The following is a 110792-nucleotide window of genomic DNA, read 5'->3' as shown; positions in this document are numbered from 1 at the left end:
CAATTACGTCAACAATGACGACTGAATACGCCAACAAATACTGTCAGTAATAAATCACCAGTGGTGTCTGCATGTCAACAATGATGTAAGGTGAAATCATTATTACACGAGTGACTCACAAGAATATTTTAGTAATCCGCTTGTCCTGAACCATATGGACAGGGGGAACCATGTATTCTGTAATCGCGAATTATTATGAGCTCTTTTTGGAATTGTTATTGCGTCATTAACAAAAAAAATATAACCAGTGAAGAAAAATGCACGTTTTTGAGCTAAAACTCAGGGCAAAGAAAGATTTGACCAAGACATTTCAAATGTTATCAAAACGTCATTAGGCCAAAATCAGTCGCCGAGACACTGCAAACTTGAGGTCCAACACACAACAATATGATACCCATATCAAATATCTCTCCATCGAATAAAAAAATCTTGTTTGTTTCATTTTAGCCACCACGAAACATGGGTGTATAGTTTCTTTTGTCCACCGGTATATTTGATATTGTCACTCATTCTCAGGGAACTGACATATTATGTGTTTGTGAAGTCATCCTATATTATATGACGCTGCTATTTGTAATTCAGTGACCCCTGTGGATGTATACTTTCTGTTTCCCGGCAGTATAATTACATAGTCATTTTCCAGCATCATCAACATGTATAATTTCACCTGATAAAAAGATACAACATGCAAGCACGCAAGCGTTTATTTGTGCTCGAAGGGTCCCTTTAACACCCCCATACATCACGAAATCGCCAATATCGAGTCCTCCCATAAGGTTCCAAAAACTGAGCATCAATTACAATATACATCGCTACGCACATGGCTCGTTGCGTCATCGGCGATCACCAATCTGTTATATTCTCCAGCACATGTTTATTGCCAGTGACAATTTCCGTCGGCACAAATTCTTAATATTCAAGCAATGAACATGGAAATATCGTATTACTAATTTACAAGATACGAAACACAGGGGAGATGCTCGAGCCTTATTACCTGGAAATACTGTACCTAGCAGCGTTAGAGCTATTAATGTCATCACATACTCTCTACTCGATTGCTGCTTAATCAAATTTCCCTGGCTATATTGATTGCGCCGACAATAGCTACCGCATTAACATGATCGTTTTAGTATCACAGGCATGGTAGGCCTCCTACATGTATGGGTATTTCTACGCATGATCATTCACAGGTTTTGTGTATGGATACCGTAAATTATAAGTATTCGTGTGACGTATAAATATGGAACACCAATATATCCTATCATATTTCCATAGTTGCACTGCATAATGAAAGTTTACTCTTAGTCGAGAAGACTTGATGCTCTATCAATATAAATCTCTTTAATGGCCGACGTAGCTGTAAAGTTGACGGTGTGACGTTAAATGTTGTTTAAATCACTCGTTCGTGGAAGAACTGTTGAGAATCAACGGTCTGTATATATACCGTTACATTTCTGGGATTTAATATTTTATATTCATAGAAAACTTAAGGTTCATTCGCAGATTACAAGGTTATCGATGAAGAAACGACTTTAAATCTAAAACTTGCCTTTGTTAGATTAATGTTGATAGTCTTTGCAGATACCTGCTTTTACTAAACATGCTGAGTTAATTATTTCAGATATCGGAATTTGTATTCATGTTGAAACGACGCATGCAGCTGGAATTGTATACGCTAATGTGTCTGCTATCTGTATATAACAGTGCATCATTTAAACCAATGATGATAGATGTTCAGTGAAAATGTTATTACGGTCTTGTGATCGACACATTATACATACATTGCATTAATCAGTTACTGGGACCCTTCAATACGTTGATATTGATCTTTGTCATGAGTAGTGTTTAGACATTTAAGGATTTCGATTTGGGCAGATATAAAATATTTCACATTTTGAAACGCAGCGTCCAATGGAACCTCCTAATGACGTCATAATCATTTCTAGTGCCAAAATCTGCATGTCTGTGTTTGTCAAGACTATACCCCAACTTCAAAATTGGTATCCATCAGTTAAGATAATACATGTATTAGTTACTAATGAAATGACACAATAGGACCGTTTACCAAAGCGATAGCTCAAAGGCCTTCGCAAGTCTATATATTTCAGGGAGACACTGACAACGTGGCACGATAACGAATTTGGCATTATATCAAGTGGAAAAGTAGTAAAGCATGGAATCTCCACTGGCTTAAATTCAAATTTGAAAAGATGATCGGTAATCCAATTGCAAAGAGTGATGCATGCGCTATGATGTTTGGTTGTAGTTTAACGCCGCACTCAGCAATATTCCAGCTATATGACGGCGGTCTGTAAATAATCGAGTCTGGACCAGACAATCAGTGATTGACATAATAGGCATCGATATATACATTTGGGATACGATGACATGCATCAACCAAGTCAGCGAGCCTGACCACCCGATCCCGTTAGTCGCCTCTTACGACAAGCATAGTCGCCTGCAGGCACTATGAACAATGTACACGCTCTCTCTCTCTCTCTCTCTCTCTCTCTCTCTCTCTCTCTCTCTCTCTCTCTATATATATATATATATATATATATATATATCTTTCTCTGTGTGTGTGTGTCTCTCTCTCTCCCTCCCCCTCTCTCTTCTCGCTCGCTCTCTCTCTCTCTCTCTCTCTCTCTCTCTCTCTCTCTCTCTCTCTCTCTCTCTGAATGGACAGCCATGATGTTAAGACAAATGCGCTACAACGTCGATTACAATGGCAGGAAGATGCGATAATAACCGGACAGTGATGAATAGGTGGGAGGTTCGACCCACTTAACACTGGGCCCTCACTTGGCGACACGCCAATCCAGGAGTCACGACTCGTATAAGCTCAAGAATGTAGACAATGTTTACACAGATAATATGTACATATTCAACGATATATTGTGTCCATATTCTGTCTCCACACACGGTTGCGTTTTGACGTCGTAATGATACTGTTCTGTAACGTTACCCGTTGTTAAGGTTGAATTTAATGCATGCGTGTGATTTTAAGAGTACATCTTTTATGCCGTTAAGGATTAGTTCTCAGCAAGTAGTGGGTTTAACCGTGCAATTTACATTGCAAAAACGTGACTAACATTCATGGGTATTAATACCTGAATCTAGAGTTACTTGAAATACCACATTACTATTGATAGAGAATAGATGAGGTGAGGTGACATTGGGTTAACGTCGCGTCCAAGATTATTGCACTTATATAGCGACGTGCATGCACGCGTGTGTGTGTGTGGCTGCTAGTACTAGTCCGGACTGATGCCGATTTATAGTGCTAGCCAAGTGAGATACAATGCCGCAGTTTAACATGAATACCCCACTCAGACACAGTATACTGACTCCGAGCCGACCAGTCCTTGTTTTAGCCCCTTAATGCCGAGCGCTAGACAGGGTAACAACAAGTGCCATCATTTAACGTCTTTTAATATGACGCGGCCGGGGATCGAACCCCGGACCTTCCGGGCGGACCCTCTACCACTAGACCACGGAGGCGTTCCGATAGAGAATTGTATACAGTACTGCTTATTTCAATGTCAAGTGTCGTGACGGCGTAGGTCGTTGCTGATGTTTTCGGTCACTGGATTGTCTGGTCCAAACACGGTTATTTAAATACCACAGTGATAAGCTTGGTGCGGCGTTAAACGACATTCACTGACGAATCGCAATAATTGTATCGCGGATATTTTGTTTCTTGTGTATATTTCGTTAATGTTGGCTTGATGAGGAGGGGTTGTTCTTGTTTCATTAGTGTTCATGGCTTCATGGATGAGTGAGTGAGTTTGGGTTTTACGCCACTTTTCAGCAATATTCCAGCAACATCACGACGGGGACGCCGGAAATTGGTTTCACATGTAGTACGCACGTTGAAAATCGAACCCGGGCCGTTGGCGTGACATGTGAACGCTTCAACCATTTGGCTATGGACGCCATTGACGTTAAGACAAGATTAGTGCTGTGTCATCCGATAGGCTGAAGAGAATACAGCCCATGACCTCTGATACAAGCCACCGAGTGTTAGTTTCCGGAAAATGGGGAAATACAAGAAAGCAACACACCCATACGGGAATGTTTTCTGAATCACGGAATACGAAATGTTTCGGATTGTTTATTTTCTCAATGGCTCACTCATGCTTAAATAAGTCAACAGTACCCCAAGCGTTAGCGGTATCTGCTTTTAGATTATGTAAATTGGACTAGAACATCGGCACTCACAAATTGTGTTAGTCTTTCATGCAGACCCTGAAACAAATATATCTAATACAACCCATGCACGTCTATAATATTTAGAAAGTCTAGATTACAGAAGCATCATTCTGAAAATGAAGAGTGTCTCGGGGCTCCTTTTTATTTTATTTTACAACTTTAATTTAACAAGTCTTTTTATCCGTAAAATATGTTCATTTCTGAGACTAGGTGTCAGTCTAAAATTGTGTTAGAAATAGTTAATAAATTCCTAAAGTGCCAGTATGGACTACTGGTTTCAGCAGACGATGCCATAGAGCCTTACGATCGCAGTTTCAGCGTTAACGTTGACACATCGAGTTAGTGAGTGAGTGAGTGAGTGAGTTGGGTTTAACGCCGCTTTTAACAGTATTCCAGTTATATCGCGGCGTGTCAGCTTATGTGGGAGGAAAGCCCGAAGTGATGCAGGTCTCAGACGTTTACCACTTCGGTGAAACCCACGAGCACGGGTATGGTGCTGACAAACCTAGAAACATAATCAGGGCGAACCGGGATTCGAACCCACAATCATAGGTTTCTGGCGTGCCTAAGGGACGCAACTCTGCACAGCGAATCGCGGCGCCTTAGACGACTGGGCCATCCGTGCCCCCACATCGAGTTAAGATGGAGCTAAGGTTGCTTTGTGAAACAGGTGTAACTTCAGACTATGGATAGCCTTAAGTTCAGGTTGTTTGGGAACCGGGGCCCAGACGATTACAATGGCTGAGGGGCGGTCGGGTAGCCTAGTGGATAAGCGTGCGCTCGTCGAAGACCCGGGTACGATTCCCGACAATGTGTGAAGCCCATTTCTGGTTTCCCCCGCCGTGATATTGCTGGAATATTTCTAAAAGCGGCATAAAACCATACTCACTCACTGTCCGCAGGATCGTAACACAAGCGGGAACTGTACATGCGAGTATATGACACAGCCAAGTCATTCTGACACTGTCAATCCCCATCAATGATGAAATGCCGAGCCATTAATTTCGATCATGCCACACAATATGTGGCCTACTGTTGATCATGTTGAGTTCCTCGTCTTTCTAATTCGTTTTCAAATTTCGATTGAAATCCTGCCAGAATGAGTTTATATGGTTCAGACCCCCCTGTAATGCCTCTAGTTGAAAGCGTGCGGGCATCACTTAATTCAATGATTATACACACGCGCACTTCGCCTGGTGCCGGATCAATATATCTTGTGCGTGTTGGTGGAAAAGACACGAGACTAGCAACAATTACTGTGATGAAGTCTTTCCAGATGTTTTGTAGACTTGCTGTAGCTGTCAAGTTTATTAAATATATCATTTGAAAAAAACAGAACAAACGTGACTGTAACACGACAAAAGCAAGAGTTAGCAATATCATGCAATACCAAGCAATGCAAACGAAACTTGACGGAAAACATCTAAAACATTGGGGGGAAATCTTTTGAAAATGTGATAAAAAATCTAATAAAACCACGCCTGTGAGTGAGTTGTATTTTATGCCGCTTTCAACAACATTTCAATTATATCCGGGCTTGTCAGCTTCGCGCGAGAGGGATGCCCAAATACACGCTGGTCGTGGATGTTGATGTTGATGTTGATGTTGATGAAACCCAGTATGAAAATGGTGCCAACGGTCAAATTGTCATCATCGGTGCTAATCTGGGATTCGAACCAGCGGAATCTGGCCTGCTTACTAGGAACCCAGCCGAAAACACAGCGTACTGCTGCGGTTTGGGCCATTGGGAGACCCGTGAAGATCCAGGGTAGAATACGTCTTCAGCAACCTATGCTTGCCATAAGAGGTGAATATATGCTTGTCGTAAGAGGCGACTAACGGGATTGGGTGGTCAGGCTCACTGATTTGGTTGATGCATATCATCGTATCCCAATAGCGTGGATCGGTGCTCATGATGTCAGTCACTGGATTGTCTGGTTCAGACACGATTTTTTACAGACCGCCGTCATATAGCTGGAATATTGCTGAGTGCGGCAATGAACAACAAACCGAGAGACCAATGGGCAAGCCGTGTCCTGAAAACCATGCTAAGGTATGCTTTCCCTGTGCAATTAATCAAACACTTAACTCTCTGAAAGCAGCATTTATCATTGTGATGTGTTCTAACTGTTCACAGTTTGAAGGCAGGAACGCTTATTTTTACTGCTTTAATACTGTCCTAGGTGTGCATTAAAGAGACATTGGCACATATTTTCTGACAAAAGCAAACGTTTTTGAAACCAATCTCATTGAAATCAGATCTCAGTTCTCGCTGCCGCTAAACAAAGATCTGAGGACGTCCCATAACGGGTCACATCAGACCGACTTTTCGCGAACTCTGACCGACCAATGGAATTACTGTCAAGAAGTCGACATTAGCCAATCAGAAGGCAGCTTTCTCGTGCTCTACGGCACTAATTGCAATTTGGCGACTACGCTTAGAAACATACTTTGACAAAGTCTCTCTTAAAAATTTGAAATCTGAACAAAAGAACATTCTCGAATGGCTAATATATGGTCCAGATTGTATAGCTTCAGTCTTTAAGCCCGCAAGTATCGTTCGGAATACCCCATTTTAAAGTTTTCGAGGCTGCGTGATTAGAAATCACATTCCGACTGTCATTTTCATTATCTGGTAAGCGACGCTCTGATCGGTCGGATGAAAGGTCGTTCTGACGCGACCCCTAATGGGATGTCCTCAGATCTTTGTTTAGCGGTAGCGAGAGCTAAGATCTGAATTTAATTAGATTGTTTTGAAACAGATGCAACGTTGACAAGCATATTATTTACTCTACCAACTCGACGTGTTGTACCCACTCCAGGATTCCTGGTGAGTATTGGTCCCCCTCAACGTGTGCTGCCCGTAAGAGGCGACCAAATGGATCGGATGGTCAAGCTCGGAGTGTTGGTTGATTGCATGTCATCGTACCCCGACGGCGTGGGTCGTTACTCACAATATCAATCCCTGGATTGTCTGATCCAGACTCAAATATTTACAGGCATCCGTCACATAGATGGAATATATGCTGAGTGTGGCGATAAACAAACAAACAAACAAACAAACAAACAAACAATAATGTCATGGAGTGATGGAATAAGTATCCATTTCATCCTTATATGCAAATTATCGACCGTAAAACACCACTCACTTCATTTTTTACGTGAAACATCATTCGCTTGCGGCGTAAAATATTCACTTATAAACTCTGCAGCGTAAAATATAATTAATATTCTAATCGAAAATGAACTTCGGTTATACATCACATGTTAGCTAACGTTGCGTGGATAGAGTCCAAAGTAATGCGGGCGGTGGGGTGGCCTAGTGGTCAAAGCGTTCGCTCGTTACGCCGAAGACCCGGGTTCGATTTCCCACATGGGTACAATGTGTGAAGTCCATTTCTGGTGTTTTCAGCCGTGATATTGCTGAAATATTGCTAAAAGCGGCGTAAAACCATACTCACTCACTCTTACAGTGATGTAGGTTGTATCCCTTTGGTGAACACTGAAATGTCACTGTCACTGGAATGATGACAGCCCAAATATCATATTTAGGGCGAATCTTAGAATAGAACCCGCGACCACGACTAAGGGGAAAATCTGCGACGCCTTACACTACTTGGCCACCCATACCCTCGACCAGGAAGCATGTCTGTTCTCATCAACATATATATTAAAACATCTCACAGTTTTGATGCAAAGAACGAATACAGACCTCTCTAAATGGAAGATAATTTATACGCCTAAATATGGTAGCATTTTGAATCTTTTACACGCTCACGTTATTTTAAGATAACAAAAAACAATCGTACCATATACAGGCCGGACCAGCAAGGTCCGGTTTTAATTCGAGAATTTACGGTCTTTATATAGCCATCTTTAATAGGATACGGTGAATGCGCCTCTACGCCATCGATTTCTCCTGTAGTTTTCACCTCTAACAACAAGGATACATTTTTTTAGCAGTTTCTTTTTTCAATAACGACCTCAGACAACGAATCGCTCATTACTCTATGCTAAGAAATTTTGATATACAAAATAAAAACAAGTTTCTTTTGTTTATTTATGCTTCGACCGTTGGGGATGGACGGGACATGTTTTGGAGGAAAAAAACCAATCCCAGAGTGGTCTGGCCTATATACGCGTACTTCAAGCCTATGGGAGACTCACAGTACAGCCTGGTTTCAGTATAAGCTACGATGCAAACCTATCCATCTGTTTGAGATGCATGCGTACATTCTATTCCAGCAGACTTTATCCTATGCCCTTTGTTTGTTTAGTCTGGTTGGAAGAATGGACCGGCTCTGCTGCTGTGGGGACCAGACCCGACCTATGGATTCAGCTCATCCTGCATACAGATCATTTTAGGAACTGTTTACCTAACGGATGCTGGGGCTAACGGTAATTGGGGCTTCCCCTGAAACGGCGTTAGCTGATGGGAAAGGGGGATATGGAATGAGTATCTTTAGGTTTGTGTCTTGAAAGTCTGTAATGGTTGGTGTATTGACAACCATCGAGATACAGATGTTGAAACTAGAAGGAATTTGTTGAAACTAGAACCGATTTCTTGACAAAATAAATAATCTTTTAACTAGAAATGATCTGTTGAAACTAGAAATGGTCTGTTGAAAGTAGGAAGGGTCTGTTGAAAGTAGGAAGGATATAATTTAATTGAAAAATCTGATATTTTGTCACGATAGAATCTTACAATTCAACATCCGTTACATGCTGATACGACCCGTGAAGATCCGGGGTAGAATAGGTCTTCAGCAACCCATGCTTGCCGTAATAGGCGACTATGTTTGTCGTTAGAGGCGACTAACGGGATCGGGTGGTCAGGCTCGCTGACTTGGTTGATGTGTGTCTCACATGTCATCGTATCCCAATTGCATATATCGATGCTCATGATATCAATCACTGGATTGTCTGGTCCAGACTCGATTATTTACCATTTACCGACTGCCGTCATATAGCTGGAGTATTGCTAAGTGCGGCGTTAAACAACAAACTAACAAACAAACAAACGATTCAGGCTCATGCAACATTCGTACAGAGATGAATCGGCAGGTAATATCTAAGAGTTAGGCCTAGTTGTACGAGAGTTCGCTCGTCAAGCTTATGATTTGGGTTTGATGCTAAACATGGAAACTGTTTGCAAAGAACAATTTTAGTGTGCTTCACCGTTTTGCCTCACTGCAACACTAAATTAAAGATAACCAACAGCTTTCTTTAATATTTGACGTATGACGTCTGTGAGTGGTCACGTTATGGTTATTATTTATAAATTGTACAAACGAGGATGTATTATGAATACTTAAAATGGCTGGAATTCCGTTAGTCTTCTTGAACTGGACCTGTAATTTGCCACTGATACAAGTCGTTAGTCTTCTTGCAATGGTCCTGTAATTTGTCACCAATACAAGCCGTTAGTCTTCTTGCAATGGTCCTGTAATTTGCCACTGATACAAGCCGTTAGTCTTCTTGCACCGATCCTGTAATTTGCCACTGATACAAGTCGTTAATCTTCTTGCAATGGTCCTGTAATTTGCCACCAATACAAGCCGTTAGTCTTCTTGCAATGGTCCTGTAATTTGCCACCAATACAAGCCGTTAGTCTTCTTGCACTGGTCCTGTAATTTGTCACCAATACAAGCCGTTAGTCTTCTTGCAATGGTCCTGTAATTTGTCACCAATACAAGCCGTTAGTCTTCTTGCAATGGTCCTGTAATTTGTCACCAATACAAGCCGTTACTCTTCTTGCAATGGTCCTGTAATTTGTCACCAATACAAGCCGTTAGTGTTCTTGCAATGGTCCTGTAATTTGCCACCAATACAAGCCGTTAGTCTTCTTGCAATGGTCCTGTAATTTGCCACTGATGCAAGTCGTTAGTCTTCTTGCACTGGTCCTGTAATTGCACCCGATACAAGTTGATAGTCTTGCGCTGACATTACACATGGCGGATCATCTTGGCAAAGCGTCCTTTATTGAAGTTTTGATCCACATCCTCAGACATTCGATCACCACAGCAACGGTTCCATTACGCCCACAAGAAGCTATTGATGTATGCGGTTTATATGCGATACCTTTATTTACGTAACTTTTACGTTTCAGGGTGCACAGATGTTAATAGGGCTCAACAGTGAAACACTCTTAATCGATTTGGTTCAGCTACATGTACTTCACATAGCCTTTAACAGGAGATAACAATACATGGTCGTGACAGATGTTTGCTGATGGTGAAATGTGTTTCAGATTGAACTCGCCAATAGGTCAATACTAGAGGGAGACAACTCCGATCATCTGTCGAACAAGAGCGATGGGGAACCCAAGTGGTTAAAGCGTTCGCTCGTAACCGGGTTCGACTCCCAACATGGGATCAATGTACGAATCCTATTTCTGAGGTCGCCCGCCGTGCTATTTCTGGAGTGGGTGAGGTGGGTTTTACGCCGTTTTTAGCAATAACACGGCAAGGGACACCATAAATAGGCTGCATACATTGTAGATATTACTGAAATATTACTAAAAGCGGCGTGAAACTATATTCACTCACGATCGAGCTATGGGCGAATGGGTACAATAGCTAGGAGCTTGTTTGCCAGGCTAATGTCTCTGGTCGCCAACGTGCGATGTTTGACACTTATTCCCGGTATTCGACAGGTCACAACAGAAAAATTGCTCAAAGCGGCGTTAAAGTCAGCAAGAGTTTTACAAGCGCATGCAAAGGATAGAATAAATGCCCACGAGATGTGTAATTTCTATTCTGATTTCAAATCAATCCATATTTATAGCTCTAGTTTAACCATGTCCTTAAAACGATGAGCAAAAGCAAGCATACGCCTAAGAACTGAACTTGACCTCAAAATTACTACCGTCATCAAAATTTCACTGAAAACAGTCGCCGAAAACACTGCAAAGTTCAGGTACAAAACACAACTATGATACCCGTATCAAAATACACCACCATCGAATAACCACTTCTTGTTTGTCTCTTTTTTAGATATCGTAAAACCAGGATGTATGCTTTCTTTTGCCCGGCAGTGTATTTCATGTACGCGTAACACAGTGAAGATCCGGGGTAGAATAGGTCTTCAGCAACTCATGCTTGCCGTAAGAGGCGATTATGCTTGTCGTAAGAGGCGTCTAACGGGACCGGGTGGTCAGGTTCGCTGACTTGGTTGATGCATGTCATCGTATCTCAATTGCGTAGCCATGATCGATGCTCTTGATATCAATCACTGGATTGTCTGGTACAGACCGTCGTCATTTAGCTGGAATATTGCCGAGTGCGGCGTTAAATAACGACCAAACAAACATAACATCATAATCGCCGTAAGCAAACCCGGGTATGCAGGCTGTGTTCATATGGGGTTTAATTACTTAGTGATTTGACGTAGATGGTCTTACGCGACATTATTATCTCAGCCGTGAGATTTACTCCATAATGCATACTGCTCGTGACTAGAATTTACCTGAAAACACAACAGTATTTTCGGTTTAGGTCGACGTTTCATTCGCCTGTTACGTCTGATTCGTACCATTCCGGGACAAACCTTTGATTACGGAAAGATGCGAATGGTAAGAATTAGGAGCTGATCGTGCTGATCCGTGAACACTCGGGTCATTCCGGGACAAAGCGATTTGCGACCCTCTCGTTGAAAAGGTTATAGACTGGGTTCCGTCTTAGAACAAGCCACAAAAGTGTCAATCAATTTAAATGTGTTCTTAATCGCATAGATGAAGCTTTTATTGGGGACTCTTTGTAATATTCAGAAACCAATGAATGACACTTGGGTATATGTTTAGCTGAATACTTTTTGCAACTTACCTGAATTACAATTGTCCACATCTGACCGCCGGTTAGGCAGTGTTTATGATAAAGTCCTGTTTGAATAATATATAAATAGCTTAATAATAGATTTAATGGAGTTGTATTGGTTCTTATCTAATATTCTATATATCATATATATGTCAGTGAGGTCTGGTATTTACTACCTGGTTATAATGTCACATTATCCGCTAGACAAAAGGTGGCATTTTAACTAGAGAGGACTGTATACCTCAAACAAATAGGTTATTTTGAATCATTGGAATCATACGCGTTTTCTGAATATAGCATTTGTCATTCGTACACAACATCGATCAAGCGGGGCAGAAGTCTTCTTGCAGTGTGACCGCCTCCGTGGTCTACGCGTTTTCTGAATATAGCATTTGTCATTCGTACACAACATCGATCTAGTGGGACAGAAGTCTTCTTGCAGTGTGACCGCCTCCGTGGTCTAGTGGTAGAGCGTCCGCCCGGAGAGCGATAGGTCCGGGGTTCGATCCCCGGCCGCGTCATATCAAAAGGCGTTACCATTTAGTACATGTACTTGTTTTTTCCCTGTCTGGCGCTCGGCATTAAGGGGCCTAAACAAGGACTGGTCGGCTCGGAGTCAGTATACTGTGTTTGAGTGGGGTATTCATGTTAAACTGCGGCATGGTATCTCAGTGAGCTAGCTCTATAAAACGGCATCTGTCGGGACTAGTACAAGCAGCCACACAAACACACACACGTACATGCACGTCGCTATATAAGTGCAATAATCTTGGACGCGACGTTAAACCCCATTCCACCTCACCTCACCTGACGGACGAACTCCTTACAGTTACATAGCTCACCTCGACTCGTGGTATACCACCTTCACTAATTGAGAACGAACCACAGGAATGCCAAGTTAAAACAAACGACGCCAGAGGATTTGCATGTCAAGCCCTTGTAAAATTTGGCTAACAAGCATTTCTGTACTGTCACCGCCGTGTCAAAACAAAACAAATTCCCCGGTACGCCAAAAAGGAACGTAGGCACGAAAAGTCAACACGTAATTTATCTCCGGGGAGAGCAAGGTGATAGTTGGCTCCGCTGGTTTCATTTTCCACTGCTTGATTGGTTTACGGGTAAGCCGAGGCGACTCCATTGGCCCGCAGTGGCGGACGAGGTAGTCGTGTACATGAGAAAAAAGAAATATACAGATTGAGGGATTACATTCTTTTTTGCTTATTTGATTAAAGCCGGTAACAGTTGTAAATGAATAATACTTCATTTGAATATGGACTTTGGGGAGTAGATGTATTTGATAGGGAATGAGTTACAGCTGCGTAATGGCTGTATTTGTTTACTAGCGAAATATACATACTGTACATCTGATTGAGTATTCAGGCTGCAGAAAACGTGGGCATCATAGATGAATATATTATACCTCAAAGTGAGATTGGCCAATCAGAGAGCAGAACTACTAACCCCATATACCGTCAGTAAAAATTAATGATGGTTTACTGACTTAAAATGAGATTGTATGTCGTCAGTAAAAGCCATCTTGGATTTCCCAACATCCACCTTACATGAAAATTCTGATACAGAAATTCCTTATTCGACACTATTTTGTGTTTTAATACCATTCATTGTGATGTGGAAATATATTATTTTTTAGAAACCACGCTCGTGACTTTATTTATAAAAACACTATTAAAAAAGGGCTCACAGCGGGGGTCGCTGAATTACAGATAGCAACGTCATAGAACATAATATAGGATGACTTCACAAATACATAAAATGTCACTTCCCTAAGAATGAGTGACAATATCAAATATACTGCTGGACAAAAGAAACTATGCACCCATGTTTCGTGGTAGCTGAAAATGAAACACGCAAGAAATGCACTTTCCTACCCAGAGTTCCACGCGACCAGCATATCACCTCTGCCACAGGCCAGCGCCATGTGACGATTTGTCACATCTTACACAGTCCATTCGTGATATTGCATAATTTTTATGTTTTTCATCTGTTTCAAGTCTTCACATCTAGATAAACATATGTTATTAATAGTTAACTTTCATTGAGAAAATATTCTAAATCATGAAAAACTATTTCAATTTGCGTAGTTATAATATGTTTATATTGGTTGTACGGCTCCATGTGCTGTCATCGAAGCCCTACGGGGAGCAAGCGATACGGTCACTTTGATGTGTAAATATGTATTGTCATGCAATTCACTGTCGCAGTTTTAGTAGCATTTTTATATAATTATGCAAAACAATATGTAAAGCGCCCCAAAATACTTGCATTGGTCCGTTCTGTTCTCATTTCTGAAAAAGCGCGTTTGTTTACAAACAAGAGAAAAGTCCGGTTACGTGATATGCAAATTAGCCTGTGGCAGTGGTTTTAAGCTAAGTCAACATTGCGCCGGTGTGTGCAAGAAATGGTTATTCGATGATGAGATGTTTGATACGGGTATCTTAATTGTGTTTTGCACTTAACATTTGCGGGGGCACGGGTGGCCCAGTCGTCTAAGGTGCCGCGATTCGCTGTGCAGAGTTGCGTCCCTTGGGCACGCCAGAAACCTATGATTGTGGGTTCGAATCCCGGTTCACCCTGATTATGTTTCTAGGTTTGTCAGCACCATACCCGTGCTCGTGGGTTTCACCGAAGTGGTAAACGTCTGAGACCTGCATCACGTTTGGCTTTCTCCCACATTAAGCTGACACGCCGTAATATAACTGGAACACTGTTAAAAGCGGCGTTAAACTCACTCACTCACTTAACATTTGCAGTGTTTCGGCGACTGTTTTCAGGCTTAAAACGTTTGTAATTTTTAGATCAAATCCAATTTGTGTATTCTTTTTTTTTGCACGGCAGTTATACATGACCTGTATCAATAACAACCAGATAACGAAACATTTTTGAAATAATCCGTGTAGAGCCTGTCGACTTTGATACATTTGAAACATACGGATTAATTGTTGACATAAATATTAGGCTGTGTGGTATTTATCACCAGGACCAAATGCCCACTTAACCTAGGGATATGTCCCCTGTTGCATGAAGCTTGATGCCAGCATGGCTTCTCAACCGACCTTTCACTGACGCAGTAATTACGACTAATTTATCTCATTACGAAAGCAATTATAGAATTTGTGTCAGTGTAAACACCGTCTTTCTATTTTCTTGGTTCGTTTATTCCCATCTGATACGAGTAGATATCCTTGTGTTCCCATCCATAGTTCACCGTGCAGAGTTGCGTCCCTTAGTTCTGACAGGAAACGCTCGATTCCCATATTTGCCCTGATTATATTCTTAGATTTGTTTTTCATCAAGATGTAAAGGTTTTCCTCCGTCTGGCTTTTCTCTCACGTTAAACTTTACAACTGCGTTAAACCAAACTCGCTCATTCCCTCACTCACTCAGCCTACTTTGGTAACTGTATAGTTCCAACGGGTCACGTTCTGTGGTTGTCTTTTGGAATCATGTTCCTGGAACTTGCTAAATCAAGGTCACCTTGGATTGCAATGGCGTGTTGGTGTACAATTTAGAACATCCGGTAGCGAATAGTATCATATACTTATGATGCTAACACATGGGTATGGTATACAGTTCACTGGGGATTACATATGACTGTGTACTGCAGGTGATTACATATGACTGTATACTGCAGGTGATTACATATGGCTGTGTACTGCAGTGATAAAATATGACTGTGTACTGCAGGTGATTACATATGACTGTATACTGCAGGTAACTGATTACATATGACTGTGTACTGCGATGATGACATATGACTGTGTACTGCAGGTGATTACATATGACTGTATACTGCAGGTGATTACATATGACTGTATACTGCAGGTGATTACATATGACTGTATACTGCAGGTGATTACATATGACTGTATACTGCAGGTCACTGATTACATATGACTGTGTACTGCAGGTGATTATATATGACTGTATACTGCAGGTGCTTACATATGACTGTGTACTGCAGGTGATTATATATGACTGTGTACTGCAGGTGATTACATATGACTGTATACTGCAGGTGATTACATATGACTGTATACTGCAGGTGATTATATATGACTGTATACTGCAGGTGATTACATATGACTGTATACTGCAGGTGATTATATATGACTGTATACTACAGGTGATTACATATGACTGTATACTGCAGGTCACTGATTATATATGACTGTGTACTGCAGGTGATTACATATGACTGTGTACTACAGGTGATTACATATGACTGTATACTGCAGGTCACTGATTATATATGACTGTATACTGCAGGTGATTACATATGACTGTATACTGCAGGTGATTATATATGACTGTATACTACAGGTAACTGATTATATATGACGGTGTACTGCAGGTCACTGATTACATATGACCGGGTACTGCAGGTGATTACATATGACTGTATACTGCAGGTGATTACATATGACTGTGTACTGCAGGTGATTACATATGACTGTGTACTGCAGGTGATTATATATGACTGTATACTGCAGGTCACTGATTACATATGACTGTGTACTACAGGTGATTATATATGACTGTGTACTGCAGGTTATTATATATGACTGTGTACTGCAGGTGATTATATATGACTGTATACTACAGGTAACTGATTACATGTGACTGTATACTGCAGGTCACTGATTATATATGACTGTGTACTGCAGGTGATTACATGCGACTGTATACTGCAGGTGATTACATATGACTGTATACTGCAGGTGATTACATATGACTGTATACTGCAGGTGATTATATATGACTGTATACTGCAGGTGATTATATATGACTGTATACTGCAGGTGATTACATATGACGGTATACTGCATGTAATTACATATGGCTGTGTGCTGCAGATGATTACATATGACTGTATACTGCAGGTGATTATATATGACTGTGTACTGCAGGTTATTATATATGACTGTATACTGCAGGTCACTGATTATATATGACTGTGTACTGCAGATGATTACATATGACTGTATTCTGCAGGTGATTATATATGACTGTATACTGCAGGTGATTATATATGACTGTATACTGCAGGTGATTACATATGACCGGGTACTGCAGGTGATTACATATGAATGTATACTGCAGGTCACTGATTATATATGACTGTGTACTGCAGATGATTACATATGACTGTGTACTACAGGTGATTATATATGACTGTGTACTGCAGGTGATTACATATGACTGTATACTGCAGGTGATTACATATGACTGTATACTGCAGGTGATTACATATGACTGTATACTGCAGGTCACTGATTATATATGACTGTGTACTGCAGATGATTATATATGACTGTATACTGCAGGTGATTACATATGACCGGGTACTGCAGGTGATTACATATGACTGTATACTGCAGGTCACTGATTATATATGACTGTGTACTGCAGGTGATTACATATGACTGTGTACTACAGGTGATTATATATGACTGTGTAATGCAGATGATTATATATGACTGTATACTGCAGGTCACTGATTATATATGACTGTGTACTGCAGATGATTACATATGACTGTGTACTACAGGTGATTATATATGACTGTGTACTGCAGGTGATTATATATGACTGTATACTACAGGTAACTGATTACATATGACTGTATACTGCAGGTCACTGATTATATATGACTGTGTACTGCAGGTGATTACATACGACTGTATACTGCAGGTGATTACATATGACTGTATACTGCAGGTGATTACATATGACTGTATACTGCAGGTGATTACATATGACTGTATACTGCAGGTGATTATATATGACTGTATACTGCAGGTGATTATATATGACTGTATACTGCAGGTGATTACATATGAACGGGTACTGCAGGTGATTACATATGACTGTATACTGCAGGTCACTGATTATATATGACGGTGTACTGCAGGTGATTACATATGACTGTGTACTACAGGTGATTATATATGACTGTATACTGCAGGTGATTACATATGACCGGGTACTGCAGGTGATTACATATGACTGTATACTGCAGGTCACTGATTATATATGACTGTGTACTGCAGATGATTACATATGACTGTGTACTACAGGTGATTATATATGACTGTGTACTGCAGATGATTACATATGACTGTGTACTACAGGTGATTATATATGACTGTGTACTGCAGGTGATTATATATGACTGTATACTACAGGTAACTGATTACATGTGACTGTATACTGCAGGTCACTGATTATATATGACTGTGTACTGCAGGTGATTACATGCGACTGTATACTGCAGGTGATTACATATGACTGTATACTGCAGGTGATTACATATGACTGTATACTGCAGGTGATTATATATGACTGTATACTGCAGGTGATTATATATGACTGTATACTGCAGGTGATTACATATGACGGTATACTGCATGTAAATACATATGGCTGTGTGCTGCAGATGATTACATATGACTGTATACTGCAGGTGATTATATATGACTGTATACTGCAGGTGATTATATATGACTGTATACTGCAGGTGATTACATATGACTGTGTACTGCAGGTGATTACATATGACGGTGTACTACATGTAATTACATATGGCTGTGTGCTGCAGATGATTACATATGACTGTATACTGCAGGTGATTACATATGACTGTATACTGCAGGTGATTACATATGACCGGGTACTGCAGGTGATTACATATGACTGTATACTGCAGGTCACTGATTATATATGACTGTGTACTGCAGGTGATTACATATGACTGTGTACTACAGGTGATTATATATGACTGTATACTGCAGGTCACTGATTATATATGACTGTGTACTGCAGATGATTACATATGACTGTGTACTACAGGTGATTATATATGACTGTGTACTGCAGGTGATTATATATGACTGTATACTGCAGGTCACTGATTATATATGACTGTGTACTGCAGATGATTACATATGACTGTGTACTACAGGTGATTATATATGACTGTGTACTGCAGGTGATTATATATGACTGTATACTACAGGTAACTGATTACATATGACTGTATACTGCAGGTCACTGATTATATATGACTGTGTACTGCAGGTGATTACATACGACTGTATACTGCAGGTGATTACATATGACTGTATACTGCAGGTGATTACATATGACTGTATACTGCAGGTGATTATATATGACTGTATACTGCAGGTGATTATATATGACTGTATACTGCAGGTGATTATATATGACGGTGTACTGCATGTAATTACATATGGCTGTGTGCTGCAGATGATTACATATGACTGTATACTGCAGGTGATTATATATGACTGTATACTGCAGGTGATTATATATGACTGTATACTGCAGGTGATTACATATGACCGGGTACTGCAGGTGATTACATATGACCGGGTGCTGCAGGTGATTACATATGACGGTGTGACTGCAGCTGATTACATGTAGCGGTGTACTGCAGGTGATTACATATGACCGGGTGCTGCAGGTGATTACATATGACGGTGTACTGCAGCTGATTACACGTAGCGGTGTGCTGCAGGTGATTACATATGACGGTGTACTGCAGGTGATTGCATGACTGTGTACTGCAATTGATTACATATTTGACAAACTAAGAAGCATAATCTGGGCCCCTTCCACACAGTACACCACTGTTAAAGTATTCGAGTTGCGATCGTCTTCGCGCTATTGTCGATTTGTGGAACGGGGGATTCATATTCACGATCATAGGATGCTGGCACACGTAAGGGACGTAACCCCGCACAGCAATGTGCGGCGCCTCAGGCGACTGAGCTATCCCTGACTCCATGGGCAAACAGGATAATCAGATAAGGTTAGGCTCAGTCGGTCAGGGAATGCGGCTTTCATAATGGAAATATGTCGGAAACTGAAAATGTTTCGTTGTTCTATACCGGGTGCCATGGCCTTGCAAGTCCACTGTAGGTTTCATGTTTGTGGGTATACTATTTTAGTTTCCGGGTACATAGTATGATGTTACTGTTTAATAAACGAAAGATTTTCGAGGGGGCGCACGATACAGTTGTTGACAAGCACAACGCTATCTTAGCACTGTCTTAAGTTTTAAAAAATGGGCAAAATATAAGCGCCCGTTACGCCGAAGACCCCGGGTCGATACCCAACATATTCGCCCGCCTATATGTTGCTGAAAGCGGCGTGAAAACACTTTCTCACTCACACACTCCTAATTTACATGGACGCGATAGTCCTCGCACTAAGATAACTTTGTGTTACGGTTTTGTGTGTGTGCGCGCGCGGTGTGTGTGTGCGGTATGTGTGTGTGTGCGTGCGCGGTGTGTGTGTGTGTGTGTGTATGTGCGCGCGGTGTGTGTGTGTGTGTGCGCGCGCGCGGCGCTAACTCACACTGCACCTAGACACAGTGTACCGTATCTGCATGAGCCGGCTTATCCCTGTTCTATCACCTTAATGACAAACGCCAGGCAGGGTAACAACAAGAACCCTCCTTTGGTATGATGCGCACAGTGATCTTACCATCGACCTTCCTCTACCCAATAGACCTTTGGTATGACGCGCCAGGGGATCGACCTTCCGCTTTACGGGCAGACGCTCTGTCCACTGTACCACGAAGGTGCATTGATAACCTTGTCACGTGACTGATAACAATCGTAGCGTCTGGATGGGTCGATGCTCATCCTGTCAACAACTGATATCCGGGATTCCAGATCCGAATACGTTGACAGTTTTGGTGTAACAACATAATGAATACGCTCTAATAATTGGCCTATCCATTCACTCGCAAAGCTAAGATACCCTACTGTTCAAGACCGCATCCGTGGTCTAGTGATAGAACGTCCGTCCGGAGAGTGGAAGGTCCGGGGTTCGATCCCCGGCCGCGTCATACCAAAAGACGTTCAAAGATGGTACACTTGTTACCCTGTCTGGCGCTCGGAATTAAGGGGCTAAACAAGGACGGGTCGTCTCGGAGTCAGTATACTGTGTCTGAGTGGGGTATTCATGTTAAAATGCGTATCTCAGTGAGCTAGCACTATAAATCGGCATCAGTACGGACTAGTACAATCAGCCACACACACACACACGTACATGCATGTCGCTATATAAGTGCAATAATCTTGGAAGCGATGTTAAACCCCATTTCACCCCACCTCACCCTACTGTTCAAACCAAACATCTCCTCAATCTAAGGGATCGCATCCATAGTGTTGGTCTGAGTGGGATATTCATCTTAAACTGCGTATTTCAGTGAGCTAGCACTATAAATCGGCATCAGTCCGGACTAGTACAAGCAGCCACACACACACACACACACACGTACATGCACGTCGCTATATAAGTGCAATAATCTTTGACGCGACGTTAAACCCCATTTCACCTCACCTCACCCTACTGTTTAAACCAAACATCTCCTCAATCCAAGGGATCGCATCCATAATGTTGGTATAGCTACGCGATTCAAAATGGCGCTGCAGGGTTCCCTCGACAGTTGAAGCGGGTACAATGTTGCTAAAAATGACCGTTATGGTCAACTCGACTTCCTGTGACGAGATCGGCAATAGCGTGCATAACCGCCACATGTCTGGATGGCCGCTTGAACCCTTCTCCTCCTGTTTCCAGGGAGACGCCTGATCCGTTCCTGTGGTAGGTTGTGCCATTCTTGGCTTACCCAACTTCCTCACTCACTTACCGAATAGTGGTATCGGAGCTGACAACAGCTTTGTAAGACGTTCCGGCATAAATCAGGCCTATTATATGCCACCTTTCACCGTAAGATTGTCCCTTACGAGTCATGTTAAAGAACATCTTCCCGAGGCAAGGGAGTTACCTGACTAAAAAAGTCCAGTTTTCAGATTTGTAAAATATCTGTTGGCGGTACACATGCTTTGTAAATCCTGTAATCGACCGAAATCTGCACGGCAGTTTACGAACCGGATGTCGATTTCGTTACGCAATTTTGATTGGGCTGCACAGACTCGTTATTCCTGTCAAAATATAACTCTATAAATCCAGCCTAATTTGGCAAGAGTGGAAACTGAACTTATATAGTCAATTAACTACCTTACCTCGGGAAGACGGGTGAACAGTTAAGATTACAGTTTAGTTTTATTTCAAATTGTGCCTGGATTTGGCGTTCAAAAAGTCGCGAGTGGGTTGTTGCAAGTATACTTTGCGCGTCAGAGATGTTGGCATACATTCATATCTTAGCTATGTGTAGCTGTTTGTCATAGCCAAAAAATGTTTTTACCAATTACAGTCGCGGTCGCGCGACAGTGAGTAACGTTTTCAAGTGTCGCTTAATTAATTCCCAGGTGTAAAGCCATCAGCTTTGAAAAGCCACGTTGAACAACCAAACTGTGCACGTTACTACAAACTACAAGAAAAAAACACCATATCGCATACGTGTTAAAAAGGGACTCTTGACCGGTCACGTGATTTACACCATACATACATTATTCAGCGACGTTTCTTGGGATTTGAAAACCATTCCCGACCCCCCGAGCTGTCAGTGTGAGGGGGACATTAACCTGTTTCAAGGAGGGGGAGGGGGATAATCGCACGTGTCCGAAGGCCGTCATAAGTCACGTAAAGCCAGGTTTGAGTGTAAAGTATGTGTAAGTCGGGTCTGAGCACTGATTGGAATGATGTATACCCACAGAAAACTCCACTATCAACCAAGCGTAAATGTACACCCAAAACAACTGACCGATATGTTTTGAATGACCATGTAAAAAACGGAATGCTTGGCTTTTGGCAGTGGAGAGACAACCCAATACCATGTGGCATGTGATGGTTCGTTGTCCATTTAGAGATTAAAGGATTTGGTGTCACTGAATTATTTATTACATGCCATATTGTCAACGAGTACACCGCGATTTGATTATGTTCGTACGTAGTATTCTGCATAATCTTAAAATGGTTCGACGAAGGATATATTTCAGGTAATAATAGGCTTTCAGAAACTCAATAATGATGTAAAGTAAAGTCCGTATGGTGGTGTGTTGTTTGTTTGTTGTTGTTTTTTGTTTTACGCCGTACTCAGCAATATGGGTTGCTGAAGACCCCGATCTTCACGGGTCCCGGATGATGGTGTTCCTACTTATTCGGATTAACGATTTCCATGTTACTCATAAAGCGTTTAGGGAATCGAACCCGGGCCTTAGGCGTGAAGAGCGAAAGCTTTAATAACTAATCCACTCTACCACCCTGGCTTTGCTGAATAATTTGGTTTTTAAGTTTGTTTACAGCAGAAGCACACCCGTAACATATTTGACTGGGTGCCTGTCTACCTCTACGAGTAGAATCCCTTTAGGTTTCTTGTGAACCAATAGTGAAACCCGTTTAGTATTATATCTAACCATGATATGTATAATGTAAAGCCAACTATAATCTGCATTCCCTCACTTTTGCGATGTGTGACTGGAGCCCGTCCTTGGTGTCCTTTTGTTGCAATATTGTTAAACACACAATAAATACAAAACGTCAACGCTAAAGAATAACCAGTCTCGATTATCTGCTGAAACTGATTCCATTAGTCGTAAATAGCAAAACAGTGACGAAAACCATATACCGTATTCGACGTAATAAGCACCCCCGGCGATATTTGCTAACATATTGGCAATTGAACAATCCCAGTTAGCACTCCTTCTGAATGATCAATGTACACAAGACTTATTTATTCGTGTATAATGCGCACTCGTGTGTTATATGCACCCTTAATTATGGGGCAACTAAATTCTGGAAAAATATATTTGTCGTTTATATTAACAGTTCAGGCCGTCAGCATAAACCACGAAATGTATCTTTCAACTCTGTTTTATTACACCAAAATAATATTCCATTAACAGTCCCCGTATTTCTAATTTTGAGAGCGCCCTAGGCGCGTATTACGTCGCATACGGTAAATGGATCATTCAGAATCCTTGATGACACCAGGTGTTCGCGAAAAGGGTAAGTATGACCCGCTCCACCGGAAGCCATGCATCTCGCACAATTTGCATAAAAAAAACACATTACAGCTTAGTTGTACGACCAAATTGGTAACATTACAAAAACACCCACTCTACATATCTACGAAAATTCGGCCGTGCCCCCAAACCTCACCCGTTGTCACGTAGGGTGGGTTAAACACAAACGCGAACTGACTGATTTCATGAATAGTGAGTGAGTGAGTTGGGTTTAACGCCGCTCCTAACAGTATTCCAGTTATATCGCGGCGTGTCAGCTTAATGTGGGAGGAAAGCCTGAAGTGATGCAGGTCTCAGACGTTTACCACTTCGGTGAAACCCACGAGCACGGGTATGGTGCTGACAAACCTAGAAACATAATCGGGGCGAACCGGGAATCGAACCCACAATCATAGCTTTCTGGCGTGCCCAAGGGACGCAACTCTGCATAGCGAATCGCGGCGCCTTAGACGACTGGGCCACCCGTGCCCCCGATTTCATGAATAGGACAGAGGCGATACATATTGCCCTACCCCATGGCGTTTTCCCACAGGTTTATGCCCACCACAAATCCCACGTCAGTCGGGGGAGCAAGTTCAGTGGTCGGTGACTTGGCCTTAGTGCTGTAGCACGGCAGTTGGAGGGCTCGCCGACCCGGGTATCAAGGACAACACAGTTTAATTGATTTTTCTTAACACAACACCACAAAAGAAATATGTTTTGCTATATATCATTTTTTGTCGTATCGTACATATATATTGCATTCCATTCCATTAAAGAACAGATGCAATGTAAAACACAACTACAATTTACGTTTACACAAACAGATGAATTATGAATGTATATATCTTTGCGAACAGTTTATACCGTATTCTTATTGTTGTTGTTTTTTGCGTCAAGAGCAAGTGCTACAAAACATTGCTAAACTTTCCATTTTTGTCTGACTGAAATTAGTACAGTAAAGTCATTTGAGATGAAACGATTCCGTACACATGTATAGTGTATAACATTTACATGAAATATGTCCCCATAGATGCTGCTACGAGTGAGTGAGTGAGTGTCATCGTCGCAGCCAGTAGTGAACAGGAACGACAGCGGAAGAGGGCGGTGCATTCCAGAACCTGGGCCATACAATAAACCTGCTTCCCATACACCCTGCCTTGTCTCAGAGTACCGTCTCGCGTAGGGTAACCATCTTCTGTGGTCTGTTAAACTTCTGCTGATTTTTATTTCTCCTGTCCCGCTTTCACTTTTCTTGGTGTACAGTATAATTCTTGTCTACATGCCACCTCTCTTGCCTTACATTAAACCTCTCTTGCCTTACATTAAACCTCTTTGGCCTTAGATTAAACCTCTCTTGGCTAACATTAAACCACTGATGCCTGACATTAAACCTCTCTTGGCTAACATTAAACCTTTCTTGCCTTAGATTAAACCTCTCTTTCCTTACATTAAACCTCTCTTGCCTTACATTAAACCTATCTTGCCTTACATTAAGCCACTCTTGGCTAACATTAAACCTATCTTGCCTTACATTAAACCTCTCTTGCCGTACATTAAACCTCTCTTGCCTTACATTAAACCTCTCTTACCGTACATTAACCTCTCTTGCCGTACATTAACCTCTCTTGCCCTACATTAACCTCCCTTGCCGTACATTAAACATTTCTTGCCTTATCATTAAGGTATCATCACTATGTGGTAAGATTCATAAACATATACTTAGGATAATGTCGGAATCGCACAATCGACTCTGCTTTATGCAGAGATTTCTATTGGACATGGAGAGGGTTTTGTCGCTTCATTTACATTAAATCTTTGTTGCCTTACATTAAACCCCTCTTGCCTTACATTAAACCGCTCTTGCCTTACATGAAACCGCTCTTACCCCTCTTGCCTTACATTAAACCGCTCTTGCCATACATGAAACCGCTCTTGCCTTATATGAAACCGCTCTTGCCATACATGAAACCGCTCTTGCCTTACATTAAACCCCTCTTGCCTTACATTAAACCGCTCTTGCCATACATGAAACCGCTCTTGCCTTACATGAAACCGCTCTTGCCTTACATGAAACCGCTCTTGCCTTACATGAAACCGCTCTTGCCTTACATTAAACCGCCCTTGCCTTACATTAAACCCCTCTTGCCTTACATTAAACCGCTCTTGCCTTACATGAAACCGCTCTTGCCTTACATTAAACCGCTCTTTCCTTACATTAAACCCCTCTTGCCTTACATTAAACCGCTCTTGATTACATTAAACTTTGCTTACCTTACATAAAAATCAGTGACACATGGAACTAAAATCCTTCACAGAAGAAGCATTTGCAAATTAACCAATTCCATCTATTTTGTATTTGTACTATTTGTATTTGCATTAAATGTTATTTCAACACCTTCTCAAGACAAAACGCTTATCATCGAAACATATTACAAACTAGTGTTAAACACATATAGTCGGTGTGGTCCCAATAACAGCACCAAGACTGTCATCCTTAAAGTTGCTGCAAGGAAATAGATTTGACGGCCTCTTTATTTGCACGTTTTCGGTGCAGAGTTCCCGATTGCTCGATCAATCTGTCGTTCTGTCGGCACTAAAACGCCAAACCCTCTTCTTTCCGGTTGTCAGTTACAGGAAACACAATCGCCAATAATAGGACCCTTTACACATACAAAAGGGGACCGCCTCCGTGGTCTAGTGGTAGAGCCTCCGCCCGGAGAGTGGAAGGTCCGGGGTTCGACGGGGTTCGATCCCCGACCGCGTCATACCAAAAGACGTTAAAAGATGGTATTTGTTGTTACCCTGTCTGGGGCTTGGCATTAAGGGGCTTAAACAAGGACGGGTCGGCTCGGAGTCAGTTTACTGTGTCTGAGTGGGGTATTCATGTTAAACTGCGGCATGGTATCTCAGTGAGCTAGCACTATAAATCGGCATCAGTCCGGACTAGTACAAGCAGCCACACAAACACACACACACACATGCACGTCGCTATATAAGTGCAATATTCTTGGACGCGACGTTAAACCCCATTTCACCTCACCTCACACACAGAAGAAGACTCGGCAAGTCTAGATTCATTTTGCTTGTTATCTGCTCCCTAATGACAATTCAGCACGAAAACGAAGCGCATCCGATTACAGCCCGTGAGATGGAATACATTACTGGCCGTGCGGGATGTACTGGAGGCAGTCAATGGGGCACACATACCGATCACACTCCACGGAACAGAGAACTCCTCATGTACGGACCGACTTTCTGTAGTTTAAAGCTGTGGGGTCCTTGTCTGTCCACGTCCGATACACCCTAACTCGACTGGGAGGAGTGGAGATATCTGATACTGAGGTCACTGCGTCTTGTTTGAGATGTCAATTGAGCTTCAGATCGGGTTTATTTGTTCCCAAGCCACATCCCCATAGACAAAATGTGATGAGTAGGGAAATAAAATGTTCTCTGCAGATAAACTGACATAAAGATAAACTCAGCTTCAACAAAATAGTCTTTGATGGGCATTTTGAAGCTGAAAAACATTAAGAGTGGAACGTTTATGGATAACTTCTCATTGTCTGTAACATTTCGAGGCTACTTCTTGCCCCTTCATCTTTTTAAGTTTCATCCCCTCATCTTCCACAAAATATACCATTCAAAAGAAGTTAAGGAACATCCGATCCGACATCTTTCATATTACAGAAGACTACGTTTATAACGAATACGCTTACATCGAACTGCGGATATGACGAACTGTTTTTTGGTTCCCGCCCATTTGCTGTTTATATGTTGTATATATGCATATAACGGACTACGGTTGTAACGAACTAGAATTAGTGGTTCCTTTGAACTCGTTATAACCCAAGTTTACTGTACTATTGTCAATCTGACTTAAGCAGATTTCAGTGTTTTATACCTCTGATATAATCGTCAATATTTGTCAAGGTGTCATTGTGTCAAACTGTTATTTTATTGTCTGGTGAATTGTCAAATTGAAGGTGAGGTGAAGTGAAATGGGATTAAGTCGCGCTCAAGATAAGCAACGTGTGTGTGTGTGTGTGTGTGTTAACATCCGGAATAATACTGCTTATTTAGTGCTAGCCAACTGAGATACCATGCCGCAGTTTAACATGATATATCCAACTCGGACACAGTTTTCGGACTCTGAGCCGACCAGTCCTTGTTTTATCCTCTTATGCCTAGCGCCGATCAGGGTAACAAGTACCATCCGTTACGTCTTTCGGTTTGTTTGTTGTGTAACGCCGCACTCAGCAATATTACAGCTATATGACAGCGGTCCTTTTGGTATGACGTGGCTGCGAATCGAACCGCCGACCTTCCGCTCCCAGGGCAGACGTTCTATCCACCAGACCACGAAACTGCGTTAAATTGAATATATGGTAAGTTTCTTCAAATAAAATATGTACTTCATCTAATGGTCTGGCAATGTTCCTAATTTCCTAAAAAGCCCACCATGTAAAAATACCTGCTTTGTCAGATAACTTGGGACGGATAATTGTGTCAAGATAAGTCAAATACCAACCATTTCCCTTTTCCACGTTCGGGTCGACATATTTCTGTAGGCCGGGACTCACAAGGCATTCAAGGAATGAGGCAAGGTAGGAGGCCGTATCGGCCTGAATAGGTCCTCCTCGCAATGTAGTGACAACACATAAATACTGACTTAATGGGTCTGGAACATTGACCTCAATGCATAACCATTTGTTAAGAGATTAGCATAGATGTTACAAGGCCGAATGCACCGTCATGAACTACAGCCATTACCTAATGGTCCACACAGTGAGCGTCATTATTGCTTGTGCTAATTGTAACATATATTTGCAATTCAATTCGCTGACTGAAGTCAATACCTTGGATTGCCTGAAATCTATGAGGGATCAAGTTAAATATTGACCAGACTTGGATCTCTATAATGACCATTTTTCAGACATGAGAAAACATATTTTAAACAGCATGACGACCAGTTGAAGCTGTTTCATTCGTTGTGTATTTGGTAAACATTTCAATGAAATAATGAACCTTTCTGAAATGAGATTGCATAAAAAAGGTTGTCCCGAAACTGTCTCCCTTCACAGCTTTTATGAGGACTTTTTGACAAAAAGCTTCTTCAATATCTTTTACATTTTCTATCACTTTATCCTATGCATCAACCAAGCCAGCGAGTCACCTGTAGTCTCCTCTTACAGGCATGGTTGTTGAAGACCATCTTCGAAAGCCAGGGGCCCAGTTTGAGTTACAACACAGAAACAGGGTGAGTGAGTGAGTGAGTCAATACTGCTTCACTTCAATTCTTAGAATTTGTATGCTGTATAACGCCAATCAGCAATATGATGGTGGTTTGTAACAAAGTGTCTGTACCAAGACAATCCTGTGATTGATATCGTGAGCAATGATCCACAACGTCAGGGTAGGATGACACACTATCAACCAAGTCACTTATCCCGATCACCTGATCCATTGCCTTCTATGACCAGTGTAGGTTGCTGGGGACCAATTCTAACCCAGAATCCCACTGGGGAGAAGACAGATTGTTGGTCAAAACAATTAGGCAAGCCTTCATAGACTGAAAGGCAATATCCCCCCATAGGAATAGGGTGAAGATAGTCCTCTGCAAACTATGCTTGTCATAAGATGCGACTTACCGGTAAAGAATCAGCTGGTCAGACTTGGAGACACCGTTCATTTTATGTACGGGTATTGATATCCATGATGGAGTGGGGTCTTGGTCAAATTATCAATCACTGGATTGTCTGGTCCAGATTTGATTATTTACAGGCCACTTCTGAAATATTGTTGAGTACTGCATTAAACAAACAAACTGTAAAATGCATCCATTTGGCTTCATGCTTGATTTGACAACTGTCATTTTGATTGATTATTAAGAAGTATTTGTAAAATTCAACCAAGTAACTTGCTACTTGGTCTCTAATGAGCACAAGTAATGACAAAACAAAACAAAAAACAAAAAACAAAACAATTCATCAATATTGTATTTTATTTTTTTTATAAGAAGACAGAATTCGAAATGTCCGCACAGAGCACCATACAAGCTACAATACATGGAGAAAGTGACATGATATTTACAATGAGACGACCACCATGCAATGATGGTCTTCAGTGATATTGACAACATTAATGTCCACTCAACAGAGTGGACTGAGTGGAACGTACCATATAGCAGTTAAGTGTCAATTTATGTATTTGTAGTGAGAATGGTATTTTACTTCCCGAAAAGTTATAATTATTCACAAAAACGGAGTTTTACTTTCTAGCTGAAACAAAACTGGGTTTATACCACACTGGAATACTGAAGTTGAATCTGGGAGTCATTGAGACAGAGATTCAAAGTATATCATACATAAATAACACAAATTCAAATTTCATCATTTTGAGGGTTCCAACCATAAGATAGTAAGTATTAAGATCTCAACAAATCTAATGGGCAAGAACATGACATTAAAACCCATTTAGTCAAAACATTCACGGCCATAATCACATACATCAAAATGATTCAATAACTTGTGTTACATATTGTCCGCACCATTGTTCATGAAGCACTTCAACTGATGTACTGTGCATTCGAAACAAACCACAATACACTAAGACAACAGTTTCGGCTGTGTGAAGGATTAAAAAACGGAAAACGAACATATAATTTTGGCAAAAATGTACTTTTTTAGATAAACCCATTTGTTTTACAGGACTTTAAAAAAAAAATATCCTCACCCTAAAGACAATATTTCTTAAAGGGGCACTATGCTTTGACAACGTTGCAAATTGCAGTTAGTACGAAACAGCAATTTTAAGTTTGCTAACCTTAAGTTTTATGATCAAGTTCAGCCTGTTGCGGGTTCTCTATTTAAATAATGCCCAATTTCATATAAGACATGTATAACAATTGATGGACCTTGACTTTAAGTAAGTCTTGTCCCTCTTAAAACCATACAACATTGTACATAAACTAATTCTCAGCATCACTGATGCAATAAATGTAGTAAGAGAAAGTGTGTATCTGAAATAGACCCATCCTCATGAATCTGGGGTATTGTATCTCCAAACCATTAAGATAAATACCCTGGACCATAGTTTCGCCTTGATCCCAATCTGACCAGCACAATGCTAAACCTTTCCGTCCTATCAACTCTCACGAGCATGAGTAATTTTGTCCTAAGTTAAGTGAGTTTGATTTTATGCTGCTTTTAGCAATATCACGGCTGGGACACCAGAAATGGCTATGGCAAGAGACAGAGGCGACTGAGGTGGTGATATCACTTAAGAAACCAAGCTATGGTGGCGAAAGGGTCCTGTATATTTATCACAATAGTATAGAAATAAAATACCTTGGATAAACTATGACTTTTACTCTATAAACATCAAAGGAAAGTTGACCAGAGACCACAATGGTTCCCACTTCTATTAAGCAACAACACAAATATATGAAAATAAGAAAATGACTATTTTACATAACAATGGTAAAGAATGTATATACATGTGACAGCAATGTTTTCAATGTTACTAGGGGCTTATTTACTTTCCTTTAGCTTACCCTTTGAAAATCCTCTCTTAAGGACAATACATAAATGCTATATTTTCAAAATATTTGCACTAAAAAGTTATCACCGATACATTGAAAGTGATGAATTAATGCAAATAGATAAAAAATGTAAATGATTAACTGGTATGTTTTATTATACAATGTTTGATTATCTTGAATAATTGCTAGTGTAAAATCAACATTTTGAGGAAATATTCCAATGAAACATAAATGTAAAGGAAGGATTATTTCCTTCATAAGTCATCATTATTTCATACATCAACTTAAATATGATGTAAGGCCACAATAGAAGGAGAATTAGTTCCTCGGAAACACGGCTTTCTTCCTTCCTAAAATATTGTTTGAATGTTTGGTAGGGATTAAATTTAAGCTAAATACCGAAAATTACCTTTGGCTTCTCACTCATTAGATTGCCTAGAAATGGCTTGTAAGTACTGTGTTGGGCATATCAGTGAGTGAGTGAGTATGGTTTTACTCCGCTTTTAGCAATACTCCAGCAAATCACAGCACGGGGACACCAGAAATGGGCTTAACACATTGTACCCATGTCGGGAATCGAAACTTGGTCTTCGGCATGACGAGCTAACGCTTTAACCACTAGGCTACCCGACCGCCCTGTTGGGCATATCAAACTGGAGGATTAGTAATATATGTATTCACTAATATTTGATTGGATGACAGGACATAATATTTCTCGGGTGAAAACAGCACTTCTTTATATGCTTAAAAACATCTTTTGGTTTTATTTATAAACTTGTGATGGAATTAAAACATTGTCCTCTGTATCTGTATTAGTGAATATATCCAGAGAATAAAACAAAACAATTAGGAGTGGCCTATCTATGACATGGGGCATGGAAATGTATTAAGTTTGATGTAGAAACATTGAAGTGTACACATTTAGATGAAAAGATTTGACGGATGTTGAGATTCATCATTTGGAGGGTGGCGGCACCTGAGGTTGTTGTTCCGACCCGCTTTCTGAAAAACAGAAGGAAAAAACAAAATTTACCATCAAAGTATGTTTGATTTCTGAAAAGAAAACCCATTACACAATCACCATGACAACTGTGACAGCAATACCAACATTTCATCCCAAAATGGAAAATGAGAAATGGAAAAGTGATTATGGTAAGGAAAAACAAAATAATAAAGTGCAAATATAGTTTTAAGCCAATTGATCACCAAGACAACAAAATAAAAAAAACCCTGCCAGTTGCAAACATGTGCTCAGGTATGTGTATAAGGTATAAAATCACATAAGGTGACATACAGTTGATCACTGAAACAATAATATCAAGTAAGTGCCAGTTGCAAACATGTGCTCAGGTATGTTTTTAAGGTATCAAATCAGATAAAGTAATATTTCACTGAGACAAAAAAAGAAAGAAAAAAAAAGCCAGTTGCAAACATATGCTATGGTATGTTCTGAAGGTATCAAATCTGACTAGGTGACATTTGAACCTGCTACAAATAATTTTAACCCTCCATACATGTGTATGTGATTATATGACTGTGCTTCATTAAATTACTTGTAATAAGCCCCGACCAAGAACAGATACACTGTGAAACCTTGCTAATCCAGAAACCCACCTTATGATGATTACTGCTCGGAACATGCACATATATACTACTCAAAAGAAGTTAAAGAACACCCCAATTGGAAGGCAGTGTGTTGCAATACGCACCATCCATGACAGATTAACTGTAGTCATGTGAACAAATTGGGTGTTCCTTAACTTCTTTTGAGTAGTATATATTTAGTTTACAACATAGCTATGATGTGCCAATTCAGAACTTGTTAATCTGAGCAATTTCTTGGAAAAGAACATCAAGATTTATGAGGTTTCGCTGTAGTTTTCAAACAGAACATCAGGATTTACAAGGTTTCACCGTAGTTTTCAAACAGAACATCAGGATTTACGAGGTTTCACAGAATTTTTCAAATAGAACATCGGGATTTACGAGGTTACGCCGAAGTTTTCAAACAGAACATAACGATTTACAAGGTTTCACAGTAGTTTTCAAACAGAACATCAGGATTTATGAGGTTTCACCGTAGTTTTCAAACAGAACATCAGGATTTACGACGTTTCACTGTTTTCAAACAGAACATCAGGATTTATGAGGTTTCACCGTAGTTTTCAAACAGAACATCAGGATTTACGAGGTTTCACCGCAGTTTTCTAACAAAACATCAGGATTTACAAGGTTTCACTGTTTTCAAACAGAACGTCAGCTTTCAAAGAAGCTGTTCAACAATAACACAATGGTGGCAAGGTCTTCAAAGATGTGATTACAATGTATCACTTCAACATTCTTCAAAGATGATGCTAATATCCTTACGAGTTTATCAGTATCAAGGAACGTGGATGAAACAGTTCCAGTGTTCAAGTGTTCTGACCTAAGCATTATCTGCTGTCCTCTGTAGTGTGATGCAAACACATGTACAATTTATTTGTTTCGAAAACATGAGTCCACTGTTATAATGCTAAACCCTGTTGGCCAGTGTTCGTGTCATTTCATTTGTACGGGGCGGTCGGGTAGCCTAGTGGTCAAAGCGTTCATGCCGAAGACCTGGGTTCGATTCCAGACATGGGTACAATGTGTGAAGCCCATTTCTGGTGTCCCCCGCCGTGATATTGCTGCAATATTGCTAAAAGCGGCGTAAAACCAAACTCAATCACTTGTACAGTTGTCTTGCAAATGTAAGTATGACAATAACTGTCGTTCTCCACTTTTGATAGAGTTAATCTTTCAGAGAAACCATCAGAAAAAAGGACTGACTGGGCCAAACAGAAATCGCCAACGTTTTGGTTCTCCAGAGAAAAAGACAGAAATACATCAGGAAAATAAGTTGTACATTGAAACTAGTGCAGGTGTGGATGTGGTTGTGGACATGACACTTGCAGAAACAGGATAACATGATAAATATTTTGTAAGCAAAAGAGCATGCAGCCCAAATAAGTTGCCACTGAATGTAAGAACCTATTCTAGTCTATGGTCAAAAGCTGAAGATATTTACAGCAATAGTCTGTGAGACCTAGCACTAGGAACAGATCAATCCAACACTAGTCATATGAAACTGTGCTACTGAGTGTTGCTGTGTGAAACTAAAAGCGACACTATGTCAATGATTATTCTACTTTCAATACTGAGAACAAGTTTATTAAGCTCATCCACAAACTTTAGTACCGATCACCAAACCTTAAGAACCAAATAGTTTCAAATTCACTAACTACATTTTCTATTAACTCGTATCAATGCCCAGTGCCATGCTTGTGAATGCATATTGTTTAATTCCCCACTGAGCACAGTAGAGCACACTAGACCAGTTGGGGGGCACGGGTGGCCCAGTTGTCTAAGGCGCCGCAATTCGCTGTGCAGAGTTGCGTCCCTTGGGCATGCCAGAAACCTATGATTGTGGGTTCAAATCCCGGTTCGCCCTGATTATGTTTCTAGGTTTGTCAGCACCATACCCGTGGTCGTTGGTTTCACCGAAGTGGCAAACGTCTTGAGACCTGCATAACTTCAGGCTTTCCTCCGACATTAAGCTGACACGCCGCGATATAACTGGAATACTGTTAAAAGCTCACTCACTCACTAGACCAGTGGTGTCAGGCACTTCAGTTTGCTATGATGGGTTGCATCCCCTCACTCAAATTCAGTTAGAATCCAAGATTTGACCAGCTCTGAAGAACCATATTTCTGTGTCACAAAAATGGTCAATGAGGAAGATAAGTGTTGACCTTGACCAGGTAAATTAGTGGTCAATGGTGAAATCAACAATATCAACAGGTACACTGATTCACGGACAACCCAATAACTTTCTCCGTAGTGTAGTTGAGAGAGTGTCTGCCTGGAGAGTAGAAAGTTGGTTGTGAAAGGATGGAACTTGTTATCCTGCCTGAAGGACTGGTTGGATTGGAGTCAGTATACTGTGGCTAGTCGGGTATCCATGTTAAACTGCAGGATGGTAACTGAGTGAGATAGCACTATAAACCTGGCATATAGCCAGACTGTTACCAGCATGCATGTGCGATACTCTTTAAGAGACATATTATTGAATGCAACATTAAACTACGCTGCACTCATCCACTGACAGCCAGACCAAGGCTGAGAGTTGGTCTGCTCATATGTTCAGCTGTCCAGCTGCCAGAGTACCAACATTCTTCAGCCACCAGGAGTCCAGTATGGTCACCTGACTCCTCAGAAGTGAGTGGTTCAGCTCGGTTTTCCCCATGCTTTTAGGATTATTCCAGAAGTGAGTGAGTGAGGTGTTACGCCGCTTCTAGAAAATTCCAGCACTATCACGGCAGGGGACACCAGAAATGGGCTTCACACATTATACCCATTGTAGGGAATCGAACCCAGGCCTTCGGCGTGACGAGCTAACGCTTTAACCAACAGGCTATCCCAATCAGAAAGTGACACTAAAGGTTGTCTTCACAGTCTTTGTGATGATCTAACACATAAACAACTAGGCCACCCAACCACCCCTCTTAAACTCAGCATGAAGAACTATTAAACTATTCTGCATGTTTGCAAAGAATACAGTTACACAAATTTCAACAATAAAAGCAATTAGATAAACAAAACTGCATCTGCAACAACAAACACTGCTGTCAACAAACACTGGCCACAAACCTTCGGACATTGCATTATGGCGTTTGTTCATATGATTGATAAATACACTGCATATTAAACAACAATGTGAAATCACATGTACCATTGTGTGTAGCGTGCAGTCCAACAGCGCTGATGGAAATGTTTGACCCGACTCACACAAAGATTGCTGATCCTGTACATTGCTCATACTCAGAATTGCGTTTAAACCTATCATAGATGTAGAATTAAGCCATATGCTATCTAAACAATTCAACAAAAATAAGCCACATTCTTCAACAATTCTTGAAATTTTAAGCCATAATCTATCATAAGACAATCAATGTAGAATTGAATTACATTTATAATAATTCATCGAGAATTTGCTATTTAGTTCATTTGTCATGAAAATATGACCTAAAGCATCAAAGTCAAATGCTTGACTATGCATGCTGTAATTACAGCATTAAGACTACTTTCAATAATATATTTCTAAATACCTTTTCAGACATTATTGTTTTTTGGAGCACAATGCTCCTGGCTTCACGTATGTTCCAGCTGATCATCACCAGTGGCCAGGATATAGTCCAGATGCTCTCGTTACAGAACACCACACAACACAGTAATATGTGCTTGAAGCCAAACTGTTTTGCATTATTCGGAAAGCATATAAAAATATCCCTGCTACTACTAAACAATATCTTCATCAAAATCAAAATTAAAATTTGGGATTTCTTGTTTTCCAAAATCCAGGGATATTTAAACTTTAAATCATTAAATTGCATTCCAGTCAATAATGTCAAACTAGGCATTAAATACTCTTCTCTATGTTGGTCCTGTTATCAGTAAAATACAAGTCACCTAACAAAGCCATAACATTAGTTATCACTAAAGTAGCATGATTTGGGAAATGTTTAATTCCAGTTCGGGATTTTATACTGACATTTGCTGCAGACTTGGTCTGAATATCGGCCTCTAAGCAGGTCTGGGTAGATCTCTGTATACATGTATAGAACAAGAAAGTAAATACGATGATTCTTTCTGAAAGATTCAGGGTCAAACTTTTCCAGCAGCATCCATCACCATCAACAAAAATGTAGCCAGGACTCGACTGACGGACAACATGGAAAAGTGCAAGGTTGATAACTCACCGCCATTTTAGAGACTTATGTCTCAATTGAGTTTGAACGATGTTAGTTCACCTAAAAAATAGATCACGTATTCAACTTGGACAGAATAGTTCCAGCGTTCATAGGATCATTTCACCATGAACTCTGCAGCTCAAGAGAGAAAATGAAAGCTGTTTCATGTAAGAGTGTCATGAGACATCGATGTACATGTTTTGCAATTGTTTACCTTATGACTGTACTATGTCAATAGGAATTTTTAAAAACCAATGGCATAGGGGGTACAATATTCGAGATCAGTAACTAATAAAACATAAAACTCAGTTTTTCCAGTCAAATATAAAACCTTATTATGACATCTTCAGCTTAGAGTTACTCCCCTTTGGTTTGAGTAGCGGCAAGGAGGAAAATGGTCAACTTTCACTTATCAGTAATACAGTCAAGTCCCGTTAATCCGACATCGATGGTTGCATATGATTATGTCGGATTAGCGAGTATATCGGATAAACAAAATTAAGTAGTATCAACGTTCGTGATCGAAAATCGGACAACTACAAGTTGATTATAAGGATTCAAACACGTAATAAAAAATATAAAATAAATATTGATAAATGGATTAATATAATTATTACGCCTTTAAGTTTGTTTAATACAACTGAAATAGATGACAACTATATCAATATCAAAGTGTGAGGTACAACTGCAACACTATCGCAGTAGTGAAAATAATCCCAACAGTCTCCCCAAGTTTCAAGCCTCAATCAGCAATTACTGTTACATAATGACAGCTGTAAAGTATTGGAGTATTGCCTTTAGGGTATGTTGACACAATACCCCACTCAGCCCTCGAAACTCTGCTAGCCCGCTACCCCGCTAGCCCGAGACTACTAAATTGTGCTGAGTATATATGCAATGACGGTAGTCCTCATTGATAAGCATCTTCCTGAGACAAGGGAGTTACCGTATTCGGTGTAATGAGCGCCCAGGGCGCTCTCAAAATTAGAAATAGGTGGCTCTTATATGGATATCATTTTGGTGAAAAAAAACAGAGTTGAAAGATAAATTTTGTGGTTTATGCTGACAGCCTGAAATGTTTATGTACGACAAATATATTTTTCCAGAATTTAATTGCCCATAATTAAGGGTGCATATAACACACAAGTGCATATTATACGTGAATAAATAAGTCTTGTGTACATTGATCAAACGGAAGGGGTGCTAATTGGGATTGTTCACTCGCCAATATAATAGCAAATATCACCATGGGTGCTTATAACGTCGAATATGGTAACTGTCTATAAAAGTCCTCCCTTGCCAAACTAGGCTGGAATTATGGAGTTATATTTTGGCTGGACTAACACATTTATGCATAGTCCAATCAAATTGCAAAACGAAATCAACATCCTGTTCATAAACTGCCATGCAGATTTTGGTCGACTGCAGGATTTGCACTGCACGTGTAATGTCTACTTAGCATCAACAGATATTTTCCAAATCTTGTCATGTCTTTAATGAAGGTGCTCACATGATTTGATGCACTATGCAAAATAAGACCTGTTTTATTACAATATAGATCTTGATTATCAATCAGATTGTCTTCACTGGGCCCGCCATTTTGTTTGAAGCAAATGTGATATCAGAGATGGCATCTGATTAGTCAATAGGAGGGACTCTTAATAGCCACTGGTGGCACTACAATCAAGCCCAGAAATTCCAGGCTAGTTCGGCAAGGGTGGAAACTGGACTTTACAGTCAGTTAACTCTCTTGCCTTGGGAAGAAGATTGACTAGAAGCATTTGTGAACTATAATTCGGAAGATGTTCTCAATTTACTACAAATTAGAACTCAGCAAAACTGACTGCAAAGGTAGACAGTAATCATTTTTATTGTTCAAGCAGTACTACCTACCAACTCTGAGGACTAAGGAAATAAGGTTACCACTAGACCTCTGGACTAGTCTTAAAAAAGACCAATTTCCAAGACTATCACTGATGCTCATTCAAGTTGCTTCTTAATGACCTAAAGCATGAAAATTCAAAAGCCTGGCTATCTAAAGTCTAATTACAGCATTAAGGCTACCTTAAAAACTAATCTCAGAAACGTTCAGACACTACAGGGTGTTACAAGATAATACAACTTTCTACTTTCGGAACTTATTTTAGTTCATTTTTGCCATACAGAAATCAGACAAGCTGATTTGAATGATTAACACACTCATACTGAGAACCTAGAAGCCTCAATGATATTCAGCAGTTAAGAAAGTTCTCCTGACATGAACTACTATGGAGTGAGTGAGTGAGTTTGGTTTAATGCTGCTTTTAACAGTATTCCAGTTATATCGCAGTGTGTCAGCTTAATGTGGGAGGAAAGCCTGAAATGATGCAGGTCTCAGACGTTTACCACTTCGGTGAAACCCACGAGCACGGGTATGGTGCTGACAAACCTAGAAACATGATCTGGGCGAACCAGGATTTGAACCCACAATCATAGATTTCTGGCATGCCAAAGGGACGCAACTCTGCACAGCGAATCCTGGCGCCTTAGACGATTGGGCCACCTGCGTCCCCTGAACTACTGTGGAGATGTCCTCAGATGTTAGAGATGTGTTTTGGTTTGGTTTGGTTTGGTTTGGTTTGGTTTGTATTATGCCGCACTAAGCAATATTCCAGCTATATGACGGCAGTCTGTAAATAATCGAGTCTGGCCCTGACAATCCAGTGATTGATATCATGAGCATCATCCACGCAATTGGGATCGATGACATGCATCAACCAAGTCAGCGAGTCTGACCACCCGATCCCGTTAGTCGTCTTTTACGACAAGCATAGTCGCCTTTTATGGCAAGCATGGGTTGCTGAAGACCTATTCTACCCTGGATCTTCACGGGTCTACTCCAAAGAAGTTATTCTTTCATATTACTATAGTTAATCTGTCATGTGAAATTAACTGTAGTAATATCAAACAAATCACAGGTTCCTTAACTTTGAGTAGCATGTGTTATGTGTATGTACATGTTTGCAATATAAATATTCATATCTGGACCAGACAAGTCTGTGATTGATATTGTAGGCAACGATCCATGCCATGTGGGTCGATGGCATGCATCCATCAAGTCATAAAAACCGACCACACCATTTAGTGACCGCTTGCGACCAGCATGGGTTGCTGGGGACCGTGGAATCCCACACGGGTGAAAAAAAATAAACACAAAAATTCTGAATCATGTCATATGTTCCTAACATCGCTTCCTGGTCAAATATGGAACAACCCCGAAAAAGTAGAAATTCAGAATTGTAACAAAGGCACTTCTAGTTTCATGACCATCCTGAAACAGAGACACTCATATCTCCATTCAGAAACCAAGCTTACTCACAGCCTTCAAAATTCACACTAGTCCGCTTGCCCAAGACTACAAAATTGTAAAGAGGACAAGTAAAAATCAAATGACGGTAGTCTTCATTCATTAGCTGCATTTGAGAGCCATAATTCTGAATCAGTTCTCAGTGCTTCAATTTCGCTACAAGTTAGAACTGAACAAAACTGACAGTTCAAGCAGGAACAGCTACAATCTCATGAATTTCTGAGGCTAAACTCACTCCTTAAAAGCATCTAACAGCACAAACAATCAGTTCTGACTCAAAAACAAGAGGTTGATATTCATTCACATCCATTAAATATCTAAACAAAGATTAGAATGGTAAATATGGATATGTATGATTAAATAATGCATTAATATTTTCCACAAGCAAGGTTTCCAAGACCCAGAGTTCTTCTGAAAACTACACTGGGTAAGAAAGTCTCAAGAACTCTAAGTGCTGTGTTAAATATTTCTAGTCTTGGGGCGGGAGGGACAGGACATAGGGTTGGGTCCGGGTTCAAGAGATGAAGAAGTGCTTTGTTGCTTGTGGAGCAGTACCAATCCCATGGAATTTCTAAATAATTAAGCAGAGACAAAGCCAGAAAGGCTTCAGCCAGCCAATGAGGAAAATGTTGGTGGGATGGTTCTACTTTTAGTTCAATTCAACACTTGACATTAATTGCAAGAAGTTTTAATTTAGCATTCTAATCTTCACATGGCATGGGCGAAATAATGACTTCATAGGTGTATTAAAAGCATACCATGCAGAGCAAGAATAATTCATTACTAAAGTCAATAAAGAAGAAATCAAGATTCTTAAAACAACTTGAAAAAGGCGAAGCAAAGAAGCAAAATGAATACATCTGGATTGTGTTGATGAATTTGAATAACAAATATTCATTTCCATGAAATTTTGTTTCTTAATATTCGATATCAAAGGATCAAAAGATGTTTTAAGATGCTACTTTAAAAGGAAGTTTCGTATTTAAAAAAAAATCTGTTTAAGGAATGAAATCATTGTTGCTGGCAATGTTTGATTGGCTGATCCAGATGTATTTTGAAACAAGACAACGGAAGATTGATAAGCTTCCTACTTACCAGGTGCGCTACCTGGCTGATTCATAGCTCGGCCGGAAGCGGGAAGCGGAGTGCTCTGGGGTGGCATGCCATGACCCGGGGTAGGGTACTGACTAGCTTGAGGTGGAGGGTAAGGCTGGCCGGCCTGAGGGGGGTAAGGCCCAGCTTGGTTGAAGTTCGGGTAGGGTCCCTGGGGGTGGGGTGGATACTGTTGCGACTGCTGTGGCTGCTGAGGGTAAGGTGCTTGGTTTTGTGAGTGAGGAGGCGGATATGATGGCTGACCTTGCGAGTGTGGCTGGAAGGACCCTGGTTGTTGCTGTTGCTGTTGTTGCGGTGGCTGTTGCTGTCCTTGGTGGTAAGGCGCCATCTGTCCGGGGTTGGGCTGCTGGTAGGGCTGAGGTGGCGGGCCCTGGTGGCCGGGCTGTGGGTAGTTCTGTTGGGGCTGTCCTTGGGGTCCTGGCGACTGGGTGGAGAACTGCTGTGGAGCGGGAGAAGGGGTGGAGTAGGGTTGCTGCTGAGCCGGCCCCGTCATCTGCTGGTAGGGGGACTGTCCAGGGGGCTGACTCGGGGGTTGATGCACTGGCGCTGCCGAAGCCTGAGGTCCCTGGGGGTGGGGTGATTGAGTCTGTGGCGGGGTGGGGGTTAACTGCTGAGGCGTAGCAGGCTGGGAGGAGGACTGGGGAGGAGCAGGCGAGCCCGAGGACACCTGATGAGCCTGTTGTACCTGTGGCCCCTGGGGAGGCATAGGTGACCCATGCATGGGGTAGTTACCCTGACCCACAGCAGCTGCAAGGGTGGGGTTCTGCACTGCGGCATTAGCTCCACTGGTGGAACCAGCACCTGCAAATGAGGACCCAATTTGTAAAGACATGGCATTACCATCTTTTTCAAATTATTGTTAGAATATATCAAGTATTTTTTCATCTAAAGCATTGCTATGTTATGTAAGAGATATTACACAGCAGAGAATAACAGTTGTGCCTCTGCAAGTCAGCTGTAATAAAGTACAAGAGATTCATCATCATTTTGAAAAGTATTTCATAACCTTTATATGTATTAAAGAGTGCTCTTGTTTGTTTGTTTGTTGTTTATTGCCGCACTTGGCAGTATTTCATATATATAACAGCTATAAATAATCAAGTCTGGACCAGACAATCCAGTTATTGATATCATCAGCATCCATCCACACAATTGGATACCATGACATGTATCAACCAAGTCAGCAAGCCTGACCACCTGATTCCGTTAGTTGCCTCTTACGACAAGCATGGGTTGCTGAAGACCTAATCTAACCCAGATCTTTATGGGTCTATTAAAGGAGTTGGTGAGAGAGGAAGTTTGGTTTAATCTGGCAGTATTCAGTATTTCAGTAATATTCTACTGAACAAAACAAGTTATGGATCCTGAATATTTTGGGGATATTTTTATGAAATTGTGTGCTCAGTCTTCACTACAAAAAATGATCCTGAAAATATTCATGATCCCTAAATTATTTTGTTCATTATAGTAACAAAGCAGGGTCTTGTTTGCAAATCAGTGGGTAAGAGCCTACCACCAGGTCTTCATTTTGTCGACTCTTACAACAAGCACGTGATGTACTGAGGATCCATTCTGACTGAAGGTGAGCTAAACAGAGTATATCCTCTGTGTCCCATGTTGTCAGCCCAACAAACAAGGAGTAAGCATGTGAATGTCCATGTATTTCACTGCAAACTGTTACTAATCAAATCAGGCAAGTCTGACTGAACGTATCATGAACTATCCACACAATTGGGTAAGATAAATCACATCACAAAGTCTGACCACCCAGTCCTAGCTCTCATAAGCATGATGTTCTTGGGGGATATTCTGAGCCAATAGGCAAATCAGTGACTGAAATCATCATCAACTATCTACATAATTGGGTAAGATAAGTCAAATCACAAAGTCTGATCACCCAATCCTAGCTCTCACAAGCATGATGTTCTTGGGGGATATTCTGAGCCAATAGGCAAATCAGTGACTGAAATCATCATCAACTATCTACATAATTGGGTAAGATAGGTCAAATCACTAAGTCTGACCACCCAAGTCAAGAGATAGTCAGCTCTCACAGGCATGAGGTTCTCGGGGCCTATTCTGACCCACCATCCCCACAGAAGATAACGCAGTCATGGGGAGTCCTGAGTGTACTAAGATGTCTGCCCTACCCGCATCCCCTCCCTGCTGCTGAGCCTGCTGCTGTCGCTGCTCGGAGGCCAGCTGCTGCATGGCGATCTGCCTGGCGCGGTACTCAGCTGCCCGGATCTGCTCCATGTGGAACTGCTGCCTCTCCTGCAGGAGCTGCTGTCTCTGGTACTCCAGCTGTGGACAGGCATGGTGTTACAGAGGTGAATGTTGGACAGGCATGGTGTTACAGAGGTGATTGTTGACAGGCATGGTGTCACAGAGGTGAATGTTGGACAGGCATGGTGTTACAGAGGTGAATGTTGGACAGGCATGGTGTTACAGAGGTGAATGTTGACAGGCATGGTGTTACAGAGGTGAATGTTGGACAGGCATGGTGTTACAGAGGTGAATGTTGGACAGGCATGGTGTTACAGAGGTGAATGTTGGACAGGCATGGTGTTACAGAGGTGAATGTTGGACAGGCATGGTGTTACAGAGGTGAATGTTGGACAGGCATGGTGTTACAGAGGTGAATGTTGGACAGGCATGGTGTTATAGAGGTGAATGCTGGTCAGTATGTCCTAATACTAGACAGAGTCGAATATTGCAACAGTTTTAGTCTTAAACACTATTAACATGACAGCAATATTACAGCCACACAAAGAACTGTACCAAAGATGGCCATTTTGGCAATCCTAATTTTGAAACTATGGAAATATGGCAGCTGGGGTGCTAAGGTCCCTTTAAGCCACACCTTGCTCCACCTACCGCTTCTCTCTCCCTGTCCATGATTGTCTCCAGCTCCTCAAAGTGTCTCAGTTTGATCTCCAGTTTCTTCATCTGTGTCTCAACCAGCAGCGCCACCAGACTCTTGATCTTCCTCTCCTCAACAGCAGCCAGGTGCTGAAGAAAGCAACACACAGAACAAGTCAATACCAACCACAACACACAAATCTGAGGCAACTGATAGACCAGGAGGCAAACAAGAACAATATACACCATACTGGGTTGTGTCCCATATCCCATCTCATTATTAGAGGTTTACAGTACCCTCATCAATATTCCAGCAATAGGACTGCAGTGTGTAAACATTAGAGTCTGGACAAAACAAACCAGTGATCGATGTTAGAAGCAAAATCCCAAGCCATCAGGCTCTTAAACATGAAACCAACAAGTCACCAAGCCAGGCAACCTGATCAGTTTAATCACCTTGTATCACAAACATAGGTTGCTAATGCCTTATGTTAACCCAGAACCTCCACAGGGAGTGTCCATCTCCGATTAAGGACTTGTTTGGCTGACTAGCTTACCTTGGCCTTGACAGCAGCTGCAGCAAGAGCAGAGGCGGCAGCTGTGGCGATGTTGCCGTCCTTGCCATCTTTGCCTTTCTCCACCTTCTCCAGTGCCTTCTCTTCTTCCTCCTTTTCTCCTTCCTTCTTATCTGTAGCTTCACTGTCTTCCGGCTTCTCACTGGCATCTTCTTGTTTCGACTGAACAGATCAAAATTTGTGTTAGAAATAGAAACGAGCCAAACTTTGCAAACGAAAAATCATCACAACCAACCCTCTGAAAAGTGTGTTGGTCTGTCTGCTGTTTTACGCCACACTCAGCATCATTCCAACCACAAGGGCAGTCTAAAAGAATCAAGTCTGGACCAGACAAAGCAGAGACTGACAAATGCAATGTCCCAAGCCTATCAGGTACAATGACACGTCACCAAGCATGACCACCTGATCCATTTGGAAGCCTAAGACACGCATTGATGCTCATGATGTCAATCACTGGATTGTCTGGTCCTAACTTGATTATTTAAATACATAGCTGGAATATTGATGAGTGTGGCATCAAACAAACAACCAATGAAATCAAGTGCTAGCAATATCACCTGCTATTTTACCCACCCGATCACCAGCTTCGTCTAATCTTAAAGGACAACGATTCGTCTCCAGAATGGCGTAACTACCTGAAATGATTTACTTCTAGTAATCATATTATAAGATGGTAAACTTAAAGCTACCAGGAGCTTGCATCTGAAACCATGGCTGTGATTTAAGGGGACCTATCACTGACATGAACCAAATGATAAACCCTTCTCCCGAGGTTCACCATTTCTCTACCTTGGCTACAGTAGCTTGGCCTCTCACCTTTTCTGTTTCTTCGCCTTCTTCCTTCTCAGCAGTTTCAGTTTTTTCTTCCGAATCTTTGGATTCCTTCTCAGGTTCTTTCTCTTTTTCCTTCTCCTCATCTTTTTCTTTCTCCTCTTTGTCTTTCTTTTCCCCGCCTTCTTCCTTATCCTCTTTCTCCTTCTTCGTCACCACATCAGTGCTGTCCGTCTCCATCGCCTCCTCACTCTGACAGACATACAACAACATTGTAACTAACAGATCACAAAGCTGACATCTATGACACAATTGTGAAGCGCAATGACCATACCCATTTTGTAACTAGTTTTGTATGTGGTGAGTAGTCATTGAAATATTTAACAACTGCCAAAGCAGGAAGTTTATTTAGCTTCTTTTATGTAACCCCTACCACAAACAACATGAAAGTGAAACCAAATGCCTTTATCGCACACAAAAAGAAGCATTATGCAGAATAAACCCTTATAAATATATTGTAAGGGATTTCATGATATTTGATTGGCTAACCATAAACTGGGAAAATAGAATACTTTTACCTGATTGGCTGAAAATAGAATGGGCAGAACTTGTTTCATTAATGCCCTGAATGATGTCACCGTTTTCGTATTGTAGTCTACAGTTTTATCTACAGTGTTCACTACTTAATAAGCAGTCTGTGAAGTTATTATTGTTGAAGTATTTTACTAATAAGAATTGACCAATATGTTTTTGCGTTTTGTGGAGTTATAAATGTAGAAACTTTTGAAGTCAGTTCTTATGGAGAGACAACCCAGTATCAATACACTACAACCTACAAGATCACATCGAATGGAACATTTCCTATGAGATAATGTCACAATTATCCCCTGACTAGCAAAAAAACCATTACAGGGAAATGGGGCTTAACATTGCATTCAAGATTACCGACTCCAAGCCAACCAGTACTTGCCCTAAATGAGAGGCAAGCAGGATAACAAGTACCATCTGTTAATGTCTTTGATATAAGACAGTCGGGGATCGAACCAAAGACCTTTCCCAGACACTCTATCCACTAGAAGATCAATCATACTAGAATGGATTTTCAACCTTTAAACTACTCCACTGGGAAGTGTTGCCCATGGATGTAAATTTAAGGTATTCCAAAGCCAAGAACAAGGATGAGTTTTGCAAAACAGGTTTAATATTAAAATATACATAATATTCCAACTTACTGGTTCATCTTTCTTTTCTTCCTTTATTTCCTTCTTCGTCTCGTCAGTCTCAGCAGCCTTGACTTCTTCCCCATTAGGTAGCGTCTCAGCAGGCTCTGAACACACAGGCAATAACATTAGTCCTCCTCATGTAAAAGAAACCATTGTGAATGACAGTCTGTGACTTTCCCCACAAGTGCAAATCCCTAACTAAAACTAAAATATAAAGAAAAGGATGTTAAGAGCCAAGTTCAGGCAGGTAGACCTAAACCTTATTGACACACATTGACATTGTACACTTATTCCCTCCTGTCCAGAAGCTTCAAGCCAGCCCTTGCCACTTATAACACAGCTACGATACATACACAGTGAAGAACAGGTGACTAGTCAAACTGAAGGGTGAGTGAGTTAGGCATATAGCTATGTAGTGGTATGTAGTTGGTTGGTTTGTTATTTTCAGCTATATTCCAGCTATATGATGGCGGTCTGTAAATAATCGAGTCTGGACCAGACAACCCAGTGATTAATATCATGAGCATCGATCCACGCAATTGGGATCAATGACATGCATCAACCAAGTCAGCGAGTCTGACCACCCGATCCTGTTAGTCGTCAAGCATAGTCGCCTTTTACGGCAAGCATGGGTTGCTGAAGACCTATTCTACCACGGAATCTTCACGGGTCTATGTAGAGTATTTCAGTTGTATCACAGTGTATCAGCTGAAGAGCAATTGATTTGTGAAACAGGGCTCAGGGGTGAATCTTGATGTTAATCTGGGATCCAAACCCGCAATCAGCAGGTTCTTCTGTTGCTTCTTTTAATGAGGTGAGGTGAGGCGAGTGGAGGTAAGGTGAGTGGAGGTGGTGAGGTGAGGTGAGGTGAAGTGAGGTGAGGTGAGGTGGGGTAAGGCGAGGCGAGGCGAGGTGAGTGATTATAGCTTAACACTGCATCAGCAATCTAGCAGCTATTCACTGCAGACCAACACAACTAATTTGAAGGGACTGAGTGATGAATTGAAATATTTCTCCTTAAGTAATATTCAGAGATCGATTATTACATGTAGTTAACTGCTTATATAAGACAGTAAAATTGACAAAACTAGTGACGATAGTAGACACTCCCAGTATCCAAAACAATAAAGAGTCATCACCAAAATCTGATCGGTGACAGATTTAGACTGTCAAAAAGGAAACTGATGCCCCGTGATTTGAAAAGAAAATGAAATGAATTATCACCCTTGATACCTTCTTCTTTCTCAGGGGCAGTTCCTGCAATTCCACTTTTCTCCAGACAGAAGGAGGCATCGACTGCCTTACCTTCCTTTGTTGCCTCCTCGATCATCTTAGACTGAGCATCAATCAGCGTTGGCGGAACCTCATCCTTCATTTTGGAGAACTCCTCTGCAACACAAGAAATAGCATTAATATTTCAAAATATTTTCCATGTGTTCAAATTAGAAGCTTAATATATGTTTTCATACAGTGTTTGTCTGGACCCTGTCACACTGGACGTTCTTGTGGGGGACAAGATGCTACAAAGGAGTATCAGTGTTTGAAATAAGCGCCTGCCCGAAGGCCTGTGGAAGGTAGAGCGGGCCCGTAGTTTCAAATTTGTATGGGTCCTTATAGCCTGCAGTAAATTCATGAGTCGATATTTATCACAATAAGCAGCTTTTATTTTCATGCGCATTTCTTTTAATTTCAAACACCGATATCACTCTACACCAATGGTTTATCATTATCCCCGTCCGTATGTCACGTTTCGTTTCCGGAGCATAACTCAGAAAACGTTCAATATTTTTTCATGAAATTTTGCAGGTTTGTCAGGTACATGCTGAACTGGTGCCTTTTGCTATTTAGAAATTTTACAATTTTTTATTTTTTACGTTTCCATGACAACACGATGGACTTAGGTTCCAAACTCTTCTTTTTTCACAATTTCCATGACAAGTTCCACCTCGGTTAAAAAAGGTTAGGGTTTGTTTAGATTTAATTATGTCATAAATTCTGTAACAGGGGCGGGGGATATAACCACGTTTGTGGCAAACTCTTGTTAATCTGGAAATGTGTCCGAGCATTGGGGTAAAATGAAACACAATCAACCAGACCCACTTGAAGTTGCTTCAAACAACAAGCATAGGTTGCTGATCACCGGTTTTAACTCAGAATCCCCAAGCAGAAAATTAAGTTGTGCATATCTTACCTAGGGCTGACTTGGCTGCTGCACTTGCGACTCTGGGGTCTACAATGGATGCAAGGAAAGCCACAGTTGACATGATGGGATTCCCACTCTGTGAGAAGGGGATGGGCTGGTATGTCAGTGGACCTGAAACATCACATGGCAAGAACTGCTGAGACTGCACACATGGCAACATATGTAGATTACATAATGAAGAAGGAAACCATTATGTATTAACATTTTTTCCCATCCACTACAGGGATCACTGACAGATCTGTAAATGGACCATTAACTCACACAGTTCAACCATGGAATAGAAGGGTGGCCTCAACTGCCAGATGACAGCACAGAATTCTGTCTAGAAACCTTCCTCTCTGACCCAAAGCGGTCACTGTGAATGAATGGCTGGGTGAGTTAAGCTTAACGCCCCTTTGAACAGTTTTTCACTGATATCAAGGCATGTCAACTTCATGTGGGAAGAAAGCATGAAGTGATGGTGGTCTTGAACGCTTACCACTTTGAGAAAGGGGGCACGGGTGGCCCAGTCCTCTAAGGCTGTGCAGAGTTGCATCCCTTGGGCACGCCAGAAACCTATGATTGTGTGTTCGACCCGATTATGTTTCGATGTTTGTCAGCACCATACCCGTGCTCGTGGGTATCACCGAAGTGGTAAACGTCTGAGACGTGCATCACTTCAGACTTTCCTCCGAAATTAAGCTGAAACACCGTGATATAACTGGAATACTGTTAAAAGCGGCGTTCAACCCAACTCACTAACTTTTGTGAAACCCATGAACACAGGTTTGGTGCTGAACCTAGAAACAGAGTCAAGGGGATGTTTGGAATCCATCAAGCTAACACAAAACTCTGTGGCATCTTAGACGTCTGGGCCCAAGTGCCCCCGCTCTGTGAAAGACGCTATCAGGGGAGTGTGGACTCACCGAGCTGCTGGTAGTCTTCCTCCAAGTAAGGGTCCTCGATGGGAAGACGCAGGAAGTGGAGGATGCACTCGTCCTGAGTGCGGCTGCCGACGTGCTCACACACCTTGTTCCAGTCATCCTTGTACATCTCCAGAGCCTCCAGTAGCAGTAGCGTCTCCTGGTCCGTCCACTCACGCATCCGCGATGCTGCACTCTTATCCTGTCACAACCATAGGGGAAAACTGATTAACTGCTCCTTTTGATGACGATAAATTTATTCAGCCTTTCTAATGCAATACAGATATAGATATTATGCTGTGCATGTTTCTACCTGTATAGCTCAAATATTGGATGTTACACAAGGGCAAATGTCACATTACCAGAAACTCATTTCAACAGGCTTTCCCTTTATTGGAGCTATGGAGTTATTCATGGGGTAGAAAAAGCGTAATTTCATGTGAAAAAAAGTAATGTTAAGAGTGCTATACCATGATGGTTTTTGTTTCAAAAGTTTTTGTTAGGCCTATGTGTATGTGAAGCATGGGTACACAAGCATTGACACTAGTAATGTACCACACATTCAAGCCACACTTTTAAAAACAGGGTTGGTTGGTTGGTTGGTTGGTTGGTTGGTTGGTTGGTTATTTAATGCCGCACTCAGCAATATTCCAGCAATATCATGGCGGGGGTCACCAGAAATGGACTTCACACATTGTACCCATGTCGGGAATCGAACCCGGGTCTTCAACGTGACGAGCGAACGCTTTAACCGCTAGGCTACCCGACCTCCCCACATGATGATGTATAAGTCCAACCCTTACCTTCAGGGCCTTCTTAGCATAGATGTCCATTCGGAGGCCAAACTTGCTCATATCCCTCTTTTCATCTTCTTTGTCCTCCGATTTCTCACTGAAGTCCATGATCTGCTGGGCTGCTGGTGGCTGTTGGGGTAAGTCCATATATTAGTAAAAAATCCAAATTGTTTCCATGTTTTTTGTTTTTTGTTTGGTTTAGTTTGTTGTTTTATGCCGTACTCAGCAATATTCCAGCTATATGATGGTGGTCTGTAAGTAATCGAGTCTGGACAAGACAATCCAGTGATTTACATCATGAACATCGATCCACGCATGGGGATCGATGACATGCATCAACCAAGTCAGCGAGTCTGACCACCCGATCCCGTTAGTCGCCTTTAACGACAAGCATTGTCGCCTTTTACGGCAAGCATGGGTTGCTGAAGATCTATTCTACCCCGGTCTTCACGGGTTTGTTTCCATGTAAACACAAGAAATTAAAATAAAATAAAAATTGACAAATATGAAAAGGCAATATTGAGCATGTGATCATGTCTTGTATTTAGCCAAACTAGAAATGAAGCCTAGAAGAGTAGTTTGAGATGTCATAATGAAATCAAATTTAGAAAAAAAAAATAGCAAAAGGCACCAATTAAGCTGATGAGCAATGCATATGCCAAGCCTCGATGAAAAATGTTGAACGTTTTTTTCAAGTTATGGCCTGGTAACAATCTGTACCCTGTTTGAGACTAAGTCGAAATTGTTTCCATGGAAACATTAGAAAATAGAATTTAGAAAAAAATCAAAATAGCAAAAGGCACCACTTAAGCTGATGAGCAATGCATGTGCAAAGTTTTGTAGAAAAGCAAATTTCAATATATGGTTCATAATAGGATGGGATGGGAAGGTCGACATAAAACAATAAGTCTCCTCCCCTTTTCATGAACTCGGGCAAAGTTATTGAAGCGCACATAAAAGGACTCTTTGTGCTGGTGTCAACGTGTAGTAATCGATCGACAATGATGGTGGCCTGAAAGTCATGTCAGGAACAGACAAACCAGTGATAGATAATATGAGCAACAACTCATGCAATCAACCAAATCACAAATCCTACCACTCAATTTATTAAGTTGCCATGTAAGACAAACATGAGTTTCTGAGAAACAATTCTAACCCGGAATCCACACCGTGTTCTTCAAAATGCACATAATAATGAGGACATAACCATTTTAGCTTTTGCAAGTTTGGTTGACAAAATACCTTGAAGAGGATTTTATTTGTGAATGAAAGACCCCAGTGATGCAAGTCACAGATGAAATGAGGCCGTTGATAACTGTGAGCCTTACATTGAGGCAGAGCGCCATGGCAGAAACCGTTTCTTTGATGCAATCCTAGGGCTCATTGATATGAACCCTGGCTGACCTCTCTTAGAGGACCAGGTCTTTCCTTGATTTGTCGGATAAAATAGAAACTACAAAGTGGCCTCATGCATTCACGGGTGTTTGTGGAAATTAGGGTTTACAAGACCTTTTTTTAAGAAGTACAGATATTTATTGCTCTACAATACTTCAACACAGACCAACAGTCCTCGTGCTGTTTATTGCTGTTTATTGTTCCCTGTGACCGCTATCAATGTGATGTTACCTGATTTGTCTTGGGTGGGTTGATAGGCTGCAGCCCAGAGGGGGTGTCTGCCAGGATGTGGAAATGAGACGTGGGTGGGGGTCCCATGGGGGTGGGACGGGTGTCGGCATCTACCTGGTAGTTGACTAGACCCCACTGTTCCAGGAATGCGTGAACTCTGCCAGACACCAGATACAGACATCAATACATCACTTCACCACCATAATACATCTCATATAACCTACATCACACATTTGAAACATCTTCCTCAAGAATAGCTTCTACTACAGACATAGCTACATTCATATATGATGGATAACATACACATCACTTGAAATACAGTAAACTATGTTTATAACGAACATGCTTATAACAAACTGATGGATATAATGAACTATTTCTTGGTCCTGTCCATTTGCTGTATATCTTCTGTACATTTGCTTATAACGAACTACGGTTGTAACGAATTAAAATTAGTGATCCCTTTTGAGTTAGTTATAACCGTAATTTACTGTACTGCTGTAGTAGAAATGATTAAATATGTATATAAGATAGCTATATGATAACTCGCATCGGAACTTCATGAAGTCGCAAATTGGACAACGTTATTTTTTAGTGGGTCTAATGTTTATTTGTTCCCTAACTGGGCAACAAAATGCATGCAATGTCTTAACGATCTCATCCAAAAATGGGCGAGATAAGACAATCCGTACGGAATCAATCCGTGAGAATATCGAGGAAATACCAAACTTAACTCCCCTTTTCATGAGTGAGTTGGGTTTAACGCCGCTTTTAACAGTATTTCAGTTATTTTAATATCCATGAAGAGGCTGGACCTAATGTTGATACCTCATACGAAACAAATGACTCGTGGTCATTGTTTATTGTACAATAAACACTGGAGAGAGAATAAACCCCTCACGGTTTATTTTCTCTGCAGTGTTCTTTTGTACGACAAACAACTCCCTCTCGTCGTTCATTTCTTACGTAAAACATAGCATTCAAGATTCCTGCACTTCTACAGCGATGCATGAGTGTGAGTGTGCATGCACTAGTCTGGACTAATGTCAGTCTTAAAGTTACAGCACTTCCCTGCAGAGATACCATGCTGCAGATTGATTGAACACAAACACCCCAATCAGACACAGTACACTGACTCCTAGTTGACCAGTCCTTGTTTTACCTCCTCAATAGCAAAGCGCCAGACAGGGTGATAAGTACCACGTTTTTACACATCTGGCCTGATGCAGCAGGGGATGAAATCTTCAGCCTCCCACTGTCCAGGCACATACTATCCACTAGACCACGGTAGGATACTTACCTCATTATTGCACAGACATCTCCCGCCAAGTTCCTCCTGCAGGCAGTGCTGGTCACGTATTCCGTCGGGTTGAGGCGGTACGTGTCAATCATGAAGTTGCGATATGCCATGTAGCTGCAAAAGTCAATTCATATGGAAACTTCCGGAAATTGATTTGACAAATATCTATTCATTGCATAATAAAAAGGTAAATGTGCATCATTTTTTGTATACAGAAAATACAGTAATAATGAAACCCTTTCACTTAAGAATAGGGAGTAAGTGAGTATGGTTTTACGTCGCTTTTAGCAATATTCCAGCAATATCACGGCGAGGGACACCAGAAATGGGCTTCACACATAGTACCCATGTCGGGCATCGAACCCGGGTTTTCGGCGTGACGAGCTAATGCTATAACCAAATGGCTACCCGACCGCCGCTTACATAAGAATAAGATGACAAATATGTAAACACATTTCTGAAAGACAGCCGGATGCCACTTTTACAAGGGTACTGACTGCATTGTGATAGATGGAGCATTATAGCGTTTTTCAAAATAAAAACCAAGTACAATATACCACAAAGGATTTGTTCAATTCAAACTAAAAAATATTCAACTACATGTTGGCAGTCTAGAAATAATCAAGCATGTACACCATACTGGTGTGTGCTGACCAGTGATATTATAGACTGAAACAATACATCGGTGCACTGGTGCACCATGAGTTTTCATGCGCCGATATGATACATGATACATTTTTTTTCTGTATCAATACAAGACGATACACTTGCTAAAATTCATTCCTCCTCGTTAAATGACCCCCTGCTTCCTTTGTCAGTCAAAAATCGCAAAATGTGTAGTACTGTATTCGACGTAATAAGCGCCCTGCTCTAATAAGCGCCCACGGCGGTATTTGCTAATATATTGGCTAGTGAACAATCCTAATTAGCACCCCTTCTGATTGATCAATGTTCACAAGACTTATTTTTTCGCGTACAATACGCACTCGTGTGTTATATGCACCCTTCAATATGGGCAATTAAATTCAAGAAAAATATATCTGTCGCACATAAACATTTCAGGCTGTCAGCATAAACCACAAAATGTATCTTTCAATTCTGTTTTTCTCACGAAAATAATATTCTAATAAGAACCCCCTATTTTTAATTTTGAGAGCGCCTCGGGCCCTTTTTATGTCGAATACGGTAATTAAGGTCATAACTAAAAATAGCCGCAAAGAAAAAGTGTCTACAGCTTGCCTTTCCTTTTGAACCTTCTCTGAAATATTTATAGTAAAGACGTTTCCACACGATTTGATGTAAATATGCATATTGAGACTGGCATCATATTGTGAGCTTTGTATCGTGAGCTTGCTGTATCATTTCACCCCTATGATATGCGCAACACCCACTGACCAAGTCACCAGGCCTGCCCATTGAACCATTATCTCACCTCTACAACAAGTATCGGTTGCTGGGACATATTCTAACCCGGAATCCCCACAGGGATCAGCATCCAAATCACTTACATTTCTGGCGTTTTTGATTTGTTTTTTCCATTGAAGAATTCGGGCAGTGCTCGTCGCTCGATGGCATGGATGCTGTTGTAGTCGAACCAGGCGGAGTAGCTGGGGATGACGATGTGGTGAGTCTGTTCCGTCAGGTTGTCCTCCTGATCCTCCTTGTCCTTCTTGGACCCCTCGTCTGTTGTGGATCCGGTCTCTGCCCGCTCCGGCTCAACCTGGGGAGAGGGAGAGGGGGATTCAGGTTTTTGTTTCTTTGTAGTTTCACACCATGTTTTATTTGACAGAGACAGAGCCAAGCCAACTTCTGATCTAATGCAATTCAACCAGCTAGAGCTTAGATATGCCATTCATCAAAAATACCATTTCTTTTCATTTCTCAATCATCCCCTGCACCATCTTCCCGAGGCAAGAGACTTAACTGACTATAAAAGTCCTGTTTCCACCCTTGCCGAACTAGGCTGGGATTATGGAGTTAGATTTTGGCTGGACTAATGAGTCTATGCATAGTCCAATCAAACCGAAATCGAAATCTGGTTCGTAAACTGTCATGCAGAGTTCGGTCGATTGCAGGATTTGCAAAGCATGTGCATCGCCTACTCGTTGTCAACAGATATTTTCCAAATCTTTTCATGCTTGTAATCAAGGTGCTCACGTGATTTGATGTACTTCGCAAAGTAAGAACCGTTTATCACAAAATAGATCTTGATCAGATTGTCCTGACTGGGCGCCACCATATTGTTTGAAGCAAATGCATGTGATACGAGAGGTGGAATCTGATTGGTCCATATGGGAGAGGCATAGAATGGATATAACTCGTAATAGCCACTGGTGGCGCTATGATCAAGCCCAGGAATTCCAGCCTAGTTCAGCAGGGTGGAAACTGGACTTTTAAAGTCAGTTAACTCTCTTGCCTCAGGAAGATGACCCTGCACTAACTGAATCCCTTCTTAACATAATCTTGTTGAATTTCAAATTGCAAAATGAGTATCTGATTTTCAGTTTCTGACATTCAGACTGACTAATGAGAGCTGTCTGCTGTAAAACACATGGTTGTCGGTGAAACACTGTATTCTGCATCATATGAATAGTGCTGATAGTTCTGCAAAGTCTGACCTTGTGTTTTTACTTAAATAGATTACAAGTTCCCCCCTCGTCAGATTCATCATTTGGAATGATGGCCTACATGTAATTACTGAACCAAAGCACCTGTCCTATCGTACCTTACACTTCAGTGGAAAATACGTCAACAAACAGTTTACCTTTCAATGTTCTTGTTCCACGAAGTGATCTCAGTATCACATTCTACTGTCGTAAGTGTTTGATTTTGTTTATATGTTTGTTTAACGCCACATCAGCAATATTTCAGCTATCGGACGGCGGTCTGTAAATAATCAAATCTAGACCAAACAATCCAGTGATTGATATAGTGAGCAACGATCCACGCACAATGACATACATCAACCAAGTTAGCTGACAACCACTTCATTTGCTGGCCTCTTACGACCAGCATAGGTTGCTGGGGCCTGTTCTAACCCTAATATTCATTAACATTGTCCAAAATATTATTACTTCTACCATGGACCTTCACGGGTTGAGTGACAAAGAATGAGCGAGGACTGACCTTGTCCCCTTGGTCCTCTTCTATGTCCATCAATGTCCCTCCCTTGATAGGCTGCAGCTCACTGTCTTTCTGACTCCGGGATCCTGGTACTGTCAACAGGGATACGATACTTATTTATTTTGGAACCAAAGCATGAGGTTAAAAGCAAATTGTAATGTCAAAGTCTGATTCATCTGATCAGCTGAGGTGGCACGGATGGCCCAGTCGTCTAAGGCGCCGCGATTCGCTGTGCCAGAGTTGCGTCCCTCGGGCAAGCCAGAAATCTATGATTGTGGGTTCGAATCCTGGTTCGCCCCGATTATGTTTCTAGGTTTGTCAGCACCATACCCGTGCTTGTGGGTTTCAACGAAGTGGTAAACGTCTGAGACCTGCCTCACTTTGGGATTCCTCCCACATTAAGCAGACACGCTGCAATATAACTGGAATACTGTTAAAAGCGGCGTTAAACAAAACTCATTTACTCACTCACTCTGATCAGCTGACCATAATCAGCTGTCTAATAAAGTCTTACTCCAGTGGTGGCACTACAAGACTGTAAGAAACACAGGGTCCAAATCTAATTGGCCTGATGGTGATATGACAAGCTGTCATTACTCGTCATATAAAGAAGTCAAGCCAATATTTATGGTAGCCAAAAGTATTTGAAATGATCTTTTATCAAATACCTATTATATGTACAAGTCATAGCACTAGTCTTGGAATTGTATATTAGTGGAACCTGTACTTGAGTTTTGTTTTTTTGCTTATCCAATAAATTATCAACTGAAATAAAATACTAATTACATCGATAGTAATGTATTTCGGTTCATTGTTGTCTTGAGGAGGAATTATTTGTGAGTACAATTAGTATCAGACATGTTTATTTTTGTGTCTACATATGTGTAGCAATAAAATTTAGTCGCCACCAGATATTTTTAAAGGTAGTCATTTGGCTACCACTGAATTTTAGACAGTAATCAAATTGAAATTTACGTCGCATTGGTGACCGTTTTAGTCGCCACTTCGAGGCCTGGTCCTGAGGACATGTCAAAATCCAATGATGGTATAGTCCTCATTGACAAGCAGCAGTTGAAGGCTTTGATTTTGAAACAGTTCTCAATGATTCAATTTTTCTAGAAATTGACAGTAGTAAACATTATTGTCTCGTTCAAGCAGGACTATATTCACCGTGATCAAATCACCTATCCCTTCATGTTAACGACAAACGATATCCAGAATGAAGTAAAGAATAAATCTTACGAGCCATATAATTCAAACCCAAATACATGTCATTCAAGCTTACTCAGATGACATACAGCAATCTTTGCACTCAAAATCATTCCATTATAAATGCTTTCCTTCCAAGCCACATTCAGTCTGCGACTCTGGCCACTAGACTGAACCCAGAATCTAGTACAATTCTGTTCGGTCCAGTAAGCTCAGCCAATATTAGTCCACATAATAACACTATAATATGCTGAAAATGACATTAAGAGCCATGTTCAAGTTAGTAGACTCTAATGTTTTGGCACAGACAGCATTCAACGTCATCTGTTTGCAAACCTGCACACCCATTAATCCCTGAAGGCAAGGTTGTGTACAGATGAAGTTGAATGTGACTTCCTTCACATCAGCCACAAGGCCATGACTTCCTTCACATGAGGCCATGACTTCCTTCCCATAAGGCCATGACTTCCTTCACATCAGCCACAAGGCCATGACTTCCTTCCCATAAGGCCATGACTTGCGTCGCATAAGGCCATGACTTACTTCATATAAGGTTATGACTTCCTTCACATAAGGCCATGACTTGCGTCACATAAGACCACAACTTCCTTCACATAACTTCCTTCCCATAAGGCCATGACTTGCGTCGCATAAGGCCACAACTTCCTTCCCATAAGGCCATGACTTCCTTCACATAACGCCATGACTTGCGTCACATAAGGCCATGACTTACTTCATATAAGGTTATGACTTCCTTCCCATAAGGCCATGACTTGTGTCACATTAGGGCATTACTTACTTCATATAAGGTTATGACTTCCTTCCAATGAGGCCATGACTTGCATCACATAAGGCCATGACTTACTTAATATAAGGTTATGACTTCCTTCACATAAGGCCATGACTTACCTTGTTTGGCAATGGCGACCTCCTGGATGTTGGGTTCTGGGGTAGGCTCCTCCATGTCCTTGGTCAAATCTTCCTCCTCTTCATCCCGAGCTGACCTCTTCTTAGTAGAACTGAGTCCTGGTGTCCGTCCACTAGATGGGTGAATACTTCATACTTAAGTTAGTGAATCCCTCACAGTCCAGGAATAGAAATGCTACCACAGGGCACTCTTCAAATTTTGATTCATATTCGAAAAATATGGAATCTCATCTAACCATGAACTAGATAATAAGCAGTCGTTAATCAAAAGAATGCCTCCTTCCTTTTCACTGCACTTGAAAATTCAATGTCTGAATCCCCAGGTTTATTTAGTGAATCGTATTTGGCATTAATTCATTTAAAAATCTCATGTACCATGTACCTTTCCTGCTTACTTGTGTGAAGTACATTTTATTTTGTCACTAGATAGGTATTACTTGCAAAAGTACCTTCAATACCTTAATTTTAACCCGGAATAAACCCAAATTCTTTAATTAAAAACCCGAATAACCCTATCTTCAAAACATTCCATCACATAGTTACACTCACATATATGTAAGTACTTATTTAAGGTTCAACAGTATTTCAGTTACATCATAGTGTCAGCTTAAGGGAGGGAAGCCCAAAGTGATGCAGGTCTTTAACACTTTGATGAAACCCATGAGCACGGGTATGGTGCTGACAAACCCAGAATCAGGGTTGCAACCCATCACAATAAACTAGCACCTTCGACGACCACCCGTGTCAGTTATTCCCACAAGTTAATAACAGGACCAATGTGTAAGACCCCTTAAAAGGTGTGTCACCATCTTTGAGCAATGTGCATCTATATGCAAAATCTGGAGCCTAATTTTCATGGGTAACTGGTCACTGGACCCCATGTATTCACATCAAGCTCTCAATAAATCCACTTATATTCAACAAAGTCTTCTATCTGTACATCAAGTCACATCTGACACCCACCTCTTCCTCTTCTTTTTCTCTGGCACTGGTGACGGTGATCGTTTCCTCTTCCCCTTTTTGTCTTTCTTATCTCTTCGGTCAGGGTCAGGGTTGTTCAGCTAAAAAGTTGACAAATTAAAAAAGATAACAAAATTAAAACTTAACTCCACTGCATCCAAATAGCATTCATAAGATCATAATATTCTTGGTTCTCTGAACCTCTCACATGAAAACACCATGCATGAGTGCTTTTTATTTCTGTCTTACTGCAAATTAGGGATTCTCACAAAGCAACAAGATGCAATTTCTAAAATGTCATACAAAAATATATTTTTAAAAAAGTTAAAAATATTGTTACCAAAACCAATATTCCTTAAATCTTATTTCTATTTGTCACCAAATGACAACTCACAGGTGTATTAGTACTGTGCTGTTTAACACCTCACTCAGCAATATTCCAACTATGTGGCGGCAGTCCATAAATAATCGAGTCTGGACCAGGCAATCCAGTGATTGACACCATGAGCATCGATCCACGCAATTGGGATACGATGACATGCATCAACCAAGTCAGCAAGCCTGACCACCCAATCACGTTAGTCACCTCCTACGACAAGCATAGTTTCCTTTTGCGGCAAGCATGTGTTGCTGAATACCTATTCTACCCCGATTCTTCACACATCTGAATTAGTAGTACAAGAAGAAAAGCAACAACATGTTTCCTCAGGAAACAAAGAAGTTATCACTTGACATGCTTCAACCAAGTCACCTGACCCAACGATCCCGTTTATCGCCTCTATGACAAGCATACTATCATTTGCCATTATCTTTCATACAAGAAGTTACATCAACTGTAAAAATGCATATCCAGACCAATACTTACATCTTCCACAGTCAACTTCAATCTGTTTGATTTCTTGTACTTTTTATTGCTGCCATCAGCCTGAAAGCCAGCAGCGGTGACATTTCATAATATGTAGAATAGAGTAACATTTGCCGTAACATCAGATGTTTAACACCACAATAAATATCATTCATTGTGTAAGTGTTTCAGCATTATGTGGGTCGGAAGGCCAAAGTAATACACACACATTTCCATGGACGCATATTTTTTTTTAGCCTACTGGAATTGGGGGTAACAATCATCCTGGGCACTTAGAAAATCGACAAAGGAGGTGCCTATTAAATTTGCTTTCAGAGATTGAGCTGAATTGAACGAACAAAATCGATAATAGTTACTAGGCAATTATATGCCCCCTCTATGCTCCTGTTTTCTGTAATAAATATTTATGTACAGTCTAAGTAGAGGAGGCTTGTTGAGATAACCTATAGGTTGATCTAGTTGGCCAGGGGGTGCTTATGATCTAGTTGGCCAGGGGGTGCTTATGATGAATACGCTAATCACAACCAAACACAACATAAGTAGCACAAATTGCAATGTTCTTATATATACGCATATACGAAGTAAGACAAACAACATAAAATAACATAGTACAGTCAAAATAGTCAAACATATGAATTCTCCAGACACACAAAATAAGTTGAAGAATTTTGTTTCTTCCATCTATGGATTTACATGAGACTTTCTACAAGGTACAAGATGTCGATACGTACATTGAATTCATCCTCAACCAAATAATCCTCTTCATTCATCCATTCATTGAATTCCTCCAAGTCCAGCAGCCATCGTGCACTCACCTGAAGTGCATCGTAGAACATGTAATACCATTGTCAAGGATGGGTGTATCACAACGTATTGTCAAACACCAGGTTGTGTTGCAATACTTTTCACGATATACATGGTATTGTATCATTTTAAATCTGGAACTCAGAAACATAAATCCAGGGATAGCGCCATGTTTAGGCCCTGGATGTTTACGATCGTGGTTGACGGAAATGTTCGAAATAATACAAAAGAACATAAGGGGGTTAACAATGAACGAAGCATGATGAGAAACAAATTCCTTTGTATTTCAAAGATATTTGCGAAGTTTATAACTAAAACACCAAAATTGATATTTAAAATCACCCGATACACCAACTTGTAAACAATAATATTGTGGTATGTATTTTTGAATAAAAGAATAGTTTACCAGTATACCAGTAATACTGTGCAACCATAACTACCGTATTATATATCTTATGAAACCTCATTTGTACTTTAATGAAATGAAGAATAAAAATAAATAACACTGAAACACTGTTAGATATAAATACTCATGTTCTCTTATATCCCATAGAACAAAGAGGGTTTAGAAAACAGATTGATAAATCAACAACATTCTCAAGAAGGGAGATAATCCAAAGATGAATTACCTCCCTTACGAGTGTCAAGATTCTGAAGAATGTTTAAAAAAACTGGACATTTCAAAAACAGACACATTTTGTGCTGAAATAAATTGCATACACATATTTTCAGTTATTTCTTATTGAAAATGTCCAGGTTCAATAAGTCTTTGGACATTTTCTGATGCCTATTTTAACAGTTACAAACCTCAAAGGCACCCTGGTGCGAGTATGGGGAGTCCGGCTCGTAGTCAATATTAGTATCAGTCACCCACGTGTCATAGCTGAAAATAAAACAAACCTTTACAATGTGTCATACAATGGGCCTTTCAACAGGACTAGTTTGTAAATATCAAAATGCGGGTTATTCGTGTATATAACAAACATACATCTGGGCACAGGTGAGTGAGTGAGTGAGTTGGGTTTGAAGCCGTTTTTAACAGTATTACAGTTATATCACGGCGTGTCAGCTTTATGTGGGAGGTAACCTGAAGTGATGCAGGTCTCAGACGTTTACCACATCAGTGAAACCCACAAACACAGGTATGATGCTGACAAACCTAGAAACATAATCGGGCCGAACCAGGATTGAACCCACAACCATAGGTTTCTGGCGTACCCAAGGGACGCAACTCTGGCACAGGTACTGACGACATGGGGGTAAGAAAATCGACCAGCACAAGACCCTATTATTGTTCCACTGGTATGAATCTATTTCATCGGACACCTTCCACAATTTTGGTAAGGGATGAGGTGAGGTTAAATGATGTTTAACATTGTGTCCCAGGGAAAGGGACAAGCATGAGGTGGCAATACAAATGCAAACAGTCATTTATTCTGCCTATTTTGAGATTTATTACTGTATTGTTCAAATAGTAAGGCTGTGTGTTTGGCTAATATACAAGTACAAAAGAACATGGATGGGTATGTGGTAGAATGCATGAGAAGCGTTTCACTCCCTACCTGTCCGGGTAGTACCACCAGTGTACCAAGGAATGACGATCCCTCTTTAGCACTGGTCGGAAATATTCGTCTGAAAAATAGAAAAACATGTTCTCGACTGAATGCAATGAATCAATCAATAAACAAGGAGCAGGTTTGCGAATTCCTTTTTACACTGCAATCAGATAACATCTTTGAGAGGCATTTAGAAGTTGGAGTACTAAGTAAGGATAAGAATTTATGGATGAACAACTTCTTTATTACAATCTTTATTGCAATCAGATATATTACAGTGATATTACAGCAATCGAGGGGTAGTCAAGCATGCGCACCACCACCGTTAACATCCTTGAATCACGTTCCACAATCAGTTCCCACATCGAAACAATTTGATCATCATTTGACTGGCTATCTACTCCTATACTCCCCCAGGGGGAAATGTCTGAAGTTAATTGCAGGTAATGAAAAAGTAAGCCACATTCATAACTATTTCCAACTAATAGTGGTGGAACGATACATCACATCACAAGCATTTTGTACATCCCGATACCAGTATTTTATTTTTTGCTCGTTCAAACTAGTACGTAAGCAAACAAAGAGTTGGGTACCATTGAACTGGGAAAGAGTCTGCATACTTAAACAAGTATATTCCTATTGCCGCCATGACCATAACACAAGATGTGCAGTTAAGCTGTGTGCATATTAAGGAAAGTAACTGTGTGCTATATTGGATCGCATTGTTTTAACCATGTTAAGTATTAAGATTTTCTGACTTTTTTTAAAATGGATAAAAAACAAACAGGACTTTATGATGATGTGGGTGGTGCCTTAGAACCAAGATTATTATTTTTATCAGCCTTACATACCATATGAAACCAACATATGACATAGGTGAGGTGAAATGGGGTTTAACATCGCGCCCAAGATTATTGCACTTATATAACGACGTGCATGTACGTGTGTGTGTTTGTGTGGCTGCTTGTACTAGTCCGGACTGATGCTGATTTATAGCTCTAGCTAACTAAGATACCATGCCGCAGTTTAACATGAATACCCCACTCAGACACAGTATACTGACTCCGAGCCGACCAGTCCTTGTTTTAGCCCCTTAATGCCAAGCGCCAGACAGGGTAAAAACAAGTACCATATTTTAACATCTTTTGGTATGACGCGGCCGGGGATCAAACCCCGGACCTTCCACTCTCCGTGCAGACGCTCAACCACTAGACCACGGAGGCTGTCAGCATACGACATAAAAAGACACTTGAACTAGCTGCTCCACAACAGAAGACTACTCTCTTAACTGTTTACCTACCATTAGGTGGAGGGTGGGACGGCAGTGTGTGCACAATGTGAGTAGCATCATCAGCATTGTCGCACATCGTGCCCTGGTGCCTCTTGATGATGTCCTTGAGTTTGGGGATGAGGATCTTGTCCACGTCAGGGCGGATGAAGATGGAGGGCGGTGGCAAGCACTTGCTGGAGACGAGGGCCTTCTCGATCTGCATAAACATCTCCACGTTCCTGTCCATTCGGGATGGAGACTGGAAGTCGAATCTTCTCCTGCAAACAACCCAGCTTACCATAATAATATACTTTTAAATTGCATGTGTATCTGATGTAGGCATGTCAGGATTCATCAATACATTAAAAATATTCTCAGACGATATAAAACAAAGTTACCAGTATCGATTCATATCATTATCCTGTATCACATATGGACTTACTTAGTTTATTTATTACAAAGAATTGGATATTTTTTTTCATAATAGAAACTACTTATGTTGACGTACTAGTCCAAAATAAAGTATTGATCGAACATGTTGAAATGAGACATTCATATTTTCAAACATGAGACCAGGGCCCACTTGCAAAAAGCTTGATCTCAGCGCTAAGATGATCGTAACTCCCATACTTTAACATAGGCTTATGATAGTCGTAGCGCTAAGATCGCTGTGTGCAAGTGGGTCCAGATATTCAGGAAGTTTCAAGCCTTCCTTAATAGTGGTTATGCCCTATGAAAAACAAATTCATAAAAATTGCAATGAATTACGTATCGTGAGATGGTCGTATCGTGACATCCCTTATCTGATGAGTTTCATGCATTATGCAACGAAGCAACCGTCATATTTGGACAACTATATAACACTGATTTGTTTATTTATTGCAGCACTCAGTAATATTCCAGCTATGTGATATCAACAGTATGTAAATAATGAAGTCTGGACCAGGCAATCCAGTGATAAATATTGTGAGCAACGATCCCCGCCTTGGGGGTAGGATGACACAAAAATCAACCAGGTCACCTAACATGACCAGCTGACCTGTTTGGTCGCAGTTTACGCACAGCATAGGTTGCAGGGGCCTTTTCTAACACAGAATCCCCATGGATTAAACCACCACTATCACATTCCATACATTGATATATAGTATTACATACCATCCTTGGTCACTTTTGAATTTGAAGACGGCAGCAAAAATCTGACAAAGTCCACCTCCTGCCTTGAAGTCGAGGAAACATTTCATCTACAAACAAAATGACTGAGAATCAGCTCAGTGACATTGATCAACTTGAGGATGGTTTCATCCCCAAATGCTTCAAATAACTGACACAAAGAATACATGACATTCAAATTATGGATAACAACATCTATTATTCTTTGTCACAAAATTTCATAGATACTGTTTGCCTCTTCACCTGATAAAGGAGAAAGAAGTAGCTCTGAAATGTTGTGACAAAGAACAAAATAAGTTGCATAGAAAATGTCATGTACTCATGTTCTCCCAACTTCTGAATGCTTATCAAAGACTTGAAACAAACAACTGTTTAATCTGAATAGACCAATGAAGAAGGAGCACTTGTAATCTTTAAAGCTATTCCACTTTAAATATGGACATCTCGATTATTAACAACTGGTTCAAAACATTCAACACAACCAATATAAGATGCTGGACGTTCCACATCAATAGCTGCATTCACTGACACATATAGATGTAAACAAAACATATCCTGGAATCCACGCAATTGGAATACAATGACATGCATTAACCAAGTCAGCGAGTCTGACCACCCGATTCTTTTACGACCTACATGGTCGCCTTTTACGACACATACATGTGATGCAGTCTCACTGACTGAATGATATAAACAAATACTGATGGCAATGAAAAAGGTAACGCTTAGTTTCAGACACTGAGTGAGTGAGTGAGTGAGTGAGTATGGTTTTACGCCACTTTTAGCAATATTCCAGCAATATCACGGCGGGGGACACCAGAAATGGGCTTCACACATTGTACCCATGTCGGGAATCGAGCTCGGGTCTTCGGCGTGACGAGCGAACCCTGACCACCCCTTTCAGACACAGAAAAATGCTATGCTGTCATGGGTTCCTAGCCTTGTCTTCCAAACACGATTGAGAAACAATGCCCATAAACAACAGAAGCTTTGGCACATGCAAGACATGATGTAAGGGGTACAAAGACCCATATGCTTGCTGAGATCATTCATGGACAAAGTAGAGGCTACAATAAAACCACTACAATGCCAACACAGTACATAACTGTAGGGCAAACATGGCAGGCCATCAGGAATACATGTGGTGGGATGCCCATTTGCCAAACAGTTGGGGACAAGCCATCTTCCCAAGGCAAGGGAGTTACCTAACTCCGGCTTCTTCCCTTGCTGAACTAGACAGGAATTATGGAGTTATATCTTGGCAGGACTAATGAGTCTATGCATATTCCAATCAAAATCGTATAATGAAATTTGCATTCTGTTTGTCAGATTTCGGTTGTTTGCAGTTTTGTTTTACAATATGGATCTTAATTATCAATCTGGTTGTCTTGACTGGGCGCAGCCATTTTGTTTGAAGCAAAAGCAAGTGATACGAGAGCTGGAATCTGATTGGTCAATAGGAGGGACATAGAAGGGACATAACTTGTAACAGAAATCCCAGCCTAGTTCAGAAAGGGTGCAAACTGGACTTTTATTTCCATCAGTACATGTTGTTTTGTTCAGCTTCTATCAAGTCTAAAAATATTTCACAAACAGACAAAACACAACAATGGTGTTACTTCAATACAGAATTTCCTTTTCTGTACCTTGTTAGACAACGGCTCAACATTTCTTTTACATCATAATGTTGTGGACAATACAGTTGTGTGCATATACATGACATAGGGTATTACTTACAGGCAATTTAGTAAGTGCTGGGTTTGTTTGGGATTTTCCAAATGCATCTTCTTGAAACTGTAAAAGTTGAATGACAAGACTTGACAGGCCTTTGTTGGTGGGGGGATCGGCCTGAGTATACTGAAAGAAGAAATCACATCAACATGACCAACAGTGTTTCTGAGGACATTTTCAACAACAAAAATACTCGTCACGGCATCTTTGCCTCAGTTCTGATTTCAAAACAAAAATTCTGAATTTATTTTATAAACACACATTAGACATTGCTCTTTTTATCCCTAATGTGACAACACGGAGACTGGAAGGTCAATGGTATGATCCCTGGCCTTACCAAAGATGGTACTTGCTGTACAAGGACTGGCCAGGGTGCATACTGTGTTCCAATGGGGTATGAAAGTTAAAACTGTTGCTTTTTAGCAATGACTATTGGCCTGAATATTGTATTGTATTGATATGTAGGTCCTTGACAGTGGTATAAGGAGCTATACTACAACTTCCCCATTACAGTTAAATAAAGAAATTGTTATCCATAAATTGTGTCTACTTTGTCAATCAAAGTTATTTCTGATTTGTCTGATGATGCAAGTGGTAGAACATGTATATTAATATAGCAAACAAACAAAAGCTGGCAATAGATATATATACGCCATGAAAAAATATTCTAAAACAACATCAAATCAAAACTTGGGACTTCAACATGTTCAAGGTTGTGGTAAAAGTATGTGTACTGCCGAGAAACTCCGGCAAAAATACATGGGGTCATTTTCAAAACTTATGTGGCCACATTCTGAGAGATCACAAAAACTTAAAACCTGTTATGCATGTTATTTGTGCAGAATCATCGTTCCGGTTAACATTAGGGATACACAGGATGTTTAGCACAGCATCATTTTCAGATATTACATATTGCAGCAACAATGTCCGATGTCATATATCCTCAAACATATATTGTTTGGGATCACTGTCGTTAGCGTGAATGTCTCTTCAGTTCAACATTGTTCAAGGTACTCTTAATAAAATTAGAATTTAGCTTTTTCGACAGAATTAGATTTCACTTGATTTAAACAAATCTGACATGTTATTGTAGTTCTTTCTAATTTTGTTCTGGTACTATGAGTAGTCACAAAGTCTGGTTCACTGAAAATTTCTACTATTCTTAGTTTTTCTCCCTTTCAAAGTCTGTCACCACTGTCACAATGTTTCGCTAACATTACTTCTACGATACTGGTGTCATTTGAAGCAGAAACACCTTTGACATTATCAGAAGTTGGTTGAGGCTGTGTTGACAACAAAAAGAATTCAAACATTGATCTGAACCTTTTCTGACTGTCTACTCTCAGATTTTGCTGTTTTGCCATGGTTTATTAATTATGGTAAAGAACAAATGAAAATATGACATTGTTATTTGCAAAAAATGTGTAAGCTCGATTCTGATTGGACCATTTGTGCCGTTCAGTCAATGAAAGGCTCTGATAGTAAAGTGAGACAAATAAGGCAACGAAAAACAGGACGTTTACGTTCAATGATCAAAGCAGCTGTCTGAGTGATGTAAAATGTTTGAGACAATCAGTGACACCCATAATTATTAGGGCTTGGCCGATACACCAACTGTGTGATCTGAATCACAATACTTTGCTCGTGATCCTATATGTATCGCGATACTTGCATGTGCTTTTATCTCTGGTGAGTAAGCCATCTTTTTCACAGACAAGACGGCCAAATACCTGGCACACTGATGATTTACAGTGTCAAATCTGGCATAATGGATGAAAATATTTACATTTTCACCACAAATTTTCCATATTAATTTGAGTTTGGTGTAACAGTTGTTAAAGCAAATGTTCAAGGAATGAATAAATATTTTTTACACAGTGTGCGACTGTGATCGATACTTGTATTGTGACGTAAAAAATCGCAATCCACTGATGCATCGGTGTATCGTCCCACTACTACAAATTATCAAAAATAAACCCATCTTCATGAATGCACCTGAGCATAAGTATTATGCGCCAATCAAAAAATTATTCCGAGAATCCTGAGAGGAAGCTGCCTCAGTAGAACATTGTAAGTAAAATGAACTCAACATAATGAAGTATCAGGCATAATACATTTCTTCAGATGTCACTGGTTGAGACAACTTTGGGCAAAATTGCATTCTTATTTTCAGAGGCAGTTAGACATTGTATTCAATACAATAATGCCTCACACAGATGGTTATTGTCTTCAAGAACTTATCTCAGAATCGAGACAAAATGCTTGTTGCTGACACATCGGGAAACAAGTAATATTTTGTTTAAACGTTGTTAAAACAAGATATTTTTAAAAAATTTAAATACTGAAATATTTCAGCCAGGTATGTTAACATTCCATTCAATAATGTAAACATAGCATGAAAACTGTCTACTCGTTTTTGGTCCTCTATCAGTGAAATATGAGACACCTCTGCAAACCTATACCATTAGTTAGAATATATTAATCATCTTCACATCAGATTTGGGGGAATTTTTCTTACTTGGGGCTTTTATCAGCCTCTGGGCAGATCTAGATAAATCCCTGGTGATAGGATTCATGGACATACAACCTGATACTGTCACTGTCACGTAGGATATAAGTAGTCAGTAGATATGTATGTGCATTTGCTTCTGCAAATGTGTGTGTACATTTATTTAGAATCTTTATTCTAGTTATTTATTAAATATGTTCATCTATGAATATTGTCATGATGATTAATTAAATATTTGTGTCTTAACTTTTGTTTGGTACTGGGATAAATACTTTTCGGCTCCCACACGACTCTTACTTTCCTATCAGGCTCCTAATACGTCTTGTATTTAATTTTAACCATGGTTCCAATGATTAATTAGTTTCTAGGCTTCTACATATTTAGCTTGGATATATGAATATTTAATGATTATCAGTGGGCGCATCCTTCTCAAGGTCTAGGCAATGTTTCAATCATGTTCTATCTGTTCAGTTTATACCTTCATATCAATTATAAACCCTCAACAGGTTCTAGTTATACTGTTTAAACAGCTTCAGCGTTCTACTGACTAGAGTTACCTGCCCTTCACCCACTCATTCCGTTTTGATAACAAAAATAGATTTGCTATACCACTCCGAAAAGAGTATCAAAGGGAATTAAATCCGATATCCTTTATGGAAACAGTACCGATCGTCACATGAGTAAGGACATTTATGTTTATTTGTAAAAGTATTCACGGCACGCGTGAGGAAGCATGACCCGGCTCCGAAAACAAAGGGCAAAAAAATCTCTCGAGACTCTGGAGGAAATCGTTTCAAAATTAAAATCTACAGGTTCGGTTATTACATGAACAATGTCTTACCCTTTTGCAGTTTTTGTGCAACCATGTTCTTGCACTATCAAACTGCGCGATAGTTTCTACAGCTTCAAAAAACTTGGCATTTGGAGCACCGTCTTTCTTTCTTTGGAGCACCGCCATTTTCCCGGCGTGGGTCACTCCGCAGCAAATTACTGTGCATACTATTCTCCAAAGACATATCGCAAATGTATTGATGGGCTGATTGCCAAATTTTGTTTCCACCAAACTGGACATCATGTTCGCCGTAGTCATTAATAATTTTAGTGAAAAAAAAACAGGGATACGCGCAACAGTAAACATTAATAATGATATTTAGTGAGCGAAACGGACAGAAAAATCGAAAATGTTAAACTGACATGCACTTCACAGCCTGACACAAGCAATGCTGTCACTTCGCTCTTAGTTGTTTTTGAAAATAGAAGCCCGCCATTTCATTATTTTCTAATTATTACACTAACAATATGTAATATATGAGTTAACTATGTATTTGAATTAATTAAACAGTTTTCGCCAAATGCGGTGCCGTTTTAGCCTGCGCTCTTTTCATTTATCACTGAACACAACCGTTTCGTCTCAGAAACAAATACTGAGAGTGATTGAAGCGTCATTCACTTGATAAAGAAGTGAACATATACTCTTTCTCTTGTGTGAATTCACTTCTAAATGTGATCAGGGACCATATAATAAATTTAGTGTTATGGTCTCTGAAGTCATTTGAAGACTCGTGATTCTAAAATAAACTTTAATAATTTCTTTGAACAATATTTGACCCCCGTGGGGACACGCGTTAGACTAAATCAGCAACACTCTATTGCTTGTCGAAAAAGGCGACCAAATGGATCGGGTGTCGTGACTGAGTTGGTTGCGTGTCGTCGTACTCCGATGGCCTGGATCATTGCTCGGGTATTCAGCCCCTGGTTTGCCTGTTCCAGTTCAGTTTTACCGTTACATAGCGGGACTATTGGTCATGTTAATCAACATTCCCTGACTCACTGACCCTTTGACGTTTGCGTTTTTTGTTTGCAATATTTCAGCTATGTGACGGCGGTCTGTAAATAATCGAATCTGGACCAGACTATCCAGTGATTGATATCATGAGCATCGATCCACGCAATTGGGATCGATGGCATGCATCAGACCATGTCAGGGAGCGTGACCGCCCGATCCCATCAGTCGCCTCTTACGACAAGCACAGTCACCTTTTACTACAAGCATGGGTTGCTGAAGACCTATTCTACCCCGGAATCTTCACGTGTCTTTGAAATCAGAACTATCCAGTGATTGATTGATTGACTGAATGAGTGACTGAGTGACTGAGTGACTGACTGACTGACTGAGTGACTGAGTGACTGACTGGTGGGTGGGTGAGGTGAGGTGAGGTGAGGTGAGGTGAGGTGAGGTGAGGTGAGGTGAGGTGAGGTGAGGTGAGGTGAGGTGAGGTGAGGTGATACTGTAGGCCTATATGTCAGCCATACAGACTCTGAAGCAAACATATCGAAAACAGTCCACGAGAGTCAATAATACTGGGCAAGTCTAGATTATTGCAGTATCTGAAAAGGAAGAGTCTCTGGGCTCCTTTTTATCATAGTTTAGTAAGATAATCTAACAACTGTATTTCTGTAGTCTCTCACTTTTTCCTATACACCGTTTTTCTTGAAAACGTGAAAGGTCGGTTCATCTGACGGTCGATCACGATGCACACTTATGTTAATAGTTGTACAGAAAATACTATATCAACTAATTCATTTGTGGGAGGGGTTGATTAAAATTTAGACAAAAGTTCAAATATTTTAAGAGCTATTACTTATACATAAAACAATATCTATATATCTATATATTTTATTTTGTATTTATTCATCAATGCGGAAACGGAAGTGCAGTGCGGAGACTGCATTTCCACGTCAGGAAAGACAACATGGAAGGAGGAATATTGGTATGTCAAAATTATCTGCATTATTTTAGTGAAATAAGTATGTTTTACCGCACCCCTTAACTCTGAATAGACTCATAAGATGTTGTGAAATGATATCCCTTCGATGAACTGAAATGTTGATAATACTTCATGACAAATATTCGTTCATATCGATGATCATGTCGTATGTCCACACAGAACGTTTTACATTATACATCTTTTACCGGTCTTCAGTATTTGCATACGTGTACAATACTCCCTTATGAATGTGTGCTCTTTCCGGCCCAATATTTTACACATAAGACATAAGTATGCCATGAATTATACTTAAATAACTTCCAAACTTGTATGGAAACATTGTCGGAACGTCTGATTTCCCACGAACCGATTAGAATGACATGAAAATGCCTTCAAAAATAGGTATCTTTATAGTAACATCTATTTATATAATCCAGAAGTTGTCAAATACTGTGTTATATAAAGGACACATATTAGTGAATCGTTTTGATATTAATATTCAGCTTATTCGCCTTTGTATTATTTATTATAATTCACTTGTCATCTTGTGTACAAGTTCTACAAGATGCCCGAAGTGGACCAAGACGGTCAGAAAAAACAAACATGCCCTTGACCATTGTTGACTGTGACATCTGTAAATGCAGGACACACAGAACACATGGTGCAAACATTACCAGAGAGCACTATCTTCAGCTTGTTGAAGAATGTGACTTTACACCATGTACACATCTCCTACTAATTGTTTTTCTAAATAAGAATAGGATACTTTAAAACATTCCGATACATTTCGTTTCAGGAACCCTCTCTGTACACAGTGAAAGCCATCACAGTCCTTGACAATGATGGCAACAGATTGGTGGCGAAGGTAGAAAATATCCATACAATTAGAACCATAATGATAATTATATTCATAAACAAACTCTGGTCTTTATGAAGAGTTTTAGTAATATACAAATAGAAGGATGCCCATGGTTCTGTGGAAATTGTCAATTCTCATTTGTGTTTGACAGGTGAATTTAGTGAAAAGGTGCACACATGTATTGTTTTGTTTACTCACTATTTTATGGCTTCCCCACACACTGTAGGGTACATCTCTTTGGGCAAATTGATGTAGTACTTACACCCCTAATTGCAAGTGAAAAATTGTTTGTGTGAGCCACAGTTTCTGACTAAAATCCTGGTAATGTTCCGCAGACATTTCTGATTCCAACAGACTGGTCCACTTGAAGTGGTAAAAACATTTGGAAATCTAATTTGGACACAAAATATAGTTTATAGCAATACATTCCTCCCTTTGCAACTTGATAATGAATCCTTTTACCTACTTCCTTTAACATTTGGCTCAACGTACTGATGAAAGTATTAGTAGCACTTGCATGATGTGATTGGGGAGTATTTCACCAGCATGTGTGAACTATGGGAAAGGTTATGTGTAACAGTGTAATTTTTGTATCTAGCACTGACTGATAGTTGTCACGTAAGGACCTTGTCACTTGAGATGTATGAGAAAATTGTTTCTTTGCAGTATTTTGATGACACCTTTCCGACAGCCAAAGAACAGAAACAGTTTGAAAAAAATCTGTTCAACAAAACACATCGAGCCAATGGTGAGTATGAAGACCAAAAAATGGACACTGCAAGCTAGCAGTTCTCACCCCAAATTTGGATTATGTCTAGAAACCTGATTTTTATTAACATATTCTTGATGTGCTTTTCTTTGCCTCAGAATGTTTACCCTGGTGTAGACAGTTGACTGTAATCTTTAATAAATCTTGCTCATAAACAATCTGAGATAATACCATCATAACTATACACTAATAGAATATATCAAAGTTTTACTAACTCTACAGTAATTTAGTATAATTGACCGCCTCTGTGCTCAAGTGGAAAGAACATCTCTATAGATAATTTACACATATATAATGGAAATTGGGCATTTTCTTATAAAGATTTACACTACCGTTTATATTCTTGATGTTAACATTGACCCGTGTGTTTGCCATGATTGCAATGACTAAACTTGTAGCAGTGGCCTTATGACATCATTAACTGATGCACATCTTTCCCTTATTCTAATTGTTAACACTTTGTTTATTAATTGACACATAATTGATTTATTCATCAAATCAGATCACATTGTGGATGAGATGAGTTCACTTCCAATATCATTCCGGGGTAGAATAGGTCTTCAGCAACCCATGCTTGCCGTAAAAGGTGACTGTGCTTGCCGTAAAAGGCGATCGGGTGGTCAGGCTTGCTGACTTGGTTGATGCATGTCATCAATCCCAATTGCGTGGATCGATACTCATGATGTCAATCACTGGATTGTCTGGTCCAGACTTGATTATTTACAGCTGTCATATAGCTGGAATATTGCTGAGTGGGGCGTAAAACAACCAACCAACCAATTTCCAATATCCCACTCTGTTTACCAAAACATGGGAGAACTGACTTACTTCCAACACCCGTCAGTGGAACACTGTGTCGCCTAATCCTCCTTTCTTTCGTCTGACTGACTTTGTTATTTTATTGAATGTTGGGAAAAAGCAGATACGCTATGCTAATAAGTACCGTTAAGTACCGTTAACAAGGGTACTGTTATCAATTACTTCTTAGGTATTATAGTGAAGTTGTTATACAACTACATGTATACTTGGTATAAAGATCTCCATTTAGACAGACAGTTTATCGTTTCTTGATATTTGTTCTTTTTATTTGTTTCAGCGGAAATTATAATGTTCGAGGGTCTCACATGTGTCTATAAATCAAATGTTGATTTATTTTTCTATGTTGTTGGGTCTACACAAGAAAATGAAGTAAGTAAATCTTGTGTTATACACCAAATACTAAGATGAGGTACATTCATAGTACAGTCAAATCTTGTTGTGTCGAGCTTGGATGTGCCAAATTCTAGGTTATCCTATGGGCGGCCGGGTAGCCTAGGGGTTAAAGCGTTCGCTCGTCACGTCGAAGACCTGGGTTCGATTCCCAAATTGGGTACAATGTGTGAAGACCATTTCTGGTGTCCCCCGCCGTGATATTGCTGGAATATTGCTAAAAGCGGTGTAAAACCATACACACTCACTCACTCACTAGGTTATCCTGATCTTAACTTTCCAGTCCCTTTGTTTCCCTCCTATGCTTATCATCATTTATAATACTCGGATCTGTATAACTGGATGTGTCAAATTCCCGGTTGTTTCGAATTCTTTTGGGAGTCCCAAGTATCCAAATTAAGCATAAAACTCCCCTGATCATGCTTATCAAGTTGAAAATAAAATAACGTCCACATGCCCAAACTTGCCTTACTTTCAACTCACTACTGACTTCACTGCAATTGCTGTTCTTACATCAAAGGCAGGAGAGGACACAGGTCGCCTAGTCGTCTAAGGTGCCACGATTCGCTGTACAGAGTTGTGTCCCTTGGCTCGCCAGAAAGTTATGACTGGGTTCGAATCCCAGTTTGCCTCATTATGTTTCTTCTTTTCACCGAAGTGGTAAACGTCTGACCTGCATCACTTCAGGCCTTCCTCCCGCAATAAGCTGACACACTGTGATAGAACTAGAATATTGTTAAAAGTTGCGCTAAACCAAACTCACTCACTGAAAGGCAGGACGCTTTCTGACAAGCCAGTTTTCCATCAAGTCTAATTAACAAGCACGCCTTACATCAGAGGTGTAAGCTGATCACTGTAAACCAATCAGCAGCAAGTTACTGACGTGTTCTCTGATGGGGACAGTGAGATTGATGCTATCCCTTAGTTGCCACCCCCTTCACTACCAGCAACCTGGGCACGTCGCTATATAAGTGCAATAATCTTGGACACGACATTAAACCCCATTTCACCTCACCCCGACTCACCAGCAACCTGGGCAAAGACATATACTTACACCTTGATGTCTAGTGTTGCGCGCCCACCTGGTAATAATAATCACATAACATGTTTTGTTTTAAAAAATTTCCTTTCTTGATGTCTTGAACCCCGGATAACTCAAACTTTTTTTTGAGGTCCCCAGGAGTTTGACACAACGAGGTTTGACGAAATTTAGAACAAAGGTTGATCATTATCTTTTGTTGCATGTGACCAGATGAACAGGCTTTCACTTTACTGACAATCTGACCTAAAAAGGAAATAGGTTTAATCCTGTTAATCATCATTGAACTTTCATGGGGATGTCCAAACTACATTTGACTGCCTCTGTGGTCTGGTGGATAGAGCATCTGCCCTGAGAGCAGAAGGTCGGTGGTTGTTCCCCGGCTGCGTCATACCCAAAGGTTAAAAGATGGTACTTGTTGTTACCCTGCCTGGCGCTTGCCATTCTTGGTTTGTTGTTTAATGCCACATTCAGCAATATTCCAGCTATATGACGGCGGTCTGTAAACAATCCAGTGATTGACATCATGAGCATCGATCCACGCAATTGAAATACGATGACATGCATCAACCAAGTCAGCGAGTCTGACCACCCGATCCCTTTAGTCGCATCTTATGACAAGCATAGTCGCCTTTTACTGCAAGGTTACTGAAGACCTGTTCTACCCCGTATCTTCATGGGTCCGCTTGCTATTAAGTTGATGAAACAAGGACTAGTCAGCTTAGAGTCAGTATACCGTTTCTGAGTGGGTTATCCATGTTAAAATGCGGCATGGTATCTCAGTTGGCTAACACTATAAAACAGCATTAGTCTGGTCTAGTAGGAGCAGCTACACACACGTGCATGCATGTCGCTATTTGTGTGCAATAATTTTGGACATGATGTTAAACCCCATTTCACCCCACCTCACATTCTTAATTTCTAATGAACACATAATTGAACAGAACATGAAACATCTTGAACTTTTATGGGGATTGGAATGTAAACTTTGGGCTCCATTTAACATTCTAATTTTCCAAAGTGCACATTGTCGGTTTTATGTTATGTAATTGTAAGGCTTAAAAAAATTAAAGAGCTGGTTCTCAGGCAAGGACGTCTGAAAATATAGTGCGGGTGATTGTTTTAATTTTTTTGGGCCTGTTCAAACTAACATCATTGAGAGACATTTAGAAGTTGGAGTACTAAGAAGACTTTCTTTGTTCAAACTAGTATGTAACCATGGTAACCAAATAAATGGTTGTGTACCATCAACCTGGGAAAGGGCCTCCCTACATAAACAAGCATACACACTCCGTTTGCCGCCATGACCATAACACAAAGCAGTCTGCATTGAATGGAAGTTACTGTGTGCTATATTGGATTGCATTGTTTTTAAGTATTAGACCTGTGAAGATCCTGGGGTAGAATAGGTCTTCAGCAACTCATGCTTTCCACAACAGGCGACTGTACTTGTCGTCAGAGGCGATTAACGGGATCGGGTGGTCAGGCTCGCTGACTTTATTGTGATGCGGGCAGTGCCTGAGAACCAAGACCCTTATTATTTTTAGCCTAACTCAATGAAATGTTGAAAGAAGCCAGACAACCATCCCTTCCTTTGAACTAGAAATGATTGTTCCTTTCTCTTAATTTCCCTGACTGCTTTGTTTCAGCTAATACTAGCAAGTGTTCTGAACGCCCTGTACGATGCTGTGAGCCAGATCCTACGGAAGAATGTAGAGAAGCGAGCGTTGTTGGAGAATCTAGATGCAGTGTATTTGGCTGTGGATGAAATCTGTGATGGAGGGTAAGCAGCACACAGATGGTGTCAATGTCACACCATCCTTCTTCATTTCAATACTTGACTGCAGACTTCGAAATTCATGCTTGTCCGCTAGCCCGTGACTTCTAACTTGTGCTGAAGACAATTAATAATCCAGTGATAGTAGTCCTTATTGAAGAGTAGCAGATAATCAGATGTTACCTGAAACAGCATGTGAGTAGAGTTATATTAAAAAAAGACAACTCATCAGTTTACGAAACAAAACAGACTGGACCCAAGGAAGTAAAAAGAATAACATTGAATACCCAAAGAAAACTATCAATACCTAATAGACTGAATCCAACACAGTAAATATACAGTGAATACCCCAAGAAAACTATCAATACCTTATAGACTGGATCCAACACAGTAAAAATACAGTGAATACCCAAGGAAAACTATTAATACTAAATAGACAGGATCCAACACGGTAAAAATACAGTGAATACCCAAGGAAAACTATCAATACCTTATAGACTGGATCCAAGACAGTAAAAATACAGTGAATACCCAAGGAAAACTATCAATACAAAAAAGACTGGATCCAACACAGTAAAAATACAGTGAATACCCAAGGAAAACTATTAATACTAAATAGACTGGATCCAACACAGTAAAAATACAGTGAATACCCAATGAAAACTATCAATACAAAAAAGACTGGATCCAACACAGTAAAAATACAGTGAATACCCAAAGAAAACTATCAATACCAAATAGACTGGATCCAACACATTAAAAATACAGTGAATACCTGAGGAAAACTATCAATACCAAATAGACTGGATCCAACACAGTAAAAATACAGTGAATACCCAAGGAAAACTATTAATACTAAATAGACTGGATCCAACACAGTAAAAATACAGTGAATACCCAAGGAAAACTATCAATACCCACTATGAATGATACCTTATGAGGTAATACTCAATGGCTCTAAAGGTTTTCTGGAGCGCTGCATTTATGATACGTCACTTAGCATCTCATTAGTATGATATTCCGTATCATTGTATGTAACCAACTGTTACCATGTTTTATTCACGTAAAACATATTAAAAAATAATGAATTATAAAATCTGTTCATGTGATCCATGTGCTTTTGAGAGCTTCAATATTCAGTTCAATAATCACCACTCAGTGATGCTCAAAAAATAATTAGTGGCAGGACCCTGCCTTCCACTGTATGGAGTTGCTTCCCTTTGCCAGAGCCCTGATTATGAATGTTGCTTTGTCAGCCCCATGTTAGTGGTAGGTTTTTCCAAAGTGGTAAATGTTTTTTACCTCTTTCACATTAGTTTTCCTCACATAAAGTATGCTCACATGCGAGCAATGGGTCTAAACAATATTTATTTTCAAAATCAAAATCTTTATAGATCAACAGGCAAAATGCCTATTTTAAGATCTCCCCATTACATATACATTATAAAATAAACTATGGTTATTATGAACTCAAAAGGACCATTATATTAGATTGTTATAACCGCATTTCATCACAAGCATATATGCAGCAAATGGCCGGGAACAAAACATATGTTTGTTATATCCGTCAGTTCATTATGAGTGTATTGTAGTTTACTGTACTGAATATTTGTAAATACAACACAGGGGTGTGCAATATACCTGGTATACCGACATATTGCCAGATGGCTGTCAGCAATTCACCTATTACAATACAAGCCTTGAGTGTCAATATTTTCCGGTAAAATCACAGAAGAATTAATATAGAATTATATAAATTATATCTACTCTCCTGAGGCATTTGGATGGACTAGGTTCCTATCTAAACCATGTTATCAGCACAAGCTTCACATTAACATTCCATACTGATGAGACCCGTGAAGAGTCCGGGGTAGAATAGGTCTTCAGCAACCCATGCTTGCCGTAAAAGGTGACTATGCTTGTCGTAAAAGGCGACTAACGGGATCGGGTGGTCAGGCTCGCTGACTTGGTTGATGCATGTCATTGATCCCAATTGCGTGGATCGATGCTCGTGATGTCAATCACTGGATTGTCTGGTCCAGACTTGATTATTTACAGACCGCCCTCATATAGCTGGAATATTGCAACAACAAACCAACCAATCCATACTGATGATGTAATAGGTAGTCTCCTTTTTCCATACTACAGGGGCGGTCGGGTAGCCTAGTGGTTAAAACGTTCGCTCATCGTGACGAGGACCCTGGTTTGATTCCCGAGATGGATACAATGTGTGAAACCTATTTCTGGTGTCCCCTGCCGTGATATTGCTGGAATATTGCTAAAAGCGGCATAAAACCATACTTGCTCACTCATTATGCATACTACACATCTTGCAATCTGAAGTCGGGTTTATTAAATGAATAAAATACCAAATACCAAAGCACATGCTTATGCACCGCGGGAACACATTTTACGAACAAATATTGAAAACTCCCAACATCCCTGGGCTTATTCAACGACATGGCATGTTGAGATGATAGATCAATTAGAGGAGCTTATTCACACTTGATGACTCCAGCAACCCTGTTGCTAGGCTGACATCACATGGCATTGTTTTGCTTACGGATCTTGCAACAAAATTACACTAATGATGACATAGGGTATTGTGATGTGTTTGTAAACTTTGTGGTGCTGGGACCCGTTCCACAACGCGACCGTAGTGCAATGACAGTGTATGTTAATGTATGGGAGTTACAATAGCCATAGAGCTACAATCACTTTGTTAAACAGACTCATGAATTCTAAAAGTAGGCCCTTGTATGGTATCATATTAGTACATGTCAACATTTGACATGTCCTGAGTGTTTTTCTGTTAAACTCAATTGGATTAAGCTGTGGATCACATAGATGTCTGCGCATTCACACACAACAATATTTTTAAAAAAGTTATCAATGGCAAGTAATAACTAAGATACTCAACTCGCTCCCGTGTAATTCCAATCTTATGAAACTCGTGAATAGTTCTGGTATCTGACTTGCTTTCACACATCACTATTCACTTGTTTAAAAAAATTGATCTTAACCGCATCTCAATACATCTCTCTGTATTGAGATAAATTGCAATACGATTTATGTGCCAGTATGTCAACGCATACAACATTATGTGGGTTCGATCAAATATATGCATAGTTTAATGCTCATTGCTGTATATGCCAATCAATATTCTACAAATATTCTGAGGGTAACTAAAATAACTTGTGAGGGTGAAATAATCATGGACTGCGTCAATTATTGTCCAGCTGCAACTGTAACCAATCATGATAATGTGTTTTATTAAAAGGTTAATTTTCATATATTCTGAAGCAGTCCTTGAGATGTGGCTCCCTTGTGACGGTGGAAGTCAAGAGTTATTCCCCTTTGTTGAGCAGTCTGACATCTTTGTATTTGTTCATAGGGTTCTTTGTCTGAGGTGTACACACTGTGCAAGCTGCTTTCTGTTACCAGTGAAATAGATTGTTAAAACTCAGATTTTTTTTGTTATTATCGTGATGAACCATTTGCCAACAATTTGGAGTATCTGTCATTCTGGCAATTACGAAAATGAAATCATTCACACTCTTGGTTTCAGAATTGTACTAGAAGCTGATTCTAACGCCATTGTACAGAAAGTTGCGATCAGGACAGACGACATTCCCCTGGGAGAACAGACCGTGGCTCAGGTGAGTGAAATGCAAGAACTTCAGTGGGATTCGATATCAAGGACATTATTGTTGTTGTTGTTGTTGTGGTTGTTATCATTATCATTATCATTATTATTATTATTATTATTATTATTATTATTATTATTATTATTATTACAGATCTTTTCCCTATCTCCAAATTGTTGGTTTTTCAAATGTTTACCGCTTTGGAATTAAAATTATGCCACTTTTGGTATGAAGACTTAGTTCTGTAAAGTGCATGCTGGGAAGGTACCCCGTTTTGCTTTCTCATTGGAGTTTCTGATACTAGAATTTTTTTGTTTTAACGAAGGCTGCTGTTGGCTGGCTATTGGGTGACAATTAGTTCTCGTCAGTTTTATCATCATGCTTGAGGGAATATTAAATGCCTGCAGTGATTGGGTTTCTGAACCTGGGTGGTGCGTATGTTTGATGTGAGGGTGAGCTCTACTTGTAGAGATGCTTGGAGACATTTGTGCCTATTAACAGACAGACAACAGTTATTTGTCTGATGAAAGACGATTAATTTGACAGAACCACTGTCTTTGGGTCATACATGTAGATGAAGTAAATGGCTTGTAATGCCTCTAATAATGACCATTGGGGGCGTTTGGGTAGCCTTGTGGTTAAAACGTTTGTTTGTCATGCAGAACACCTGGGTTCGATTCTCCACATGGGTACAATGTGTGGAGCCCATTCCTAGTATCCCCCGCCATGATGTTGCTGGAATATTGCTAAAAGCGGTGTAAACAATACTCACTCACAATGAACAATTGAACATAGCATACTGTTGTTCTGCACACTGGAGGAAAATGAATGTGTAAAGATGAGAAAATTCATGTTAAATTTATTATTTGAAGTGTGTTCATGAATTCGTATGAATTCTAGCTTAACATGGAAAAAAGGTAAATGATGTTCCCGAGATAAATGTAACAGTGAATTTTTTATCTACTTCATTTGTGATACCACCCCTTATCGGGGATTCCTGGCAAGAAAACACCCCTAACAACCTCCCAACACCCAAGGGACTTAGTGAATCAGTAGTTCAGGGTCGATGACTTGGTTGATGTCTTACCCTAAACACTCCTAGGGACTTAGTGGATCAGTTGGTCCGGGTTGATGACTTGGTTAATGTCTTACCCTAAACACTCCGAGGGACTTAGTGGATCAGTTGGTCAGGGTCGATGACTTGGTTGATGTCTTACCCTAAACACTCCGAGGGACTTAGTGGATCAGTTGGTCAGGGTCGATGACATGGTTGATGTCTTACCCTAAACACTCCGAGGGACTTAGTGGATCAGTTGGTCAGGGTCGATGACATGGTTGATGTCTTACCCTAAACACTCCGAGGGACTTAGTGGATCAGTTGGTCAGGGTCGATGACTTGGTTGATGTCTTACCCTAAACACTCCGAGGGACTTAGTGGATCAGTTGGTCAGGGTCGATGACTTGGTTGAAATCGTGTCTTAACCTGAACACTCCAAGGGACTTAGTGGATCAGTTGGTCAGGGTCGATGACTTGGTTGATGTCTTACTATGTCTTATCATGTTTTTCAGCAGAGTGGTAGACAAGACACTCAGTACTTCATATAAAGGTGCTTCACAGCATTATACACGAGGGAGGTCACAATTCACCAGTACACCAGTGCATCGATAATATTCTTAGATAATATGATACATGATACACCCTGGATAGATTCATATTTTGATCCTGTATCATTTCACACATGGAACATTTAAAACGGCAATGGAATGACTTTGTTAGCAAAATGGCCGCGTCATACCAAAAGACGTAAAAAGATGGTACTTGTTGTCACCCTGTCTGGGGCTCGGCATTAAGGGGCTAAAACAAGGACTGGTCGGCTCGGAGTCAGTCTACTGTATCTGAGAGGGGTATTCATGTTAAACTGCGGCATGGTATCTCAGCATGGCTATCACTATAAATCGGCATCAATCCAGACTAGTACAAACAGCCACACACACACACACGCATACACATGTGCATGCACGTCGTTGTATAAGTGCAATAATCTTGGGCGCGACGTTAAACCCAATTTCACCTCACCTCACCTCACCTCCCTATTATACACCAAGGCATCTGGAATGAACCGCGGCTGCACATGTATACAATTTACCATTGGGTTCTATGGGCGAAAGAAGCATGTCATGAAAGTGCGAGGCAACTGGATTATTAGAATGTGTGGGTTTTGACAGGATGATGTTTCAGGATTAGTCTTGGATCTGTTATTGCCATGACTACTCAACTATTGTCACTGCCTTCGTGATCCGTGCATGAACAGCCATCTTGTTTGCTTGAAAATAATTCATCATATTTTGGATGAAATATCCCTTTTCCTTGCCTGCACTTTTTTTTTCTTCTTCTATTTTGTTGTGGAAAATGCTGGGTTGTCTTTGTTGCAAATCTACAACAAAGTTGTCTTTTATTCAGGCTTAGCTGATGTCTTTAATTATTGAGCTTGCACATTAGGGTTATATTTATGCATGAATTATATTCACTTTTCAGTTATTTGTTATTTTTTCACGAGCTATGTCTGGAAATCATGAAGATTGCCTCCCCTGATCAATATTATGGCTGTACTGTATCATGTCGGCAGGGCGAAATAAGATTCAACTGATTTGAACACAATCATTCATCGTATCAACTCACGTTATAACCAGATAATAACTGAAGTAACAAATCTAAAAAAATTGAAGATATTTTCTTATAAGGGTGAAGGTGTAGGGCATGTGGAAATTGGTCGCTCATAATGCTATTGACCAGTTTATGCTGTTCATTTCTGTAATTAATTAATAGTAGTTCAGCATATTCATATCCAGTGATGCCAATGTATTCAACATGTTAAAGGCCCCCTACACAATGTGATCTTAGCGCTAAGATGAGCATAACTCCCACCTCTTACCTGCTGATGTGAACTTGTGATATTGATTGTGCTTAGATTGCTTTGTGGAACAGGGCTGAGGTTTGTGTAAAGCCAAGCATAATCTTATATCATCAGCTGTTAATGCAATTGTATGGTTTTTTTAGCAACTAACGAGAAAGCTTGAGGTGAGTGCTTGTGGTAGAGGAACTCCCTGGGTTTAGGTGAATGTGGAGCAGGAATGGGTTTTGTTCTGGTGATTTGTTGACTCCCTGGGCTTCTAATGTAATGTCAGCTTTCTTACACAGCAGATGATCACATGAACAATTACATACACAGCAGGGATCATATGAACAATTACATACACAACAGAAGATCACATGAACAATTACATACACAGTAGAGGATCACATGAACAATGACATACACAGCAGGGATCATATGAAAAATTACATACACAGTAGAGGATCACATGAACATTTACATATACAGAAGGGATCACACGAACAATTACATACACAGTAGATGATCACGTGAACAATTACATACACAGTAGATGATCACATGAACAATTACATACACAGTAGAGGATCACATAAACAATTACATACACAGCAGGGATCACATGAACAATTATATACACAGTAGAGGATCACATGAACGATTACATACACAGCAGAGGATCACATGAACAATTACATACACAGTAGAGGATCACATGAACAATTACATACACAGTAGATTATCACGTGAACAATAACATACACAGTAGAGGATCACATAAACAATTACATACACAGCAGGGATCACATGAACAATTACATACACAGCAGAGGATCACATGAACAATTACATACACAGTAGAGGATCACATAAACAATTACATACACAGCAGGGATCACATGAACATTACATACACAGCAGAGGATCACATGAACAATTACATACACAGAAGAGGATCACATGAACAATTACATATACAGTAGGGGATCACATGAACAATTACATACACAGTAGAGGATCACATGAACAATTACATACACAGTAGAGGATCACATGAACAATTACATACACAGTAGATGATCACCTGAACAATTACATACACAGTAGAGGATCACATGAACAATTACATACACAGCAGAGGATCATATGAACAATTACATACATAGTAGATCATATGAACAATTACATCCATAGCAGATGATTGCATCTTCAGATATTCCACCCATTATTGTGGCGAACTCATTGCCATATTTTTAACCAAATTCTGCCTGTAAGATTACGTGATACATTACATGTACAAATTTTAACCATAAGGTGTGGCTTGTAAAATTATTAATTTTAGCTGCCAGTTATTCCCGGATATTCCCAGATATTCCTATTTGTATCAACTTGGGTTTGGTATCTCTACTTACTTATCAGGCGATAAATGTGCCATGATACACTCTGGTTGGATAATGTGAGGCTAGGGTAAATAAGAACATTAAGGATGGCATTAGACACGACCTAACATCCCTCATGCCGTAAACAGGACTTAATGTGTTGCTGAAGGATGTGTTTTTGATTTTCCATTTTTTCTTTTTGATATCTGAGACTTTCAAATGATTGACCATCATTTAATATTACCAGTACTTATGACTCAGAAACACTTGTTATTCAAATAATTTATGCAGTCTTTCAGTTTGCATTCATAAAAAGTATGGGTACAATGTATTACCGCCAGAATTGCTATAAACAATGAATTTATCCATGTCTTTTCGGTACATGGGTGGCCTTGTGTGACAGAGTTACATCCCTTGCCGACCCATGAAGATCCGGGGTAGAATAGGTCTTCAGCAACCCATGCTTGCCGTAAAAGGTGACTATGCTTGTCGTAAAAGGCGACTAACTGGATCGGGTGGTCAGGCTCGCTGACCTGGTTGATGCATGTCATCGATCCCAATTGCGTGGATCGATGCTCATGATATCAACCACTGGATTGTCTGGTCCAGACTCGATTATTAACAGACCGCCGTCATATAGCTGGAATATTGCTGAGTGCACACTTTTCCCCCAATATACAGCTGTATCGAGGGTAGTGTACATAATACATGCATACAGTGAGGTTTGATTACTTTTCCCAATGCAAAGACAATACCATGTAACACTGGAAATAGCATGTCAACAAATCCGTACTGAAGTATGCAAGTTAGGTATGTTATTAAACTGATAATAAAAGTGTTCAGTGTATTTTCTGGACTTCAGTTGTTAATCTGTTATATTCATTTTATTCAAGATTCATTCAATATCGTTTATGTTAATTTTGGTGAAATTGTGTATGGACTGATTAGTAGATCACGCTGTTATTTACAGCAACCATGATGAGATTAATTCTGTTGATACCTTCGATGAATCTAAGTTGTTAAAGAATGGATACATATCATATCATATATCATATTTGCCATTCTTTAATTCATTAAAAGTAATATATTATCTGGCAATACACCAAAGTGCTATAGTTATGGTTATTTTTCTTCTAATATTGGTTGTTTAAGTGAAAAGCAAAATATTAGAATATATTATTTCGGGTAAAATAATTTGAGTTTAGATATTTGGTATATTTTTTAACATGAGTCAACAGTAGAAAAGGGAGAAAATGTGTGTATAGTTAACAGCTATTTCCGTCTTATTTTATGAGACATTTACACACAGTAAGCCTAATCCCTGTGTATAAAACAATGCCTAGCATGCAGTAAATACAATTTAAATTGTAAATCATGTCTTGTTATTTTCATTGACCAAGTTTGTTGTGTGTAGTCAGGGGAAATAACCTTGGCAGGCTTTGTATGATAGGTGGCAGTTTAGGTCTCAGCTTACTGCTTCACCTCCAGGTTGTGCAACTCACTCGATGGACGAGTCGTCAGTCCTTTTGCTTCATGTCGTAAACGATATAAAAATAAGCTCAGATCTCAAGGATCATGTAAGAACTTTGGAAACAGGCCCCAAGCTAATACTGAACCATAATTCGACACTCAACCCGACGTCAGAAGATGCTGACCCGCTCCATTGAACATTCCCACCTCACACTCGCCAGGAGCAGGAGTTAATCTGAAGTGATAGTTTTTGACTTCTCACAGTATACGAAATAGCAATTTTACATGAAATAATTTCCTGCATTATGCTCAAGTGTGAACTATACACAAGAAAATATGATACTTCTGCAGTATATATTATAAGCCTGGCAGCTTTCTAGTTGAGCAGGTGTCTCATCTATATGGACAGATCTAGTCCAGTTCACTTTATAATTTGTTTGGTAAAATATGTTGTACGTACGTAACCCCCCTCCACCCCCAACTGCAGGGCGCTTGTGTGATCAGTACAGGGTATGTTCACCTGTCTGACTGTCCATCTTAGTCCATCTGCCTGTCTCTCCATCCATCTGCCTGTCTCTCCATCCATCTGTATGTCTTTAGAATTTGTCATCTAAGGCATCGCGATTCGCTGTGCAGAGTTCCGTCCCGTGGACATGCCAGAAACGTATGATTGTGGGTTCGAATCTAGGTTTGTCAGCAACATACCCTTGCTCGTGGGTTTCACTGAAGAGTGAAGTGATAAACACCTGAGACTTGCATCACTTCGGGCTTTCCTCCCACATGTATGCAGCATTCTAGTGAGGAAATATAAAGTGCCTTTTTCTGACCAGTCCAAGTTGTTTTCTTGTTTTATTGATGAATTTGGCCTACATTTTTATGAAGATATGCTTATTTCAAACATTTTTTACTTTGTATTTCTGTTGTCATTTTCTACACATTTTCAAGAGTCAATTATTCTCAAACCATATGGACAACATTTTCATTATCTTTATTTTATCCTCCCATGAATCTTTGCATATTATATCCGATGGTGACCTTTGGACCTGTCTGCATTTGAAATTCTGTTCTTCATTGCTTTATTAGACACCAGTTTGAATGCCTTGTTTCTGAAACTTATCTGATGAACTTGTCATTCAGTATGTCTTTACATACCTTCAGAGATCCATCTTTATTTCATTACATATTTGTTTTATTGAAGTAAATATCATCATAAAGATAAACTTTATGTAATTGACAGTTACCAATCCTGATATTCTTTTGAGACACAGTAGTCATCATATTGGTGCAATTACAGTAATTCAGAAATGAGAATTTTATGAACTAAACATGCTAATTGAGAAAAAGCTCTTTATTTACTGTGTTTTCAACAGTTTTCTACACTGTCTCCATGCCTCAGTAATGCCTGAATCTAATCATCGTGGGTTTGAATCCTGGATTCATGCCAATTGTGTGTCTAGGTTTGTCAGCACCATAGGGGCATCTGCGACCTGCATCCCTTCTGGCTCTCCTCCCACATCAAGCTGACACACTGAAATACAACGTGAAACCAAACTCGCTTAAGTTAATTCGCTACATTATCACACAGAGAGACAGATGCTGTCATGGCCCTTTGAGGACAGATCCATAATGCTTTTGATCTACCGATAATTGTGGCAACAGGTTGTTGAAAGTCTTGCTAGTGCCATTTTTCTTCATGAAAGAATGAATTTCCCTGTAATTGACCTGTTAGGCTAAAAAAATAATAGTTTTGGTTCTCAGGCACCACCTGCATAATCATAAAGTCTGCTGCACGATTTGTTTTTTTTTCCATTTTCAAAAAATATAAAAATACTTATAGTTAAACACAATGCACCAAAGAAATTGAAATTGGAAACAAAAACGAAACATGCAATGAACTTTATGTTAATGTAGGCAGTGCCTGAGAACCAAGACTATTATTTTTTTTTAGGCTTAGGCCAGGCGTTTTATATTTTTCGGATTACGGACCCGCCTACTCTAATTTTTGAGAAAATGTAAAAAAGAATAATCAGATTTCCATTTTTCCCCTGCCAATAGCCGTGTAGTCAGTTATTTTATTTGTTATCATCACCTTTTTATAAAAAACATATGAATCTACCGTTGTAAACTAGTAAAGAGATACATAATCAATCTTTGTTGATCTCGAAGCTGAGCATGAATAGCCTCCCTTGACAATTGTCCGTGTTGTAAATGGTAGAATTTTTTATTGTTACAAGGGGCTTTGTCATCACAAATCATCATCATTTTGAGCACAGAATATGTTCATAAAGTATGCTAAAGGCATTCTGCATTAAAAAAAAATGAACCTGGCTTTTTTTCCCCCTCCTCCAACCCTGGACTTTGGCCTGAAAAGGCCATAATCCTAAAAATAAAAAAAGCCTGGCCTTATAGTTGATGGAGAGCCATGGTAGAACTTACCATATACCAGCTCTCCGAGTTGTGACCATTTGGGGCCTGTATACCATTTATTGCTTGGTTGCCAGTTGACTCCCATTATCAAAATTAGCTTGTCAATTAGATTATGTATTATTACACAGATTAATAGAATGTAGAAGTGCAACATTGCTTGACTATATTGACATAATGACTTCCATGTTTAGGGTGTAGTGTACCTCCTTACATCGATTATGAAGCCTATCTTGTTTCTGATGCTATTGCCTGTAATGCTACAAGTGTATGGGGGTCACGGGGGGCACGGGAGGCCCAGTTGTTTAAGGCGCCGCGGGATTCACTGTGCAGATTTGCGTCCCATGGGAATGCCAGAAACCTATGATTGTGGGTTCGAATCCCGGTTCACCCCGATTATGTTTCTAGGTTTGTCAGCACCATACCCGTGCTCGTGGGTTTCACTGAAGTGGTAAAGGTCTGAGACCTGCATCACTTCGGGCTTTCCTGCCACATTAAGCTGACACGCCGTGATATAACTGGAATACTGTTAAAAGCGGCGTTAAACCCAACTCACTCACTCACTCACTCACTCACTCACTCACTCACTCACCAGTTTATGTATCTATGGTCATGTACACTTTTCTCAGTTTACTATCACAATGTTGGGTTGTTCAAATCATTGAAAGGGGCACGGGTGGCCCAGTCATCTAAGGCGCTGTGTTTTGCTGTAGGATTGTAGGTTCGAATCCAGGTTCGCCCTGATTATGTTTCTAGGTTTGTCAGCTACATACCCATGCTAGTGAGTTTTCACTGATGTGGGAGGCTTTCCTCCCACATGGAGCTGACATGCTGTGATATAACTGCAATGATGTTAAAAGTGGCATTAAACCCAACTCACTCACTCGCTCAAATCAATGAAGAATATTTCAACATAGTTTCAAGCGCCATCTCTAAGCCACCCTGGCAATCACAGAATGATGACATAACCATGGCTATTAGTGCCAGCGGGCACAGGACATTATAAGGACTAGTGGACTAAAAATGTTAGTTTCTACCACTGTAATTGGAATGTTTTGAATCTTGTCCTGTGTTATTATTTATTTTCTAAAGTATTAATTTGTATTTTAACCCTAATTCGTGACTCCTTAAATTTTGATGTCGCTCAAAAAAGTCTGAAATGGCACCAAGAAACCTTTTACTAGGCGACAAGTGGCACGCCGGAAAAAATGTATGCTTTGAGTACTTTACCAGTATATGTCTTTGAGATGTCTTCTAGGTCGCTATTTTATTCATATTTATCTCAATGATGACATGTATCAGACAAAGAATATTTAAAAAAAGGAAATATTCATCAAACGAATCTGACACAGTGTACAGTCATTGACATTTAATGGTTTTGCACTTTCACTTAATTGTCATAAATTTCAATATTTTAGTTACTTTCTGAGATTTATTTGCATTTAATAGCTTCAAGGTCGTAGCTTAATGTCAGTGGAATTTTCTGCTTTGGTTGACGATATGTATTACAACTTCCATGTTGAAAACGTTGCTTATTGTATACTATTTCAACCTGCCTGTGCAGCGCCTATTGTGCACATAATCTTCACCCAAGGCTGAAAACAAGCCCTAATTTGTAAATCTGTGATAAGATCGAACATTCTTACATTTCCAAGTATATTGTGTCTGACAGTGGGGCTCGGGTGGCCAAGTTGTCAAAGATGCCACAATTCACTGTGCAGAGTTGCGTCCCTTTGGCACACCAGAAACCTATGATCACAGGTTTTGAATCCCGGTTCGATTATGTTTTTAGATTTGTCAGCACCATGCCAATGGTTTTCCCTGTGTGGTAAATGTCTGATACTCACATCACTTGAGCTTTCCTCCCACATGAAGCTGACGTACCGTGATATAACTGAAATAGTGTTCTGGTTGGTTGGTTGGTTTGTTGTTTAACGCCACACTGAGCAATATTCCAGCTATATGATGGCGGTTTGTAAATAATCGAGTCTGGACCAGACAATCCAGTGATTAATATATAATGAACATCAGTCCACACAATTGGGATACTATGGCATGCATCAACCAAGTCAGCAAGCCTGACCACCCAATCGCGTTAGTCGCCTTTTACGACAAACATAGTCGCCTTTTACGGCAAGCATGATTTTTCAGGGAGCACGGGTGGCCCAGTCGTCTAAGGTGCAATTCACTGTGCAGAGTTGCGTCCCTTGGGCACCCCAGAAACCTATGATTGTGGGTTCAAATCCCAGTTCGCTGCGATTATGTTTCTAGGTTTGTCAGCACCATACCCGTGCTCGTGGGTTTCACCAAAGTGGTAAACGTCTGAGACCTGCTTCACTCCGGGCTTTCCTCCCACATTAAGCTGACAAGCCGCGATATAACTGGAATACTGTTAAAAGCGGCATTAAACCGAACTCACTCACCCAACAACTCACATTTGTTGTGTTAAACAAAAATCTCACACTTTATCTCATTTTAATTTAGCTCAATGAATGGATGTGTCTTCCCTTGAAATAGCATTATCGCAAACAGCTAATTGCAAACAGTTATTTGCAAAAATGCTAACCTTTTTTTCAGGAATTGACTTTTATCCCTCCTTAACAATATTAATGAAATGGCTGCCACACTCTCAGGCCAACTTTCAGGTGGGGTGTTGTTGGTAAAGACATGTAATGGAGATTCTTGGTAATGAATATGATGCATGTTATAGGCATAAGGAATGAGACATAAACGGATGAGACAAAGACTGGCTGGCTCGTAGTCAGTATTGTCTGATCAGGGTCTTCATGTTAAACTGTGGCATGGTATGTGGGTTAGCACTAGTCAATGGCATTAGTCTGGACTAGCAGAAGAACGCACGCACGCACGCACGCACACACTCACGCACTCACGCACGCACGCACGCACGCACGCACGCAGGCAGGCAGGCAGGCAGGCAGGCAGGCAGGCAGGCACAGACACACACACAGGCAGCCAGGCACAGACACACACACATACACACACACACACGCAGGCAGGCACACAGGCAAGCAGGCAGGCAGGCAGGCACACACACACACACACACACACACACACACACACACACACACACACACACACACACACACACACACACACACACACACACACACACTGAACAACATAATGAAAAAAATCATCTGATTCCTTTCACAGTCCATGGATGTGTTTGTAGAAACCAGCACTGGCTGATAAATATGATGCATCAAATATGGCTCAGCCAGTCCCTTTGATTACGATGAAGTTTGTTGAGAAATTCAACATTGAAAACATGACTGACATCACATGCAAAAGAAATCTTCATGATGGAAAGGATGTCTTCATGTCCACCTTCCTTCCCCTTTTCTATTTACTTTATCATGATGTTTGATTTTTTGTGTTAAATATTAATGAAAAGTAGGAGGACAAGTTGAGAACCATGGGAATGGATCCAGGGGTTTATGTGGGTTTACCGAAATGCCCTGGAGGTATAGAGGATCAAATCTAAGTCGTATGACAAATAAAGTTTTGTAGGTACATTCTGCGCACCCACTGACTTTTTAGAGCTCTACTTTTTAGCTTCACTTTGAGAAGAACTGTTCTACATATGCCAGTATTAATTATAATGTCTACCATCCATTGTATAAAGACCCCAGTTTGCACTTTTAGTCTGACACTCACACGTTGAGCTGTTTTTAAAGTGCAACTACGAAGCCCTTCCTACCCAGACTTTCTGTATAGGTATGATGAGGACACACTTTTTTGGTTTGAAGAGGGATATTGATTGGTTTTGTTTAAGTTTCTGATTGGTCTTGATAATGTTGAAAGGGAAATTTTGACAAAAGCATTATTGCTGGCAAATGTTCATTTCAGTTTGGTGTATACATACAGATAAGACCCAGTACAAGATCAGATTGATTTGTCTAAAAGTGTTTCTTATGGTTAACTTAAACTATCTATCACACATTTTATGCATCTCTACTAGAGGGTCATTTCAAAAGGAAACAAAATCCTTTCCATATTCATTAGAAATCTCTGCTAGACCCAGTTTCTGACATTATATGGTTTAATGTTGCAAATGTTGTAAATATGGATGCTGTGTGTCACTTGTATCAACTTCTAAAATGCCAAGTGACTAAACAATCCATACAATTATGTCAGTTATGTCGCCATCTTTTTTAGTGGTCTGGACACATGGAATAATGTCCTAATCCCCTCCCCTTTCTCTTATGCTATATGTCCATGCTCTGCTACTGTGGTTCAATATTGCTCCATGTTTATTGCAGGTCCTCCAATCTGCCAAGGAACAGATCAAGTGGTCATTGTTAAAGTGATGGGAAGGACGACGAGGGGATTACATCACATCAATCGTTCCAGGACCCCGTGTCTTGTGTCATCAGTCACCCATGTCATCCTTCGCATGACCACATTACATCTTGTCAAGTGATGTTAGAATTGATGATGCTCCATTGGCGCCATGTGTGCCATTACTTTTCTGACTTCCTTTTGCGAAATTTAGGTTCCCGTCTGTCTGGGAGAACACTCATTTGAGGGTTTATTCAGTATATTTGTCTGCCAATATTGCTATTATAAAATGAGTATTTATTCTTAACCAAAAACGTCAGGGATCATGAATATTTTTGGAGATAATTTTATGAAATTGTGTGAAGTGTTCACCATGAAAAAATATCCTCCAATATATTCATCACTATTTTTGTTCACTACATGTTAAGTGTAAAGGTATTTGAATGGTACATTCAGCAATATGATATGTCCTATCAAATTTTAAAAGTTCTCCAGGTTCAGAAGGATGATTGTAGTGTGTTTACTCTTTAATGTAAAGTCTGAGGTCAAGATTTGGTAAATGTTCTTGTTGGCCAAAGTGTCGTTGTACAAAGCAACCTTAGCACTATGATTGTCGTAAGTCTATGTTAAGGTATGGGTGTTACGATCACCTTAGCGTTAAGATCGCTTTGTACAAGGCACCCTGACCTCGCGCCGTCTGTCGTATGTCCACATCTGTATATAATGCCAACTAGGAGCTACTGACACACAATGGCTATTCCTAAAATCATCCTATTACTGTGTTCTTGGAAGAGGTGTCATCAATACTGACTCAATGATGTTGGAATTACACTTTTGTCTGAATATCAGCATTGTTATCCTGACTCAGAATTCACAAGGTTTAATTCATAACTATTAGAGCCGCTGTAGAATACGTTTGCCAATATCTTCCTTCAAGGATCCAAGGCTAAGGATAGAGTTGGGGGTAACCAACCCTAACCCTAACACAACTAACCCAAAAGAATGAAGAGGAACGCGATATCTGTGAAGCAACAGTAATACATTTTCTTGAAATATCTAGTATTGGGATAAGATTCTATTTGGGTGGTGAACAGATTCTATTATCACACCTAACTGTTTTAGTTGTGTGAACACAAATGTATCATTTGAGTGTAGAAAAAAACTTGGGTTTAATTGTCAGTGTTTGTATCATTTGGTATTAAACATGTTAAATGCTCAGATATATCAGGGGCATGGGTGGCCAAGTCTTCTAAGGCGCAGAGATTCGCTGTGCAGAGTTGCATCCCCTGGACACGCCAGAAACCTATGATTGTGGGTTCGAATCCCGGTTCACCCCGATTATGTTTCTAGGTTTGTTAGCACCATACCCGTGCTCGTGGGTTTCACCAAAGTGGTAAACGTCTGAGACCTGCATCACTTCGGGCTTTCCTCCCACATTAAGCTGACACGCCCTGATATAACACAAATAATGTTAAAAGCAGTGTTAAACCCAACTCACTCACTCACTCAGATATATCAGATACCTATATCCCAAAAATGTAAGTTCAAAGTATCGTTTTGGGCTTATAGAATTACAAAAGAATAAGATTTTGTACAAAACAAGGAGATACTAATTTAGGATATCCTAAAGGTTGTTGTTTGATAAGATATTTGTTAGTTTGGTCAGATAGAAGCTCCTTATCATTACACAGTAGTTTCTCCGGGGCTGTTATAATGTATTGTCTTCACATACATGTAGTGTTGCATCTTTGTGAGAAGTGGGATCATTTATGTAAAATAAAAGTCATTGAATAGAACTGTTGTTTGTCATTGTGTTTAAGTGATGATGCAGCCAAATCACCATGCTCCATGTCAGTTGTATGGTTTGGTGCAGTATGTACCTGCTCCTTTATCAAGTATGATATACAACTGGGGGCATGGTGGCCCAGTCATCTGAGGTGCCGCGAATCACTGTGCAGAGTTGCGTCCCTTGGGCACCAAAACCTATGATTGTGGGTTCGAATCCGGGTTGGCCTGGATTATGTTTCTAGGTTTGTCAGCACCATACCTGTGCTTGTGGGTTTCACCAAAGTGGTAAAAGTCTGAGACCTGCATCACTTCAGGCTTTCTTCCCACATTAAGCTGACACGCCGTCATATAACTGGAATACTGTTAAAAGCGGCGTTAAACCCAACTCACTCACTTGCTAATATACAACTGAAAAAAGGTTGGGATCACCTTGGCGTTAAACCCAACTCACTCACTCGCTAATATACAACTGAAAAAAGGTTGGGATCACCTGATACCTATCACTTTAGTTCATCTATCATGACATGGCAGATTGACCAAAGTGATATAGTATCATGAAAGAATCAGGTTATCCTTCACGTTTTTGAGTAATATATCTCCCTTCTAGTATTTTAAGTACCTGGACCCATTCGCTACCATACCCCTATTTGAACCAGATTTAAATGGCATTACACAACAAAAAGATTTCCGATTAAATTATTGTCACCAGCAACAGAGATGGAAGAAATAGGAGAGTTTGAGATTGGGAGGTCACTCATCCATTAGACATATGACCCAGGGTATTTATCATAAAAGAATGAAGATATGCTTGACAACTAAGAATGCAATATGTGAGGTCCATCATAAGGGCTCCAAGCCTAAAAGACCTATTCTAATATTCTAATCGTTATTATTTATTTGGGTACAATGTGTGAAGCCCATTTCTGGTGTCCCCCGCCGTGATATTGCTGGAATATTGCTAAAAGCGGCATAAAACCTCACTCACTCACTCACTATCATTTATTATTGTCCCCCGCCGCGCGAAAGCGCGGAGCGGGGGATATAGTATTCACGACCGTCCGTACGTACCTCCGTACGTCCGTCCGTACGTCCCACCTGTTTGTTGCCGCGATACCTCAAGAACTAAACACTGGATTGTCTTCATATTTGGAACTATGGTGTATATACAGACTCCGCAGACACCAGTCGGTTTTGGTGACCTTGACCCCATTTTCAAGGTCACAGCAGGCAAATCTGCTTTTGGAGTTGGAAAACGGTTTTGCCGCGATATCTCAAGAACTAATCGCAGGATTGTCTTCATATTTGGTACTATGGTGTATATACAGGCGGGGAACATTTCGTCACTTCTGTGACAAATACTTGTATATTATTCCTTTGTTCCGGTGATAGCTCATGAACCAATGACCAGGACACCGTTCCCCAAAGTGATCTTAGCACTACGACTATCGTAAGCCAGTGTCAAAGTGTGGGATAGTGAAGTAAAAATCTGAAAGACTAAGGGCAGATAATTCAAAGTTAATTCACGGAAAGTGACTTTTGCCAGCAACAATCTCAGACGCCAGGTAGCGTCCGAATTTGCCCAACAATTTCGCCTCGAAGTCCCACTGTGCTTAAAGGCATAGTTTGGCATCCACATTGGATTAAAGGTCGGGAGCGGGTGGTCAATCTCGCGGACATGGTTGATGCATGTCATCGTATCCCAATTGCGTGGACCGCTCGTGATATCAATCACTGGATTGTCAGGTCCAGATTCGATTATTTACAGACCGCCGTAATATGGCTGAAATATTGCTGAGTGCGGCGTTAAACAACAAAACAAAAACATCAAGATGTGATCGATAATCAAGGCCTATATTGTAATAAAACGGGTCTTACTTTGCGAAGTGCATCAAATCACTTGATGACCTTGCTTGAAAACGAGATTAGGAAAGTATCTGTCGAAGCCCAGATGACGGTACACATTATTTGCAAATCTTTCAGTCGACCGAAATCCGCACGTTGAAATCCATGTTGTTTAGTGTCTAGTTCGTTTCGCGATTTTGATTGGACAATGCAGAGACTCGTTAGTCCAGCCAAAATGTAAACACCGGAATATTACTCTCACAACAAGCCACTGATTTGCCGTGTTCAGGCCTCTGATATTTGCTTCCACGACCGTTCATTTTTCTATTGTTGCACTCGAATAGAATAAAAGAAATAACCCTGATGGTGCCCAGTACACGTTTACACTGTATCAAATGCTACCACGACGTTTTCATTTCTTCCCACAGTGGGGGGCACGGGTGGCCCAGTCGTCTAAGGAGCCGCGATTCGCTGTGCAGAGTTGCGTCCCTTAGGCACGCCAGAAACCTATGATTGTGGGTTCGAATCCCGGTTCGCCCCAATTATGTTTCTAGGTTTATCAGCACCATACCCGTGCTCGTGGGTTTCACCGAAGTGGTAAACGTCTGAGACCTGCATCACTTCGGGCTTTCCTCCAACATTAAGCTGACACGCCGCGATATAACTGGAATACTGTTAAAAGCGGCGTTAAACCCAACTCACTCACTCACTCTTCCCACAGTGTCACCCAGTTCAGCTTGCAACTTGGGTTGATTATCTGTCTTACAGTACCTAATTTCAGTAAGTACGAAAGGGACGTGTAATGCCTAGTCTCAGTGAAAGTGCTGGTATTAGAAGTTTGCTACACTTGACATAACCCATTTGGGGCCGTCGGGTATCCTAGTGGTTAAAGCGTTCGCTCGTCACGCCAGAGACCCGGGTTCGATTCCCGACATGGGTACAATGTGTGAAGCCTATTTGTTACGATATTGCCGGAATATTGCTAAAAGCGGCGTAAAACCTCACTCACTCACATAACCCATTTTATGGAAGCACCCGTTAAGTCAAGTAAGAGCCCTTTTTCATTGTCTTGGTGCTCCATTATTCTTGTCGTAGAGAAGTGCATGCCTAACGATGATCAACATATGACATTAATACTAAAGTATACTTTCAATGAGAATTATCCTTCAGCTTTAGCACTTCTTGTGACGTTTCTGACAAATGTGGTTTCGTAACAGTCGGATGTCAATGCAACCTTGTTACACTTACGGTGTGCAGGTATATTTTCTCACGTCTCTGCTTTATTAATTAATTTATGCCCTCGTTTGTACAACTCTGCTGTGTTGATGTCACCCTCTTATGAAACATTAGTTCATTTGGTGTGTGAGTAAGCTTAAAGTTAGAACATTTTGAAAGTCCTTATATTTCAACGCACCCATCCTCGCGATCAGCCAATATGTACTGTGTTTAAACATTCAAGGCCTCCGCAAATTGTTCAAAACGTTTTATGGAATATATGTGGGGGACATTTCCAAAGTTGAAACATCAAAGACAAAATAATGCCCGATTCAATTCCTCATTTTGACTTCAACCATATGTTCCCTAGGCTTTTCAGGCAAGCAATCGACTTGCCTTTGCACGTGTTTGTGACGGGTGTGACTAGTGGAGCATAATACGCTCACCTTTTCGAAAACCCTGGTTTCATCATTATTTGTTAGTGATTCATAAACACCTGCTCATGCTATAATCGGAATCGTACAGTCGACTCCCCGATGTCCCCGAAGTGAAAATGATGAAATGGGACGTAAAAGTCAATATAGGTTCATGGTCATGATGTCAGTCATAGGATTGTCTGGTCCAGACTCGATTATATACAGACCACCGTCATATAGCTGGAATATTGCTGAGTGCGGCGTTATACAAACAAACTATACTAGTGCAAAACTGTCACCACACGGCACAGTAGCCTGCAATCATGTTTCATCAAATTATCCGCGTACACTGGGGAGCGATGGCAAAGAGTAGGTTTTCGCGTATGGTTCCCATGGAAAGGAAACCTGACTTCAAGGTGAGATGAAATGGTTGGATCAAACCATGAGGAGAGGCTGTGGACTTTGACCTTTACAGATGAAGGAGCTGTGTATCATATTAAATATCTTCTCTTCTGACACGTCATTCCTAATGAAACTGAAATTTGGCTTGCATGTTCTTTTTACGAAAACATCTTATCCTGCTCAAATCATTGTAATTTTTTTTATTTTTAATATCCTTTTACAAAAACAAATGACAATAAAAAAGTTTAGAAATCTTGCTCTTAAGAACCAACAGGCACAGTACTTAAGTTCTGTGTCAATGTAATGACTAACAGAAGATCCAAGTTTGACGATCACATCAATATTTTCACGCAACATGTAAACGATGTTGCAAAAATGTTGTTTTTTTTATACATAATTTCTTCCTACATCTTTTGAGCTACAGAATCTTGTGGCTCTATTCTACTGTAGATCACAATGGCTGAGTATGATTTTGCAATTTTACAATATTCCAGCAAAATCACGGCCGGTTGATACAAAAATCGTTCCTTCACACGTTGCACTTGGATATGTAGTCCTGCACCATGACCGTGGAATATATTTATTTTATGAAAAAATAATAATCCAGAAATGCATACGAAAGCAAGTCTAGCCAGCTCAAGCTAGCTCTATTCCACATATATAACAATATATTTCAATATATGAAATCAAGAGTCAAGAAGGATATTGTGTAATATAAGATTTCAGAGACTAAATGTTAGTCTATTGGATATGCACCCAGGTCTTTCGTATGAGTGAATAAAAGCTTTCAGTACTAGCCCCGCCATCGACCACAATGGGACGTTCTATATCACTCGTTACATTGGTGGATGGAGATATTGTATCTCGCATTCTGTAATATTTTGTCTGTATAAACAATCTTGACAGATTCACCCGTAGCCAAACATTATGCACATCCGATCCATATTGAAGTTTTCAACACGGTGTCGCAAATTTATGGAATGGGAAAATATATATATAATTTTAAAGACATTATGCTTCCTTATCCCTCGTAGGGACTTGGATGAAAAGAGTCCACAGAACTATAGCCCACGTAATCGACTTCAGCTGCATCGATTACATCATCAGTGGCTTTTCCAACGTTGACCCCCCAAAAATCTTGAAAAAAATAATCATGTTTCAGGCTTTTGAAAAAAAATAAACTGCCTGCCTTAGCAAAAATATATCTGTTTTTGTAGTTGTAACCAAAAAAGAATCCCATGTCGATATAAAATCCCCCTCCACGAATATCAAATGGTCGGTCCCTTAACGTTTGACGAACTCTGTTTCATTGTGTAATCTTTCCAACACACCTATGTCCTTTCAGAAGTAACAGAATAAAGACATATGTGTGTTGGAAAGATTACACAATGAAACAGAGTTCGTCAAACGTTAAGGGATAGAAGTCACAGAATAAAGACCCGTGAAGATTCCTGGGTAGAATAGGTCTTCAGCTTGCCATAAAAGGCGATTATGCTTGTCGTAAAAGGCGACTAACGGGATCGGGTGGTCATGCCCGCTGACTTAGTTGATACATGTCATCGATCCCAAATGCGTGGATTGATGCTCATGATATCAATCACTGGATTGTCTGGTCCAGACTCGATTATTTACAGACCGCCGTCATATAGCTTGAATATTGCTGAGTGCAGCGTTAAACAACCAACCAACCAACCAACCAAACCAACACAGAATAAATCACATTAAACCACATAAATGTTTCTTCCTTAAAGAGAGTATATATTGTTTGTGGTTAGATGCGACGGAAGTGAATCAGTTTGTCAGGCTCGGTGACTTGGTTGATTACATGCTGCTCATGATATCAACCACTGGTTGGACGGTCCAGAGTCGATTTTTTACAGGACACCGTGGCATAGCTTGAATATTGCTGACTGCAGCTTAAAACAACAAAGATATTACCCAGTTCATCTACCACAGTCCCTGTTCCTGTATCTAAATGGCATATGTTAAAATACGTATATGTCAGCTATCCAATAATGACCGCCCCCGTGGTCTAGTGGTAGAGCGTCCGCCCGGAGAGCGGGAGGTCCCCGGCCGCGTCATACCAAAAGACGTTAAAAGATGGTACTTGTTGTTACCCTGTCTGGCGCTCGGCATTAAGGGGCTAAAACAAGGACTGGTCGGCTCGGAGTCAGTATACTGTGTCTGAGTGGGGTATTCATGTTAAACTGCGGCATGGTATCTCAGTGAGCTAGCACTATAAATCGGCATCAGTCCGGACTAGTGCAAGCAGCCACACACGTACATGCACGTCGCTATATAAGTGCAATAATCTTGGACGCGACGTTAAACCCCATTTCACCTCACCTCACCTATCCAATAATGAGTGATAGTGTGACATTTATGTCAAAGCATACATTCATTTACAAAAGTGTGTTTCGTAACCGTTCCGTAACCTTGTTACGTATCTTAACCTTTAGCCTGCTGAATCATTTTCACACTTCTTACCTCTGCCTGCTGGATTAATTTTAGCATAAGGCGCTCTAAAGAGGGTGGGTGATTTCAAACAGTCGGTGCCTCATTAAACAAGGGCCAATTGAAGAAATATTTTACACATTTATTCCTGATAGAAAACTACACAATACTATATAAAAATATCCGGATGTTTTCAATCATTCCAAGGTTAAGACCAAAGCGAACACAAAATTTGTAAATGTTCTTGAACTTACCTGAATTGCGTTATTGAAGGTGGTTTGCATTTCATGCTAGGAACCTTTTAATATCGTAACATTTGTGCAAATTGATTTCAATAATCATATCTCCGATATGTTAATTTTAACTGAGTAAAACTTCGTTTTTTTTTATCGGCATATAACAGCGCGATGGTAAATTATGAACCATTTCAGTAAATTTAATATCTAGCCTAAACGTTAAACCGAAAAATAACTTAATTTTCGAGGTCATCATGTCGGTTGCAGACGTGTCATGTTATAACATGTGCAGGAAACAATTAATGACTTATAAATATTCACTAGTCCTAATTTCAAGCGTTTTGGTTGAATATTTACGATATACAAAAACAACCCGTGTCATGATGCTAGCAGACGTCCTAAAATCAAACATGGCGCGCTTCGCCCGACCTCCGCATAACTTATTGCTATTTTGATATCAACAAAGTTTACATTGCCTTTATAAATATAACTTGGCGAAAGTTGATGATCTTCCCCATCGAAGAATGTTTTATTCGTCATATTCCGATTAATATGACGAGAGAAAAACGAAAATAAAGATCGTGAATTCTGACAGCACTATTTCAATAAGTGCAAAGGTCACCGGATGTGATGTCACAGACAGGGGTAGCCTGCTGATAATCTTTCGTAACAAAACAATTACAGTAAATTTTGAAATGGTTCGCCTATCACATACGGCAAAAACATAAGTCCATACACAGTATCAGTAATCGCCACTAACATGAAATAAAAATGTGACTTTGACGATATAATTCGCGTATAAGTTAATCCGTTTGACCTTGCATGCTCCCGTGACCCGGAAACGGTAGACGATAATCAACATGCCACATGCAAGTTTCTCGGTATCTTTTATTTGAACTTCTGTTGATATTTAAGAATCACCATTCAATGTTGTGAATATAAATGGGACATGATTAATATTTCTGCGATGTACACGCTGATAACTTTCACTACAACAAGTGTATGTCCCACGTAATACGTCTATGGGGGGCGGTCGGGTAGCCTAGTGGTTAAAGCGTTCGCTCGTCACGCCAAAGACCCTGGTTCGATTCCCGACATGGGTACAATGTATGAAGCCCATTTCTGGTGACCCCCGCCGTGATATTGCTGGAATATTGCTAAAAACGGCGTAAAACCATACTCACTCACTCTATGGATATCGTCGATCAGCACGATCACCCTCTACAACAGGTGCGCGAAAATTGGCTTGACAAAACTTGTTTCAATATAACATCCCCGCGTTGCTGAATATGATAGGGTATATATAAGCAATAAAATGCTACGTACATATTTTCGGTGTTAGTTCCACATTACATTTGGGATAGTTTTCCTTTCGGGAATACATTCATAGATTCTAGCATGATTTGAGAACAGTTTCACGAAGGATTTCTAAATTTATTCCCAAAAAATGAAGACCACCATGATTGCGTATTGATGATAGATTTGTAATTGTTTAATTATTTACAGCTGTTTACAGGTTTTAAAATTTTATGTTATATTTAGTAGTTATTCTTCCCCCACAATGATTGTGTGTGCATGTGGACAGTAAATAATGGTCTTTGCATCAGCACAGTGTAACTGATCAAACTTCAATTAGCCTATTATCTTTAGTTGAAACATATTTTTTCAACAATTAGTATCTTTCACTCTGAAAATCAACTATGTGAATAAGTAACTCTCTGATGTCATCATTTTAATTTTAGTATTCCATGAATAATGAATAAATCAGATCCTTAACCTATATACATTCATGTACTAAACTCATATGGACATTAATCTTGTGCATTATGTGTTTTGTTTCCAAATAAAACAATTCTGAAATATAATTTAATAGGAATATGATACATTAATTACAGTAACAGTACCTGTAACAGTACATGACATTTTTGTTTGTTTAATCACAAGAACCATGGTGGCACATAAGCTGGTAAGCTAGCCATATGTTTCTTAGAAAATGCTATCGCAGTCTTCTGGTTGGAATGAAAAGAAACATGCCTGTGTACATGTTTACCCTTGTCAGATGTATTTTTTTCCAGTCAGCCAATCCATTTCTTTTGTTCACCTTATGTGGTCTATTTTATACATACAGGTACTGCTTCCAACCTGTTTTTCCTTTGTATGCAATCACAGTATCACAGCTTCCTCAGCTGGTGTGTATAAAAGTTCCCCTGAAAAAAGATGATAAAGGAAAGTCATGTTTTCATTCAAAAACATATCTGTCTTTCCTTGAATACTTTTTGTCTAAGTGCCAGAAATGTCAGTGTCATAAAAAAATTAAACAAAGATTTTCATAAGGACTTTTCAAACCATGTGACAAGTTAGGTAGAATTATAGCTTAAAGCCCTCATTTCTGAGATGTCCATATTTTTCACATTTTTATATATTTTTAGGACAAAACGTTATCCGTGTAGATCTGCCTGTTTTGTTATGTAAAACAAATTCTTGTCTTAAAATGAGAAAAGGAATCATTCAGACGAATTTTTTTTATCCCATTGATTTACGAAAACCAGTTGAAATGTACAGTGGTGACTTTTGTACCCAAAATTTCTAGTGATTTGGTACCCAAAAGGGTATGTGATTTTGTAGATCTACCTAGAATTATTTCAAAGATATACATTAATTTTGGTGTCTTAAACTTAACATAATATCACTTTCCTATCAAAACAATACATTCTAACTTAGGTTTAACCAACTTAACTGGCCTCTTCTTCAGTGACAAGATGTCAATTTTCTCTCAAAACTAAACAATCAATTTCAAGGATCACAGTCATAATCATATTATGAACTTGATGAAATGTTTTATTATGTGTCCTGTTCATCTACATGAAAACATAAATATAATTATAGATCTATTGTCTTATTTTCTTAGGTACAAATTCACAAAGTATTTTGGGTACAATTTAATTTGTTTTGGGTACAAAATCACATATATAGGAGCCTAGAATCTGTATATATTCCACTACCTCGTCGTGTACCAAAATTTTAATCGGTTCAGAGGATGGGAGGTTCTTAGAAAGTTTTCAACATCTTTAATATTTTAAATTGTTCTTTTTGTAATGTTAGACCAATAACAATATTATGTTGTTATTATTATGGCATATTAATACGTTGGATCGCTCTCCGTTGCGCTCGTTTATAGAAAATATTTGAAAATTAAAATCATCGAGCGTGAAATCCATTACGGTTTCGGATTTAGACTTACACATTTGATGGCGACAATCACGAAGAAATATGAAACAAATAGGAGTGAAGACTGCTCTCCAGATCAATAAATAGTAAATAGTTGACGAAAAACAGTAAATTATGTATTTTCTTTTGAATTTGAATCTATTTCGGAATTTCTTTATGATAGCTTACCAACTTTTTCCGTCGTGTGTCACATGCGGTACGTGCTTTCGGTTTCAGAAATGATAGCTAAAATTGCAAGTATATATTGGTTATTTCTCGTAAACTGCATTATTTTGCTATTGAATGGTTTACCTAGAATGTATATCAGTTCAGATTTTGCGTATCATCCAATATTTGTAATTTTTCGCAGTGTTTGTTGACTTTGTTCAACTCAACAAATCGCGAGTTAGGCCACGCCCAAACGTATCACTGACGTTTGTCGGCTTGTCAATGTGTCCGAAAGTTTATCAAACGAAATCATTTGCAAACTCTTTAAACATGATTTTTTTAACAAAGATTTATACATACGTGTCAATCATTTTAGAAAATTAAGTTAGATGTAACAAAATGATTGTAATAGTCTAACGGGATAACTATGCATGTGGAGTTGTTTGTTTACCGCCGTTGCCATGATCGTACAAGTTCCATCCAATCGATGATGTTACGATTCACATTGTTTTTGTTTACAATTAGCTACACCGAAAGTTGCTTATTTTTTAGAAATTAAGGAACATGAGTGTTTTCCTTTCGTCAGCAAACATTTTTTTTAGATCGAATAGGAAAAATGATGAAATTATAAGGAAAATATCGGACTGCATGCCGCTCAACGTGAAGTGCCAAAAGTCAACAATGGTCGTTTCTGGTAGTTGTGTGCCGAGAAGTTTGGCCGAAACCTTTTTAACTCGCGATATTTTCTTTTTGAGGTAAATAAATGACTGAAAGTTTTGATATTGAGCAAGCTGAGCATTTATGCATGTCATACGTAATTTAAATGTTACGCAAAACCTTCTTCGTAAATAGATAAGGCGAGTTTTATTTTGGGGTGTCGTTATGCTATTCGCCTGTCGAATGGGTTCGACCACAGATGCACGGGAAGTGACACCTCTGTCGAATGGGTACGACATTAGATGCACGGGAAGTGACACCTCTGTCGAATGGGTTCGACGTTAGCGTGCAGAGCTTTAAACGTTGATCAAGGCGATATGAACAAGGAAGAATGAAAGCAGTGTGCAGGTGTGCTTAAATATTCAGAAGCCTCTGCTATAAATTCATTTCAGCCCTCGTTTGTAAAAAGTCCCTTGTGTTGATGTCATCATTTTATGTCAAATGAGATTGTATGTGGTTCTAGCTCAGAAAATGCTTGAGCAAAATAGTTATGCTTCAGACTTGATAAAACAAAATTAATTTCAGCCCTCGTTTTTAAAAAATCCCAGATGCTGATGTCATTTTATGAAAAATGAGATTGTATGTGTTTCTAGCTGAGAAAAAGCTTGAGTAGAATAATTATGCTTCAGACTACTGAAAAAAACAAATTGTTTCTCACAAAAAAATGTTGAATTCATTTATCCAAATGCTGTGCTTAGAACTCTCCAGAGACGATACTCCATTGTATATGGGAAAAAAGTAAGTTCATATAAAGTGGTATATTTGAAATGATATTGGAAATATCAACATAATATTTGGTTTATTCGTCTGATCAGCGTTATATGTTAACAAATTCATTGACAAATCCCGTACATGATAACAGGAGACAGGGCGTCAAGCCCTAAAGATGGGCGATGTAACAACTCATTCAAAAATGTCAATATCGGGTGTGACCACCATTTGCGTTGATACAGGCGAGACTGCGGCGGTGCATTGAATACACCAGATGGATGAAAACATAGAGCATATTTCATGTGTCGAGTGAAATATCATGTTTCCTCAAAACGTAAATTCTCCCTACCTTACCCAAAGGGACGTTTCACCACCCCTTGTATTTGCTACGCAAAAAGTAGTTCCCAGTTTGCAAAATCTTAAAAAAATATAAACAAAAGTAACAAGACATTTAGGGTCACGAAACGTCTTCATCATACATTAGGATATGATCATATACAATGCCAACTTCAACAAACAATATGCTTGAAAGCTACCAGGCCGCTGTTGGAAGCGAAGGAATACACGCTGGTCAAGTGACAAAAATGGCGCCGTGCGAAACGAACAGTCTCGATTGACGAGTTAAATGCGAAATTTACAGTTTATAACGAAACGTTTTCAAGAGAAGAACAAACGGCAAGAAGCGAAATATTAACTTGATAAATGACCATCTGAAATTATGTTGTCTTGTCAATGTGGAACTAACGTAAAAAAGACGTCAACATTTTGTGTACGGGCTGGACACTTAGGAAAAAGGGAGACAATTTGAGGTGAGATAACTCCTGTTTGACAATAGTTCCCTCAAAGTATCATGTTCACTGCAGTGAAATGTTAAGTGTTATGTTCACTGCAATGAAAATATCACTTTTCTCATCTTCCCGAGGCAAGGGAGTCAATTGACTTTAAAAGTCTAGATTCCACCCTTGTCGAATTAGCCTGGAATTTCCAGGTACACATTGCTGGTACACATTCTTCGCAAATCCTTCAGTCGACCGACATCTGCACGTCGAAATCCATGTTGTTTACGAACCATATGTCCAGTTCGTTACGCGATTTTGATTGGACAATGCATAGACTTGTTAGTCCAGCCAAAATGTGACCGGAATTACAGCCTAGTTCGGTAAGGGTGGAAACTGGACTTTCATTGTCAGTTAACGCCCTTGGCTCGGGAAGATGCACTTTTCGCGACTTCAGAAAATCCAGTCTTTCACACTAAGGCATGGGTTGTTCCAAATGTCAACCAAGGATTTGCCCAGCTTATCTTGCGTTACCAGATGGTTCTGGTCTTGTCGTAGGCGTCGTTAAATCTAATCTTAGACATGTTTTCTGGGGGAGAGGTTTGGAGAAACATCCGGCCATGTTATAACAATGTTACAACACGTGCATCATGTGGGCGGGAATTATCCTGCTGCAACGTGACGTTACGTTTCTGCATTTGCACAAAGAGTAGAACATACGGTAGCGTACTCCATACAAATTAACAATGGAGAGTTGTGTTCTCCCATGAGTAGTGATGGAACCCCATACCATTATACTTCCACCCCTGAGCTGACGACGTTGTGTAACTCAAGCGTCGCTAAAACGTTATCCTAGACGTCGACAGATTCTTGCACTTGATTCAGAGCGGGCGATATGAAACGTGGTTTCATCTTTGAACAGTGTACATCCCAGTCTTGTCTCCCGAATATCAGACGCTGTCTACACCAAGCAAGGCTTGCATGACGGTGACCTGGTAGCAAAATTGGGCATATCGCTGGTCGGCGGGGCCGGACGTTGTCCTCCTTCAACTGTTGTTCACGGTTCTGCCACTAACGTGAATGTGGTGTTAATGTGGTAGTTTGGTATCAATTCCGTAGATGCACCAACCGAATATGATTGTCATGTTGACGTGACGTCATTTGTGGACGACCCTCCCGTTGAAGGTTTTAGTGGTGCCCTGCTGTCGATGACGTCTCGAAGGAGATAGGATTATGTTTCGATGAACTTTAAAATGTATGGCAACCTTGTTTTGCGCCATTCCTGTTTGCAGCATAGCCACGGCGGGGAGACGATGATTTTATGCAAGTCGTGGTATTGCATAAGCGAGTGTCATGCTCCCATGAAACATGCAAACATCCAAAGTGTGTGTCGTGCATTTATATGAACATACAAATTGTGAATCCCAACCTTAAAGTCGAGGAGATGTCTTCATTTATTTTTTGTTGACCTTTATATAAAGCACAGTAACGTTTTTTCGTTAGTATATTAATGTGTCTACTGTATGGGTAAAATTATGTACATATAAACGTGCTTGTCTCGTAACTTGTTTCAGTAGAATATGATTTTACCTTTCTTTGGGTAAGAACGTATTGGTAAAACGTATTGTCACACACTATGCACGGATCACACACATATGCACGGATCACACACTATGCACGGATCACACACATATGCACGGATCACACACTATGCACGGATCACACACTATGCACGGATCCCACACTATGCACGGATCATACACATATGCACTGAGGTTACACTGACGTTCACAGCTCAGCCTTTGATAAATAAGTAGTTCACCAAGAGTTACGTCCATTTTGCTAAATGAAGTGTCACATTTTAAGGAGTTCTTCAAGCACTCAATTTACCACTTGTATATATTATCAACGTCAAAAAACAACTAAAATATGGATAACTTTGACTGAAGTTCATGAAAAGGACGATTTGTCAAAAAGTTGAAATATAAATCTCGTAAAGAATCTTTTTTGGTTCAGGAACTAGGTTATGAAATATATTTTATATACATTTGAAATTCCCCCAAAATGAAAAGACCCGTAAGGATCCGGGGTAGAATAGGTCTTCAGCAACCCATGCTTGTCGTTAGAGGCGACTACGCTTGACGTAAGAGGCGACTAACGGGATCGGGTGGTCAGGCCCGCTGACTTGGT

At 40.1% G+C, this 110792-nt stretch overlaps 2 protein-coding genes across 8 annotated transcripts; one reads left to right on the top strand and one right to left on the bottom strand.

The window, feature by feature from the left end:
• Positions 1–31199: 31199 nt before the first annotated feature.
• LOC139463923 (SWI/SNF complex subunit SMARCC2-like) lies at positions 31200–71104 on the bottom strand. Of its 6 annotated transcripts, XM_071245357.1 has the most exons (26): positions 70975–71104; positions 67631–67750; positions 65879–65964; positions 64754–65001; positions 63460–63529; positions 62705–62780; positions 61825–61908; positions 61094–61153; positions 60232–60329; positions 59251–59396; positions 57136–57224; positions 55518–55729; positions 54010–54123; positions 52710–52866; positions 51093–51212; positions 50293–50491; positions 49376–49498; positions 48409–48573; positions 47194–47288; positions 46007–46213; positions 45173–45352; positions 44631–44765; positions 43904–44057; positions 41736–42554; positions 37304–37354; positions 31200–32528 (listed from the first exon to the last, which is right to left on the bottom strand). In XM_071245357.1, exons 1-25 carry the CDS (start codon positions 71089–71091, stop codon positions 37326–37328), a joined length of 3903 nt encoding a protein of 1300 aa, XP_071101458.1. In that variant the 5' UTR covers positions 71092–71104; the 3' UTR covers positions 31200–32528; positions 37304–37325. The 6 variants fall into 6 exon arrangements, with proteins under 6 accessions (XP_071101458.1, XP_071101455.1, XP_071101460.1 ...); XM_071245354.1 differs by lacking the exon at positions 37304–37354; XM_071245359.1 differs by lacking the exon at positions 37304–37354 and having other exon boundaries at positions 41997–42554.
• A 1770-nt stretch (positions 71105–72874) lies between these two features.
• Positions 72875–96466, top strand: LOC139463922 (coatomer subunit zeta-1-like). 2 transcript variants are annotated; one of them, XM_071245353.1, is made up of 8 exons: positions 72875–72904; positions 73698–73766; positions 74427–74508; positions 75626–75717; positions 78427–78560; positions 82123–82213; positions 85260–85280; positions 94652–96466. In XM_071245353.1, the coding sequence occupies exons 1-8, from the start codon at positions 72887–72889 to the stop codon at positions 94697–94699; spliced, it is 555 nt and encodes a 184-aa protein (XP_071101454.1). In that variant the 5' UTR covers positions 72875–72886; the 3' UTR covers positions 94700–96466. The 2 variants fall into 2 exon arrangements, with proteins under 2 accessions (XP_071101454.1, XP_071101453.1); XM_071245352.1 differs by lacking the exon at positions 85260–85280 and having other exon boundaries at positions 72878–72904.
• The last annotated feature ends 14326 nt before the right edge of the window (positions 96467–110792 follow it).

The sequence above is a fragment of the Haliotis cracherodii genome, unplaced genomic scaffold (assembly GCF_022045235.1).
Source record: "Haliotis cracherodii isolate W230 unplaced genomic scaffold, xgHalCrac1.p SCAF_16, whole genome shotgun sequence".
Taxonomy (NCBI): domain Eukaryota; kingdom Metazoa; phylum Mollusca; class Gastropoda; order Lepetellida; family Haliotidae; genus Haliotis; species Haliotis cracherodii.
This window is presented reverse-complemented; position numbering and strand designations above follow the sequence as displayed.

Coding starts and splice junctions, on each gene's coding strand:
- LOC139463922 (XM_071245353.1), top strand. Junction 82,214..85,259: donor GAGAACAGACCGTGGCTCAG/GTGAGTGAAATG, acceptor TGGTTTTTTTAG/CAACTAACGAGAAAGCTTGA. Junction 85,281..94,651: donor AACTAACGAGAAAGCTTGAG/GTGAGTGCTTGT, acceptor TGTTTATTGCAG/GTCCTCCAATCTGCCAAGGA.
- LOC139463923 (XM_071245354.1), bottom strand. CDS start 71,091: ATGGCGGTGCTCCAAAGAAAGAAAGACGGTGCTCCAAATGCCAAGTTT. Junction 67,751..70,974: donor TGCACAAAAACTGCAAAAGG/GTAAGACATTGT, acceptor TTCTTCTTTCAG/TATACTCAGGCCGATCCCCC. Junction 44,766..45,172: donor CAGCTGCTGTCAAGGCCAAG/GTAAGCTAGTCA, acceptor TGCTTTCTTCAG/CACCTGGCTGCTGTTGAGGA.